Below are 138874 nucleotides of genomic sequence, written 5' to 3' on the forward strand. Positions count from 1 at the left end.
TGGCCTTAATTATCACCTGTCAGAAGTTGTGGCTTGCGCAAGACCGACGACCGACTCCATGGGGAGAAGGACTTGATTGAAAAGGGACACGAGGATTGCGTTTATTTGATCGATGATAAGTCACAGGACCGACGACGTCTTCAGGTTAATGGCCCCAAAACCGACCCAGACTGTACGCCTGTGCAAGCAACGGCACTTATACATTGTTGACAGGCGACCTATATTAAACACAAAATCACGTGATCTCGTTTGGGTAGTTGTGCGCGGATTCCAAATCAGCGGTGTCTGATGATTATCTGACGAAATCTCTCGTGCTCTACGTAACGATATTCGTAACCGGCGCACGTTTTTTCGCACAACTTGGCAAACTTTTCGCCGGTAAACACCTGCTTGCACGGGAACAGTGTTTTCAGTTTATGACTGGGCGTTTGAAGACCGAATTAGGACAAACCGATGGACATCATGCAACGTAGTCACATACGACTTTGTCATGGTATAAAACAATGTAGATGTCTGGGTTTGTGTTGTGTTGTACGAAACATGTAGTGAAGACCACACAGCTAATCGTCTGTTTGATGAATACTGCCCAAGCGACCTTTTAGTCACCTCAAATATATACACCTGCAGAAAGTATACCAAAGATAAGAAAAATTTAACAAACCATGAAATTCATGAGACAAAAATTTATAACCACGACGTAATGGAAATACCAGACAAAATCAAACTGAAGATAAAATTCTTCGGCGATTTCGCATCGTGAAGGAGTTAGCATAGACGGAATATCTACAACACGCCCCCTCGGCTATCAGCTGCTTTACCCGAAACTGCGATAAGTGTTTAAAGTCGATCACCTGTCGAAACACATGACGTAGTGGGTGACTGTTTGGTTACAACTGACATTGTTACGTAAAATGACGATGCTCGAACGCTCCTGGAATGTTAGGATTGCCGAGTTGATGATCAAACAAAAGGGGTAGATGCTACAAGCTCACTTTTAGATTGTTCAACACTCCACAAGAGGGACGGCTGTACTTTTAGGTGATTCACAGTGGACTGTTGTTTAGCTTAGGGTCCTACTCGACTGTATTGAGCCCTATTTTAAACTACAAGAGTCACGGTCGCGTCAATGGATTTGTGACGAAATATTGGGAGAAAATGGCGTTCTCGAAAGCGGTGATCGAGTCCAAAGATTCTGTAAGCCGTTGTCAATTAACGATATGATTCGACAAAAAAATCGCGGCCAAAATTTATGAATTTTCACTCATCGTATGCGAGGAAATTCTCACATGACATCACGTGCTGTGACGTGAGCGGCGTGTGATGAAATCGCGGGAAATTTTGTAGTGGGTCAATAAAATGTTTTGTGAGGAAGTGAGAAGTAGAATTTATGAGTTTTACCGCTTATAAGCTATCAGAAGGCAAACATTAAACTCATTGGAGGGTAATGTTGAAGCGTGGAGTCGTTAATGTGGGGAGAAACCCCTGGGTAGCTGATGATGGAATTTCACGCAAACAGAGCAGCGGAACTTTACAAAAACTTTTTAATATTGCGCACTAGTTACAGCTTACTTCTGGATTAAATACACATTTACCAATAGACAAACAAACCAATGTATGAAACAATGGCTTCGGAACTTTTCCCGCAAAAAAACAAATAGCAATGAAAATTGTGGTTGTTACAAATAGTACAACCAGGGCAACAAAAAAATTTTAAAATATTTGAAAGTAGAATCTTAATTCCAAACTACGTGGTAAGTTACTCTTGTCCCCTTTTCCATGAGCTGATCATACAAAAACAACACGCGTGGAAACAAATAAATCCTAACAAGTTTAAAACAAAAAAATATTCATTGGATATATGTTGCGCAATGATTAATCACAGAATTCCTATTTTTTATCACCGACCGCGGCTCCTGTCGACAATTTTTCCACTGGGTCTTACGTCATGTTGAAAGGGTCGTCGTGCAATCCACGGTGACGCCAAAAATGTGTCAAAAACCTGCACGCCGACGCCGGCGCGCGCGTGGTAATTGACAATAATTGTGGCTAATTGCCGCTATTTTGATATATTTACCAGGGTTTGGTGATGGGCATAGATAATACGGGAGAGGTTATTCATCACTGGAGCTGGAACTTCAGAGTAAAACGCGTAAAAGTCGACAACGTCAGGGATGAGTATCAACTTTCACGAAAATGGCGCCGCTGAATCCGACAAACCTGACCGTACAGTTCGTCCGAGAAACCCTACATACTCCATGATTACACTCACCCCGAAAGGGTACTCCATATAGCCTCTGTATTGGCGGAGGAGTGGTTGAAGTTGATGAAGCATGTTGAACCGGTTTAAAAGCGCAACCTGCGTAACCCCAGGTGGATTGAAGATGCGTATCTGAGACCGGCGTCAGACGGAGGTCGCACGTCCAAAGCTGTTCCATCAACGCATGGAGTTGCTATCTGGACAGCTTGTAATGTGAACGCGCACCTAATTACTTCGCAGTCCCTTGAGTTTATTTCGACACCTGAACCTGTATTGGAATTTTCAGCGATCTTTGTACTGATGCCACGTTCCATCGCGCAGTACGGGCGCCAGCACCACAAACAAACCCCATTCGTTACCCGAGTATTTTTCACCTTATCACTGGGACAGACTGCCCCCCTTTATCACGATACGCGCCTTCGGGCGGAACCGAAACAGTAAAGGCCACTTGAACACAAGGCGGGTAATGCTAAATTTCCCGAGGTCTATGTAAATGGTTATATGAAACTGAGGTGAACAACACGAAACTTGCACAAAATTTTCGCTGCCGAATATGCAAAATGCAAAGCGTCCCTAAAATGTTGTTACGGCCTTAGATCTCCGCAGTTAGATCATATCTATCAACAATTGGCCAGCATCTACAGAATGGAGAAATTTCCGGGGCGATAGTCGAAAACATTTTGACAAAAAGTGCCTGATTGCATTTTCATTTGCCGTTTAGCAGATTCCGACGCAAAAGCCGGTTTACATTCGCAGTTGTTTCACAAATAAACTCTTTCCTTATCAACCCCCAAACCGCGATATCCCGGCAATTCAAAACTAACTTAGCGGCCGAAAAACCGCTTGAGACCTCGCCCGCATATCTTAACGAGCAACTTTATCGATGATATTTACTAAATAGCGCCTTTTCATTATCGCTGCTCGTTTGATGCGAAACACGTTTGATGGATGGAACGTGATCGAATCTCGCTGTCTTGTACCATTCGACACATTAAGCGTATAACCGACCGCGTTTTCCACGTCACGAGCGGGTTTTCCAAGAACGCCGATAGAGAGCAAGTGTTTGAGTCCAGAAACGGGGACCTATCGCTCAACAAACTGCAACAAGGAGGCGTAATGCCATCGCAGGGACACAAACACTTGTCGGGCTTGCTGATTAGAATCGCTTAATAATTGACAGCGCGCCGCGGAATGCGGCCTACGCGGCTGCGCTGTTTCACGCTGTAACACGCGAAGTTTCGGGCCGAAAAACAGTAGGAAAAGGGCAACTGATACCTCGGCCTGCAAGAAGTGAATGGCTGCGTGGATTGTCGCATTAGGTAAAAGTCACACGACTGCGTGGTTTGAACAGTTTCCACCGCCCACTCAGCGCGAGGCACTTAAGGAAGTGGCGATTTGCGATAAATTGGAGATAGAGGAAAAGTTCCTTTAACCTTGGTCGTTGCGAAATTACGAAGGTTTTTAATTATTGCAACACTGTGTACAATTATAATGTGAAAAGGGAACGAGGTAATTCACACGATTTTTCACTTTTCTCATTATATCCACGATGCTCAGCAATGTTGCGCAACCCAAAATTTTCCAAAACTTTCTGAAATTGAAAAACCATTGTTCGAAACGTGGATGGATTCACCTCAAAATCCTTTCGATTCACATTTCAATTAGATCAACCAAACTAACAAAACAATGGTGCCAATTTTTCGCCTTACACGCGAGGTTGGTATTGTTTTGTCCGAAATGGTCGGTTTACAAGCAAATGTCCTCTATGCCGCGTTTGTCAGTCCGAAGTGCTTGTTTGTGTGGCGGACTGTCTTAAGAGCGGCCGATGTACACGCGCCACAAGACAATTGATCGGCACTTGTCACAAGTGTCGAACAGCATACGCCGACACACGACCAAACTTGTTTTGAAATACGATACCACTGATGTACTGCCATACTTGTACGTTTCCCTGACATACTTGAGGCCATACGTATAATGGTAAGGGAATCTCGAATTTATTTAAGGGTTCTTCACACGGGTTCGTTTGGATATGGGGGATATAACAAGCAAGTGGCATCAGTGCGAGTGAAAATTTGTGGCGGTCGATGGAAAATGGATTCCTTTACTTTTAAGGTTGGGATGTTAACAAGACGGGTACTACGTTCAACTTCCGGCACCAATTGTTACTCACAATGCACGTGTGCGTCAGAGGCGCGGCTATCACTCGTCAAAACAAACGCCTTGATGAATAGAAGACTGTGTAAGCTATCTATATATACCAATGCACCCTAAACATACGTCCAATCTCAAACGGTCGACCACAATGACATCACAGCCATGAAATCGGCTTAAAACGTAGGGGAGGCCTGTATATGACTGAAGGACCACGTACTGTCCCACCCAAGTACTTCCTACGGCCCACTTTAAGAGAAAGTGGACCCGAAGGGTCACCAACATCGATATTTGTCCGCGTGAGACTTCGCAACGCACCCTGGGGGTCACGGTGAATGACATTATCTGCCCCAACGCTAAGTTTCGCATAAATAGGCCGCCGGCTCTATTGCGCTCAAGCCGCCGTCTGACGTAAGCGCGCGATTTGGTCCGTTGAGCGAAGTGCGCCGAGAAAAGAAAGTCGGTCGAGCATTTTTTCTCTCGCTCTGGGTATAAATAATGCGCTGGAAGCGCTGGTTTAGACACAGGTCGTCGAGTGTTCCTCGAGCAGTCTTCCTCCGAAGCGGAGAACGCTCCTCCAGTGCGATTTGGTGGAGGACATCAGCCACGTTGTGGATTTAAAAGTTAGCGTCTTAAGGTTCTGCCGCATAGGTGTGAGTGTAGTTGACGGAACTTGACTCGTAGCATAGAGGGATGTAGTATGACAAGGCGTTCTTATACAATTCTTGCAGAAAATATGGCAGAGTTCACGATGTTTAAAATGTATTTTTTTTTGTTTAGAAAAATAAGCTTAAGCAAACAACTAAGAAACGTGTTCTTAAAAACTCTCGTATCAACAACTGCTATACATTCATCAAGTACCTTGCAACGAGAACGGAAAACGTAAGTAAACTTATCTCGTAAAAGAAATAGGCAAAAAATATCCTGGTCTTTTTTTGTATAGCCAAGTCTTAAACTATTGCAATGCCTGCATTTTACTTTAAGGGTTCAAATGAGACTGCTATTTACCGCCGTTTTGTTACGGGGAAATTAAAAGCCCACCGGTTTGTTTATCTTGGGCCAGTTATCAAAGCCTGGCCCCGCGAGATATTGTAAACACTCCGCTCCGGCCCGCCTTAACCTTGCGACCCCGACGCGTCGCTTTCTCACGAAACGACCGAAGAGCAAAAAAAAGTTGGCAGCATTCTTTCGAATACTAAAATTATTTTTTGATCAACAGAAACAAAAATGCAGTCACCGGGAACAAGTTTGATTCTTCGCTCCGCTGCTGTTCTTATCCTGTATTTCATTGTCGTCAGCGACGCCCGCCCCACGTCACAACAAAGAAACTCTGTCGTGCACCCGAACATGGTTCATAACGTGAATCAGCACGCAAGGTGAGCCCTCAATTTTGTGAGCGACTTTGCGGGAAATGAAGGGTCAAAACCCGGCGGCGCGCCTGTCGGGCCTAAAGTGTTTTGCGAAGACGAAACGTCGCTCGCTCGAGCGCAAGTGGCGTTACGAAAACAATTACGTTGCGCGACCGGTTTTAGACGGCTCGCGACTGGCACGGGTATTCACCGAAAATAGCAATGTTGTAACCGTGATTAATCAACAGCGTGGTAAAAAAAGCATTGGAATTGCTTGTTTTAAAATGAACTTTTTAGTTAAATCAAAAAATTTTGAATTCCACAGAACATCAGCGCGCAAACGACACGCCGAAATTCGCGTAACGGACGAATACATGCGGTACTTGATCGAACTCAAACGCAAAATGCTGCTCAACGGAATGGTCAGCGCCTTCGAGAGCAAGAAAATAAAGGTCAGTATCGATATACAGTAATGACACTACTTGCTACAATTCACTGCATATCACTCACATACATACACACACGGGTCGTTTCCTAAAGGCGACCTGTAGTGCATTTTGGCTTGTATGTTTGCTTATTCTACGTGGTCACCCAATACATCAATTCGATCGCGAACTCGCATCGACTTTGTGTGCTAAAAAAATAATACTCATCGCCCGCAACCCTTGCACGAAACCCCCAAACCCCCTTTGCCGCCTCACAGCCCCTCACGTGCCGCTAGCACTTCGACTTTAGCCAGTACCGTGACAGTAGCACAATGATTTGGACAGAAAGCCAATTGTGCCGTCACAGGAGGTTATTAAAACGAACCAGCGAGCCAGATTTTACTAACAGAGTCATGTGTATGATAAAAAGGGTGTTAGAAGTTAGATTTTAACTGTGGATAAACGCTCTTGATTTTTCGGGCCTCCGCAAAACGCCTCTAGTTAGGGATAGCACCCGGCTGTTTGGCCGGATTACGGGCAACACATAAACGTCAATAAACAGGCCGCTGTGGGTCTCTGCACACGTCGTCCGCTGGGAAACAATAGACGGCCTTATTCCAGGGCACAATAACGGCCATTGACTTAAAACGAATGTTCGACTTACGCGGGAGTAGAATTTACTGCGCAATGATAAAGCTTACAAACAGATCATGCCATAAAAGTGGAATGCAAAGTAATTTCTCAAAGCGCAACCCCTTTTGTAAAAAGTCGATTGCGAGTTCGAAATCGAATGATGTATCTGACCACAAAAAATGACCTATTTATTACACTTAAAAACTATCAATTAAAAAGTAAATTTACAAACATATTACGATAATCATTTTTAAGGTTATATCGTAAAACACGTTTTTGTTTTTTTCACTTACAAACACTTCTGAACTAATGCTTTAGTTTCCTGTCCAAATTACATACGACAACAACACCATCACAAACATTACTAGATAGGCAAAAAAACGCGGGGCCCGTCGCAAACCTTGAGCGTTTATTCACAGATGATGAAAAACAGAGTCTTGCGACAATACTTGCGGATAAAGTACGCAAACAGCAAAAGGCGGTCATGAGGAAGAAGGCCAAGAAGCTGGCACGCCGAGCCACCGAGAGAAGCCACACCTCTTCCCAGTAGAGGGCGTTAGAGAGAGAGAGAGATGACGTAACGCTATGCGGAAAGAGAGAACGAGTGACGTTTTCATGCTATCTCTATAGCTCCGAAAAAAACTGACTGCTACATATACGCCGCAAACTTCGCCGCCACCCTTATAAACTGTGAACTGTGCGCCTTTTTTTATACATATTATACATATACTATTTATTTTTCTGCCTTGTCAACCATGGCTGCATTCCGCGATACTGTGTTTGAGATCCCCACCTTTTTTATTTATTAAATTCCACGCCGCCTATTTTCACGTGTTGCCTGCTTCACGGTGCTGTGCGTGGTTGAGCAATACGCCAGTATAATTGCTCCAATCGCGCGCGGCGCCATCAGCTATATTTCTGCATTCCTCTTTTGCGCAGCTTTTTTGTACTATTTAAAAATGCACCGTTGTTGTGCACTGTAGCAAGCAAAAAAATAACAATAAACGAAGACAGACAAAAGTTGCTTCACTTATACGCCATGAGTCTGAGCAAGACAGAGTTTGTCAGGATATATCAGTCTGTGACGACAAGAAGGCCAGTTAAAGCGGCAGATGTAAAGAATTAGCCGGTCAAGTTCGCCAAACTAACAGCGAAAACGGCACTTAAAATCATCTCCAACTAACGTTTTCATATCTTATCAATTGGATTTATAATACTAACACTATGACTAACAAGTCTAACACTGCATGCAGTTTATCTGAACAAAAAATCACTTTCAGCCCCAAACCCACAAAGCCGCATTGTTTTAAACTAACTGACGTGATCAACGGGTCGTTGACTCACGCACCCGACTGACCTCTGTAGCCGTGTCTTCTTCGCAGAACCTCCAGTTTTGGACGCAGTACGACTCGTACGGCCGCCGCTACAGGCAAATGGCTAGTTTTCAGGTATTGCAACATCGCCATTCACTCATCGAAAACATTGCGTGAAGTTAAAACTGTCATTAGGCTGCTTTAAACTCGGTAGAAAGGCGACTTAAAACTCGTCGGGCAAACCTATGAGGTGTTTTGCAGCGGCGGCTAAGGTTATTTGGCCGAAGGCTAATCGGAGCTGCAGCGTTCTCCGCTTGCAGGATATTGCATGCTGGGTGTGCTTTGGTAATGTTTCACCTTCTCTGTTTGCATGGATTGTGCTCTTTAAATATTCTGTTACTGATTCTGCCTGCTCATAATATGAAGATAAGCTTCTGGCAATAGGAAACCGAATAAAATCAGCTTCGTATTGCCAGGAGAGCTATTTTTTATGTTAGGATTGTGCTCTTGCTTGCTTGCTTGCTTTTCTTACTCACTACGACCACATGCAGTACTAAATTTCATATAGAATCGCGTAATAAGGCCTTGGTTTACATTTGCTTTGTACCATTTCCAACGCCATCTCCAGGGTACATGGGACGCGGTTGCCGCAAGGGTCGAGGATCAAACCTGATAGCATTTGCCAACATTTGCGTCGCGTGTTGACTAATCCTGATTGACGCCGAATTCGCCGGCAAACTGGCAGCGAGATGTCAGAGATTCGTGCAAATAGCCTGTTGAATCACTTTATCACCACGCAAGCCTGCGGGCGCAAGAAAGATGTTGTCGCGCGAAAGCCGTTTTCACGGGTTTCGGCACACGCAAATTCACTTAATCTTGGCGAGATAACAACACAATTTTGAGTTTAAAACAAACCAGACACATTTCGCGTGAACTTCGGCCATTCAGCGCACGGTAAGCTCTGGTGCAGAACGGTTTGCCACGAAACAAATGACCACTATCGTAATCCGATCTGACAAGCAAATAATTTCGTATGATGTCATCACTAACTACTGTAACACGCTTTCACTTCAGCAAAATGCCAAATTTGTGAAGCTATATATATGCACGAATGAAGGGGCATACAAAATGCAGATTCGATTCGATGCAGATTTGATTCCGAAATCAGGCCAATTTGGGCCTCAGTTAACGCAATTTGCCTTGCGCCGAATCCTTTGCAAGAGCCACAATCCGATGACGAAACCCACGACACAAACAAACCTTTGTATCCAATTTCAGTTTGGTTCGACTATACGTGCTCCCAAGTCCCTACGGCGGTGGCACAACATACGCGAACAATAGGACACATTTATCGCAACGTTTTCTAAGCGCATCCGAGTAGTCAGATAAACTCCATTTTAACCGTTACAGCCTAAAACTGTTTTGCCCACAACCGATTACGTAATCACACAGACTCGGCGTGAGTTTTGAGCGGATTCGCCGGTTGCTAATCACTGCTGTGAAACGTGACGGGAAGGTTGATATTGACCCCACAGTGGTTTATTTTTCTTTGTGAGTTGCCCACAAAGCGTAATCACCTTTCGTTTTGGTTATCCCTGGTGAGATAGCAATAACAATAGATAATTTTACGCAAAAAATTGCCGACGACCTTATTGTGACAGCGGAAGCACAAGCAACGCATATAAACAAAACACCGATGGTTAATTTAAATAACAGTGAAAAAGCATGTGCAAAAAATGGCTTTGATTTTTTTGTTGTTACCAAAGAAACTCGGACGAAAGCACGTTTCTTTGTAGGCAAGTGGAACTTGAGCGATAAGTGTAACCGTAGAATGGGCACCAACACCTGGCTGCACATGCATCTGACCCCCGGGGCAGGTGTGAGTTGTCGCACATCTCGACCTTTGTGTGAGTTTCTCGTATAAGTAAGTGAAACATTAGGTGTTTGTGAGTCAGCGGGAACAACGATCGAGGTGCAGATATTATCCACAGCGACCTGTAGCCGCCCGCTTATCTTTCGTCGCAATTTGCAAACGAGCACCACGCGCGGTATATTGGCCGTCGGCTATATGCATTAATTGCTGTGGTTGTCTGATTTCATGTAGTTTACGTATAAACATTACCACGTCCTTTGCGTTGAACCATTCCGGCGGTTAATACTGTAAACGCAGCCAAGGACCACACCGCTTCTTGAAGATTCGTAGGAAATTGGTCAACTAGTCACTAGTGGGAAAGGTACCTCTCTACAAACGTATCGTACGAACAATCGACTGATTTCTTGGCGTGATCAATTAGCCAGGACCACGAAGCACCTTTTAATGAAGCCACTGTCGGAAAGACGTCCGGGCGATGTGAGTCTTTTTATAGATAAATCGCACAAACAAGCGTCAATCTTGAGCCAAATCGCGTCGATCAGGGTCGTTGTGTTTATTTTAACGGCAGGCAAGTGTTTAGCCCAGAGTCTAAAGGCGACTGCTTCGTTTTCGAAAAAGAAAACCGAAAAAAAAACTTCCCACGTCCGGTAACGACTTGTTAATGATCAACAAGTTGGGACGAAACTACCCACGACAAAACTTTCTCATTTTGAACGTTTATGAATTAAAAGAAACGTTCTCAACACAGCAGGTCCGATCAAACCCTGGCATCAATACAAGACTTGAACGATCTTGTTTCGACAAGTAAGATAAACGCACACAAAAAATGATCATACACATCGTGAATCATGAATATGTACGCTGCGCTTCTTCAAACTAATTCGTGAATGTACAGCATTGCATCTCATGAATCTTTTAACACTGCGGTGCCAATAAAAATATCTTAAATTTGCCGCGGAATGAGAACTCCCGATCTGAACGTTTGGCCTTTATATGACAACTTAAACCGCCTTACAAAAGTCTTAAATTCATACCACAGAAAGAGAAGGCCTCTGTTGTTCTCTCAATAGTTATATGCATGATGTGCGCGCTTGTCGTGTTTATTTCAATGAAGTGTGCGAGGTTAAAGGTGCGGAGAGTCTGTACAACAACGCGTCTCCGTAACAGCGCAAGCATGCCATTGCAATTGGTTGCATTAAATGAGCAGCTGTGCTTTTTGTTCGCCAGAAAGTCTGTTTCAAAGGCCTTTAGAAAACAACAAAATCCGTTTTTATAAAAAAACAAAAGGTCATGTTATCGCTATCTGTTTTCACCTCAAACGTGTTTTCGGTTTGTTTATGGCATGACTCATAGCATAAGAAAAAAGACTGCACCGTATATTCTCCTAAAGCGTCTTGCGGAAAACATGGGCCCTACGTGAGGCTAATTGCCAGAACAAGACGGGTCAGCTGCAGCTTATTACACAGGCTAACCGCAAACTGAACTATATTAATACAGCAGCAAGCCAGTGGCTGGCTGTCAAGCGCCAATGGCTTATCAAGCCGTGAATACATTAGGTGGTTGAAGAGGCACTCGTGATAACTTGCACTATCCCCAAGTGTTGGGTTACGTGCAGATTGCAGTTTGGCGTCATCGACAGGCGAGGGGTTGTTATTGGTTCATTTCTAGAAACCCTTAATCTGTTACCCCAGTGCTCTTGATAAGGGTGCAAGGGGCTGTAAGTTAATCATGCATTTGACTTTACCCGAACCTGCACAACAAACAATTGCGGTTAGGCCTTCTGTAGGTCATTAACTTAATGTTTTCCTGTTGACTCGACCCAAGTCAAGTACAGTATCACAAACAGTTGGACCGAAACCGACGTATCGGAAAAATACAAGCGAAATTCATACAAAACTAACAAATTTTTTTTGAAAATCATGTCGCCCACACAAAAAGCAGCGACGAAGGGGGTATTCAGCTGCTTTTCTTTGCGTCCAGGTATATCCCACCCGCATACCACATAGAAAACTGAACACGGATATTTTGAACCAGATCGACGGTAGCGAAGCGAACGGACTGCGCGTACGAGTTGTTAACACAAACCCGACGCGAATGCCAACCACCTCAGAACAATACTCAAGGTAAGCAGTTGCATAATATGTGAAAACATATTTTTATGTTTGTGAAAACATATACTATTTGAAAATAGTAACAAAATGCTTGAAGTAAACTAGGCAAGTGAATTATTTCACGAGGCAGTAAAATATTCCAGTCCCTTTGACAAAGCAAAGTTGCATCACTTCTAAGCGGCGCGCTTAATTTTCCCTCGGCAGATACGTCCAACAAACTCACGACGCGGCTGCTGTGGCCAAAACATGCCAAGACATGCAAGAGCTCATGGCCCGAAACAATCTTCGCTTTCGCGTGAGCTGCCAGACCAACCCTTCGCGAAGGAGAGTGCCAGTCCGCTATTCCAGTCACCGTTTCACAGCAAAATGAAAGGTGGCCCACAAACTGGCACTGAAACAAACCGGGATTTTGAAATTTCTTCAACCTACACAGTGTTCAATAGACATCAGCGAACGCCGATTTCAAAGAAGCTTCTTGCCACCCCCCCACACACAATACACAGTCCATTTATTGCCGTTCTTCGTGATTTTTTGTCTCGCGTGTGCGCAAATAGGTGTGCAGTGATCGTCTGCGTTAAAACCCTGACCAAGATGTCGTTCAATACATCAAAATAACGTGCAACGTAATGAGAATAGCTTGCTTTTTGCTGATAAATGATACTGCAGCACACCAAGGCGTGTACATAATGGCAATTTTTTCAGGTTCACTTTTTCCGAGAAATTATGACGTTGGGACCACATATTTTTTTTTACTTGCTACGAGAAAGTACAATTACCAAGAGCAAATAGCCCACCAAGTTCCAAGAAACATCCAAAAGGCTTTTCAGTAACAGTTATGATAGGACTTAAACACACATAACGCACATATACTATTCAACATCACTGACAGCTTGCTAGTTAATAAAACCTACCTGCATTGATAGTTTCAACAATGAATGAACCGCTTCGGTCAAGCAATATGCCTTTTCCAAAGATCACAAAGAGTTTCATGCCAAAGAACTTCGCTTTGAACTTTCCGACTCTAGCTGCTTGTTCTGTAATTATTACGCAACAGTTGCAGTCAAAAATTTTAGAAAATTTAACAATAAATGTGTCAATGGAAGTTTTATTTATTAAAAAAGGGACAAGAAATTTTAGGAATTAAAAGAGGAGAACTGACTCTGTTAGATATTTATATAAGAATCCAAAAACATTTTTCCTTTTGTGACATCAATGGAAATTCACACTTTAAATGCAATAAACCAATTGTTTGTAAATTTTCGTTTGTAATTAGGCAAGTGTCAAATGCAATGAATTTTATATTTGAACAGGGATTTAAAAACGTGCCCAATAAAGATTTAGGCAAACAAAATAAAAGGGGAAAAGGTGAAGCATTGTGGAGGGCGTTTTCGCCAGCTGTCGCGCTCATTTGCCAACTGCAATTCAACGTTTTTTTTTGCGGGACGCATATCTCAAATACGAACGCTTGAGTGCGTGATAAAACAGCTTCAATAAGCCGATTACGAGCATGAGAAGATACGTACGGTAAGCACACACTATCAGGGGGTAGCTGACTGTCGAGATGCAAATATTTGTACACCCGCCGAAGGTGACGAAGCCATTATGTTCGGATAACGAGGCATGTGTTTGATGTCTACACGTACTTATGACTACTGAACTGTTTTCGCCTTCCCAACTTTCCTAAACTCCATGACCCCCTGCGTGGCTTGGACAGGCGGCAATGGCGCAGGCCGTATTTGCCCATTGAGGACGGTGGCGGCTCGCGTCCTGGAATGTCTTTTGTTGGTCGCTGGCCAGGGTGCCAGAAGCTTAAATTAACGCCAATCTGATCTCGCCAACTCCAATAATCCACGGTAAACACAACCACACGCAGAGGCAAACACAAGGACATTTCCGACAGAGCGATATTGTAAGGAATTTAGACGTTCTTGTTATCCACTGACCTTTGGCGACCTTCGCTGCAAGGAAAGAGTCCGCTTTTTGCAGGAAAAGGCAGCTGTAAAATATTCCTGGTGAAGACAACCGTTCAGATGAGGGATGCACAACTCAAACGGTTATGGGCGCCATAGTGATTTTATTCTGTACAGTCCAGTGCCATACTATGACACATGATTTTATAGAAATGTTAAAATAACGGATAAATCTTAGACATGAGTGTAATTTTATTTTTATAGTTTTCATCGACATACACGAAATTTTGTCCCTTTTGTCGCGCACTGCACAGTTTTCCTGAATTAACGACAGGCTGGAACACCAGGTGTCCGGAAGTCCCTCCGAACCACAGAAGTGAAAGGCACTCTTCTTGCATGTCGTCGAGTTATGTATCAATGAACACTTCGGAAAATGTTAACATACGAGCTGTCAGTTCAAAACCACAGTCCGGGCCATACACCCACAACGCAACAAGCCACTCGCATTGGACAAGCTGTTGTTAAACTCCTGCGTCCACCTGTCGTCTAGACATACCGAAAAGTAGACAGTAAAATTTTACGGCCTTCCTCAACTTTATTTGCTTAAGTTTCAACAAAAATGTTCTTAAATAGAGTGCGGTGTAGCCATGTCGGTTTACTATGGCCGTTAAACGGATTATTGCAGCTGTTAACGAGCAAGTGTTTGGCAAGAGTATGCGTGGTCTCCAGTTCCTCGAAATTTAACCACAGTCAAACATTAATACCACGATTTTTGTTTGTTTTAACCCACGTTAAGAGTATCTTGTCCCCTAAAACAACCAAGCTTAAATTTTCTGATACATTTATTCCTGGTCAGCTAAAATATTGATGAATGCACACCATCCCAGCGCCTCACGTGATTCGTTATAGACCTCGGGTTGTTGTTGTTGTTTGTTTTTCAAATATTCCGCTTTCCAACAGCAGAGACAATTAAGCACGTGAACAAACGAAAAACGTCACACATACTCCGCGGTTCCAGAGTCCGCCACTCACTACGGTGATCACGAGTTTATTGCCACGCCCATTTTACTTCAACCAATCAGTTTGTTCGCCGCTTTCAAACCTCCCGAATCTGTCATTTGTTTAAACTTTCGATTTTTATAACGCTGCAACAGCTTCTTATTTTTCTTAAAGTCCCCCAAGGTCATGTTTTATTTAAGTCGATTTGAAATGTTCAAATTGTTTATCGAATCTAAGTAAATGTTTATATTATTTGCTGCTAACCAAACCCTTACACGACTCTCCAAATGCATTTAAATCCTCGGATTCGTTCATATTTTGCGTCTTACTACATGGAGAAAGGCATAGCATTTGCGGCAGGCACCACTTACCCTACGTCAAGCTCAAGTTGACGCACGTTAGTGTGACTTCTTACCCCACGTTTCAGCGCGACGATGCCCCGAGGGCGCGAGGTCCGTGGTTCGCAAACTGCACAATCTTCTATAAGCGACCGGCTGTGCGTTATGGTAAGATCGTGATTCTCCTTTGCCTGCACGCATTTGCATTCCAAAATGGGCCTTACGTTATCGCGACAAAAAGGCGCGAAAAATCATGATGTATTTTACACTAAAATAGTACATAGTAGTACTCGGGAATATTGGCCAGCAAAGGTGCGTATATTACCGCGATGACTGTCAAGGATTCTACATCAAGTGTTCATTAGGCCTGTTTATATTGGCCGTTTGCTTTTAAAGATTATTTCACAACCCAAATATAAGGTGGAAGCAAAACATAAAAAGTAGTGTGACTTCAATATTTTCTGATTCTAATGGATCATCTAACCTTTTCTGGATGTTACGCAGCGACTTTCGTCATTATCACAAGTATGGCACAACAAGCAAATCAAATGATATAAACTCCTACGCAAATAAATAACTACAAGTAATGAAATGGCGTTGGCACTGAACATAAAGGATATGTGGAGTTGGCGGCCACACATGGCGACTAAAGCAATCTAAAAACGCCAACGCGTTTCACTTTTAATCTAATATGACAGACTTAACTATTCTAAGGATTGTACCAAAGAAGGTGACCATTATTGTGTGAGTGGGTAATAAATTAAACTCGCTAAAGAGAAAAAATGGCGTCCCGAGCCTGAAACGGTAAACGAATGAATACATGGAAAATGTGTGGGCGGTTTACGCTGGTGGTATCTGTAAGTAACTATATATGTATCTATAGTATTGGTGATACTATAGGTGAAAATTTTAATGCTGTGTTTTGTTTATTCCCTCGTTACCAGACATTTTAGAGGTTTAAACATCAGCTTTTCGTCTTGAACCCGCGAAATCAATTGTATTTTTACAACATAATACGTACAAACTCCTCTAGTTTTGATAAAAAATGTTAGACCTCTAAGCACACACAAAACCATAGATGTCACAATCTCCGATCAAAATTGAAAACAAACTATTTTAGTGATGGCATTTTCTCTTTCCACCGCCACCATCTGTGGACGGTAAACACGGACCTTAGAAAAGGTTAAAACTACAACCGCAATTGCATCCATAAACAGGGAAGTGCGCCTGGAGTTCTGGGGGTGAAACGGGTAGTAACAAAAATGTGTGGGGCGCCCATGCAAAGGTCGTTAGCACGTAGCGGCGACTGTAAATATTTGGGGAAAAGTTAGTCCACGGAACACAGCTGAGGGGCGCAGCATAGCCCTCGAAACCCAATAACATTAGCTGCGATTAAAATTCCAAAACATTACGCTGTCAGGTTTAGTGATGGACAGCTCGAGCATCAAATCTATACAAGCTCGTGCACACCCATTGCGTGCCAAAATAGTAGACGTTTATGAACGTGACCCGATATTTGCCAGTGCTATTGCTTTCGGGGTGGCGAACAGGCAAACAAACCTCGGGGTTTGGTCCCTGTTTTGTCAAGGGATGGGTCCTTTCGGGGTAGCGAGCTGATGATCACGATTTGGGGTAAATTTGTCGCAGTCGACCGCAAATGACTGGCGTTGTGAAAACAAGTGGCGCCCGATGTTCGGATTAACCTTTCGAGGGATGGGGTGAGGTTTGATATGTTAGCAATGTGGTAACTGTTGCGGGCGATCAACATGTTGTCGTGGGTCCGTTCAACGGAAGATTCTCATTAGGATCAAATTAAAAGGACTTTTAAGACTGTACTGACACACAAGCTACTGTAGCCTACATACGTACATAATTTTGCAAATGTGTGGGACCAAAAAATAATCCACCAAGGCATTCACGTCCATTCACGTCCGTATTAACTCTTTAATCTATTATATCATAAACTGGACTTGTTGTTCAAAATATATATGTTTACCGCTCGATACCACACAATAATGTTGTGCTCGCAATAAGAGATTAAACTTCGAACGCCACAGATTGAACACCACTGTGGTGGCGCGTGAAGTATTGGAGAAAATAAAAGTTTATTGAGCCTGTCAACAATAAGTTGAGATATTTTTGGCGCGATGTGGTGCATGCAAGACATGTTTAAATTGTCTAAACTGGTGAAATCGAAGTTGCTAGAAGCGTGTACACAAACACGATAACCGTTAATATACGATAATTGTGTGGTTCATGACGATGTCCCAAGAGTTGCATGCCTAAGGTGACCTCAAACCGAAGGCATGCGTTCCGCGGTACTGCTACCAATTTCTCCTTCCTTGTTAAAATACACAAGGGACTTCTTGTCGCATTCACGACATCAAACCGCGGTATGCGAGGCGAAAAAAAAACATTGCATCGCCGGGGATTAATAGCGGTATCTTTTTAGTTTTTGTTTCAAAAAGCAGCTGCTAAAAATGCCGGGAATCTATATTAAACCGACGGTAAGCAGGTGCGCGTCGCCGACGGTCCGAACCTGGTACCTGGGTGTTAGCTTACGAGACCAATATTCTCACAACGACGCGATCGTCTCAACGATAAGATTATTGCGGGCTTTCGGGGAGCGATGCAGAGTTTTCCGAGCGCCCCGTTGGCCGTTCGATCCCTCATCGTTAGCAGGTTGCCCATGGATGTTGAGTGACACTATCCATCAACCTTTATCGCGCGAATCTGTATTCGAAACACAACAGTATCACCTCGCTTTCTCGCCTGCGATATTGCCAGGTCGAAAAATAAAACCGCCGGGCGATAACGCCCCGCTGATCCGATACAGTCGCCAACGCAGCGAAAATGTCAGGGAACGTGGCCTGAAATCAGTGAACAAACACACGCCTGCAAGGAATGCCTGCAACACGCCAGTTGTCCTTTGACCTTGGGCTTATTGCTTTGACGCACGCGCCAGCCGCTTGATAAATGTAAGCTCGTCAGGTATTTAGTCGTCCTATTGTTCTTTGTAGCGATCGTGGTTGAGATTGTAGGCGGGCATTTGGGGTCAATCGCAATTGATTCGCTGCAGCAAAACATCAGATAAATGCAGTAAACGCCTAATCTCTCCATGTAAGTCGATGGTTTTCCTCAAAAACAAGAAATGAACGCACTCTGAAGACATTTAGGGAGATAAGTGGCATGTGTTCTTGAACCGCGCTGGCGTCACAGGCATGGAATTACCCATTTACATCATTCGAAAGTCTTAAAAATATTTATTGTCGCCTAAATTTAACAACCAACCAACTGGGAGTGTTTGAATATATTCCAAAATTGGGTTGTTTCCGACAGAACTCTATCGCAGACAAAAGCAGTTATGTTGTAAAATATGTTATTGCCTATTGGTGTCAAAGCGGAGGTACGCAGCATGAATACCTGGTATCTAATTGTCTGTTGATACGCCGTATTGTTAAAAATAAACTGCATATTTACTCTCGGCATGGGGCTAACATTGAGCCTAAGTCATGGCATTTATGACAACTTATTTTTAATTGTCTATAACCATGCATGTACCAAAAAGAAAGGAAATACCCAAAATATACTTCGATTGTAAATCAATTGTAAACGGGTGAGGCCTATTTCTCCACCGAGGGTTTTTTAAAAATACTATTTTCTGTTAATTTTGTCTGCGTACACTTGAACAATCATTTTTTGTGGTCCAGTGGTATATTACACTGTAGTGACGTCGCAACTGATTTTCCTACTTATCGCGTAAGCTCAAATATAACTCATTAAAATTACAATTTTTTACACTATCGAATAATTCCAAGAAAATTCGTGATTCACTTAAACACACCCCAAACACAAACCCAGAGTGTTACCCATAATGCATTGATGTTCACGTGACGTGCGCAGACCACGGCACGCGCAGTAACGAACTGATGACGTCACTGTGTCTTAGTTCTGGATATTTACGCTTGGATTTGGTAGATTTAGTTAATCGCGTTTTTACCTTCAACCTACTTCCAATTGGGCGAGCAAGGTTTCGCCGAACTGGCGTGATTCGCGAGATCATGCTCGGCGTCACTGTGACGAAACAATGGGCGCTTGTTAAATTGTTCATCCTAAAGCGTTCACTTTTCGGACTGCTGCTCTGAAAAAACGGAAAAATCAACAGTGAATGTAGAATAATCTTACTTAAAGAGAAACCATTCTAAACAAAAAAATGAGTAACGAAAATATGAAACCAAAAGTTGAGTAAAAAACAAAACCCAATATTTCTTGGTAAATCTGTTGCAGCCAAAATAGGAGCAACAACAAGTAATTTACTTCAAATTGTTTCGTGGAGTACAAGTTTACAAAAAAAACTCGTGTAATTTTAAACCAAACAGGACGACAAGAAGTATAAAACGGAAACAAACTTACAAGCAATTACTCAACTTAACCTGCTTTCATGTATTGATTTCCGCCCAATACGTGACGTTACCGGCAAACACCACGCCCGCCAAATGTAAGCACAGGCGGCTACCGGACAACAAATTTGCGGGCGTCATTCACCAACTGAAACGCGTATACAAATTACTCATAATCGGCTGACCATAGGCTTTGCTCAAAGCTTACAGGTCAAATCTTCGCTAAATGTACGTATAATCTGTGCTTGATATGACAACAAACATGGTCTGGGCCACCCGGATGCTCACCGGGTATTGTTTACGAAACAAGGTGAATCACCCGAGCGCATAAAAATAGAACATTACTTAATTTTCAAGACAGTACAGATTTGTACTGGTTTTACTTTGGATCATTTGAGACTTTTCTTTGATTTCTGTTTATCATTTTAATCTAATATGCAGTAAATCTATACATACGTAACGGGAAAAAGCGCTTTAGTCAAAACATTGCTTGTTTTTTCATGTTTAAATATTTTCCATCTGTAACATATTTTTTTTAATCTAAAATTACCGTTGGAAGGTCACGGAATGCGTCTTGGTGCAAAAATATTTCCAAACACCCACAAGTATTTTTACAGCTTGCTGATTGCAGATGAGCAATTATGTGTATGACACATAACGTTAAAATGTCAACAGATAAGCAATATATGAAAATTAGTGATGAAGGAAACGAACCCAAATAACGCTTGTCTTTTAAACAAGTTCGACAACTACCTGTTATAGTGCTGTGTGCAAAGCGGCCACCCACGCATTATCAGAGGACGAATGAAATGTTTCGCCGCGTTTAAACATGTTGGTTTACAAAGCTGTGAATGAACTTTTACCAAACTGTGAATGGCGTTGTTGAATTTTGCAAAAAAACGGTGTTTTTGATCAACATTGTTGTGTAAATTTGATTGAAAATAGCGGAAAATACACAGGAGTTTTGTGTGCATAGATTTTTTCAAAATTTCACGACGCAAAATTCCAGAACCATGAATAGCTTTCTTTATAAATTCATGTGGTTTTGGTTCCAAACCACAAAACGTTATGCAGGAACATCGATGATTATTGTCTGATAAAATCAAAACAAACCCTTAAATCAGACAAAAATCTCAAGAGTATGCCACAAACTTGCTTGCCCCTTAAAGTATGACATTCACAAAACCACAATCTATGAACTTTAAGAAGTAGACAGCTTCAGGGCAAAATTCAATGTTTTGCAAACTTGGTTATGTAACAGATGTTATGCAACTGCATGGTTTATCGACCTGTATATCAAACATGAGTAGAAGTGGGCGTTTTGTTTTTTGCTGCACAGCAATCAGAATGTTAACATTTTTTCCCCATTTCTCGCAGCAGTTGTAAATTTGCTGCGACAATGAGGTACAGTGGCAGCTATTGGGGTCAAAAGTAGCTTTTTCTGTCATCGTGACTAGTCAAAGCGAGATACGAAAAGCCAATCTCCCGATAGGATTTGAATTCTCGACCGTATGGTCATTGCATGACAACTGAAATCACCAAAGATATATTACTCATTTTTTCCAATTAAAGGAAAGTATTTAGTATAATAATATTTAAAATCAGCACTATTTTAATCATTAAAGTCAAAGTGTTTCAACATAATCTAGTATATTTAGAAATCCATTAGGGAACACGCACTCTTTGCTATTGCATGGTTTACCAACGTTGGATTCTGCATAGCAATGCATCATAATTGCAGCAATGCATCAAAAAGTATGTCCGGGGGCACACTTTACAGTTTCTATCCTCACCCTATGACCACAACATATGAGAACTAGGGTAAGCACCAATGTCAAAAACAATTTTGAACATACGATATGGGCAATTGTAACCATAATTGCCTCTCGAAGTGTGAGTGTTGCATAACCTACAACAATTTTCACACGTTTGGCATGAGCATATGATCCCTTTCCGTTATGCAAGAGTTGCTTAATTGCATTTTAACGAACGTTCGATTCGCCTTGCTAAATTTTGCAATTTATTTTAAACTCTGCATACAACCATGCAGACTGGTTTGTAAATACACGCGCACGGTGATTGAAGGATCATTGAAACCAAGTTGCATTGATGCGTGCATTTCAAGATCGCGGTCAACTGAACAAACAAATGGTGACAACGAATCATGCATCAACGAAATTGCTCTGTTGCGTCATCTGACGGAATAACTTTATTGCATCTTGGTAAAAAAAACGAAGAATAAAGTGACTGCAACAAAAGATGATGTCCAACGCCAAAGTGGTTTATTGGAGAATCTTAAGTTGAGGAAGTAAGATTGACATAAACCAATACCGCTTTGTTGCTACCCCGTTATAAGACCTGCTAAAATGGTTCCCAAATAATTGCCCCTCGAGAACTAGGATGAGACGCAATAAATTAAATAGAACCCACAGGACCTTACACTATGCTACATGGCCTACCTTCTGTATCTTTATATATGATCCCTGCTTCCGTGTTGTCATATATAATTCTTGCTTTCATATCAACATATGCTTAAACACCAACACCACTGTAAAGATATAATTAAAATGTTGTTATAACGCATCAGTAACTGCAGTAACACCGGGGACTTGTCATTTAGCCAGGTAATCGTGAAGCTGTGCAACCTATAGTTGTAAGCTGAACAACACAACAGAAGGCTGCAATCTTTAAAGCGCTTTATATACAAACATATGGTGGCGATAGGATACGCTTACAACCCATAAGAAATGATTCAGAGAAGAAAAAATACATGTGTAATGTCACTTTTGAAATTATATAGCAAAGAGTTAAGCCAAGAGAAACGTTTCTGAAGGGGTTGGACAACCTACAGGCCTATATGTGCCTGAAAGGTGGTTGATTGGTTAGACCTAAAACAGCCACATAAGCACCAATATATCGATTATTACCTTTAAGTTGTTCTTGTTTTTTATAAATTAAGAAAAGATTTAGCTTTGTTGGAGAGGACTGTTTAACAAAGCAAGGCCACGGTGTATTAAAATCAGAGCTTAGTTCGAAAAATGGAATAAAAATAAAATGCAACATGAATACCGTGCGCACGTGCGCATATGGTAACAAACGAAGGCCAAATTCGAGCATTTTTTTCAATGACAGACAAATATTGCAAGAGGTATTCGCTTGTTTCAGGAAATTGGTGAATTCACATAAAAATCTAGATGTGAAAGTTTCCAAAGCGAAGAAAATTCCAGGTCAATGCATTTAACCAGTGAGATGATACTACATTGAACTGCTTTTAAACAAGGGAATATACACAGAAGTAATTTATGTCGTTTGTACTACCTGCCATGCACATTTTAGTCCTCCTTTAATTGCGGCCTGGCTAAAATACGCAATAGCTGAAAAAAAGTTTATAACACTGATCGCATTGATTACCAGAGACAGGCGAAATGTAGGGTGTTACGGACAGAATATATGATAACGTATGACGAGAAAAGGCACGGGCCGAAAGGAATATTGAATAGAACATGCCATTCACCAGCCTTGTTCAATCAAATAAGTCACGGCGGACCCAATTTTTTCCAAGTGTAGATGAGGAAATTTGTTGAAGAACAACAACAATTTGGTTGAAACAGCACGAAAAAAATCCAAGTAATGATGTCTAACCTTTCGCAAGTGTGAAAATAAGCGATAATTTCCTTAACTGAAACAGCGCAGTTGCACAACGTACAAAATACAAGTGGATAAAAGAAAGGCTAATATGAAACTGAGTTTAAATCACGGGGTTATTTTCATCATCTGATTCCTTAGGTGTTTGGAAATCTGCAAGAAGAAGTGAGCGTTAGTATGATATACATTAGGGGGGTTAGATCATGGTAATGCATTGTGACTTGATTTAAAAAACAATTTGAATTGAAATTTGCCTAGACCTTAACTTTAATACCGCCACTGCAATATGCCCACAGCTGCTTCGTACGTAACCGTCATTGTACGTATGAGCGCGAAACCTACGCAGTCATCACCACTGTGGCGCAATAATAGTAGGCGGAAGTCATTACTTTGCATGTACAATTGGCAGAAGAAAAAAATTAGTACACTTACTTCCAGAAACGACAAAGACTTCTTCTTGGGCGTCGCGGAAAGAACTGATTTCACTGCCTTCAACAGGGCTGCTGCTACAACTGGAAAATTATGTGAAAGTTTATAAAGTTATTGTCAACGATGCGGACCAATGCGATGTCTACCTGTATTCTTCATCTGACTGCATGGCTTGGAAGTCTGGATTTCCCGGTGACACATCTGAAAAACATAGGTTCAGGTTGTGTTAAGTATAAGAACTGCATTCAGTGCACATTATTACTAGGTCTCATCAATGCAGCTAGTGTTGACTCACATTTGCCCGCCAAGCAGATGAGACCTAATAGGTCAAATTATGTCTATGTGTCAAATTAAAAATATCCTCAAAATGTAATTTTTACTTAAGCATCCATTTTTCAGCAAATTCCTGGTCTACAGGAGTCTCATTGTAATTTAACAATTCTTTCAAAATGTAGAACTTAAAATAGCACTGGTACCACATCAGTGACACATTGGATTGTTTAATTCGTTACCCTGATAATAAAGACAATTTGATACAGTTTCATATGTAGCTCTATTTTAGGGTCACCCTAATGTGTGTACATACTGCGCACCCAAAGAACACATTGACAAACCTTGCATGCACAAATGTTTAACAAGGAAGCACTCACCAGCAACTACGACCAGACTGTGTGCAAGGGGAGTGTCTGTTTCCCTTACTGAGTGAAACACTGGGGTCTCAGCTTGACCATGAAGATCTATCATCGAACTGTGCGGAATTTCATCCTCAAAACTGTGTAACAAACGCTTTGGTTAAACAGCATTTTGATGGGAACCCATTGTTAGAACTATCATAAACTGAATTTTTTGCATTTTGTTTGGGAACAGACAACAATTTGACCCGGATTATATGATCTGTTATTGATTAACTTGCGTCTACAGCATTTGAAGCACAAACTTTTGTTATCAGTAGTTAACTTTTGTAAACAAAACCTGTGGTGGCCTGCCGATCCCACTGTTGTGATTGTGCTGTTGGAATAACTGCGCAAAATGGGATTTTGGGAACTGAACCCTGTAGCCAGTGTTGCTGAATTTGGGGATGATGCCACAGCATTTTGTATGAGCGGTGTACGCTCGCTATCATCGTCACCTGGAATAAAATCATTAAAAATTGATAAACAACCCATGGCAATGTGGGTAGTTCGGTTCAATAGCAATGGATAATTGACCAATGATGTGGTTCAACACAATTGTTGAAATAATTTAAAAATACAAAAATTTAAGATAAGAAAATTCTTACTGTAATCTGTATCGGAGTTTGAAGATTCGTCGTCACTCAATACACGACGCTTGCATAGAGGACACACTCGCTTACTGCTTGTCAGCCAAGGATCGACACACTTGCAGTGGTAAGCTAAAAACAGGTTCTTGTGTCTTTGAATGGGCAAGAGCACCATATTGATCAACAAAGTACAATGCTTTATAGAGTCACGCCAAATTAAAACTTTAAACGCTTACCATGTTGGCATGGCAACACTCTAAGCTTGTCCCCTTCTTCATAATCATCGAGGCATATTGCGCAAACATCATACTCATCACCTGAACGTAGTATAGGAAATATTTAAATAAATAACATCAGTGGAAATGGGTTATGAAGTCATCATGAAACCTTTTTGATATTGCTTGACTGGTAGCTGTTTCAACCTTTGTCTGGACAGTCTGTTGCGCCGCTGTCTTCGTCGGTCACGCATAAATTTAACAAACTGTAAAACAAGCAATTATGTTCATACAAAGGAATGCACATATTTATAAATGTTTACTGTGATTAAAATGTGTCATTAAGTTAAGACGTGTGTAAATAAAACTATGAATAAATGAACAATGTGCACAAATTAAAACGTGATTCACAAGTTTTAAATATTACCACATCACACTCAAAATACCTATCATGTGACAAAATACTTGTTTTTATTTCTAACGAACAAGATATAATTCCAAATGAACTTAGATTGTTAACTTTGAGAATATTGGAACCATGTTGTAAATTTTGTTAATGTTTAGGATAAAATAATTAGCAAATAAAAATTTGAAAGCAGCTTGAAATTACCATGTGAGATACAGTTAAGTATATTGGGTGATGGAAAACATTTGGCAAAACACTGTGCATGCCTAAATGAGTGCATGAACACAACATTAGTGGGAAAAGAGCTTACCGATGCGATAGCAAACACTACAACAGTAAAGCCCAAGAGCGCGAGGACAATAATAAACTCTTTCCACCACGATACAGTGGAGTGGTGCATGATTTGCACAATTGATCTACAAACAAGTATAGGAAACAACATTAAACAACTGTAGCTAGGAGCGTGGACTTGGTGCAACAATATGAAATTGTCATTGTTTTATGCAAAAGTGGTCGGTGTGCAACAATGTTTAAGATTTAATGACATATGTTGGGCAAATCTAGAACCTACGATACACCAAAAGGATTTTTGAAGGTGATTGTTACACCAAGTCCACTTTGCGGACTCACCATAAATATAAGTAGGGCAGCAAAGCAAGTGCCCACAACTGTTACAAAAGGTACAATGTAATATTTGATAGAAAAAGGGTAATATCCAGCCGTGATTTCAACCTGTGGCGAAGACCTGAAGAGTGGATTGCATTAAATTTAATTTTTGATGGCAACAAAAGGTTCTTTAAACTGAAGGGCATGCAACATTTTATAGCATTAAACATGCCATGGCTGTGATTTTTTTCAGAGAATACCTATTTTTGACATAAAGGTTAAAACAAAAAAAAAACAGATTCAACAGGTATTTAACAACTGACATTGTGCTTTGGTAAATCAGTCTGTAGGGCAAAAGCAGTGCATATATATACTTCTCTATGATCAAGTTCAATTACATTTACTGTATATATGTATTAAAGATTTCAGTTAAGTACTGTTTGCATTTAAAACTTCTACGTATACATTACCTACCCATAAAAATAAAGATATGATGCATTTAGTATCCACCCAGTTGTAACACCAACAAACACTGATGGGATTGTAATTTTGTCCGCAACAGCAGCTGCACAAGTTTGACATTATATCAGCATTATTAAATTGCAACAAGAAAGTCATAAATATATCATTGGCAGGTAACAAAAGACCATTGTCATAATAACTGTTATATAAATACATTATGACACACAGAAAATAAAGTCAATAAGGCTATTACAAATCAAATACATACGGTTGTTGGAGCTCATCCGAACCAGGTCATCTGATTCGCCATCAAACACAATCGCGGCATCAAAGTTTGCATTTTGTGCATTTAAAACCTAAAACATAACGAACATTGCAAAACTCCCGAATAACAAAACTAAAAGCACAAAAATACCTTCACGGCAAAGTCACAGCCTCCTCTGATGATAAGGGCAAAAGCGCTGACAGAATCATTCCCAGAATTATTGGGATAAGGCCTCCTCTGAATGGGGTTGCAGGCATCAAGAGGGTTTGCCGGAGCCAATATACCCTAAAGTAACATTTTGTCATGTTCCTGTTGCATGATTACATTCGGAAGTTTGCCGCATACGTACCACGATAGCATCTTCTATAGTTGTTCCAAATTCAGATTCATAATCGTTGAAAGATCTTGAAATGTTGGTTTTGTCATACTGGAAAAATAGGAATGTTGCATCATTCACATGTTTATTTAAATTAACTGAAAATTAAATGTATATACTTGTCCCTCAGGTCAGAAAAAAAATGTTGGGTATTTTACCTCTGTGTGATTTTGCAAAATTTACCAATTATCTGTGCAAAAAAAACTAGCTTAAGCATTAAAGTTGGAAAAAATGTTTGCCAGTCCTTGCAATTAACAGTCAATTTGCCCAGAGAATTACAAATTTTCCAATTATGTATTTTGACTGTATTTCGACAAAATAGTTTTGGTTTCTGCTGTTTTCATTTGTCACTAAGTAAAGACTTGTTGGTAACTTACCCCAATAACTTCGCTAAACACTAGATGAGGTTGCAATGCCTGCAGCATCATAATAATCACAACTGTTTTGGAACCCATGATGCTGAATGAAATCCAAACTAACAAGGCATTTACACAGTAAAGCTTCTTAAGTTTTACATGTTTTTACACTAAAAAGCTAGTCCAAAAAACAGTATATCAGTCAAAATATCATAAATTTTGTTTGTGGAATTCTTTTAACTTGCCACAAAACAAAACAAAACAAATCGAAATTTTAATATTTGCCAACAACAACCCGTGACTTCACCAAGTCGTCACGACTCAGTGAGCAACTTAAAGGAAGGTGTCCTAATTAAAGGTAGTTGTACAACAAAATTAATATTTCTTCGAGGTAAGGGCTGATATAAGTATACGATAGTTATACCTATGGACCAGAGTTTTATGTAGACTTTGTATGCAACCATGGTCATAATGAATTAAAACCAGTTTGGGAAGGATCAATTCATGATGTGGAGCAAAGGACTGAAATTAACGTAGTTTTTTCATTTCATTGCGCAGGTCCAATGGGTAGAATCATAAACATGACATCCGACTGGAGACAAAAACGCGTTAAGATAACATGGGATAAACGTCCATCGTATTCTAATCGGCCAATGGCCATGGGAAAGATTGCGACATTCAGCACAGTGTGCTGTAGTATAAAGGATACGTCGTAACTGTTGCAGCTTATTTTCACAAACATGCACAGCATGGCAACGTGCTAAACGCAGCGAATGTCTTAAACCTCCTGCAGTTTTAACGTGACATCGCGACTTGTTGTTGAAAAACTCATCTCATAAGTTTCGATATAGAAACAATGTCGTTTCTCTATTTTCTGAAATAATGTAAATAACGCTGCCAAACATTCCTTATGAGAGGAGTTTTTCAATTCGCGATGCTTAAATAACGCTACCAAACATTCCTTAAGTGGCTTGGCATTCTTAAATATTTATCGCCATTTGACGTTAAACAGTAAACTAGGAACCAAATCAAAACAGGCATTACGTTTTCACGTATAAGCTCATCAAGCTTAAAATAACTTTTACCACATATATTTTGAAGAAGTATGATCTTAGTGATTTATTTTCATGATTTTTACACTTGTTACAAAATATAAAACAAAACTGAAAAGGATTGTTTTTCTATCAACAACAAACTAACCACTGGCAGTGTTTTGGGCACAGACTAGATATTAAATGCCGTTCCCAAAGCAAATTAGGCATACAAAGCGCTCATGATGCCAAATGTGTAATGACAAAGTTTTTTCAACCCTGAAAAAGGCTTTGAAAAAATAGTCCTTGAATAAGCATAGATACGAAAGTGATATGTGCAAAAGTTGCGTAGGCTACATATATAGGTGAAACACAAAATATTTATATGCGTCCAGAATAAAGGATTTCTGTATATACAAGTTATGTATGATCAGTCACACAGTTTTGGTTTTTTGCTTTGGACGCTCCTAATGGCTTCTCCGCAAATGTGACACTTCTCAATTGAAGTGTAGCATTCATCGCAAGATCCATGTCCACACGGGACAAACGCAAGGTTACGTTGATTGTCTTCGCAAATGGCGCAAATTTCTGATTCCTGCATCGCTTGGAGCTGAAAATTACACAACGCTATAGGCTGAAATTATTTTGTCCTACTAGATATAAAGTGTCGTTCTGGTAATCGAAATTTAGCTCACCGTGTTGTTGGTGAACGGAATATAAGCGTAGGCTACATTGTCAGTCCACATATCAAATAATGACTAAGGACAAACAAAGCCTGATACAGCACTGATAAAGGTAATGTACATTTATAGCCGTTTCCTTGATAATCAAATAAATGTAAACCGCGCCTTGTACCGTTATTTATAAATACAATTTTATCATAAAGAAACGAAACCACTAAATATTAAATAGTAACTTCGTTTTGCAATTGTTTTGTTTCCTCTTCGTAGGGCAATTCTTTCTTTGCGATTATTGTGTTGCACGAAAGGCATCTTTTCATTTTGACGCCACAATCTGCAAAAATATCATGTTATGTTTCAACATACGTGTATGATTTGTTTAAACAAAGTTTATAATATGGTTTGTGTGAGCTGCAAACACACAAAGTAAGTTATATGATTTGATGCGCGACATGTTGGCTTTACCTTCACACAAGATTTTATGACCACAAGGACGGAAAATGACCGCGGAAACCTTTTCTTCACATATCCGACATAACTCATTGGGCGATTCATCGGGTTGTTTCGATCCCCCCTTAAAGTTGAGTGAATATTATTTTATGGAAGTGAACCCTTTTCACAATGTCGAATTTGCCTACGACAAGATAAATTAAGTTAGTTTTACCGTGCTGGTGGTACTGCTGGCATCAGTGGTTTCAAATCGCCGCTTGTGTGAAAGTCCTTTTTGACCTGCATGGCATATAACATGAGCACAAAAAAACCCATGCATCGTTTGTCACAGTATTGAGCTTTGCTGCTGCTTTTAATGTATAGGTCATGACACAAATAATGTACGCAATAACTAGCAAAAATCAATTAAGAATATGTTGCTTTTTTACCTCGAGGTTCTGCATCCGTAGCCGATGATTGGCTAAGTACTGATTCTGAGGATGGTCCAGGCTCGCTAGGATTGGTTGACGTTTTCTGTGGTTTAGACCTAGAAGTATTGCTTGTGCCTGCAGAGCTTGTTTGTTGAAACGTCGTCGGTGTAGACCCTTCATGTAGAACGTTTGTTGTTTAAAGCCAAAACCTATATTCTTGTTTCGAACTAATAAGTTAAAAAATACTTATTTCTTAAAACAACCATCAGGTCCACTCATGCTTCAATCTTTACCCATACAAGAAGACAAAATGAAAGACATACCCAGTCTTTTGTGACTTACCTGTTACTTTCTTCAGTGTGGCGGGGTTGAAAACTCCCATGCAACCATCACCCACAATATCTGTGCCCAATTCCTCCTGGGCAAATTTTACCCAAACATCGTTGTCGGAATCGATTTTGAAGACACGTCCTTGTTTGTTCATCAACTGATAAAACATGACGGGTAAGATTAAAGTATTTTTGAACATACCGTGTAACTTCTTACGATAACCATACGATGATGCCAACCCCCGTGACCTCTCTGCATCCGCTTTATTTGCGTGGGATGGAATTTAATTTCTACTTTGTCGCCAATTTTGAAAGGTCGCTCCTTGGTATTTTCCTGTGGGGCTCCTACAAACATGTAGATATATGTAATTTTTTGTGGAATTGGACCACTAAAATTACACTTCACGTTTACATTGCGAAGACGCAGTTGCGCTTATAATGTTTTTATATATGCAATATTATATATTTAGTCTGGTGATATGATCTCTGCTGGTTAGTTGTTAAGTAGTGTTGTGCTATATGTTAACACCCTGCAACTAAGAGTCACATCTTTCCTATTGACTCCAGGCAGGCATTTACCGACTGGGCGCAGAAATTCCTTGTAATACATGGGTCCGTTGGCAGGTGAAACACATTTGACATCCACCTGATTGTCACATCCCACCTTGCACGTGTTTGTGTTTCCATTCCCCCACTTCAACGAAGCCGCATCGTGGGCGTATTTGTCACGAAAACCTCTGTTCACGTCACATATAAACAGGTAAAGAATACACTAATGATAAACGTGTTGAGCAAGTAGTCGGCTTCGTCAGACATTTGTGCAAAATAAATGAATAATGATGACGAACCTAATGTCCAGAATTGTTCCTTGTTTTCCAGCTCCACCGTCCTGATCTTCCCAACCCCAATGCATTCCTCTTTGAACCACAGCACCAGGAAATAATCCACGGCTCTGAATACGCGCCGCAATTGTGTCACGAGGTGGAAGCAGCAATCTTCCAAAAAAATTTACATGAGATAAACACAGGTAAATTCCTAAACAAATATTCAGGAGAAAATTTAAACCTTGCCTACCCTGATGACCCTGGAGTGTCGAATCTGATGAAACGATGTTTCAAGTCGTGTTTCTTTGCCATAAAGCATGTCGTGCAAAGATCGAAGTCTTCACACTCGTGGCATTTCCATCTTGCACCGCGCAGGCAATCGTCCTTTTCCTCGCATCCGTGACACGAAACGTTTTCATGTTTAACACCTGCGAATGTGGATTAACGTAAGCAAAACCTTTCGTTGAGAATGCTGCAATGCAGGTATAAATAATGCATCAATAGAAATAAACAATATTGCCAGAAGAGCCTTTTTGTGGCCGTTGGATGAGCCAAACCTGCTTATCTATATTTAATGATCACATATAAAAATCCCAATGTAACCATGCAACTTTGTAATCTCAAATTGTTAGCTTTACATGAACCATACTTTAGTCTACAACCAGCAGGTTGTCTTTTTAGCGATATGTTTTGTACGTACAAGATATCAATAGTTGCTTGTTTTGCAAGTTGTTCATTCGTTTTTTATACGTAACGACACAAGGATCACCAACACATAATTACCGCAAACCATTTTAAGTTATTTACCATGGGCAATCTAATTCTGATAGAACAGAAGGGTTTCCGAAACGTTTTTGCTCGCGACCCCATTCATTGCATTAAAATTTTCCTCCTCGTGTTCGAAAGTCGTATAATTTAAAATTTTTTTAAACAGTAATTTTCATTACATAGTAAACCGAGCAGTACTTTTCTGGTATATATGTTTTATTTTCTTGAAAACATGAGCTTTCGCGAGTCCCTCCCGCTTCATAGATGTAAATAATCAGGATTATCTATCAGGTGTCTGATTAAAACCTGAAAATTAGCCGTGCGACCCCCCAGTTTGTGAATTCCTGTGATGGTTAAATGTTCTCCTTTCATAAGCGATCAATATTTGAAGCAACAGCATATAGGGCAGTACCAATACTGCGCCATTTGTGGGCATGTAAAATATAAGTTACGAAATTAATTCAAAATCATAATTTTGTACCTGCTGGTCTGCTATCCAGTATAAGCAAGTCGTAGCTTCCATCGGTATTGTAGGTGTTGCTGGCTCCGGCATCCCACACAACTTTTACACCCTCTCTCTCGATCTCTATAACTGTTCCAACATTTCCTTCACCACCGTCCTGGTTACGTAAGCACATTTATTTTCAGTCTATAGATTTTTGTGCAGTAAATAATCAGACAAGGGTTCTCTCGACTGTAACTAAAATAATCACAAACGTTAAAGTTACCAAACCTGGTTCATCCATTTCCACGAGTCGCTTCGCACTACTCTCGCTCCAAGCAGGTCTAAAAAATATTTAGCTTATAAGGCATTTACAGATTTGAAAAAACAAAAGCTTTTCCCGTGCTGCGAATGTAGAATCCCACTGCTGATACCACCATGTATTGTTGTAAACTAGCGGAAAGAGATTACCACGGTGCACTAAACTTCTTGCCACATATTGCTTCGACCACAAAGTAATTATTCCGAAATATTTGCGCCAAACGTAGTATCCAAACAGTGTTGTTCTTTGGTCTAACACCCTGTATTTTATACGTTACACGTCATTTAATGTGCGCTGTAGCGCAATTGACTTAAGATTCATGGCAATGATAGGGAAGTTATCATGACATAAAGTTTGCCATTTGTAGTTGCTTCAAAGTTGGTCATATACGAGAAGTTGGGAAGAAGGGACGTGCTGTGGGCACATGTAAGGTGAAGTTCAATGTTTATACTTAGATATTCGCATTTTATGTGCAGTATGTTTGCATAAGCACACAAAAAAAAAGTTTACAAGTTTGAGCAAATAATACCCAAAACAAAGCGTTCTTGACTCTTTGAAAGAATAGCACTCCATATATACCCACAATTCATTTTGCTAACTGGGAAATTTTGATAAAAGTAAAAGTATTACGTCGCCAAAATTTCCGCCAGTGTTTGTGTTCTATTTTATAAGTTTAAAACGTACGACACTACGTTATGTAAACCTTCTAGTATATAAATGTATGGATAATACTGTCTGTACTGTACAATTTTTTCCGTCGTCTTCGGCGCCATCATCGTCATCATCTGCGTCATCTTCTAGGAGCATGTCCATGGTGATGTTAAAAGCAAGGAAAAGACGTTTCAGTTCCTCTGCGTCAGCAAGATCGATTAGAACTCGACTTTAATTAATTAGGACTCACTTTAACTATTTGTTGACGTGAGTTCCCCTTTTGATAAAGCACCGTTAAAGCTAATTCTTTGGATGGTTACAAAACGACACGACCCATGGAAATGCGTTTTTGATTTACAAACGTTAGTTGACACGAAAATAAATTGAAACGAAAGTTTGTTTTTTCGATTTGAAGTAGACCTAATTTTTACCCCGGTTTCGTCTTCTCTCCAGTACGTCGTGTAAGGCCTGCCAAAATAATGTAGAAAAAATAACCATAAAAAACCTCTTCCTGTTCGACCAAAACCAAACGAGACGAAAGTTTTACCAATAGAGGGTCAACTTCTTCGGCCTCACAATCTTCCTCGTGGAGGATCTTTCCGATTATGTTGGAAAATGTTTCACCACAATTTTCACATTCAAACTCCTCAGGCGAAGATGGGTCCTCCGTGCTCTGATTGTTCCCCATATTGAGACTTAATTCATGTGCCTCTCAACAAAAGGATATTTGCAACAGTAAGAATATCTTAAACCAATCTGACAACAAAACCTGTTACAAGAAATTAGTCTCTATCGCCATATAAGACTTTAGATGTTAACAATCAAACAAACATCAGCCAACAACACTGAGAACTGTCAGTGAAAAAATGACACACTATATACTTTCGGCAACCTATTTCGTAACTTGGCCAACGAAAATTATATGTGCGCATTTTGTGCAGTTTTTATTACAATGCAATGACATTTTTCGCAATATTGATGATATAAACGTAAAGTTTCATGTGCGGAAAAGATTATTCTAGTAACAACCAATTATAACAATTATGTTTAATCCCACAAAAACACCTTTTTTGCCGGAAGGTAGAGTCAAAAGGCTATTATGCATATTTGCGCGCATGGAGACAGCAAGTACAGATAGGTTTGTGGAAGGTCATATAGTGATTTGCCAAGACAACAATTTGCATTGACGAATTTAATACTGTAACTGAAGGAAGTCTGAATGTTGCGAACTAGATTCACACGTTTTCGTCGGACATAAGCCAACTGTTTCTTGTCTTTTTTTGGTCTTTTGTACCCAGCTTACTTCTATCGATAACTGTAAACCTGAAATCGCCTATTGCAAAGTTTCCACGTCAAGGTTTCGCATGATAAATTCTAGCTTGGAAAGGAATAAAAGTATACAACAGTGTTACTTCAACTGGCTTCGATTATACCCCGATTATATGATATACCCACGGAAGTTTGATACACTGTATATGCACCATACACCAACACAATACGCATATTTACCCGCTAAAAAGCTTTGAAGAATGCAAGTTTCGGTACCTCCCAAAAGACAAAAACCTCCGGTATACAGCCAAACAACAAACCCCAAACAGTCGCTACAGTGGTTCAGCTATAACATAAAGGCGCAATTTATTGCGTCTGCTCACCCTGGGTTCAAAATGCGGAACTGAAATTGGTGACGCGTTTGTGTTTGCCTCGGACGTCCTGTCAAGTTCTATAAATTATAACAACCCAGACATGACCATTGCTTTAAAACGATAAGGTGCAAGCGAATAATAATCTTAATAAACCTTTTCGGGTATTTGCAATTTTTCTTGGTGCATTATATTTTAAACTATAAGGGCTAAAATTTAGAATCCGAAAACACCCTGCTTTAAGTTAACTTTTTCCAAAACGTTGCACGATGACCGGTAACGTTTTATCTAACAAACATAAACCGTTCGTGACAAAAAGTTTTCTAATATAGTAAAAAGGGAAAGATGGGAAACAATCAGCGTCAACATTTCGTTAATATGACTCAATAAACCTAACGACAATTCCGCCTAACCCGGCATAAAATGAGGAACTGAAATTTGTGAGGTGTTTGTTATTGATTGTTACGTTTATTGCATTATAATGCCGATAATAGTCTCGGAAGTTCCCGTACTGTAAAGGCCAAATGTACAAACGTTCGGAGACAAATTAGCTTTTACGATTTCTATCTATGGTAGTAATGTAGATTGCTTTAACCCTGGTTTCTGTTAATGTTGTTCCGAAATTCGTCGTATGTGTCGACAGTTACCTTGAAGACCGGTTTGGCATATAAACGATACAAACATCGTGGAAATTAACTTTGCGAACGTACATTCCAAAAGACACTTTGTTATTATGACGTTAATGCCCATTCGGCTTAACTCAGCAATAAAATGAGAAAAAAGGAGGAAGTCGTAAGGTGTTTGTGATTGATTGTTACGTTTGCTGAATTATAATGCCGATAATAATCTCGGAAGTTCCCGTACTGTAAAGGCCAAAGGTGCAAACGTTTAGACAAATAAGGATCACACTTATCTGACAACGCCTAAAAGTCACTGTCTTCCAAATCCCAAGCCAGTGAAGACTACCGCTTAATAAATGGAAGTGTTTTGCATTAGGTTTCATTAATCCTAAGACGAGTGTCTGTTATATATTTTTTTGTTCGTATATTCACGCCTTCTCAGCAACTGAAGATTATTTTAAAGTGAAACAGCAAATTTTACCTTGTTGTTATCTGTGAAGCTCCTTCCCAAAAATTTAGAGAAAATAGCCTATTTTACACGTGCGTCAATAATTAACCGGTTGTGAAGTGTTTATCTACAGCATATCGTAATTCAATAAATATGTCTCAATATCATATTAGTATGATCTTGCAAATACGCAAACTTTCTAAAAATTATTTGCATACATTTGGGGAGGCTTATAAAATGCTATAAACCAGCTACAAAATGAGGAACTGAAATGTGTGAGGCGTTTTTGATTAATTGTTAGGTATAGGTATCATATTGCCTATAATAGTCTCGAGGCGGAAGTCGCCATACTGTAAAGGCCAAAGGTGCAAACGTCTGGTGACAAATTAGCTTATACGATTTCTATGGTAGTAATGTAGATCGCTTCAACCCTGGTTTCTGTTAACTTATGCAAATAGTAAGAGGTTTGAGGAACGATATTTGCTGCAGTTACGAAAAATATATTTTTTTGCATTGTTGTAGTTTATTACCAACAACAACGAGACGGTGTAACGCACACACAAAGGTAAATTGTGAATGCCTTTGACGACACCAAGGATCTCTTTATAGAAAGGGTCACGTGACACTACCGCGTTGTGGAATCAATCATGCGAAACACCTAATACTTTACCCCTCCCCCAATTTTCTCAAAATTCAAATAGCATTGTGCACACTTTATACAACGCGATACAAATCTAGTCGAACCGGCGTTCTACAAAACGACCAGAACGCGAGAGCAGTTGATGTTGTGTTCCGAAATCTGTCGTAAAAGTCTTGACAATTACATTGAAATGAAGTTAAGTTATGAATGTATACTTCATTGGACATGTACAAATTGAATATAGTTATTCAAAATTTACATCAGTGCAGCCCAACAAATTTATACCCACAGGTATATATAATGTAACAAAATACTATTAATAATCCCGACAGTAGTTCAGTTTAACCACCAATGCTCTGTGTACAACAGTCTTTAATATGACTAAATATGCCTAATGTCAATTCGGCTTAACTTAACAATAAAATGAGGAACTGAAAATTGTGAGGTGTTTGTGATTGATTGTTACGTTTATTGCATTATAATGTCAATAATAGTCTCGGGGCGGAAGTTGCCGTACTATAGAGGCAAAGGGTGCAAACGTTTTGAAAAATAAGGTTTACATTTATCCGACAACGCCTGAAAGTCACTATTGTCTTCCAAATCCCAAGCCATTCAAGACCAAATAGAAGTGCTTTGCATAAGGCATTATTGATCCGAAGTACCTGTCAACTAGGTTTGAAAGAACACATTTTTCGTTGTTAAACTGTTGTCGATGTTATTTTTAGGGTCTAGCAAGGATTGCTCTCTCGTTGCAAATCTGGCTTTTGTCAAGTTATGAATAGTAAGAGGTATCGCTTGTGGAACGATATTTGCTACAATTACGACAAATACATTCATTACGGCAGCAATTTGCTTTTCTTTTTTTGCTTAAAAATGCAATTCTAAAGACGTTTCACGATACAGTTTAGTGGATAATAAACTTTTTTTGATATATTCCAGTATCGTCGCATGAGAGATGGCAAAATAGTTATGTTTATGTTATTTTTACTACATAGAAATTAGCAATTAACCACATGTACAGCACACACAAATTAGTCGATTCTGTTTAGCCCAACTAGAAAACGGGGATCTGAACTTTGTGACGCAGTTGTGATTGACTGTTTTGTTTTGTCAAATTGTACGCAAACTGTTGTTCTCATAGTCACGCCTATTCGCAGAGACGATAGTTCAGTTTACCCACCAATGCTCTGTGTACACAACACTTAGTCTTTAATATGGCTGAATATACCGTATGGCGATTCGGCTTATAAAAGGCTATAAACCAGCTTTAAAATGAGGAACTGAAATGTGTGAGGCGTTTTGATTAATTGTTAGGTATAGGTATCATACTGCCTATAATAGTCTCGAGGCGGAAGTCGCCATACTGTAAAGGCCAAAGGTGCAAACGTCTGGTGACAAATTAGCTTTTACGATTTCTATGGTAGTAATGTAGATCGCTTCAACCCTGGTTTCTGTTAACTTATGCAAATAGTAAGAGGTTTGAGGAACGATATTTGCTGCAGTTACGAAAAATATATTTTTTTGCATTGTTGTGGTTTATTACCAACAACAACGAGACGGTGTAACGCACACACAAAGGTAAATTGTGAATGCCTTTGACGACACCAAGGATCTCTTTATAGAAAGGGTCACGTGACACTACCGCGTTGTGGAATCAATCATGCGAAACACCTTATACTTTACCCCTCCCCCCATTTTCTCAAAATTCAAATAGCATTGTGCACACTTTATACAACGCGATACAAATCTAGTCGAACCGGCGTTCTACAAAACGACCAGAACGCGAGTGCAGTTGATGTTGTGTTTCGAAATCTGTCGTAAAAGTCTTGACAATTACATTGAAATGAAGTTAAGTTATGAATGTATACTTCATTGGACATGTACAAATTGAATATAGTTATTCAAATTTACCATGCATCAGTGCAGCCCAACAAATTTATACCCACTGGTACATATAATGTAACAAAATACTATTAATAATCCCGACAGTAGTTCAGTTTAACCACCAATGCTCTGTGTACAACAGTCTTTAATATGACTAAATATGCCTAATGTCAATTCGGCTTAACTTAACAATAAAATGAGGAACTGAAAATTGTGAGGTGTTTGTGATTGATTGTTACGTTTATTGCATTATAATGTCAATAATAGTCTCGGGGCGGAAGTTGCCGTACTATAGAGGCAAAGGGTGCAAACGTTTTGAAAAATAAGGTTTACATTTATCCGACAACGCCTAAAAGTTACTGTCTTACTAATCCCAAGCTATTCAAGACCAAATAGAAGTGCTTTGTATAAGGCATTATTGATCCGAAGTGCTTGTCAACTAGGTTTGAAAGAACACATTTTTCGTTGTTGAACTGTTGTCGATGTTATTTTTAGGGTCTAGAAAGGATTGCTCTCTTGTTGCAAACCTGGCTTTTGTCAAAAAAAACTCCTCTCATAAGTTTTGATATAGATACAATCTCGTTTCAAGCTCTCAGAAAAACCCAAGAAAAGAGTAGCGACTGAAGCGATGCTGAAAAATACGGCAATTACTGCTGATGACGTAATGAAGCTAAACCCCTGCAAGGCACTTTTAAGTGGCTTGCTTGGCTTCCTTGTATATATTTATCGCGTTATGACATAAAGCGTTGAACTAGGACCCAAATTCAAACATACATTACATTTTCACGTGCGAGCTTATCAAGCTTTATGACTTTTTACCACATATATTGTAAAGAAGTGTGTCAAAATCTTGATTATTTATTTTAACGATTTTTACACTTATTACAGTATATAAACAAAACCGAAGAGCATTGTAATTACACCAACAAAAAACTGCCCACTGTCAATGTTACCGTACGCAGACTAAATATTGATATGTTGGTTCCAAAGCAAATTAGGTACACAAAGCGCCCCATAATGACAAACGTTTTTCAACTGGGATAAAAGCGTTTGAGAAAACATTCCTTAAATAAGCATAGATATGAGAGTGATATGCTCTGGTGCAAAAGTGACGCATATTTATGGGTATAACGCAAAAATATTTATACGCGAAAAAACTATAGGATTTCTGTGTATATACGAATGACCAGTCACACAACGTCTTGCTCAATACAACTTTAGGACGCTCTTGATGCCTTCTCTGCAAATGTGGCACTGCTGCTCAAGACCAGGGCAGCATTCATCACACGAACTATGACCACACGGAGTGAAGGCAACGTTACGTTTTCTGTCCTTGCAAATGGCGCAAGTTTGCGATTCCTTGATCTCCTCAAGCTGAAAGTTCAACGTCGTAATTAATCATATATGATGAAAAACACCCCTTTGTCAATTTTCCTTGGCTGTGTGAACTTGTTTAGCGGTATTTACGTTGCGGAATTTTTGAAAGAGTAAGTACGTGAATATTAAGAGGACTTGATTTACTGCACAAACATTGTTACGCTGAATTTGTTTTGTTAGACATTACTTAGTATTCTGTTTAAAAAAATACAACGATACGAAAGGCCGTTTTTGCCACAGTTACTCAATCTAAACTTCCGCACTTTACATTTCAAAGTGGAATGTGTTTGTGGTCGTGTTATTTAGAATAAAATAAAAATTAAATTACACTTGTATCGTCATTTTCCCTACACCAGAAACGAAACCACTCGCAAATAAGAATACGAAAATACCGGCCCATAATGCAGACAACCTTATATCATGCTTGTTCAATACGTTTTGGCGGTCATCAGAATTTTGACATATTTCGCAAATAGTAAATAAATTGTTGAATAAAAATGAAAAGACCAACAAATAAAACCTTGGTTTTCAACTTTTGTTTTTGCTCTTCACATGGCAACTCTTTCTTGGTGATTTCTGTTCTGCAGTCAAGGCATCTTTTCATCCGGGAGAATAGGCTACAATCTACGAAAATCTCACGTTATACGTCGTAAGAAATGAGTAATGCGCGACATGTTAGCTTTACCCTGACACAAGATTTTATGCCCACAGGGACGGAAAATGACCGTGGAATCCTTCTCTTCGCAGATCCAACAAACTTCAGTAGACGAATATCCGGGTGCCGTCGCTTCCTGATCTTCTACTTCTTCCTGAAATGGACGTAAACATTTTTTTATTTTATTTCACAGGCCTTTTTTGCTTTGCCAAATTTTCTAAATATGAAAGGTATAGCGGCAACAATTTTACCCTGGTGCTTCCACTTTTATCGGTTCCAATTGCCGGGCTCAGTGTATCTCCTTCTTCACCTGTGAGACATACAATTGTATCTGTTTTGTACCTCGGTATTATTAAACAAGCATGTTCATTAGTGATGCAAAGAAAACTTTGCCCACACGATCCAAACCTGGAACCAGTTGCAAAACTTCTTTGTGGTAATAGAAAATAGTATTTTCTAGATTCAATCCCATTCTGTCATCGACTCTGTATTTAACGCTGACAATACCGTCTGGCTTGATCGCACAAACCGTTGCTTTTTTTCCATTCATCTGACGAAAAAACAAATAATCTGTTCAAAAATGTGTGCCGTATGTATGTCAAAGGGAAAAGAAACTATAGGCTCGAGTATATATCTTCAATAGATGTTGGTGCTGATAATTTATCATAACTTAGAGGAATGAATTCGTGTCACTGTTGCATGTCACACAGGTAAAATACTTACAACAAGAAAATTTTCCAAACACAAAACACACACATGCAAACCTTTTCCATTTCGTCGCTCCAGGTATTGGTGTGAGCCACCATAAAGTCCTTCAGGGTGCTCACAGGCAAAGTACATCTCACAACATCTCCTTCCTTGAATTCTTGGCTTCCTGGCGGTGAACTGGGTCCAGGAAGTTCCTTCACACCTACATTTTCGCGGATTTCTTTAGACACTCGTTTGGGTGTTGGCGGATCTGCCAACAGCCAACAAAAATTAAGACATGGCTAAAAATGAACGATGTAGACTTTTTTAAGCAGATCGATTGCTGAGAAAAGCGTATATGAATTCATGCATCATGATTTACTTAAAAAACAATCAACGGCATTCAAATTTAAAGCATAATGCATTACATGAAACAAAAATATTTAATTAATCAGAATTGTTCTTCTGGCACTTAAGTTTCTAAAGTGTTTATTTGAAACCGACGTTTCGTCTGCCATCCGGCGAGACTTCCTCGCAGGGTTATGTCAACAATAATGCATCAAGCGCATAATCACTAAAAACGCAAGAAAAAATGTAAGAAAACACAAGACAAAGGGGGAACGGATAACATTGGCACCGCTTGTATCGTCACGTGACCAGGTGTGTAGCGGGGCGTAACACTTACAACAAGTTGTTGTAAACCGCTGGAAAGTACACACATTGCTCCTTGTCATTCACGCAATGGTTATTCTTGTGAATGTGGAGCGCAAAAATAGCAGTATAAAAATATTTAAATAATGTTCGAACTAAGAACGTTTCCGTGAAAAGATAAAAAGTCATATTTTTTGAGAGACAAGCATTAAAACAGGTCATTTCAAGCGTCGCATTATCTCGTATGTTTTGTTGCATACAAAACAAAACTTGTTCCTCATCCCGACGCAAAAATATTGGTAAATTAAGTCCCACCTAGACTTTCATGATACCTGTTACTTTCTTAAGTACAGCGGGGTTAAACATTGCAATGCATTTATCGTCCCCAAAGTCGATGGCCAAATCCCACCGGTCGTATTTCACCAGAACATCATTATCGGAATCGATGCTGAACACACGTCCGTGTTTGTTCATAAGCTGATAAAACATGTCGGGTAAGATTGGAGAATTTTTGCACATAACGTTTGACTACTTACGACAACCATATGATTTTGCCACCCCCCGTGACCTTTCTGCATTCGCTTCATTTGCGTGGGATGAAATTTGATTTCTACTATGTCTCCGATGTCGAAAGGTCGCTCTTTGGTATTTTCTTGAGTCGATCCTACAAAAAAGTATGGATTTTCGAAAAATCGGTAATATACTTGTAAACAATAGAAAGACCTCTGGGAAAAAAATCAATTAATGTATATTATTCTCAATCCCTATGCTTTGTTGTTGAATGGTTTTGTTTCTATATTCACATCATGGGACCGAGAGTGTTACTTCACTTTTTGCTCATTCAAGAACTTACCACAAGGATGCAACAAATCCTTATAATACAAGGGTCCATTGGCGGGAGATACACATTTGAGATCCACCTCGTTGTCACATCCAACCATGTACTTACCCACATTCTGATTACTCCAAATGACGATTGCTGCATCGTAGGCGTGCGGGTCGCGAAAACCTCTGTTAAGAACCGGAAGTGATCACTCTTCAATATTACCAATGCAAAGCCATTCTATTTTTTTATAGTGATGCTTATTCGTAAAACGTAAAATTTGTGTGAGCAAATAATGCACAAAAAATGCATTTCTTTGAAATCAAATATATGGTTACGTGATTTCTATGATTGTTCCTTGTTTTCCTGGTCCACCGTCCTGAGCACTCCAACCCCAATGCATTCCTCTTTGAACCACAGCACCATGAAATAATCCCCGGCTCCGAACACGCGCCGCTATTGTGTCGCGCGGTGGAAGCAACAATCTTAAATTGCCATGGAATAAAAATTGGTAATGGCGACATTTTAAAAAAATGTGTGAATAATTTCTTCTGAGTAAGTTACTAAAACTGTTCCATAATCACAGCCATTTCTAGACAATGTTTGCAGTGGCGCAATAATCTTTGCTGAATATATAGATATATAATACAAATATAAATATATAATACATATATAACCTTAAACTTTAATTTTCTCATACTTATCTGAGTTGACCGTTTGAGTAACCATTACCTACCCTGATGACTCTGGATCATCGAATCTAATGAAACGATGTTTCAAGTCGTGTTTCTTTGCCATAAAACATAGCGTGCAAAGATCGATGTCTTCACAATCGTGGCATTTCCATCTTGCACCGCGCAAACAATCGTCCTTTTCCACGCATCCGTCGCACGATACGTTTTCATGTTTCACCCCTGCAATGCGGACTTGGAAAGTCAGTGTCGTATGACCACTTGCGAATTTATGCTCTAGTCGTGACACCCAAGGTATCGCAGCATGTTGGTGATATAGCAATATTCAAAGAGTGGACAACAAAGTACAGTCCAACATCATAATTTCGTACCTGCTGGTCTGCTGTCCAGTATAAGTAAGTCGCAGCTTCCGTCCATACCGGCCCTGTAAGAGTAGTTTGCTCCACCATCCCACAGCACGTTTACCTTTTCACCCACAATCTTTATCACGGTTCCAACATGTCCTTCACCGCCATCCTTTGGAAGAAAACAATTTTGTAAGGAGCCATGAAAGCAGGACCCTCTTATCGACCTTTTTTACTGTACTAAACCTGCTTTATTGCTCATGCTGGCATATTGCAAATATACGCAATTCTTTTTCTAGCACAAACAACTACTCTAACACGTCAAACCATAAACTTCATACCTGATTGCCCCATTTCCACGAAGCACTTCGCACCACTCTAGCACCGAGCAAATCTGTAAAGTTTCGATAATTATTCTAAAAACGTATTGTAAAAAATAAAATCGTTTTATTTCCGCAAATTGTTTTTTATAATACATGCACATTAGTGTATATTATGTCAAGTGCAGTACATTTTTTGCTCTCGTCTTCGACGTCATCATTTTCGTCATCGTTTTCCAGCATTTCCATGGTGACGTTAAACTCCAGCAAAGAACGTCTAAAATCCTCTGCGATAATTTCAAACAAAATCGATTTTTAAAAACCTTGCAATGCCAACATTCACATTCTGACTAAAGTAAAATTAGTTTGTGTACCAACACAAAGGCATACGTTAGCAATGTTCTCATTCCAAGTAAATTTTGGTTAGCACGAATCATAATCATCAATGATGGGCCTGGTTAGCCCAGGGTCGTGAGTTCAAACCTTCCGAGAGTTTGATTATTTAAATCTTGCTCGGACTTGTCAGGAAAAAGTGGCTGATCCAGCTAGGCTGGGCTGCCAAGCCTGCAAACCTCATCAACTCTGTATGATTCTTATTATTGGTTTATTTATTATAAAATTATACGTCACTACTATGTTTATGTACAAATTTATCAATATATTAAATATTTATATAGGGCTATGGCCTACCAAGAATCTGTCGCTTTATCTCAAGTTCTTGCAAAGTCTGTTGAAATAACGACGAAAGAATTATAGGTAAGTACCGATATCCTATTTGCAAACATTAATAACCTTTCGCAGGGATTTGTCTACAGTTTAGTTTAGGGAAGCAAATGTGTTATTAGTGTACATGATAGAAATACAACACACATGCAACATCAGTTCAATGCAATTTAATGAGATTTACCATTAAAGTCTCTACAGCGCTAGCTTGTAGCTTAGCTTCGCAATCGTCTTCATGCAAAATCTTCACGATATAGCTGGAAAACTTTTGGCCACAATGGTCACATTTAAATTCCTCGGTTTGAGATGGATTCGCATTGCTCTGCGTATTCCCCATATTTAAATCTAATGCCTACTGATAAAAAAGCATTTCTTTCGTTAAATACCAGTTTTCACGCATTGTTTTAGGCGATTATGGAAACTGTGTAAACAAGCACATTCAATAAATTCACTCGATATTTCGCCACAAAAAGTTCTTGACCTTCACACTTACTGTGTAACCTTTCTTTTCATCTCGTCTTATTGTGCGGAATGTTAAATTTTTTAACTGTGAAGAACGTGAATATTTTCAAAAACAGTTCTAGTCATAGCCAATTGCATCAAGGTCTCCATAACCAACAATGGTTTGCATATTCCATGATATAAACATACACCATCTTATACCCAACACGTAGATGGCCGTAAAACATCGTCTGCAGATGGTGATGTTTTTACGGTATGATGATATCATCTGTTTGGGTTCCAACGTAAAAACTAAAATCATTTACAAAGCGCTCGTTGCTCTTTGGCGAAAAAATGTTGGACACCACTGCCTAACACAAATGAACTGCGTCCGTTCTACTAGCTGAAGAGGTTCATCAGTTTATCAATTTATCCACCAATTCTCTGTGTGCACAAAACTTCCCCTTTGATATGGCTTAATATACCTTTTGTCAATTCGGCTTATAAATTCGACAAACCAACTTCAAAATGAGGAACTGAAATCCGTGACGCGTTGTTAGATTTGTTGATTTGTCCGAAAATAGTCGGAAGTGTGCAATCTCTCATGAGAAGTCCTTACTGTGGTTTGAGGTGATTGCAAACTGTGTAAACAAATTTTTTTCAACAAATTTAGTCGATATTTTGCTGTGGTCGGAAGTATCAGTGCAGAATGTGAAGTCATGGATATATACTTCATTGGACATGTACAAATTGTATATAGTCCTTCAAATTGTACCACACATAAGTGTAACCCAACAAATTTATATATGTATATCTATAGTTTAAACACCAATGCTCTGTATGTTCAAAACTTGGTCTTTATTATGACTCAATTTAGTATGTCAGTTTATTATGACTTTATTATTATGGCGTTAATGCCCATTCGGCTTAACTCAGCAATAAAATGAGAAAAAATGAGGAAGTCGTAAGGTGTTTGTGATTGATTGTTGTGTTTGTTGCATTATAATGCCGATAATTGGTCTCCGGGCGGAAGTTGCAGTACTGTATAGGCCAAAGATGCAAACGTTCAGACAAATAAGGATCACAGTTATCTGACAATGCCCTAAAGTCACGGTCTTCCAAATCACAAGCCAATAAAGTCACCTATCCATAAAATGCGGAAGTGTTTTATGTTATACCATGACAAGCCAGGATCGCCCACTGCGCAGTTGTCTGGTTTATAAAAACTTAAGATGAAATCTTGTGCATGTCATTTTACCAGTCACTTTGATCTACTCGTTTAATGCTTATGTAAGGTGTGTTGTAACTGTTACAAAAACTTTCAAAAATACTGTTTTGTTTGGAGACTATAGAATTGTTGGAAACAAACAGAATGAGGGAACCCATCTCCACCTCAAGAGTTTGAATGTGATAAATGTGGCAAAAAATTTCCCAGTATTATCAGGAAGATCATCCACGAGGAAGATTGTGAAGCCAGGCGAAAAGCAAGAGCTGTGGGCGCTCTTTTGGTAAATCTTTCGTAAATTGCATTGAACTGATGTGTCTGTCTTGCCTGGTACGTTTATTGCGTTGGTTTTTAGATGTTAAGACGCACAAAAGTCTCTATTTCTTCCATATCAAATGTGGTAGGGATATTTAGTCTTCATTTTCTTGCGTTGCTTTCGCAGGCTTTGCAAGAACTGGAGAAACGGCGAAAGATGGGTAAGAAACGACAAAAAACATGTTATTGTGTTTGAACATGTAGTTGGGTGTGTTACATCGATTTACACCATTTACATGAATTAATACCAAAAAATAATACAGGCTGTATATTAACCCATCACCTCCCAGTGCGACTGGCTGCGATCCTACGACAGATGGTGATTCTTCGTGAGGAAATCACCTTTACATGGGCGCTTGACTCGATAACCTTTATGGTTTTATCGGTGCTCATGCCATTTTATATCTTTGTATATTGTTCATACGCGTAGTTGCTTTTTTTCGCAAAATAAACATGATTTGATTATTAAGTTTGAGTGTTCCTATGACGATAACATTGTGGTAAACGGTAAAAACCTATGAAGAGCAGTAACGCTATTACCGAAAGGGCACCAGCCCCCTACCTGTGTCTTGTCAGGCCGCACTAATAATGCATCTGTTATACCAAACTAAATTATTATATTGCTAAAAGATGATTAAATATATTTATACCGAGATCTAACTATCTTGCTGACGCAGACGAACTGAAACGTCTTTTCCTTGCATTCAACATCACCATGGACATGCTCAAAGACGATGACGCAGATAATAACAGCGAAGACGACAGAAAAAAAAGTAAAGTACTAAGCAATGGTTTATTGTTTTATACTTATTTAACATGACTTTACGGGAAGTTAACTGTGTTGTTTTCACAAAACAGCGACACACTGAAATTTTGTAGATTTGCTGAGCGAGAGTAGTGCGGAGTGACACTTGGAAATGGAGCAATCAGGTTTGGAGTTTTATGTTTTAGCGTGTGACAGTTGAACTGTCGAACTTCGGTCTGATATTTCAATATGTACTTGATTCAATGATTGATTTTTCAATACACACTTTGCCTAACCAGGATGGTGGCGAAGGAAATGTTGGAACAGTTATACAGATGGATATAATAGGTGTGAAAGTTGTGTTGGATAATGGAGACATCAACCATTACAGGACAGGAATTGATGGAGGTTACGACTTACTTATACTGGATAGCAGACCAGCAGGTATACAGAAAATACAGCAAGTTATTGTATAGATGCACGTGACAAATTCTTGAGTATCTTTTGATTTGTCAGTAAGACTTGCTGTGGGATTACGGAACGGTTTTACAAAAAGAGAACTAGATTTTCCCACACTTACCACACTTGATCGATGCTTGTATAATTAACTTACCACTTACACAAGTGGTTTCCTAAACTGTGGGCACAAAAGAAATTTCAATGGGCCGCAGAGCTATTTGAACAGATGATGCTATTTTACAAAATTAGGTCTACTACGTGAACAAGTCATTATCAAACATATCGATCAATTTTGTTGAGTCGCGAAAGATTGTAAAATGCCCTTTCCCGTGTTTTAAAAAAAAAAAATTTCAGTCGTATACCAAAAAACTGCGGGGACCAGAGATTTACACTGTCAAAATTTTTCTGCCCAAGTTACAATGTACAAAGTTACGATCAAGCACCAATAGACAACTTTGTATACAGACGACAACCACTGGTATTTTGGGCGTAAAAAACGTTGTCTTCATGCATGAAAGACCTTCAATACGCACAGCCAAATTGTGTTTATTTAAGTTAACCCACGGTTGCAGGGGTGAAACACGAAAACGTTTCGTGCGACGGATGCGTGGTGAAGGACGATTGCCTGCGCGGGGCAAGATGGAAATGTCACGATTGTGAAGACTTCGATCTTTGCACGACATGCTTTATGGCAAAGAAACACGACTTGAAACATCGTTTCATTAGATTTGATACTCCAGAGTCATCAGGGTAAGAAACGTTAAAACTCTCGTATAAACTAATAGGGAATCATTGTTTACCAATATCCATCTCATTGGAACTTTTTTTGGAAGATTGCTGCTTCCACCGCGTGACACAATATCAGTGCTAATTCAGAGCCGGGGATTATTTCCTGGTGCTGTGGTTCAAAGAGGAATGCATTGGGGTTGGAGAAATCAGGACGGTGGAGCTGGAAAACAAGGAACAATTCTGGACATCAGGTTCGTCCAGATTACGTATTTGTTTTTGTTTAAAGTTGCAGGACCCAACTTAGAAACGAATCCTAGTTATGCTTCGGTAGTAAATAGTTAACGGAAGATTTTTTACTCGCAGCTTCTTAAATAAGTTCTAGCAGGGTAGGATATGAGTGTACAATGGGTTTGAATCGAACGTATCAATATTTACTCACCTTACTCGTCATGACGTGAACAGAGGTTTTCGTGACAAACACGCCCACGATGCAGCTGCTGTCAAGTGGAGTAATGGTTTTGCAAGCAAGTACATGGTGGGATATGACCACCAGGTGGATCTCAAATGTGTTTCTCCAGCCAACGGACCCTTGTATTACAAGAAGTTTTTGCATTTGTGTGGTAAGTTCTTAAATTTACAACGGTGCACTTCGAAGAGCATGATACCACACGACAGAAAATGCATCGGTGGTAGTAAATTACAAGTGCATTGCGGTCTGAATTAAAGGATATTTTTAGCGGAAATACTACATGTATTATTGATGTATTCGATCGTTAGTACAGTTTTTTCTCTGTTTGCGATTAAAATTGTAAATAACTTTTTGTTAGGATCCCCGAAAGAAAAAACAGAAGAGCAACCTTTCAAATTCGGCGACAAAGTAGAAATTAAATTCAATCCCACGCAAATGAAGCAGATGCAGAAAGGCCACGGGGGGTGGCAACATCATATGGTTATCGTAAGTAGTTAACACTTCGTTGGAAAAAACACTCCAATCTTCACCATGATTTATAAGCTTATGAACAAACGCGGACGAGTGGAAAAAATTGATTCCGACAACGACGTTTGGGTAAAATATGAGCGGGAGGAATTGGGCACAGATATTGTGGGTGATGGTTGCATTGGAGTTTTTAATCCCGCCGCATTGAAGAAAGCAACAGGTATGTCAACTTTTATGAAAGACCAGGTTTTATTTCACTGTTTTTTACTTCGTCGATATAATAAAATCCAGACATAATTAGACCTGATTCTTTTAAGTATGTAATAGCCTATTTATGTGCTTGGCAAACACATAGTTTTTATCTATAAATAGGATTTGAAATGTAAAATGCCTTCCACTTGCAGAGACAACAACGTCGACATTGCAACAAGCCAGCACCACAGTTCCAAGCAATCCCGAACTGGAACCTTCCACTTCCAGAGAGCCAGAACCATTCACGGCAACATCATCTCAACAACCATCGGCCCAAGTTGTGGCCAAACCCCAACTAAAAGATTTACAAGTGTCTTCGCAAAAAGGTATTCCGCTTGGTCCACTGTAAACGTGTTATTTATATGGCGTTTAATGGTCCACTATGATACTGTGACGAAACTTGTTGCCCAACATATCCTGTATTCAAGCTAACCATCGATTTATAAGACAAAACATCAGTCCCATGTGCATAAATAGCGTAGCCGCCAACAATATTTATATGCAGTTTTGCGCAGTTCTTTTGTAATGAATTTTTGTGAATGTACAACAAACAAGAATTTTTGAGGCATTTTGACGATTTGCAGTTTTGCCGTCGACACCCAAACAAATGTCGAAAGCAGGCTACAAAAAATCAGCTAAAGCTGATGCGGGAGAGTGTAGCAGTGGCTCTTCAGCGTCATCATCTGCGGGCCCGTCATCAGACACACATACGTTCAAACCAGGAGATGTTGTGAAAGTCATCTTGCCAGCAGACATCCTAAAAGATATTATGGTGGGCCTCACAGATTGCTGGAGCGACGAAATGGCAAAGGTTTGTATGTGTGTTTTTGTACTCGAACGACACTCCAACTGCTACGATTTGAATCAGGTCATAACTAAACAACAACCAGATGTCCAGACCATACCTCGCATTAATCAAATGTGTATTGTTATATTTACAGCTCGACAGAAAGGCGATCAATGTATTTGTCATTAGTTTGTTTTCCTAGATTTTTTTCCAGATTAAGGTTTTAAATTGCAGTGATAACAAACAGAAAATAGAACTTTTTTATATTGCTGTCCTTTACCGTTTTGTTGTCCTAAAGTTAATATAGGTAACACCTGACATACGATGTGCGAAACATCCGAAAAACGTACATGAGCGATTCTACTACATTGAATTGTCTTTTCATGAGTACCTTTTCCGGCAGATGATTGGAAAATCGGGAACCGTCCAAGCCATCAAGCCAGACAATCTCGTCCGTGTTGAATACAGTGTCGATGATACGATGGAACTAAATCTGAAAAACGTTTTTTTCAATTACCACCGAGAGGTTTTAGTGCTGGTTCCAGGTTCGGAGACATTACGTTACAGAAAGTTACAGAAACAGAGTGTTGAACTGTGCAGAGCGTCGTAAAAATTCTTTGACTAAAAATAACTGTATATAAGACTGGTAACTTCCTTGCAAGTTAAATTTTTACTTCATTTTGTTCATCTAAACTTAACAGAAAGCTTAACTAAAACGGATTGTGCCAAAACGTGACTAATTATATTATTTCTCATACGTTTAATGTTACACAGGTGAAAAAGGTGTTGGACACAAAACCGCTATTGAGGCCTCTCCACACTCCAAGGTAAAATTGTCATTTAAAATTTGTCATTTTAAGAAACTTGGCTAACATGAAAGAACTTGGTTAAAACTTTATAATTTCGCGTCACCTTCATGGAAAAACGAAGCCATTCGATGACTCAGAACAAAATTGTCGCATATGCGACGACAAGGCTCCCGAGGTCATTTTCCGTCCATGTGGGCATAAAATCTTGTGCCAAGGTAAAACCAACATTTTATGACAAAAATAAAATACTAAACTTAGTTCAGCATCTTGATGTTTTTATAGAATGTGGCCTAAACTGTAAGTTGAAAAGATGTCTTTTGTGTCGACAAAGTATCAACAAAAAAGAATTTCCCCTTGAAGAGGAAACAGAAAAATTGAAAAAAGAGGTTGTTGTTTGTTTCTAATTTCGTTACAATAGAGATTTTTTTTACGATTATTACGCAAAGTTGTTTAACTTTTTAATAGAAATATATCGTCAAAAAAAATTACTCAAAATTTGTGGGCTATATATTCTTTAAAGACAAAAGTTTGTCCTTGCGATTTTTCATTTTCATTTTCAGCGCAATGTTGTGTTGTGAGGAACATAAAACACACTCAATATCTATAAAAAAATTTTCCAAGCACACAAAACTAAAACAATGAAGAATTACTTACTCAGACACCAAATTTTTCATGGAATTGTGTTTGCCCGGCGTAGTGGTAATCATCACCATATACTTTCAGCTGGAAGAGATGAAGGAATTGCAAACTTGCGCCATTTGAAAGGACAGAATACGTAACCTTGTCTTCACTCCGTGCGGTCATGGATCTTGTGGTGAATGCTACCCTTGTCTTGACAAGTGTCACATCTGCAGACAAGCCATTAGCAGCGCCCAAATACAATATTGATCGAGACGTAATTGTAACCACTTGTATACATACTGACACTCCTAGTCGCCTAAATATAAATAAATTTTGTTAAATATTTTTGTATTTTAAATATTTACTCCACTGAATATTATTCCCCAGCTGTATAGCAACAATTTGTTTTGACATACTGTAACTTAATTTTCGTTAGCATACTTGCAATCTTTGCGGCATGTGTGAATCTCATTTTTCGTTGTATGACATAACTTTTGCCCGTGTATCACCAAGCAGAGCTGTAAATATACCCTTCATATGTATGCAAAAGATGTTTACGAAGTTTGCGTTATTGCAAGATCATACCAATACGGCGTTGAGGCATGTTTATTGAAGTACTAAGCTGTAGAAAAACACACGTGGAAAAACAGGCTTTTTCCTCTTATGAATTTTTTTGGGAGGAGCTTTACAGATAACAACAAGTTAAAAGTTGCTGTTTCAACATAAAATGATCTTCACTTGCTAAGTAGGCGTGAATATACGAACAACAGTTTGCGTGGCAAAAGCAATTTGCTCCCACAATCAATATATATGTAGTAATAGCAGAAAATAATGTTCCTCAAGGGATACCTCTTACGTTTCATAACGACAGACAGGTTAAATCCTTGATGGACTTCGTAAATTATCATGGCCAATAGTTTATCTCCGAATATTGTATTCTGGCGAACCTGGTGTGCAGGCACTCGTCCTGGAGGTGTAACAAAACCTAATGCAAAACACATCCATTTAATAAGTGGTAGTCTTTAATGCCTTGCGATTTGGAAGGCAGTGTCTTTTGACTTTAAGGCGTTGTCAGATTACTGCGATCCTCATTTGTCTGAAAGTTTGTACCTTTGGCATTAACAATACGGGAACTTTCGTCTTGATTTAATTATCTGCAGTATAACACAACAAACGTAACAACCAATCACAAACACTTTGCAACTTCCTCATTTTGAAGCTGTTTTATAGCATTTCGAATCGACTTTAAAGTACTAATTGTTGTAGATGTGTCGCAAAGTTCAATTCTGCGATGTTTGTTTCGTTCATACGCGAAACCGGCTATTACAAGGTAACGGTCGACACATGCGATGGATTCTAGAACAACATGAACTGCTTTCGCGTTTTGGTCGTTTTGTAAAACGCCCGTTCGCCCAGATTTGCTATCGCATGATGTTGACGTGTGTCCATTGCATTTTTTTTTAATTTTAGGAAAATGTGTTTCGCATGATTGATTGCACAACGAGCTAGTGTCACGTGACCCTTTCTTGGTGAATCTTGGTGCAGTTAAGGGCATTCAGATTTTACAGTTGTGTGTGCGTTAGAACGGTTTGTTTAAGTTAGTACCAAACTACAACAATGCAACCAAAAACAGCAGTTTTTGTGACAAAATCCATTTGCTGTCATAATAAATTCATCGTAATTGGAGCAAAATCGTTCCACATCAGATACTTCTTACTACTTGCCATACTGTAAAGGCCAAATGTACAAACTTCATGAGACAAATTAGCTTTTTACGATTCTGCGTAAAGTAGTAATGTGTTGCTTCAACCCTGGTTTCTGTTAAGTTATGAATAGTAAGAGGTATCGGTGGTGGAACGATATTTTCTGCAATTACGATATGTACATTTTTTGTGGCAGTAAGTTGCTTTTTTTTCTGTAAAATGCAACTATAAATACGTTTCTGGATTCGGTACCGTGAATAATAAACTTTTTTATTTTATTTCAGTCTCATCGCATGAGAGGTTGCAAAATGTTTGTGTTGTTTTTACTACATAGGAATCACTTTACTCAGAACGAGGTTTGCTTCGTATCCGTGTATGTTCTTTTTGGAGAAATATATATGTCACAATATTATAATAAAAACATCAGCAAGCCATGTTGGGAAAAACAATAAAGAAAGAAATTTCAAATATGCATAAATTTGACACAAGTTGGAAACAACAATCAAGGAAGTCTTGCACTTTCTGAAGAAATGGATTATTGGGCAGGTAATTGGAAATATCAGTCAAGTGCCCCACGCATATGCCAAGAAGAAAAACTAATAGGGACCTTAAACAGGATATCCTGGGTTCGAACTCGATGTGCCAAAAAGTCCTTTGTTTGAAAGTTGACAGTGGTCCATAATAATAAAAACGGTGAAAAAAAAATAGATTAGGATTAAGATACACACATGCCGCAGAGTTTGCAAGTATATCAAAACAAATGGTTACGTTTCAGCTTAAGAATAATATTCGGCCGAGTAAATGTTACATACTAATCTTACAAAAATTCTCAACGGCAACTCTGCAGGAGTTTGTGTCTATATACTAGTTATTACAATAGGTCTCGCTCAATATTCTTTTTAGACTCCCGGGGGCTTGTCGGCATATGCGACACTTGTCAAGACAAGCGAAACGTTGAGATGTATAGGGCAGTCTTGTTGTAATAATTTTGCATTGTTTTAGTGATGTACTCAAGCTCTCAGAAATTTAAAGAAGATAGTAGTATGGGACTGAAGCAACGCTGATAAACACGGCAATTACTGCTAATGATCTAATAAAGTAAGCCGTGCAAGAAACCTTAAATTTGCTTGGTAACATTAATCTAGGAACCAAACTTAAACATACATTCCCTTGCCTTGTATGTGCTTCTCAAACTTTCAAATGACATTTACCAAAACTTTATTACGAAATATGCAAATCAAAATCTTAATGATCTATTTTCACGATTTTTGCACTTGTTACAAAATATATACAGAACCGAATTGGATTGTAATTCTACCAACAATTAACATTTTGATATCTGACAATGTTCTCGGGCGCAAACTGGATATTAGTAAGACGTTTCCATATCAAATTAGGTATGCAAAGCGCCGATTATTACAAACGTCACATTGACAATAAAGCTGTTTCACATGGAAAAAATCATTCGAAAAAAAAGAGAGAGATATTCTCGGTGGCATTAGTTACGTACATTTATAAAGATGCAATACAAAAATTCTGTATGTACAAATTATGCATGATCAGTCACAACGGCTTGCTCAATATAATTTTTGATCGTTCGTAATGGTTTTTCTGCAAATGTAACACTAATCAAGAGAAGTGTAGCATTCATCACCGCAAGGAATAAAGGCATGGTTACGTTGATTGTCTTTGTAAATGGAGCAAAATTGTCTTGGTGCCGAAAGTCCGAAGTATATGTAGTACTTATACGTTACTTATAAGTAATTACATAAACTGGCTGTAGTGGATTCTTTTTACATAATAAAACGTAGTAGGCTGAATTTTTAAAAACGTAATAGGCTGAATTTAAACGTAATAGGCTGAATTTTATCTTACTGGATATGTAGTGGCATTCTGTTGAAACAAGTTCGACACAATATAGGTAAGGTAGTGAATATTTTAGTCGCTTTACTGATGATAAAATAAACGGTAAACCGCCTATCGTTATTTATAAACAAAACCTCATCATAAGAAACAAAAGCATTAGTAAATAATAAGTTGTGTTTTAATTGTTTTCCTTCCTCTTTCTAGGGCAAGTCTTTGTCTGTAATTATTATGCTGCACGAAAGACACCTTTCCATTTTGAGGCCACAATCTATGAAAAACTCATGTTATATTTTGACAAATGTGTATGATTTGATGCGCGACATGTTGGCTTTACCTTCACACAAGATTTTGTGACCACAAGGACGGAAAATGACCGCGGAAACCTTTTCTTCACATATCCGACATAACTCATTGGGCGATTCATCGGATTGTTCCGATCCCCCCTTAAAGTTGGGTGAATATTATTTTATGGAAGTAAACAATTTTCACAATGTCGAATTTGCTTACGACAAGATAAATCAAGTGAGTTTTACCTCGTTGCTGCTACTGCTGGCTTCCGTGGCTGTGCCTGCAGAGCTTGTCTGTTGCGATGTCGACGGTGTAGAACCTTCATGTAGAACACTTGTTGTAAAAAGCCTAAACCTATATTATTGTTTCTAACTTAAACGGTAAAAAGTACATGTATATAAAACAATCATTTCATACGCTGATTATATTCGCCACTTATGTGTTAAACTTCACCCATACGAGAAGACACACTAAACGTCATCCCCAGTCTTGTGGCATTTACCTGTTACTTTCTTCAGTGTGGAAGGATTGAAAACCAAAGTGCGGTGGATCTCTCCAATGTCAACAAGCAAATCCTCTCGCTCATATTTTACCCAAACGTCGTTGTCGGAATCGATTCTGTCGACACGTCCATGTTTGTTCATAAACTGATAAAACATGCTTGGTAAGATTGCAGTGTTTTTCAACCTATGATGTAACTACTTACAATAACCTTATGATGATGCCAACCCCCGTGACCTCTCTGCATTCGCTTCATTTGCGTGGGATGGAATTTAATTTCGACTTTGTCTCCCACTTCGAAAGGTCGCTCCTTGGTATTTTCCTGTGGGGCTCCTACAAACATGTAGATATATGTAAATTTTCGTTGAATGGGGTCCACTAAAATTACACCACACGTTTACATTGCGAATAAATAGTTGCGCTTGTTTTAGAAATGTTTTTACACCTGCTTAAGTGTGACCTTTGTTATATCATTTCTACTGGTTAGCTGTTATGGTGTTGTGGTATGTTTTAGCATCTTGCAACTAATAGTCAAATCTTTGCTATTGACGCCCAACCGCTTACCGACAGGACGCAGAAACTTCTTGTAATACAAGGGCCCGTTGGCTGGAGAAACACATTTGAGATCCACCTGGTGGTCACATCCAATCCTGTAGTTTCCCGCAACTCCTTTATTCCACTTGACAACAGCTGCATCGTGGGCGTGCGAGTCACAAAAACCTCTGTTCACATCGTGTAGTGAATAAATATGGACAGGTAGAGAATACATTACTTGTTAACGTGTTGAGAAAGTAATCGTTTTTTTTAGACATTTGTACAAAAGAAATGAATAATATTGACGAACCTGATGTCCAGAATTGTTCCTTGTTTTCCAGCTCCACCGTCCATATCTCCCCAAAACCAATGCATTCCTCTTTGAACCACAGCACCATGAAATAATCCCCGGCTCTGAATACGCGCCGCTATTGTGTCACGCGGTGGAAGTAGCAGTCTAAGAAAATACGAAATTTCCCTCTTGGTGTAACATACTAAGGTGATACAGACGGTAGTAGCAATCTTACAACAAAATTCACATGGGATAAACACAGGTAAATACTAATTGAGGATAAAAATTAAAGCTTGCCTACCCTGACGACTCTGGAGTATCGAATCTGATGAAACGATGTTTTAAATCGTGTTTCTTTGCCATAAAGCATGGCGTGCAAAGATCGAAGTCTTCACAATCGTGACATTTCCATCTTACACCGCGCAGGCAATCGTCCTTTTCCACGCATCCGTCACATGTAACGTGTTCATGTTTCACCCCTGCAAGTGTGGATTAACGTAATTAAAACCTTTCGTTGCTAATGCTGCAATGTAGGTATAAAAATAACACAAAAAAATAATACACCAATAAAGAGTAAAACTACTTTTGGTTCTAAGCTGGCCCATCCCAAATCATAAATGGCGCGAGAATACATATTACGTGTGAATAAAATATGCTATGTTATGCCAGAAGAGCCTTATTTGTATCCGTTCGCTACAAGCTAAACCTGCTTATCCATATTTCAGCGTTGCATATGTATTGTACGTACAATACATAAAGTTGTTTGTTTTGCAAGTGGTTCATTCGTGTTTAATACGTAACGCCACAAGGATAACCAATACATAATTACCGCGAACCATTTTAAGTTATTTACCATGGGCAATCTAATTCTGATAGAACAGAAGAGTTTGCGAAACCTTTTTGCTAGCGACCCCATTCATTGCATTAAAATTTTCCTACTCTTGTTCGAAAGTCGTATAATTTAAAAACAGTAATTTTCATTCATTGTAGGCCGTATCGGTCTAGTGACACTGAACAGTAGTTTTGTGGTCTATATGTTTTGTTTTCTTAAAAACACGAGCTTTTGCGAGTCCCTCCCGCTTCATAGATGTAAATTTAGCCGTGCGACCCCCCACAGAGTCGCGACCCCCCAGTTTGGGAATCACTGTGATGGTTAAATGTTCTCCTTTCATAAGATAACAATATTTGAAGCGACAGCAGCATAGAGCAGTCCTAATTCTGCGTCATTTGTGGGCATGTGCAATATAAATTATGGAATTAATTCAAAATCATAATTTTGAACCTGCTGGTCTGCTATCCAGTATAAGTAAGTTGTAGCTTCCGTCGGTATTGTAGGTGTTGCTGGCTCCATTATCCCACACAACTTTCACACCCACTCTCATGATCTCAATAACTGTTCCAACATTTCCTTCGCCACCGTCCTGTTTAGGCAAACATATTTATTTTTAGTCCATATATTTTTTGGATGTGCAGTAAATTATCAGACCAGAATTCCCTCCACTGTGACCAAAATAATCATAAACGTTAAAGTTACCAAACCTGATCGTTCCATTTCCAAGAGTCGCTTCGCACTACTCTCGCTCCTAGCAGATCTAAAAAATAATGAGCTTGAAAACACATTAAAAGATTTGTAAAGAAATGCTTTATGTTTCTGTTCTGCTAATGTTCAAGTGGGTTCGAATCCCACTGTTGACACCACCACGTATTGTTGTAAACTAGCGGAAAGAGATTACCACGGTGCACAATCGACGTCTGTTTACTCGAGGACTAAACTTCTTGCCACAAAATGGTTCGACCGCAAAGTAATTATACCGAAATATTCCACCAAATGTAGCATCTAAACCTTTTGTTATGCTTGGCCGTTTGGTCAGCAAAGTCGTCTGATAGTCACACCAGCTGCACTGATGAGACCTTTTAGGTCGAAACAGTGGCCATCTGTCTGCAGCTTATACACAATTCATATTATTGGCTCCACATTGCTTATCTTGTCTTATTTGGCCGAACTCCCTGTATTTTAATATTTTATACGTCACACGTCATTTAGCGCAATTGACTTAAGATTCATGGCAATAATTGGGAAGTTATCATGCCATCAAGTTTGCCTTTTGTAGTTAATTGCATGGTCACACATATAGGCATTAACGTTGATCATACACCAGAAGTTGGCAAAAAGGGCGTTCTGCAAGCACTTAAGGTGAACTTGAATGTTTACACTCCGACATTCGCATTACATGTGCAGTATGTTTACATTAGCACACAAAATTGCCAAGTTCGCAAGTTTGAGCAAATAATACACAACAAACCAGCCTTTCACGCTTTTTGAAAGAAACACTCCATATATACCCACAATGCATTTTGCCAAGTGGGGCAAGTATTTGTCTAGGTTTTTTTAACCAAGACGAAATTTTTGCCAGTGTTTGTGCTCCATGTTATGAGTTTTAAACGTGCAGAGTCACTACATTATGTACTGGCAAACCTTTTTGGATACAAAACACATGGATAATAATTCTGTTAAAAACTGTACATTTTTTTCCGTCGTCTTCACCGCCATCATCTGCGTCATCTTCTCGGAGCATGTCCATGGTGATGTTGTATTTAAGGAAATGACGTTTCAGTTCCTTTGCTACAGCAAGATCGATTAGAACCCGACTTTAGTTAATTAGGACTCACTTTAACTATTTGTTGACGTGAGTTCCCCTTTTGATAAAGCACCGTTAAAGCTAATTTTTTGCATGTTTACAAAACGACACGATTTATAGAAATGCATTTTTGGTTTACAAACGTTAATTGACACGAAAAGCAATTGAAATGAAAGTTTGTTTTGGCGATTTGAAGTTGACCTAATTCTTACCCACATTTTGTCTTCTCTCTATGTCTTGATGAAAGGCCTGCCAAAATAATGTAGAAAAACTAACCATAAAAAAAAAAAAACCTTCCTCATTTTTAATCACATCACTAATAACTATCGTGAGTTGGACTTTTTTACGCAGCAGTTCGACCAAAACCAAACGAGACGAAAGTTTTTACCAATAGAGGGTCAACTGCTCTGGCTTTACAATCTTCCTCGTGGAGGATCTTTCCGATATTGTTGGAAAATTTTTCACCACAATTTTCACATTCAAACTCCTCTGTCGAAGATGGGTTCTCCGTGCTCTGATTGTTCTCCATGTTGAGACTTAATCCATGTGCCTCTCAACAAAAGAATATTTGCAACAGTACAAAAGGATATTTTAAACCAAACTGACAAAAAAGTCTGTTACAAGAAATTAGACACTGTCGCCTGTTTTGATCCCTTCCCTCCAGAACCAGTTCTCGCGTAAATATCCAACTCATTATATAAAAAACAAAGACCATCAGTATAAAGCCAAACACCAAACCCCAAACAGTCGCTACGTGCCTGGCTTCCAAATGAGGAACTGAAATTGGTGACGTTGTGTTTGGCTCGGACGTCCTGTTAAGCTCTATAAATTATAATAACCCAGAGATGAATTAACGATAAGGTGCAAGCGGATAATATTCTTAATAAACCTTTTCGGGTATTTGCAATTTTTCTTGGCGCATTACATTTCAAACTTTTGCCGAAACACCTTAATACCCAACCCACGTTTAGACAAAAAAGGATCACAGTTTTCCGACAACGCCTAAAGGTCACTGTCTTCCAAATCCCAAGCCATTCAAGACCAAATAGAAAAACTTTGCATATGGTATTATTGATCCTAAGACGAGTGCCCGTCCACCAGGTTTGACAGGATACATTTTTCGGAGGTAAACTGTTGTCCATGTTATTTTCAAGGTCTAACAAAGAATTCGACTGCTCTCTAGTTACAAACATGGCTTCTGTTAAGTTATAAATACAAAGAGGTATCGCATGTCTAACGATATTTGCTAACGATATATACATTGATTATCAGCAAATTGCTTTTGTCACGCAAACTGTTGTTCTTCTGGTCACGCCTTATCGCAGGAACTGAACAACCATTTACAGCGAAACAGCAAATTTTAACATGCTGTATCTGTAAAGCTGCTCCCAAAAAAACTCAGAAAAAATAGCTTAGTTTTTCACCAACTAACCTGTTATTAAGTGTTTATTTACAGCGTATGGTTGTGCAATAAACGTGCCTCACTGCTGTATATGTATGATGTTGCAAATGCACAAACTTCTTAAACATCATTTCCATACATATGGGGGATCATTTAAAGTTTTGCTTGGTAGCCCCACGAGCATACACTATGCTATACTATGAAGCGTGGAAACAATACAATACTCCGGTTGATATGACCACACGGAGTGAGAGGGTTTTTGTATTGATGCTGCGGTGAAAGGGTTTTTGTATTGAGGCCGCGGTGAAAGGGTTTTTGTATTGAGGCTGCGGTGAAAGGGTTTATGTATTGATGTGGAAGGTCATAGCGTGAATTTCCAAGACAAAAATTTACATTGACGATTTTAATACTTTAACTGAAGGAAGTCTGAATGTTGCTAACCCGATTCAAAAGTTTTCACAGGATACAAGCCAACTGTTTCTTGTCTTTTTTTGTCTTTGGTACCTCCGTTCACTTCTATCGATAACTGTAAACCTGAAATCACCTATCGCTAAATTCCACGTCAAGATTCCGCACAATAAATTCTAGCTGGCAAAGGAATAAAAGTATACAACAGTGTTACTTCACCTGGCTCTAACAGTTTCGGTAGCTCACAAAAGACAAAGGCCACCCACCAGTAAACATCGAAACATCAAACCCCAAACAGTCGCTACAGTAGTTCAGCTATAACACAAAGGCGCAATTTGTCGCGCCTGCTTTGCCTGGCTTTAAAATGAGGAACTGAAATTGGTTGCGCGTTTGTGTTTGGTTGCCTGTTTTATTCCCTTCCCTCCAGAACCAGTTCTCGCGTAAATATCCAACTCATTATATAAAAACAAAGACCATCAGTATAAAGCCAAACACCAAACCCCAAACAATCGCTTTGTGCCTGGCTTCCAAATGAGGAACTGAAATTGGTGACGCGTTTGTGTTTGGCTCAGACGTCCTGTTAAGTTAACTTTTCCAAAACAATACACCATGACCGGTAACGTTTTGTATCACGCACATAAACCGTTCGTAAAAAAAGTTTTCCAAAATAGTAAGTAGGGAGACAATCCGCGTCAGCATATATTCGTTAATATGACTCAATAAACCCAACATCAATTCGGCTTAACCCGGGGTTAAAATGGGGAACTGGAATTTGTGAGGTGTTTGTTATTGATTGTTAAGTTTATTGCTAATAATGCCGATAATATGTCTTCGGGAGGAAGTTGCCATACTGTAAAGGCCAAAGGTACAAATGTTCAGACAAATAAGGATCACATTTATCTGATAACGCCTAAAATTCACTATCTTCCAAATCCCAAGCCATTCAAGACCAAACCTAAAAACTTTGCATATGGTATTATTGATCCTAAGACAAGTGCCCGTCCACCAGGTTTACAGAATACATTTTTCGTAGATAAACTGCTGTACGTGTTATTTTCAAAGACTAACAAAGAATTCGACTGCTCTCTCGTTGCAACCCTGGTTTCTTTAAAGTTATAAATACTTGCTTTTGTCAGGCAAACTGTTGTTGGTCACGCGTTTTCGCAGCAACTGAACAACCATTTACAGCGAAACAGTAAATTTTAACATGCTGTATCTGTAAAGCTGCTCCCAAGAACCTCAGAGAAAATAGCTTAGTTTTTCACCAACTAAACGGTTATGAAGTGTTTATTTACAGCGTATAGTTGTACAATAAACGTGCATCACTGCTGTATAGGTATAATACTACAAATACGCAGACTTCTTAAACATCATTTCCATACATAAGGGGGATAATTTAAAGTGTTGCTTGGTAGCCCCACGAGCAAACACTATGCTATACTATGAAGAGTGGAAACAATACAATAATACAAAACAATAAATAAAACAATAAAACAAACAATAAAAAAATCCGAACAGTATAACACGGGTTTAAATAGCGGTGTGGCAAAAATGTCCTTAGTTTGAAAATTGACAGTGCGCGTTCATAATAAAAAAAACGAAATAAAATGCAAACGAATGAATTGTTTAGGATTGAGATTCACACAAGCCGCAAGTATGCAAACGAAAATTAAGTTAGAGTGTTATCAAAACAAATTGTTACTACAGCAAGGAAATAATATTCAGTGGAGTAAATGTTACATATTAAAGATTCAAAAAGATTTAACGGTAACTCGACTAGAATTTTCTGTGTATATACAAGTGATTACAATGACGTCTCGATCAATATTGTTTTTGGACTCTGCTAATAGCTCGTCTACAGATGTGACACTTGTCAAGACAAGGGTAGCATTCATCACAAGACCCATGACCGCACGGAGTGAAGACAAGGTTACGTTTTCTGTCCTTGCAAATGGCGCACGTTTGCGATTCCCGCATCTCTTCCAGCTGAAAGTTTATGGTAACGGTTAACACTTAGACAAACACAATTCTATGAAAAGTTTTGTATCTGAGTAAGTAATTTTGTATTAGTTTACTCCAGCGTTTTTCTCGGTTTATATGCGCCTAATATATACATCCTGATGAAGGCTGCTGCAAAGCAACCGAAACGTTGATATTTACGCAATTTTTTGGGTGATGAAACTCCGGACTATACATTTAGTCGTTTTGTTCATTTTAAACTAATTTCTATGTTGAACTTAAACATATCTTTACACAAGAAACGAAATTACCAATGAATAATGACCTGTTTTTTCAATTTTTGTGTTTCCTCTTCAAGAGAAAACTCTTTTTTGTCGATACTTTGTCCGCACAAAAGACAACTTCTTAATTTGCAGTTTACGCCACAATCTAAGAAAACATCAAGCTGCTGAAAAGTTACATAATTTTTATCCAAACATGTTGGTTTTACCTTTGCACAAAATTTTGTGCCCACATGGACGAAAAATGACTGCGGGAGCCTCATCTTCGCATATTCGACAATTTTCCATTTTTTGCTGAAGGTGATTTTTTAATATTTTTTCGAATTTATAAACAAAATTCTTTAAACTTGGCTAATTTTTTTCAAATGAAGATAAATACAAATTTACCGTGTAGCTGCAGTGTGGTGAGGCCTCAATTGCGGGTTTGTGTTCAACTCCTTTTTCATCTGTATAACATTAAACGTAAAGGGAAAAATATGAAAATAACGATTTTTACACAATTCTGTTTACCAAAAAATTATGTTCAGTTAAGCTTTCTGTTTACTTTGGATGCATGAAAAGATAATTAAAAATTAAAAACTTGCAAAGAAATTAACATGATTTTTTTCCAGTTGTTTGTAGTAAAAGAATTTAAATTACGACGGTTTGCATTGTGACACATCCAACTCTCTGTTTCTGTAAATACGAGGAATCTATTGCGGTCGAACCTGGAACCAGCACTAAAACCTCTCGGTGGTAAATAAAAAAAACGTTTTTCAGATCTAGTTCCATCGTATCATCGACACTGTATTGAACACGGACCAGATTGTCTGACTTGATGTCTTGGACGGTTCCCGATTTCCCAATCATCTGCCGGAAAAAGTGATTAAAAGAACAAAATACAACGCAGAAGAATCGCTTGTGTAAGTTTTACTGATGCCACGGAATAGAAGAGCCAATATGCAACTAAGCTAAATATTATAAGCATTATCAGTTTTATTTGTCTGTGTGTTCTTGCCCGCTTTTGTGGGCGCTTACTCGCAACTCAGTCAGTTACAGCTCACAGCGCTCATGATGAACACAGCAGTGTTCTAAACATTGACTTATAATGATTAAAATAATAGCTCTTTTTTTCTACACCGTGTAGTCAACTGCAAGTTTTTTGCTGATATTTCATGTACAACTTATGTCAAGTGTCACCTATTCTGACGTTTGAACTACAACGTAACAGGACAGCAATAAAAATAATAATTATCCTCTGTTACAATGGCAATTTACTGGTTAAAAAAATGACAATGTATTCATTGCCATTTTGCCCAGCTGTAAATATAACAATACACATTTAGTTATAATGCGAAGCATGGTTTGGGCATATGATTGTTGGTTGAGGGAGGCTAATTCAAATCGTTGCAACCGGAACATAACCCAAACACGAAGCAAACAAACAAACCTTTGCCATTTCGTCGCTCCAGCAATCTGTGTGGGCCACCATAATATCTTTCAGAATGTCTGCTGGCAAGACGACTTTCACAACATCTCCGATTTTGAACGTGTGAGTCTCTGACGAAACTGACGCCGTGGAGAAACTGCTACCTTCTCCAGGATCAGCTTTCGCTGGTTTTTTGTACACCACTTTTAACAGTTGCTTGGATTCCGACGGCAAAACTGCTAACAATCAAATTATGTCAACAGTTGTTGCTTGTCGGTGTACATTACTATAAGTTATTCGTAGGAAGAATTTCATGACAAAAGAACTGCGTAAAATTATATAAAAATAATATCGACAGCTATAGTGTATACGTTATTTGTACACATGGTACAGATGTTTCCTTGTATTAAAAAACTAAAAATTGTCCAGTAGTAAATATTTAGTCTCAACATCACAGAGTAATATATTAAACACCATACGAATAACCCGTTCACTATGGACCAAGTGGAATTTTTACCTTTCTGCGAAGTTGTTTGTGAATCTTTTTGATGTGGTGCGGCCGAAACTTGGGCAGATTGCTGTTTAGGTGAAGTTGCCGTGGATGGTCCTGGCTCGCTGGAAATGGAAATTTTCAATGTTTCGGAGGGATTGCTTGGAACTGCGGAGCTTGTTGTTGTGGGCTCTGCAAGTAGAAACTATGTTGCCACATTTCAGAATAAAATTTATTGATGTGAATTATGCAGAAAAATTGGCCATTTCATACCTAACACAATCAGGTCCAATTATGTATTAATTCTTCATTCCATTGGGGAAATAAAACAAAACTACAGTAAATCAAATCATGAACTATAGTAAAAGATTGTATATAACATACCTGTTACTTTCTTCAATGCGGCGGGGTTGAAAACTCCAATGCAACCATCACTCACAATATCTGTGCCCAATTCCTCTCGCTCATATTTTACCCAAACGTCGTTGTCGGAATCGATTTTGTCCACGCGTCCATGTTTGTTCATCAGCTGATAAAAGATGGTTAATATTAGAGTGCTTTAGTACATACTATTAAACTACTTACAATAACCATACGATGTTGCCACCCCCCGTGACCTTTCTGCATTCGCTTCATTTGCGTGGGATGGAATTTAATTTCTACTTTGTCGCCGATTTTGAAAGGTTGCTCTTGTGTTTTTTCTTTTGGGGATCCTAGCAAAGAAAACTTTATAATTTTGAGAGGGAGAAAATACTGAACAAACAGTCGCATACAACAATAATACATCCAGGTAGCATTTACACTAAAGCGATATTTTAATTCAGGTCGCAATGTCATATATAATGTGCACCGTTGTAAATTTAAGAACTTACCACACAGATGCAAAAACTTCTTGTAATACAAGGGTCCGTTGGCTGGAGAAACACATTTGAGATCCACCTGGTGGTTACATCCAATCATGTACTTGCTTGCAAAACCATTATTCCACTTGACAGCAGCTGCATCGTGGGCGTGTTTGTCACGAAAACCTCTGTTCACGTCATGACGGTGAATCAATATTGATATGTTTGTTTCAAACTCATTGTACTACTCATATCCTACACTGCACTGATAGATTCCCATTTGAGGAAATACAAGTAAAAAATCCTTTGGTCAACTATTTGACACTTATTCAATAATGTTAAGCACAACTACTGTTTATTCTAAATTAGATCCCGCTGAATTGAACAAAAACAGATACGTAATCTGGACTAAGCTTTGAGCTGAGCGTGACTTTTGCACAGAAAAAAAAGACGAACCTAATGTCCAGAATTGTTCCTTGTTTTCCAGCTCCACCGTCCTGATCTCTCCAACCCCAATGCATTCCTCTTTGAACCACAGCACCAGGAAATAATCCTCGGCTCTGAATACGCGCCGATATTGTGTCACGCGGTGGAAGCAGCAGTCTAAGAAAATACGAAATTTGCCTCTTGGTAGATCAAAGTTGATGCGGGCGGTAGTAACAATCTTACACAAAATTCCCTTGGTGTTTAAGTAAATATTAATTCCTAATTCCACATTAGTTTACAGGAAAAAGTTTAGGGTCCTCACCCTGACGACTCTGGAGTATCGAATCTAATGAAACGATGTTTCAAGTCATGTTTCTTTGCCATAAAGCATGGCGTGCAAAGATCGAAGTCTTCACAGTCGTGACATTTCCATCTTGTGCCGCGCAAGCAATCGCCCTTTTCCACGCATCCGTCACATGATACGTTTTCATGTTTCACCCCTGCAACCGTGGGTTAAATCAAATAAACAAGCTTTGAGTATTTTTTCTTCTGCAAAGACAACGTTTTTTACGTCAAAAATACCAGTGGTTTTTTTGTGTGCAAAGTTGTCGTTGGTGCTCAAGCGCACTACTGTATCTGGCCACAATACATGAAACCACTCATGTAGCTCATTGGTAGAGCGTGGGCCCGATTATCCCACGCTCCCAATGCCTTGGCTGCGAAGTCTGTGAACCTTATGTATATCGCATGCATTCATACAATAACTTACTATATAACTAAGTGGCCCATTCGTACATATGTAAAATGTGAAATCATTTTTCTGTACCTGCTGGTCTGCTATCCAATATAAGTAAGTCGTAGCTTTCATCAATTCCGATTTTGTAAGTGTTGCTGTCTCCATTATCCCACACAACTTTCACACCCAATAAACCCATCTCTATAACTGTTCCAACATTTCCTTCACCACCATCCTGGTAAGTTTTATTCATTGCATTAAGTATATATAAATTTTGCATATTTTTCTATTAAGCATATAGAATCAGAATCCCACAGTTCAACTACCTCACGCCAAACCATAAAACTTCAAACCTGATCGCCCCATTTCCAAGAGTCACTCCGGACCACTCTCGCTCCCAGCAAATCTGCAAAATTTCAGTATGTCACTGCTTAGTGTAAACAACACAGTTAACTTTCCACATAGTCATGTTGAATAAATATAAAAAGAATAAATCCTATTACTTGTTACTTCGTACATTTTTTGCTGTCGTCTTCGCTGTTCTCATCTTCGTCATCGTCTTTGAGCATGTCTCTGGTGATGTTGAATGCAAGGAGAAGACGTTTCAGTTCCTCTGCGTCAGCAAGATAGTTAGATCACGATTTTTAATCATTTTTTTGCGATGTAATGATTTGGTTGGGCATAAAACATACATATTTGTGCAACTCGACAGGACACCAGTAGCGGGCTGGTTCCTTTTTGATAATATTGTTATTGTTTATCATTAGTGTGTAGCATTTGATGTTTACTACAATGCCAGTTAGGTACCCATCGGACAGGAAGGTGTCACACAGTGGATATTTGTGTGCTTGCTAGTTCAAAAGTTAGCTCAGTGCCACAGTCAACAGCTGCACTGATGAGACCTTTGCGCCTTGGAGCAAAGTACACATTTTTTTTGTCACTTCTTACCCATCTTTCGCCGTTTCTCAAGTTCGTGCAAAGCCTGTGAAAGCAATGTTAAAAAATTAAGACTAGATATATACCCATCACATTTGATACAAACTTACATACTTTTAACATCGAACTATCACCACAATAAACGTATGTAGCAAAACAAATACATCAGATCAATGTAATTTACGAGAGATTTACCAGAAGAGCGCCCACGGCTCTTGCTTTTTGCCTGGCTTCACAATTTTCCTCGTGGAGGATCATCCCAATGACGTTCGGTAAAATTTGGCCACATTTTTTACACTGAAACACTGTTGTCGAAGTTGGGTCCTCCCCACTCTGCTTGTTGCCCATATTGACAACAATTCTATATTCTTTAAATAAAACAATATTTTTGAAAGTTTTTATATGTCAGCACTTGTCACAAACCCATCTCACGAAGGCATTGTAAAAAATTATACACATAAGAATTTAATTCAAGTTTTCACTAACATAAACCATGCTTACCAACTATCGCTTCATACACAACATTTAACAGTTTGGCTTTCTGCTTTTATTGCTGCATGCAACCCACGCTTGTAGTTCCAGTAAATAATTTTTCATTATGACGTAACACTGGTTTGCGTCAAACCACAAGTGGGAGTGTAGAGGATTTTGAGCGTGGTTTAGGCGTGACGTACATGTGATCAACCAATCATCAACCAACAACACAAAGAACGTCAGAAGTGAATAACACTATTGTTCGAAAACTCAATAACTTTGCCATTGAAAACTATTTAAACACATTTAAATGCGGTATATTCCGGATAGTCGACTTGTTCTTTAAAACTTTATTTGAACCATAGTTGTGCAAAGTGATTCATCGATAATTCATAGAAATTATCGCAATACGCCGCCTCGCTATTTAAGTCAATCCAGTTTGTGCGTCCCCACACAGTGTGTTTAAATGACACATTGTAGTCTAGCTGGATCTGCTACTTTTTCCTGCCAAGTCAGAAGGAGATCTCAAAAAACAATGTGAGCTTGATTTTTCATATCTCCCTCTGACTTGGCGGGGGAAAGTGTCAGATCCAGCTGGGTTGCTATGCCAGCGGACCTGATCTCGATATGAAAGTTGTGATCACCAAGTGATGACCTGTGCAATGGGCGATCCTGGTTTGTCATGCTATAATGTGAAGCACTTCCGCATTTTATGGCTAGATGCCTTCTGTTAGCTGTTTTAGTATCATGTACGTGCACCCATTCGCTGTTAAGCATAAAACCGCTGGTTGCATTTATACACATCAATATTCCTGTTGACAAATGATTTGCAACAATGGTTGTTACATTGGTTCAAAGTTCGGTGCATGCAAGTACACAACATAGAATATATGCGTAAACCTTAGGTATACCACACAGCAACGCCATATACTGCAACAGTTTACGCGTTGTTGCATTAAAGTGAAGAAAAAGGACACAATAGTTGCGTTACCTTCCAAAAAATTATATTACTTTGTATACACTACACTGTAAAATGCAGTACGAAAAAACTCAAACAACTGATGCAGCTAATTTCTTATCTACATATACTGGACCAGTAAATAAGCAAAATAGTTAGTGCTTCTTGTTATAATGCCGGATACAAAAGGAGGAACTGAAATCACTGACGTTTTGTTATGTTCTGCAAATTGCTAATGTACAGTCATTAGACAGCATGTGGTAGCGCGGTATATAACTAAAGTACAAACAAATTTAGCTGTTGACTTTCAAACAATGATGTTAAAGCAGATTGTGTCAACCCAGGGTGTATCATAATTGTTTGGTTGAAAAAATTTACGGTTCGATTTAGTTCAAACACACTCAAAGTTTATGTAAAATTGGTTAAAAGCACGACCCACGTATTCTTGACATACCGACATGTGATTTGTCCGGTTATCTAGCATTTGTCTGCAACCCCTTTTAAAACTGGAAATATACGCTCGGACAGTCCTAAGGCGAACATCTGCCTAACTCTGACATTGGGAGGAGAAGTTTTACTCATTAAACATTAAATAACATAAAAAACTTCTTTCCTCTGACTCCTCTCCACGTGTTTTCCATTTTAATTTAATGTATAATAAACTTATGCTAAAATCATCATAATTCCCAACTTCACATAACCCATGATAAATGAACAAGTGCACCATCCAGTTTTATCACACGTTTGGTTATGTTGACATCTTTCCGATGTTGAATGCACAAAGCGCAAAAATTGAGCATACATTTACTCAGATTGCTTGTGTGCTGCCAACATGTCGTCCAAACGCTGATCGTTAGTTTGAAAAAGTCAGTGTTTAGGGGAATATTCTACTAAACTTTTCTGCCACACAAACAAAACGATTATGAAAAAAGAAATCCATATAACTTGAAAGGAAAGTAAAGTTTTCGAAAGCGCTTAAAAATGCTAAAACTATTTCGAACTAAAATTTTATCGCTAATGCATTGAATTAAGTCGCTTGTTAGAATAGCCCATCTGCTTCGGTGACAAAGTAACATAACATTGTGGAAATGCCTAAAGGCTACCAGTTTTAGAATTGCAGCATATACTTTATTACAGCCATTCACATTGTCTTGTTCAGAATATCTTCAGCACGCTCTCTATGGATTGCCTGCAGATGTGGCACTTATCAAGAGATGGGTAGCATTTGTCACAAGATCCATGACCACAAGGATTGAATGCGAGGTTGCGTTCGTTGTCGATGCAAATTGAGCACATTTGCGACTCCCGCATCTCCTCAAGCTGCAATTTTAAGGTCATGATTAAAACAACCAACACACACAATTCTATGAAAAGTTGTTTATCTAAGTGATTAATTTTTTATTCCTTTAGTTAAGAAAACAACGTTACGCCTAAAAAAATTAAAATTTGCAGTCTGGTTAAACAAACTGCAACAAGACGACAAACTTTTGTTTTCAAAAAAAATCCAATAAATTTCTGTCTTTAAAAGTGTGTACTTTCAGCCGTTTTATTCATGTTTTAACCAACGTTGTATGTGAACTTCATTACAAATATATTTTTGTTCATTTTAAACTAATTTGTATGGTGAACTCAAAAATAATACATAGGAAACAAAATATAAATACATAATAACCTGCTTTCTTAATTTTTGTGTTTCCTCTTCATGGGGAAACTCTTTTTTGTTGATACTTTGTCCGCACGAAAGACAACTTTTCATCTTACAGTTTACGCCAGCACAATCTATAAAAGCATCATCTTGATTAACGAAATTACATAACTTTTATACCAACATGCTAGCTTTACCTTGGCACAAGATTTTATGCCCGCATGGACGAAAAATGACCGCAGGAGCCTTGTCTTCGCAAATCCGACAATTTTGTTCAGAGTCATCCAATGGCTTCGTTTTTCAATGAAGGTGGCGCGAAATTATAAAATTTTAACAAAATTACCTCAGGGCAGCCAAGTTTCTTAAAATAACAAATTTTAACAGGATAAATCACAATTTTACCTTGGAGTGTGTAGAGGCCTCAATAGCGGGTTTGTGTCCAACACCTTTTTCACCTGTGTAACATTAAACGTGTGAGAAAACAAAAGTAAAATTAGTGACGCTTTGGCACAAAAGATTTCTGATAAGTTTGGAAGAATGAAAAGAATAAAAAAAATTTAAAACTTGCAAGGAAATTAACAGAATTGTATTCAGTTGTTTTTAGTCAAAAAATCTCTACTACGACGCTGTGCACAGTTCAACACTCTATTTCTATAACTTTGTGGAACGTATTATCTCCGAACCTGGAACCAGCACTAAAACCTCTTGGTGGTAATTGAAAAAAACGTTTTTCAGATTCAGGCCCGAGGTATCATCAACACGGTATTGAACACGAACGAGATTGTCTGGCTTGATGGCAGAGACGGTTGCCGACTTTCCAATCATCTGTCGGAATAGGTGCTCGTGAAAAGACAATACGATGTAGTAGAATCGCTTATGTAAGTTTTTCTGATGTTTCCACATCGTGTGTCAATTGTAACCTATATTAACTTTGCAAGCAATATAGAAAGGTCTAATTTCACTCTGTTATCACTGCAATTTAAAACCTAAATTTGGAAAAAAAATCTAGAAAAAGAAGGAATGACAAATGCATGGAACGTGTCGAGCTGTAAATGCAACAATACACAGTTGATTTATGCGAGGTATGGTCTGGACATCTGATTGTTGTTGAATTATAACCTGATTTAAATCGTTGTAAGTGGAGTATTGTTCAAGGACAGAAACAAACCTTTTCCATTTCGTCACTCCAGCAATCAGTGTGAGCCACCATAATATCTTTCAGAATGTCCTCTGGCAAAACGACTTTCACAACATCTCCTATTTTGAACGTATGTGTGTCTGATGACGGCCCCGCAGACGATGACGCTGAAGAGCCACTGCTGCATTCGCCCACATCAGCTTTAGCTAATTTTTTGTACACTGTTTTCGGCCGTGGTTTGGGTGTCGATGGCAAAACTGCAAATCGTCAAAATGTCTCAACAATTCTTGTTTGTTGTACATTTACAAAAATTCATTACAAAAGAACTGCGAAAAACTGCATACAAATATTGTTTGCGGCTACGTTATTTATGCACATGGGACTGATGTTTTGTCTTATAAATCGATGGTTAGCTTAAATACAGGATATGTTTCGAACAAAATTTCGTCTCAGTATGATATACATTAAACATATATATTAAACATATAAATTATATATAAATAACACGTTAGCACTGGACCAAGCGGATTACCTTTCTGAGAAGACACTTGTAAATCTTTTTGATGTGGTTTGGCCACAACTTGGGCCGATGGCTGTTTAGATGAAGTTGCTATGGATGGTTCTGACTCGCTGGAAATGGAAGGTTTTATTTGGGGGTTGCTTGGAACTGTGGTGCTTGCTTGTCGCGATGACGTCGTTGTTGACTCTGCAAGTGGAAGGCATGTTACATTTCAAAACCGTTTTATAGATAAAAACTATGTGTCTGCAAAGCACAGAAATTAGCTTAAAAGAATCAGGTCCAAGAATGTCTTGATTTTACTTTATCGAGGAAGTCAAAAACAGTAAATTAAAACCTGGTCTTTCATAAAAGTTAATATACCTGTAACTTTCTTCAACGTGGCGGGATTGAAAACTACTGTGCAACCATCACCCACAATATCTGTGCCCAGTTCCTCTTTCTCATATTTTACCCAGACATCGTTGTCGGAATCGATCTTTTCCACGCGTCCGCATTTGTTTATGAGCTGATAAAAGATTGGCAAGGTTGGAGACTTTTTGCAAACATAGTTTAACTACTTACGATAACCATATGATGTTGCCAGCCCCCGTGGCCTTTCTGCATCTGCTTCATTTGCGTGGGATAGAATTTAATTTCTACTTTGTCGCCGATTTTAAAAGGTAGCTCTTCTGTTTTTTCTATCGGGGATCCTAACAAGAAGTAATTTATAATTTTAATCGCAAGGTAGAAAAAACTTAGCTAACTATCGCATACATCAATAATACATTGAGATGTAGTATTTCTGCCAAAAAATCTTTTAATTCAGGTCGCAATGCACTTCTCATTTGCTACTCCTCGATTCGTTTTCATTCGTGTGGTGCTGTGCTCTTCGCATCACCCTGATGCAAATTTAAGAACTTACCACACAGATGCAAAAACTTCTTGTAATACAAGGGTCCGTTGGCTGGAGAAACACATTTGAGATCCACCTGGTGGTCATATCCCACCATGTACTTGCTTGCAAAACCATTATTCCACTTGACAGCAGCTGCATCGTGGACGTGTTCGTCACGATAACCTCTGGCGAATAAGATGAATAAATGTTGATATGTTCGATTCAAACCCATTGTACACTCATATCCTATACACTGCACTGATAGAACTTGTTTAAGAAGCTGCGAGTAAAAAATCTTTCGTCAACTATTTAATACCAAAGCATAACTAGGATTCGTTTCTAAATTGGGTCCTGCAACTTTAAACAAAAACAAATACGTAATCTGGATGAACCTAATGTCCAGAATTGTTCCTTGTTTTCCAGCTCCACCGTCCTGATCTCTCCAACCCCGATGCATTCCTCTTTGAACCACAGCACCACGAAATAATCCTCGGCTCTGAATACGCGCCGCTATTGTGTCACGTGGTGGAAGCAGCAGTCTTCCAAAAAAGTTGCAATGAGATGAATATTGGTAAACAATTATTCCCTATCAGGTGATACGAGAGTTTCAACGTTTCTCACCCTGACGACTCTGGAGTATCGAATCTAATGAAACGATGTTTCAAGTCGTGTTTCTTTGCCATAAAACATGGCGTGCAAAGATCGAAGTCTTCACAGTCGTGACATTTCCATCTTGCGCCGCGCAAGCAATCGTCCTTTTCCTCGCATCCATCACACGATATGTTTTCGTGTTTCACCCCTGCAACCGTTAGTTAACTTAAATAAACAAACTTTGGCTGTGTGTATTGTAAGTCTTTTATCTATAAAGACGATGTTCTTACCACAAAAATACCAGTGGTTGTCTTCGGTATACTAAGTTGTCTATTGGTGCTTGATCGTAACTGTATGTATTTTAACGTGAAGCCCCACTCGTGCGCATGTGTAATGCGAATATAAAACTAATTCGAAATCATAATCCTGTACCTGCTGGTCTGCTATCCAGTATAAGGAGGTCGTAGCTTCCATCACTTCCGGTCCTATAGGTGTTACTTTTTCCGTTATCCCACACGACTTTCACACCCACACTCACGATCCCTATAACTGTTCCAACATATCCGTCGCCACCATCCTGGTTAGGCAAAGTGTGTATTAACAATCCAATCATAGAATCAAGTACATATTGAAAAATAAGACCGGAGTTCCACAGTTCAACTGTCACACGCTAAAACACAACAGTTCAAACCTGATCGCCACTTTTCCAAGAGTCACTCCGCACTACTCTCGCTCCCAGCAAATCTGCAAAATTTGTGAAAACAACACAATTAACTTTTCGCATAGTCTTCTTAAATAAATACGAAACAATAAACCATTGTTTAGTATTTTACATTTTTTGCTGTCGTCTTCGCTGTTATCATCGTCGTCATCGTCTTTGAGCATGTCTATGGTGATGTTGAAAGCAAGGAACAGACGTTTCAGTTCCTCTGCGTCAGCAAGATCGATTTAATTAGATCTCGGTTTTTAATCATCTTTTTGCAATATAATGATTTTGTTTGGTATGACAGATGCATTATTAGTGCGACTTGACAAGACACAGGGGTCTTGTGCCCTTGCGATAATAGCGATACTGTTTTTTTTTGTTTTTTTATCGTTTACCACAATGTTATCGTCACAGGAACACTGATACTTATATACGGCCTGTATTACTTTTTTTCGTGTATTAATTCATGTAAATGGTATAAATTGATTCGACACACCCAACCGTTCAAACACAATAACATGTTTTTTTTGTCGTTTCTTACCCATCTTTCGCCGTTTCTCCATTTCGTGCAAAGCCTGCAAAAGCAAAGTAGTGAAATGACAACTTAATATCCCTACAACATTACATATGGAAGAAATAGAGACTTTTGTGCGGCCTAACATCTAAAAACCAACGCAATAAACGTACCAGGCAAAACAAACACATCAGTTCAATTGCAATTTACAAGAGATTTACCAAAAGAGCGCCCACAGCTCTTGCTTTTCGCCTGGCTTCACAATCTTCCTCGTGGATTATCTTCCTGATAATACTGGGAAATTTTCGGCCACATTTATCACATTCAAACTCTTGAGGTTTAGAAGGGTTCTCCCTACTATGTTTGTTTCCCATAGTAACAACAGTTCTATAATCTCCAAACAAAACTGCGCCTTTGAAAGTTTTTATATGTAGTTATCACATAAGCATTAAACGGGTAGAGCAAAGTGACTGGTATGATGTCATGCACAAGTTTACGTAAACCAGACTAACCAATTATTGCTTCATGTAAAATTTAGCAGTATCGCCTTCTGGTTATATTTCTCCATGCAACCCACGCTAGTATTTCCATTTCTTAATTTTTAATTATGGCGTAACACTGATTTGCGTTGACACTGATTTGCGTCAACCCACAAGTAGAATGGAAGTGGTTTAGCTTGGACAGGCGTAACGTACATGTTTTTTCAAGCAACAATGCAAAACCTGTACGTTACGCCAGTGCAATAACACAATGTATGTGTTGCAAATGCGTCAGATCCAGCTAGGTTGTTGTGCCTGCGAACCTGATCTCGATATGATCGATATAGTTGTGATCACCAAATGATAACCTGCGCAATGGGCGATCCTGGCTTGTCATGGTATAACATGAAAAACTTACGCTTTCGTGATGCCACCGACAAGGGCAAAATCTCAATGATTGCTTGGGGCACCGCCTTTCCTCAAGTGCTTAAACTAACACATAAAGAGAAAGAATTGAAAAGCTAAGCAAGAATTGTTTACAAACGACCGCCGTCTTTGGGAAATATTCTGACCAATTACCGACAACTGGCATTGCAAACAGACTGCAGCAGTCCCGCGGGAAGTTACGCTTACAGACGGTGCGCATCTGCGGACACCATGGCAACCATAAATCTATGGTTATTGAAACGACCAATTTAACGACAAACACAGGTAAAGAATACAAACTAACGCAACACCTAACCTGTGCAAATTATGGCATTTACGTTGCAACGTGCCAAATCTGTCATGAGCAGTACGTTGGTCAGACTAAAAATAAATTCTCAAAACGATGGACGCAACATAGGTCAGATTGGAACATGACAACAGGCAAAACGGGGAGTACCGACACGAAGGCCCTGTGCCACCATTACTTAAGCGCACACCCCTCGTCAGGTCAACACCAGCCCATTGACAGCTGTTTTGCAGTGACGTTTGTTGAACAACCGATGGTTAACAGGCAGGATGTTTGTGAACCAAATGGTTAAACCTTACACAGGCATCAATAAACATCCAAATAATGATCATTCCCAGAATTCGGTGAATAATATCTTGTTGACGTTTTTTTGATGTGTCCCACGGTTGCAACGTATTTATGTTCATTGGTTTTTATCATCGCCCTTTCTACATTCTCATGTGTTGTGTTTACGGCGCTCGTTCGTGCTGCAGGTGTTGTTGCGTTGCGTGTCACTTCAATCGGCTAGTCTTATCTTTGCGCCAAAGTCTAAACACCTTTTATTGCAGTGCAGTGCATAGTGAAGGCAGCAGTACAGGATTTTCTTTAACTTTACTAGTTTTATTTTATTTCATTCTTGGATTTATTTACCGTATAGCTTTCTGTGTTTACTTGCAAATTCGAATTTATAGAAACTGAGGATGCCCGTGCAGGCGAAATCGATTTTTCACGATTACTGATAAATCAGCTGACTGCAATTTGAAACTTCTGTTAGTTTCACTTAATACTTACGCATTTTATGGATGAATGACTACTAAATGTTACACATTTGGTTCGCATTTTGGTACAAAGTCATCCCAGCCGCTTATAGTATCATGTAACAGACCGACTCGGTTTAAAACATAAAACCACTCGTTACATTCATATACATCAATATTACTGTTGACAAATTTCACATAATCAACGTTTGAAAGATTTGCAACATTGGTTGTAACACACGTACAAACCTCTGTACATGCACACAGAACACATAATATATGCGTAACCCTTTGATACCACACGCCGATACAACGCCATATACTGCAACTGTTTATACGCGCTGTAAAGTGTAGAAATGTATCAGATACGAGAGGTTTTTTACTTTCCAAACAACAATATTTCTTACCCACTAAACACTACACTACACTACTAAGAAAATAAACACCCAAACAATTGATCCACTCAATTGCTTACGTACAACACTTCATAATGAATAGTTGTGGGGCCTCTGCTAAGGCTGGATACAAAATGAGGAACCAAAATCGTTGACGTTTTGTTACGTGTTCTGCTGACTGCAGATGTGTAGTCACGTGACAAACAAATTTAACGGTTGACCTTCAACCAATGGTGTTGAGGTAGATTCGTACAACCTAGGGTGCTTTATGTACAGAATAACAGTATTGGTTGGTTAAATGACAGTTGCTACAATGACAATTCATATATGTTTAAATAAAACAAATTTACGCTTCGATTTCGTTCAGAGACACACAAATTTTATGTAAAGTTGGTAAACAACACGACTGACGTATCATTTTCTTGGCATGCTAATATACCATTTGTCCGTTATCGAGCCTTTGTCTGCAATCTTGTGGTTTTTAACTGGAAAATATACCCTCGGGCAGCCCTAAGACTAACACTTGTCTAGCTGTGACATTATAAGGGGCGAACTTTTCTTATCACACATTGTTTAACATAAAAACAACTTCATTCCTCTGAAAATCCCCTTCAGGTGTTTATAATAATGCACAACCTCACATAACCCATGATAAATGAATAATTCCCATGTGCATCGTCCATGTGCATCGTCCATGTGCACTTGTTGGCATCCTTCTGATATTGAACGCCCAGAACGCAAAAATTGAGCATAAATTGTAATACAGATTTCGTATGTGTTGCTACATAGTTGTCCGACCGTCCATCGGTCCGTTGAAAAAGTGAATGTGGCGGTTAGATCGAAGTTTTAAAGTTGCAAAAGTTACAATATTGTAAACCGGGAAATTAACTTTTTGCCACTCAAACTAAACGACCACGAAAGAGAAATTCTGTACAATTGGATAAGAAATTAAAGTATTGGAAAAAAGGATACACAAGGGACGAAAGAATATTTGCACACGTGCGTGTCAATAACAATCCTAAAACTATTCAGAACTAAAATTTCATCGCAAATATGTTGAATTAAGTAGCTCTGGTGACAAAGTTGAATAACGTTGTAGAAATACTTTAATGCCACCAGATTAAATTTTAGCATTTATCAGATTGCAGCCATTAAGTCAGGTCTTCTTCAGAATATTTTCAGGACGCTCTCAATTAATTGCCTGCAGATGTGGCACTGCCTAAGCGAAGGGTAGCATTTGTCACAAGATCCATGACCACAAGGGTTAAATGCGAGGTTGCGTTCGTTGTCGATGCAAATTGAGCACATTTGCGACTCCCGCATCTCCTCAAGCTAAAAGAATAATGACGTCATTAACACAACGACCAACACACACAATTCTATGAAAAGTTGTAAAACGACAAACTTTCGTTTTCGAAAAAATCCAAAAATTTCTGTCTTAAGAGTGTGTATTTTTAGCCGTTTTATTCATGTTTTACCCAACGTTGCATAAGAACTTAATTACAAATACCTTTTTGTTCATTTTAAACTAATTTGTGTGGTGAACACAAAAACAATACACATAAGAAACGAAATTATAAATAAATAATAACCTGTGTAAGCTGCATATAGATGGCCACTGTTTCGACATATTATATGTCGAAATATATACCTTATAAGGTCTCATCAGAGCAGCTGGTGTGACTATCAGACGACTTTGACTTCCACTTAGTGCCATCAGTATGCAGCTTACACAATTCATATTACTGGCTCCACTTTGCTTAACATAATAACCTGTTTTCTCAATTTTTGTGTTTCCTCTTCATGGGCAAACTCTTTTTTGTTGATACTGTGTCCACACGAAAGACATCTTTTCAACTTACAGTTTACGCAACAATCTAAGAAAACATAAAGTTGATCAACGAAATTACATAATATTTTTCCCGACACGGTGGCTTTACCTTGGCACAAGATTTTATGCCCGCATGGACGAAAAATGACCGCAGGAGCCTTGTCTTCGCAAATCCGACAATTTTGTTCTGAGTCATCGAATGGCTTCGTTTTTCCATGAAGGTGGCGCAAAATTATAAAATTTTAACACAATTCTTTCATGTTTGTCAAGTTTCTTAAAATAACAAATTTTAACAGGATAAATGACAATTTTACCTTGGAGTGTGGAGAGGCCTCAATAGCGGGTTTGTATCCAACACCTTTTTCACCTGTGTAACAAAAAACGTATGAGAAATAATAAAATTAGTCACGTTTTGGCAGAATCCCTCGATTAAGCTTTCTGTTGAGTTTTGGAAGAATGAAAAGAATGAAACATTTAGGCCTAAAACTTGCAAGGAAATTGTCAGTATTGTATACAGTTATTTTTAGTCAAAGAATTTCTGCTACGACGCTCTGCACAGTTATTCATTCAACATTATGTTTCTGTAAATACGTGGAACGTATTGTACCTGGAACCAGCACCAAAACCTCTCGGTGGTAATTGAAAAAAACGTTTTTCAGATTCAGTTCCATCGAATCATCGACACTGTATTGAACACGAACGAGGTTGTCTGGCTTGATGGCAGAGACGGTTGCCGATTTTCCAATCATCTGTCGGAAAAGGTGCTCATGAAAAGACAATTCAATGTAGAATCTCTTATGTAAGTTTTTTTTGGTGTTTCCACTTCGTATGTCAGGTGTAGCCTAGATTAACTTTAGGACAACAAAACGGTAAAGGACAGCAATATAAAAAAGGTCTATTTTCTGTTTGTTTTCACTGCAATTTAAAACCTTAATCTGGAAAAAAAATTAGGAAAACTGTTAATATAACAATACACATTTAATTAATGCGAGGTATGGTCTGGACATCTGCTTGTTGTTTAATTATGGCCTGATTCAAATTGTAACAGCTGAAGTTCAAGAACTGTTCAAGAACAGAAACACACAAACAATAAACCTTTGCCATTTCGTTGCTCCAGCAATCTGTGTGGGCCACCATAATATCTTTCAGGATGTCTGCTGGCAAGATGACCTTCACAACATCTCCTGGTTTGAACGTATGTGTGTCTGATGACTGCCCCGCAGATGATGACGCTGAAGAGGCACTGCTGCATTCTCCCGCATCAGCTTTAGCTAATTTTTTGTAAACTGTTTTCGGCAGTTGTTTGGGCGTCGACGGCAAAACTGCAAATCGTCAAAATGTCTCAACAATTCTTGTCTGTTGTGCATTCACAAAAATTCATCATAAAAGGACTGCGAAAAACTGCATACAAATATTGTTGGCGGCTACGTTATTTATGCACAAGGCACTAATGTTTTGTCTTATGAATCGATGGTTAGATTGAATACAAGATATGTTTCGATAAAAATTTCCTCTCAGTATGATATACATTAAACATATATATAAAAAAAAAAAAAAAATATTATATATAAATAACATGGTGACAATGGACCAAGCAAATACCTTTCTTCGAAGACACTTGTAAATCTTTTTGAAGTGGTTTGGCAACAACCTGGCCCGATGGCTGTTTAGGTGATGTTTCCAGGGATGGTTCTGGCTCTGTGGAAGTGGAAGGTTTTATTTGGAGGTTGCTTGGAACCGTGAAGCTTGCTTGTTGCAATGTCGTCGTTGTGGACTCTGCAAGTGGAACACATTTTACATTTCAAAACCTATTAATTATTGATAAAAATATGTGTCTGCAAGGCACAGCAATTGGCATACTTGAAAGCAATTGGGAAGCCAAAGACAGTAAATTAAAACCTGGTCTTTTATAAATGATAACATACCTGTTACTTTCTTCAATGCGGCGGGATTGAAAACTCCTGTGCAACCATCACCCACAATATCTGTGCCCAATTCCTCCCGCTCATATTTTACCCAAACATCGTTGTCGGAATCGATTTTGTCCACGCGTCCGCGTTTGTTTATAAGCTAAAAGATGGGTAGGATAGGAGATTTTTTGCAAACAGTGTGTTAACTACTTACGATAACCATATGATGTTGCCAGCCCCCGTGGCCTTTCTGCATTCGATTCATTTGCGTGGGATGGAATTTAATTTCGACTTTGTCGCCAATTTTGAAAGGTTGCTCTTCTGTTTTTTCTTTTGGGGATCCTAACAAGAAGTAATTTACAATTTTAACCGCAAGGTAGAAAAAAATGTACTAACAATCGTATACATCAATATTACATTCATGCAGCCATTCCGCTCAGCATATATTTTAATTCAGGTCGCAATGACATGCACTTTCTTTTTTGCGTTTTCTGTCGTGTGGTGTCATGCTCTTCGAAGTGCACCGTTGTAAATTTAAGAACTTACCACACAAATGCAAAAACTTCTTGTAATACAAGGGTCCGTTGGCTGGAGAAACACATTTGAGATCCACCTGGTGGTCACATCCCACCATGTACTTGCTTGCAAAACCATTACTCCACTTGACAAGAGCTGCATCGTGGGCGTGTTTGTCACGAAAACCTCTGTTCACGTCATGACGAGTAAGGTGAGTAAATATTTATAGGTTCGATTCAAACCCATTGTACACTCATATCCTATACTGCACTGATAGAACTAGGATTCGTTTCTAAATTTGAACAAAAACAAATAAGTCTGGGCGAACCTAATGTCCAAAATTGTTCCTTGTTTCCCAGCTCCACCGTCCTGATCACTCCAACCCCAATGCATTCCTCTTTGAACCACAGCACCAGGAAATAATCCTCGGCTCTGAATACGCGTCGCTATTGTGTCACGCGATGGAAGCAGCAGTCTAAAAAGATACGAAATTTTTACTCTTGCTACTCTTGCTGTTTTAAGTTGATGCAGTGGTTAGTAGCAAAAAATTCTCGGTATGCATATAGGTTAATAATATTTTATTATTACTTATTTATTTAAAGGATAAATTCTAAATTATGGAGGATAAATTCTAGCGTTGTTTACCCTGACGACTCTGGAGTATCGAATCTAATGAAACGATGTTTCAAGTCGTGTTTCTTTGCCATAAAACATGGCGTGCAAAGATCGAAGTCTCCACAATCGTGACATTTCCATCTCGCACCGCGCAGGCAATCGTCCTTTTCCACGCATCCGTCACACGATACGTTTTCGTGTTTCACCCCTGCAACCGTGGGTTAACAATGAAACTGTAAAAATGGCTTAGTGTATTGCAGGTCTTTCATCTATAAAGACAAGGTGTTTACGCCCAAAATACCAGTGGTTGTCGTCTTTGTACAAAGTTGTCTGTTGCTTAATCGTAACTTTGTACATTTTCATGTGAGCAGGGTTATTTTGACAGTGAAGTCAGTGGTACCGGAATTTTTTTCCCCGACTGAAATCTTTTTGTTAACATTACACGTAATAAGGTACTTAACAATCTTTCGCCACTCAACAAAATTGATCAATATGTTTGATAATGACTTGTTTACGTAGTAGACTTTATTATGCGAAATAGCATCATCTAATAGCTCTGTTCCCACATTGAAAATTTTTTTGTTCCCCACAGTTTTTAAACCATTTGTTATGTAAGTGGGAAGTTAATTATGCAAGCATCGATTAAGTGCTTTGTAATCGAAAAGGCAAAAAAATGGAAAATCTAATTCGCTTGCGGAGAAACAGTTCCACCGCTAGTCTTAATAACATACATCCAAAAAATACCCTTTTTTTATTTTGTTATATGCGCCCATACAGTTACTTGCTGTGCAACTATTCCTCTACATAAAATGTAACAATAAAACTAATTAGAAATCATAATTCTGTACCAGCTGGTCTGCTATCCAGTATAAGGAGGTCGTAGCTTCCATCTATTCCGGTCCTGTAGGTGTTGCTGGCTCCAATATCCCACAAAACTTTCACACCCACTCTCATGATCTCTATAACTGTTCCAACATTTCCTTCACCACCATCCTGGTTAGGCAAAGTGTGTATTAAAAAATTAATCATTGAATCAAGTACATAAAGAAAAATTAGGCCGGAGTTCCGTTCAGCCGTCACACGCTAAAACATAAAAGTTCAGACCTGATTGCTCCATTTCCAAGTGTCACTCCGCACCACTCTGGCTCCGAGCAAATCTGGAAATTTTCAAAACGTCACTGCTTAGTGTAAACAACACAGTTAACATTCCGCTTAGTCATGTTGAATAAATATGAAACAATAAACCATTGCTTAGCACTTTACATTTTTTTCTGTCGTCTTCAACGTTATCATTTGCATTATCGTCCTTGATCATGTCCATAGTGATGTTGAAAGCAAGGAAAAGACGTTTCAGTTCCTCTGCGTCAGCATGAAAGTTAGATCACGATTTTATTCATTCTTTGACAAGGTATAGTGATTTGGTTTAGTATAACACATACATGATTTGTGCAGCTTGGCAAAAACACCAGTAGGCTGGTGGTGCCCTTTCGGCAATAGTGTTACTGCTCTTCATGGGTTTTTATCGTTTAGCACAGTGTTATCGTCACAGGAACACTCATACTTAGATAAGGCCTGTGTTATTTTTTTGTGTATTAATTTGTCTTCTCTTACCCATCTTGCGCCGTCTCTCCATTTCGTGCAAAGCCTGCAAAAGCAACGTAGGGAAATGGCAACCTAATATCCCTACGACATTTGGTATTAAAGAAAAACATACTTTCGCGCTGCCTTATTTCAAAAAAACAACGCAATAAACGTACCAGGCATATCAGACACGACAGTTCAATTGCAATTTACGAGAGATTTACCAAAAGAGCGCCCACAGCTCTTGCTTTTCGCCTGGCTTCACAATCTTCCTCGTGGAGAATCTTCCTGATAATACTGGGAAATTTCTGGCCACATTTATCACATTCGAACTCTTGAGGTGGAGATGGGTTCTCCCCAGCACTCTGTTTGTTTCCCATATTGACAACAGTTCTATAATCTAACTGTTGCTTCAGGTACAAAATTTACCAGTTTATTATTCTGCTTTTATTGCTGCACGCAACCCACGCTTGTAGTTCCAGTTCGTAATTTTACATTATGACGTAACACTGGTTTGCGCCAAATCACATCCAGATAAGTTGGTATGTCTGCGGACGTAATTTCAATGTGATCGATATTAAGTTGTTATCACCAATTGATGGTGATCGTACTTGTCATGTTATAGCATGAAATACTGCTGCATTTTATGGATAGATGACTACTGAAAGTTACTTATTTAGTTCCTATTTTGGTGCAAGTTTTGAGTATTATGTATTGGCGCACACTCGGCTTTTAACATAAATCCACTACACAATAAATCCACTCGTTGCATTTATATACAATAGTATTCCTGTTGACACATTCCGCATAACCAACGTTTGAAAGATTTGCAACATTGGTTGGTACACAGGTAAAAACCTCAGTAAATGCAATGTAGAATATATGCGTAACCCTTCGGTACACCACACACCGATAAAACACCATACATTGCAACTGTTGACGCGCTGCTAAGTGTAGAAATGTATATCAAATACGGAAAGTTTGCTACCTTCCAAAATATATTAATAATTCTCATACACTTCACTACGGAGAAAATAAAACCCAACAACTGATGCAGCCAATTGCTTACGTGCAATACTACATAATGAATAGTTGTGGCGCCTCTGTTATGGCCGAATACAAAATGCGGAACCGAAATCACTGGCGTTTTGTTATGTTCTGCTGAATGCAGATGTACAGCCAAGAGACAGTCACGGGATATTTACCTTTGCTGTAAATACCTAAAGTACAAACAAATTTAGCTGTTGACATTCAACGAATGGTGTTGAGGTAGATCAGTACTACCCTGGGTCTTTTATGTACAGTAAGCAGTACTGTTCGGTTGAACGATACTTGCTGCAATTACAACTCTTAAAGTTTTTCAATTAACGAATTTACGTTAAATTCCGTTACTCTCACAGTTTTATATTGGTTAAGAGCACGACCCATCCCATGTATCATTTCCATTACATGCTCATAATACCATTTGTCCGGTACCGAGCCTCTTTATGCAATCCTTTAATTTTTAAGCGGGAATTGGACCCGTAACTTGGTGGTAGGATTTAACAACGCAGTAATATTTCATGCAATGGCATGATTGGCAGGATCGCCCCACTGCGCAGGTCCTTGCTTGGAGATCGCAGCTATCGTATCGCGATCATCAGGTTTGCAGGCTTGGCAGCCCAGGCATTGCAGCCTAGATGGATCAGCCTTTTTTCCTGACAAGTCGGAGCAAGATTTGAAAAATTCAAGCTCCCGGTGAGGTTTGAACTCACAACCCTGGGCTGACCCATCGCTCTACCAACTGACCTACAGGAGCTCAGTGTCGGTTCGTCAAAAAAGGTGAATGTTGCGGTTGGAGAGAAGTTTTAAAGTTGCACAACACAAACGACAATATTCTACACTGGGAAATTAACTTTTTGTCACACAAACAAAACGATCAAGAAGAGAAATTCTATACAACTGGATAAGAAATTCAAGTATTGAAAAATGCTTTAGGATACACAACGGACGAAAGAATATTTGCATAAGTGCGTGTCAACAACAATCCTACAACCATTTCAAACTAAAATTTTATCGAAAAGTATTGAATTAAGTAGCTTGCGAGAATAACCTATCTGCTCTGGGGACAAAATTGCACAACGTTGCAGAAATACTTTAATGCCACCAGATTCAATTTTAGCATTTATCAGATTGCAGCCAAGTCAGGTCTTCTTCAGAATATCTTCAGGACGCTCTCAATGGATTGCCTGCAGATGTGGCACTGCCTAAGGGAAGGGTAGCATTTGTCACAAGATCCATGACTACAAGGGTTGAATGCGAGGTTTCGTTCGTTGTCGATGCAAATTGAGCACATTTGCGACCCCCGCATCTCTTGGAGCTGAAAGTTTGACGTCATTACCACAATGACCAACACACAAAATTCTATGAAAAGTTGTAAAACGACAAACTTTCGTTTCCAAAAAAATCCAAAAAAAACTGTCTTAAAAGTGTGTACTTTTAGTCGTTTTATTCATGTTTTAACCAACGTTGCATATGAACTTAATTTCAAATATCTTTTTGTTCATTTTAAACTAATTTGTATAGGGAACATAAAAAAAATACACATAAGAAATGAAATTATACATACATAACAACCCGTGTAAGCTGCATATAGATGGCCACGGTTTCGACTTATAAGGTCTCATCAGAGCAGCTGGTGTGACTATCAGACGACGACCAAACGGCTAAGCATAGACTTCCACATATAGTGCCATTAGTATGCAGCTTACACAATTCATATTACTGGCTCCACTTTGCTCAACATAATAACCTGTTTTCTCAATTTTTGTGTTTCCTCTTCATGGGGAAACTCTTTTTTGTTGATAGTTTGTCCGCACGAAAGACAACTTTTCAACTTACAGTTTACGCAACAATCTAAGAAAACAGAAAGTTGATCAACGAAATTACATAATATTTATCCCGACACGGTGGCTTTACCTTGGCACAAGATTTTATGCCCGCATGGACGAAAAATGACCGCAGGAGCCTTGTCTTCGCATATGCGACAATTTTGCAGATTGTGTCAACCCAGGGTGTTTCATGAACAATAAGCATTATTGTTTGGTTGAAAAAATTTACGCTTCAATTTCGTTCACAGACACCCAAAGTTTATGCAAAATTGGTAAAAAGCACGACCCACGTATTCTTGACATACCGACATGTGATTTGTCCGGTTATGTAGCATTTGTCTGCAACCCCTTTTTAAACGGGAAATATACGCTCGGACAGCCCTAAGACGAACATCTGTCTAACTCTGACATTGGGAGGAGAAGTTTTACTCATTAAACATTAAATAACATGAAACAACTTCTTTCCTCTGACTCCTCTCCACGTGTTTTCCATTTTAATTTAATGTATAATAAACTTATGCTAAAATCATCATAATTCCCAACTCCACATAACCCATGATAAATGAACAAGTGCACCATCCAGTTTCATCACACGTTTGGTTATGTTGACATCTTTCCGATGTTGAATGCACAAAGCGCAAAAATTGAGCATACATTTACTCAGATTGCTTTTGTGCTGCCAACATGTCGTCCAAACGCTGATCGTTAGTTTGAAAAAGTCATAGTGTTTAGGGGAAGCGAAGCTTTAAAGTTGCAAAACAAAATAAGTGATCTTCTACAAAACTTTTCTGCCACACAAGCAAAACGATTACGAAAAATGAAATCTATATAACTTAAAAGGTAATTAAAGTTTTCGAAAGCGCTTTAGGATACACAAAGGGCCAAAGTTTGCCTACGTGCATGTCTTTAAAAATGCTAAAACTATTTCGAACTAAAATTTTATCGCTAATGCATTGAATTAAGTCGCTTGTTAGAATAGCCCATCTGCTTCGGTGACAAAGTAACATAACATTGTGGAAATACCTAAAGGCTGCCAGTTTAAGAATTGCAGCATATACTTTATTGCAGCCATTCACATTGTCTTGTTCAGAATATCTTCAGGATGCTCTCTATGGAATGCCTGCAGATGTGGCACTGCCTAAGGGAAGGGTAGCATTTGTCACAAGATCCATGACCACAAGGGTTGAATGCGAGGTTGCGGTCGTTGTCGATGCAAATTGAGCACAGTTGCGACTCCCGAATCTCCTCAAGCTGCAATTTTAAGGTCATGATTAAAACGACCGAAACACACAATTCTATGAAAAGTTGTTTATCTGAGTGGTTAATTTTTTATTCCTTTAGTAATGAAAACAGCGTTACGCTAATAAAAATAATAATTTGCAGTCTGCTTAAAGAAAATATAAAAGGACGACAAACTTTCGTCTTCAGAAATTGTTAAATAAAAAAAAAAAAATTTCTGTCTCAAAAGCGTGGATTGTACTTTTCGCCATTTGTGTTTCACCCAACGTTGTATGTGAACTTAATTACAAATATACATATATTTGTTAATTTTAAACTAATTTGTATGGTGAATTCAAAATAATACACATAAGAAACGACAATATAAATAAATATTAACCTGTTTTCTCAACTTTTGTGTTTCCTCTTCATGAGGAAACTCTTTTTTGTCGATACTTTGTCCACAAGAAAGACATCTTTTCAACTTACAGTTTACTCCACAATCTAAGAAAACATCTATTTGCTCAACGAACATACGTAATTATATCCCAACACGTTGACTTTACCTTGGCACAAGATTTTATGCCCACATGGACGGAAAATCACCGCAGGAGCCTTGTCTTCGCACAAACGACAATTTTGTTCTGAGTCATCGATTGGCTTCGTTTTTCCATGAAAGTAGCGCGAAATTATAAAATTTAACCAAGTTCTTTCATGTTTGCCAAGTTTCTTAAAATGATTAATTTTAAAAGGATAAATGACAATTTTACCTTAGAGTGTGGAGAGGCCTCAACAGCGGGTTTGTGTCCAACACCTTTTTCACCTGTGCAACATAATCAGTCACGATTTGACACAATTGATCAAGCTTTCACGATTTGACAAATTGATTAAGTTTGGAAGAATGAAAAGATTTTAAAAAAATAGAGTTAAATTCAGTTATTCATTCAACAGTCTGTTTTCTAAACGTGTTGTCGCCGAACCTGGAACCAGCACTAAAAGCTCTCGACGGTAATTGAAAAAAGTATGTTTCAGATTCAGGCCCGAGGTATCATCGGCACTGTATTGAACAAGGACGAGATTGTCTGGCTTGATGGCACGGACTGTTGCCGATTTCCCAATTACCTATCGATAAAAATGATTATAAAAACAAAATACAACGCAGAAGAATCACTTGTGTAAGTTTTACTGATGCCACAGAACCGGAGCATGACTGAAGCATAAAACAAACACACAAACAAACCTTTGGCATTTCGTCGCTCCAGCAATCTGTGTGGCCCATCATAATATCTTTCAGGATGTCTACTGGCAAGTCGACTTTCACAACATCTCCTGGTCTGAACTTATGTGTGTCTTTCGTCATCTGTTTGGGTATCGATGGAAAAACTGCACACAAGCAAAAAATATCAACAAATGATGCTTGTTGGTATCACTATACTTTACAAAACAAAAAAATATCACAAAGGAATGGGGGAAATCGTTTAAAATAATGTTGGCAGCTACGTTACTTGTGCTTGATTTTAAACTTTTCGAGATTTAAAGTAGGTAATTTTGTAAGTAAACTTATATGTTATAACATAATCAAGTCCACTCACGGATACTAATCCATTATTCCACCGAGAAAGAAAAAAAAGGTCAAACTTGGTCTTTCGTGATCAGTAAATCAAAACCTGAACTTTGAAAAAAGATCACATGCGACGTACCGGTTATTTTCTTTAATGCTGCAGGGTTGAAGACTTTCCGGTAACCACCTTCCAAAATATCTGTGTCCAATTCCTCCTGCTCGTATTTCACCCAAACATCGTTCTCGCAATCAATTCTTTGCACGCGGCCTTGTTTATTCATCAACTAAAAAAACATGGTTAATATTGGAGTGCTTTAGTACAAACCTTTTAACTACTTACGATAACCAAACAATATTTCCAGCCCCCGTGACCTTTTTGCATCCGCTTCATTTCCAAGGGATGGAATTTAATTTCGACTTTGTCGCCGATTTTGAAAGGTTCCTCTTCTGTTCTTTCTTTTGTGGATCCTAACAAGAAGTAATTTACAATTTTAATCGCAAGGTAGAAAAAACTGTACTAACAATCGCATACACCGATAATACAATCAGGCAGCATTTCTGGCAATAACATGATTTCGTTTTCTGTTGTGTGGTGCGGTCCTCTTGTGGGCACTCCGTTGTAAATTTAAGAACTTACCACACAAATGCAAAAATTTCTTGTAATACAAGGGTCCGTTGGCTGAGGAAACACATTTCAGATCCACTTGGTAGTCACATCCAACCCTGTAGTTGCTTACAACTCCATTACTCCACTTGACAAGAGCTGCATCGTGGGCGTGTTCGTCACGAAAACCTCTGACGGGTAAAGTGAATAAATACTGATAGGTTCGATTCAAATCCATTACACTACTTATCATATACTACACTGATTGAACTCATCAATGGTCTATTATTCTCCAACTACTTGACACTTGTTCATTAATATCAAGCACAACTAGAATTCGTTTCTTAACTGTAAGTTTAAAATTGTTCCTTGATTTCCAGCTCCACCGTCCTGATCTCTCCAACCCCAATGCATTCCTCTTTGAACCACAGCACCAGGAAATAATCCTCGGCTCTGAATACGCGCCGCTATTGTGTCACGTGGTGAAAGCAGTATTCTTCCAAAAAAGTTCCAATGAGATGGATATTGGTAAATAAAAATTTCCAAAGAGTTTCAACGTTTCTTACCCTGACGACTCTGGAGTATCGAATCTAATGAAACGATGTTTCAAGTCGTGTTTCTTTGCCATAAAACATGGCGTGCAAAGATCGAAGTCTTCACAATCGTGACATTTCCATCTTGCGCCGCGCAGGCAATCGCCCTTTTCATCGCATCCGTCACACGATACATCTTCATGTTTCACCCCTGCGAATGTGGATTAACTTAAATAAACAAACTTTGCCTCTGCCTGTTGCAGGTTTTACGTCTGTAAAGACGGAGTTTTTTACGCTCAAAATACTGGAGGTTGTAGCCTGTATATAAAATTGTTTATTAAGTATTTTGGTCCGCGTCTGAAATATTTTTAATGACTTGTGGCGCTCGAGGTTTCTAGACAAATTTGCACTTATTCGATGACTAGAAGCGGTTATTCACGCATAAACTGACACGGAATAGTGCATTTACCAATCTTTTGCAACTCAACAAAATTAATTAATATGCTTGAATATGACTTGGTTTTAGAAAGGAACTTCTTGTATAAAAATAGTAAAGTTTGTTTAAAATTGCGTTTTCCGCAGTTTTTGAACCACTCGTGTGATTTGTTGTAAGCTGTTACACAACCATGTTTCGTATTTAGAAAAGAAGAAGTGTGGGTAAATCTAGTTCTTTAGCAGTGTAAACCTGTTCCATTATCCCAGTTTCACTCTCACGGACGTTAAATCAAAGGATACAAAAGTTTTTTCACATGCATTCACACAATTCATACAATAAAGTACAACTCAGTGCCTCATTCGTGCGTATGATGTGTAATGAAAATGTTAAACTAATTGAAAATCGTAATTCTGTACCAGCTGGTCTGCTATCCAGTATAAGGAGGCCGTAGCTTCCATCGTATCCGGCCATGTAAGTGTTGCTGTTTCCGCGATCCCACAAAACTTCTACAGTACCCACACTTACGATGTTTATAACTGTTCCAACATTTCCTTCTCCACCATCCTGGTTAGGCAAAATTAATGTTGAAAAATGAGACTGGGGTGTTACAGTACACACAGTAAAACATAAGGCATCAAACCTGATCGCCCCATTTCCAAGCGTCACTCCGAACCACTCTTGCTCCCAACAAATCTGGAAAATTCAGTATGTCACTGCTTTGTGAAAATAACACAGTTAACTTTCTGCATAGTTATATTTAAGCTCGAGAAAATGTCAAAATTTACTACATGAATCAGCCTGCACTGGTCCGTGATCAATGGATTGGCGGATCTGTTTTCGATCTGACTTAAAAAGGAGATCATACACTAGGGCTGAACCTTTACTGCTTTTGGAGTCTCAGGAATATAATAGTTGTGTTTTAAATTGAAAAAATAAAACCCATTGCAAGGTACATTTTTTGCTGTCGTCTTCGTTGTTATCATTTTCTTCCTCGAATTTGAGCATGTCCATGGTGATGTCAAATTTAAAGAAAAGGCGTGTCAGTTCATCTGCGTCAACGAGATAGATTTAATTAGATCTGGATTTTGATTATTTGTTGGCCATACAATGACTTGGTTGGTATAACACATACAATATTTGTGCGACTTGGCAAGACGCAGATAATACCGATAATGCTCACAGCTTGTTGTCATATTAGAGTTTAGCTTGGTGTTTACTGCAATGTTATCGTCATTGTTGTACTTTTGTCAAGAAACACCCATTTTTAATATAAGGCCTGCATTATTTTTTAGTGTAATTTTTGATATTCGATACACCAAGCTGCATGTTCAAACAAAGTAAACATAGTTCTTGGCACTTCTTACCCATCTTTCGCCGTTTCTTGCAAAGCCAGCAAAAGCAACGCAAGAATGAATATGAAGCCTAAATATGTCTATAACATTTAACAGAGACCTATAGTGAAGAAAATGAACATATGTGCGGCAAAACAAACACATCAGTTCAATGCAATTTAGCCTACAAGAGATTCAGCTGTCCCTCTCTACCTGGCTTTGCAATCTTGCTCGTGGTGAATCAGCCCAATGACGCTGGAAAATATTCGGCCACAATTCTCACAACGTACTGGAGTCGAAAATGGGTACACCCCACTCTCTTTACTCATATTGACAACAATTCTATGACATGTTTTGTACAAAGATTGTTGTCGCTAATATATCATGTACAAAGTTGTCGCTAAAGTATCATGTACAAGCGCCCACTTGCTTTCAAACGTTAAACCACTCTTGGCGTTGATACAAATCAATAGTTCGTGTACTAAATTTTTCTAACTAAGGTACAGTATAGCTTGACAAATTCTGCTTTTTAACTTATCGACAAGGATTTATAATCGCATTTTAGGCGTAAACCTTTGATATACCACACTGACATACAACACCATATACTGCAACTGTTTACGCGCTGGGAAACTTTAGTGGCAAAATACATAAGACACGCAAAATTCGTTACCTTTCAAAAAAAAAAAAACAATTGATGCAGCCAAATTCGTATCGACAACTCTTAGGCCATCAAGTAAAAAATTAATAGTTGTGGCGCCTCGGCATTTGTACAGCCGCGAGACAGTCACGGGATATTTGTTTGTGCTTCAAACACCTAAAGTACAAACAAAATTAGCTGTTGATCTTCAACCTATGGTGTTTGCTTCAACACAGGGTGCTGTATGTACGTTAGGTAGTATTGGTTGTATTTACACACTTTTTATGAACAAAATTTGTTCAAACGTGGACGACAAGTCGTTTTATTGACATGCTGATGATACTAATTGACCGGTTATCCAACCTTTGTCTGCAACCCATTTTTTTAATAGGAAATTATATCCGTAAAAGCCAGTGGTTGAAATTTGCAGATGAGATAACTTCCCAATTAATTTTCTGTTTGATTTTTAGCTGTTAAATCTGTAGTGATGTTTTGCAATATTCTATTTTCTCAAGCACCCTGAGACTAACATTTGTCTAACTCTGACATTTTAAAGGACACTTTTTACTTAATGCACATCAAATACAACTTCTTCCTTCTAAACATCCCCTCCAGGTGTTTCTCGTATCAATTCAATAAATAATAAACTTAAGCTAAAATTATCATAGTCCCCTACCTCATATAACCCACGATAAATGAATAACGCCAAAGTATACAAATCCAGTTTCACGTTGATTTATGTTGGAATCTTTGATATTGAATGCACAGAGCGCAAACTGGGCATACATTTTAACAGATTTCGTATGTGCTGCCGTCGAAAAAGTGAATGTTGAGGGGGAGCGAAGCTTAAAAGTTGCAAAACAGAAATAGTAGTTTTCTACACTGGGAAATTAACTTTTTGCCACACAAACAAAACGACCACGAAAGAGAAATTCTATACAACTGGATAAGAAATTCAAGTATTGGAAAATGCTCAAGGATACACAAGGGAACGAAGAATATTTGCATACGTTCGTGTCAATAATAAAAGCTATTTCGAACTATAATTTCATCGCAAATGTATTGAATAAACTCGCTTGCGGGAATAACTTGCTCCGGAGACAAAGTTGCATAACGATGTGAAAATATGTATGCAAATATATGTGGCTTTAAGTATTTTCACAATTAGGAGCTGCAGACAGTAGCGCACTCTGTTTCGCTGCGGTGATTGTAGCACTGGACCAACTTTTAATGTGCCTGCTAGTTAAAAAGTTAGTCTAGTGCCACAATCACCAGCTGCACTGATGAGACATCATAGGTCAAAAAAGCGTACACTGCTGCTGCACCTCTAAATGATAAAAATACTCAAAGGTTTTCAGATGAAGAATTTTAGCACATATAACATTGCAGCCATTCACATCACATTGTTCAGAATATCTTCAGGACGCTCGCAATGGATTGCCTGCAAATGTGGCATTTCTCAAGAGATGGGTAGCATTTGTCACAAGACCCATGGCCGCAAGGGTTGAATGCGAGGTTGCGTTCGTTGTCGATGCAAATTGCGCACAGTTGCGACTCCCGCATCTCCTCAAGCTGTAAGAATAATGACGTGATTAATACTATTCGGCAAATTCTTAACTGTACAAACCGGTAATGATGATTTTTTTGTGCCGAAACTTTAAACAATATGTCAAGTTTAATTTGTTTGCAAGGCTATCATTGACTTTCCTCAAACAACTTAAGGAAACCTTTCTCGTCAAACATGCGATAAAACGACAAGTTCTTCTTACTTTGTTTTTCAGCATTTGGTTTTCCTGTTCAAAGGGCAAAACCTTCTTGGTGATTAAAGTTTTGCACGAAAGGCATCGTTTGATCGGAGAGTTTATGCCGCAATCTACACGAAAAGACTCGTGTTAATTTTCAATGTGAGTTGTGTAATTTAATATATTTAACTAATTTTACCTTGGCATAAAAGTGTATGCCCACAGGGTCGGAAAACGACAATGGCAGTCGTCTCTTCACAGATCAAGCAATTCTGTTTGGACGAATCAACGGAATCTTTCGAATCACCCTATATTACAAAATGGTTGGAAATTTCTGACTAACCAGTGAAGACTTTTGCGTTGCTGAAACCGCTTTCAACAAATCTAATGTTAAATCTTACCGCATTGTTGCCTTTTTTGGTGGTTTCTGTTGCCGATCTGTGAGTAACCCCTGTTTGACCTGTTAATACAAGTTGCAATGTAAAACCAATCTAAATACATGCATGTATTGTACATGTAGAAATGTTTATCTTCCACTGACAACTTCTATTGGTCTTGGTCTTGGTCTTGGAATCGTGCCACTAAAAGTATTGTACGTTCGACCTCAAATGGACTGTTTTTTTTCTCAGTTCTGGTGCCGTATACCGACAAACCAAATAATACGTAAAATAATACGAACATTAAAATTTGCCCAGCTGAAACATATTGCATACAGTTATTGTATTTGAGAAATATTTCTCGGGAGATTCCTTCAAAAGCAGTGTAGTGATATTTGCAAACACGTGTTGTATAAATCTGTGGCCGAACCTGGAACTAACTCCAACACCTCACTGTGGTAAATGAAAAATGTGTTTTTCAGAGATAATCCCATGCTGTCATCGACTCTGTATTTAACGCTGATAAGGTTGTCTGGTTTGATCGCACAAACCGTTGCCATTTTTCCAGTCATCTACGCAAAAACAAAGGTTTGTGAACAGAGAATACAATGTAGCAGAATCATCATTAGTGGAAATCAAGCGAATGTATTTATCTTCTAATTTTTTGTCGTATGGAAATATATTGATGAAATTTTTGCATCTCCGAACAGGCCTTAGTCACTTGATTTACGTCTTTGCAGTCGGATGATTGCTCAGACAAAAATTTAAAAAAGCAAAAAGTAAAAGATAAGCAAACCTTTTCCATTTCCTCGCTCCAGCAATCAGTGTGAGCCACCATGAAGTCCTTGAGGATGTCAGCAGGCAAGCTGACCCTCACAACATCTCCTGGTTTGAATGAGTGCGTCTCCGACGAAGATCCACTTGAGGATGACGCTGAAGAGGAACTGCTCCCTCCACCTCCAGCTGCGGTGTATGGGAAATTGGATAAAAATTTGAAAACAGTACAGCTAGCCTATCTATGCAGTATTTGATGACACCTAAAAAGTGTAATTTGTATGTGAAAACACACACCGCGTATACTGTGATAAGTTTTTAAAACATTGATATGTCACAGATTTCTTTTAAATGGTTTGTCATGGCTTATAAGCTCTGCAAACAACGGGATCCAAAAACAAGTTTAAAATATATGAGCCCCCGAATCTTATCCCAGTCTGAATTTAAGACTTACTACATAGTAAGTTGTGAGGTAAGTTTTTGTCGTGTTTTAAGCAAAAGCGTTGTTAAAGTAAACAAATCATATGTTTACTTTGTGCCAACGTTTTTTTGTCATGTTTAATGCAAATCTAAATGGCAGTTGATATAAATTTAACTTACGTGTTGAAGTAATTCTTCGGACAGCTGGCTTTGGAAGTAGTGGAGGTGGCTTCTGGGAGGGCGCTGGCTGTGAAACTACAACAAAACGTATTTTAAAGTTTGCATCCTGTTCGTATTTTGCTATGATACCACAATGTATTCATGTTATCGCCAACACTGTACCAGTGGTGGGATTCAGCAGGCTCGCACCGGTTCTAATGAACCGTTTCACGAAATTTTATGAGATCAGCGAACCGTGTAGCATCACTGGTTACTGTCAATGGATTTTTGTAACAGAACCGGCTGAAAAATATGACTTTTGTGATAGAACCGGCAGACAAGAAATTTTAATCCCACCACTGACTGTAACCAGCAACAAGTAGAAAAAGCATAAACTAAAGATAACCTTTACGATGTGACGGGGGTTGAGTGGAGGGAAACACCTTAACACCCCCTCTAGCGGAAGGGGTAGGGGTACGATATGTTCCAACTGCACAAGAGATTTATGTTGGCAATTTTACCCTTTTGTAAGGTTAACTTGCATTGGACAAGAATTGCTTTGTAACCATTGCCAATGTAATTTGTTGTCATGCATCGATTTGATAGGTTGCAGGTGTGTATGGTAATTGGCCCCAGAAAATTACGGAAATTGATTTGGAACTGCTGATATCATTTCAAGAAAAAGGAAATGGAACGTTCGCAAGAGTCAATACTTTCGCGAATACAACTTTGTTCTGTTGCCATTACATCGGTCAAATGTAGGAAAAATTTGAGGAAATTGCGTCAAAGTGAGCACTAATGAATTAAACAAAAAAGGTAGGTTTGTGTCCAATTACATGAACTTTTGTGATCCACCAGGCGTGAAAAAATCAAAGCCATGTCAACTACCTCACCTGCACGTTTTGGAACTGTGTCATCATCTGCTACGCAAAAATCGAAACTTAAGGAATAGCTTTAAAAAGCATTAAGGGCATTAAGTTACAAAACATCTAGATATTGGCGGATAGGCTTCGCATCATTATTGTACAGCAAGATATTCGCGTGCATTTACATTTTTAATTGGTGACATTTTGCACTAAAGGTGCTTTGGATCGTCTACCTCTCTGTGTGGAGGATTGTGGACTTTGAGTTCTTGGTTTTGAAACTGGAGCCGAAGGCGCCTTCCTTGGGGTGGTGGCTGTTTCCGGAATAGGGGGGTTTGTGGTTGTGGAACGTGCTTGCGGCAATGCAGGACGGGTTGATTCTAATAGCACAAGATCAAGCTGAGTGATCAAGTACGGTTTTCGAGACCTAATAGGTCGAAATGGTACACACTGTCTGCAGATCACTAATTATATTTAAATAAGAAACAGATTAACATAACTTACGAGCAGTACGGTACGAAATATAGAACTAAAGAAGTGCTAGTAGTAAACCAACCAAAGCAAGGTGCAAAATCAACAAAATATGCCATTACTTAATGGTTGTTGGAGCTTCAGGTGCAATTTACACCGGTTAAGTAGGCAAATTTTTAATACCTGTCACTTTCTTAAGTGTGGCGGGATTGAAAATCCAAGTGCAATCCTTGTCCGGAAGGTCAATGCCTAACTCCTCACGGTCGTATTTCACCCGAACATCATTATCGGAATCGATGCTGTGCACTCGTCCGTGTTTGTTCATCAGCTGATGAAACACGGCCACGTATTTACATTACTTTAGCGTTAATGCGTTAATTATTTGGGAGACAATCCGTGAGGAAATCACCTTACATTCGCGCCTGACACGATAAACATTACGGTTTTATCGCCGCCCATGACATTTTATTCATCTTGTTTATAATAGTTTGGCAAACAAAAATGTTTCGATTTGAAGGCTACTTACGATGACCATATGATGAGCCCAGCCCCCGTGGCCTTTCTGCATCTGCTTCATCTGCAAGGGATGAAACGCAATTTCGACTTTTTCGCCAGTTTTGAAAGGTTGCTCTTTGGTGTATTTGGGAGGAGAACCTGCAAACAGAGTAAGTATAACTGTTTAGAGCATCGCCTTCCATCAATGTCGGCTACATTGCGGTTCACTACATCTTATGTTAAACACACTATCGTAAGTTTTGAGAAATATTTTGTATTTTCCATATTTATCAAACCAGGTCGTTATTATAAACCTGCCTGCTATCAATCTGGCTCATAATTTAAACACAAGAAGGATTTTTATGAAACAACAACTCATTAAATACATGAAACACTAACAAGGAAAATTCGAGTTTTTGCGATTTTTGTTGTTGTTGTGTCTTTGGTTTTGTTATAATATCATATTGTTATGCAATGTTTCTGTAGGCACTTACCGCAAGGATGCAAAAATTCCTTGTAATACATAGGTCCGTTGGCGGGAGAAACACTTTTGACATCCACCTCGTGGTTGCATCCAACCATGTACGTGTTTGTGTTCCCATTTCCCCACCTCACCGAGGCCGCATCGTGAGCGTGTTTGTCACGAAAACCTCTGTTCACGTCATGTGATGATTATTAGGTTTCAGTCGACTGACGTTATTTAAAACCAATCACTACCACGTTACTTCAACTTGGTTGCAATACGGTCACGTTCAGGGAACCGCGTGGTTAAACGTTTGCATTTTGCACAACTTGGTTACATAGAAGCATATCAACAATTTTAGGGTGATTATTGGTTGTAATATATTCACGAGTACAGTATAATATTACGGTATAAACGTGCGTTTACAAAAATGGCTGGTCTGGCAAGCTATATAGACTAGAAGTGACTTTTGCACACAAAAAAGCAGACGAACCTAATGTCCAAAATTTTTCCTTGATTTCCAGCTCCACCGTCCTGATCTCTCCAACCCCAATGCATTCCTCTTTGAACCAAAGCACCAGGAAATAATCCCCTGCTCTGAATACGCGCCGATATTGTGTCACGTGGTGGAAGTAGCAATCTAATAATGAGAAATACGAAATTTTCCCTTTTAATGGAACGTTTCTGGTTGTTTGCTATTATGTTGGTACAGTAAACAGTATATCATACAGTAACTATAGGCAGTGCTGAAAGTAAGACGAAATAGGCCGGTAAAAGAATTCTTGTCAATACGCCGTTCGGGCAAGAATATAACGACTGGTGTGTCCCAAATAGGTTTTTAATTTCAATCCTGACTACAATAGGTCGACAAAAACACTTTGATGACAGGTTGTATATCGCATACCGAATGAGTTTATTACTTCCTAACAAACACAACAGTTGATCGTTTTTCTAGTATACATCATATATGCGGATGAAAAATGTAGAGATGTTTGTTCAGCGCAGTATGAAGTAGTAAAAACCATTCAAACCATTGCTTCATTTTCATCATAAATCCCATGTTAGTCGTTTGCTTACCCCGACGACTCTGGAGTATCGAATCGAATGAAACGATGTTTCAAGTCGTGTTTCTTTGCCATAAAGCATGGCGTGCAAAGATCGAAGTCTTCACAGTCGTGGCATTTCCATCTTGCGCCGCGCAAGCAATCGTCCCTTTCCTCGCATCCGTCACATGCAACGTGTGGATGTTTCACCCCTGCGAATGGAGGTTATTTGAATACTGCTTTATCGTGGTTAAGGAAACTAGGAGTTTTGAATGGCGCTGTTTCGACACCAGCAATTTTTAAAGCTTGTTGGCGGCGACCATGAATGAATGAAACACAAAATTTAGGCAATTGGATTGGCGAAAAAACAATTCAAGCGTCAACAGTTGCCATTGCTAAGTATCTTCTGTACAGTGTTTAGTAAAGTAGCACGCATTCAGATATGACAAAGCAAGGCATTGGTGTGCAGTGTGCTGTACGACGCTTCTACATACAAAACAATGTTTAAATTGGCGGATATGTGCTCTGATGCGTCAGAAAAAGATTGGGCGACGACTCTACGATCTGCCTATCCCGATGTAAAGGCAACGGAATGACAAGTACCTTGCCGTACATAAATGTGTCAATTAGTCTTTGTCAGCTACATAAACCAATTGATCATTAGCGCGTTCACAAAAGCAACCAAATGCGACCCTGATACCTTTTCGCATCAGCATGATATGACGTAAATGACTGTGCCGCTCTAATCGTCAGAATTTTTTTATAGCCTCAGAGACAGGTAGTTATCATGCTATGTTTACTATTAACAGTTGAATGAGTTGCCGCCATCATCATTGGTCTGTATGATTCACCCGCCACAAAACCTCTGCTTAAAACTTCGGTACCAAATATAACTTGACACAAAGGAGTTTGGGAGTTGTATGGATTGTTTATATCTTTTGGTTTATCAAAAACGTTGTATACATCTATACATATGTACAAATGAAATTAACGAATGCAAACACACTAGAATCCGCCATGGTCACCCTTACCTGCTGGTCTGCTGTCCAGTATAAGTAAGTCGTAGCTTCCGTCCATGCCGGCCCTGTAAGAGTTGTTTGCTCCACCATCCCACAAAACATTCACCCAAGCTTTTTCCACCTTAATCACGGTCCCAACATGTCCTTCACCGCCATCCTGGCATAGAATAAATGGGTAAAATGGGAGCATGGTTTCATAACATTCGCTGGTTGTACATCAAAAGCAACGAAAACTAAACCAAAAAGTCGCAAAAAAAATGAAAAAAAAATGTATTTGGTGGGACAAATATGACGCACAAAAATGTATATGTTAAGTCTTACGACCGCCATTGCAAACAGACAAAGACACAAGCAGTATTTGCGTCGGTTTTAAAGGGGTAAATAACTGTTATGTGGCAGGTTCGTCTGCGTAGTCAACCGTGCAATTTGGTCGCGGCGCAAATCGGGTAGAAGTTCAACTAAACAGCACACAAACATAAGGGCTTCAAACCTGGTTAGCCCACTTCCACGCTTCACCTCTCACCACCCTCACTCCAAGCAATGCTGCAACACAAACATACAACTGTTGTTTCGTTGGGGTGCCCTGAAGGAAAAAAAATATTAATGGTGAACAGAAACCATACATTTTTTCTTTTCTTCGTCTTTGTCGTCGTCATCATCATCATCGTCATCTTTAAGCATGTCCATGGTGACGTTAAAGGCGAGAAGAAGACGTTTAAGTTCCTCTGAAAAACAAACCATTTAAACCCGTGATTTCCAACCAGTGAGCCGCCATGTTCTTTCATCCGTGAACCATGACATCATACCAGGATAGGCCCCCCATTATAGATCGTGCGAACGAATATTTTAGAGTCTAATTGTTAACGTTATATTCTAGAAGGGAACAAAGTTGTATTGCTAGAGCCACCTATAAATTAAATCTTATGGTGGCAAATTTCCCGCATATATCGAAAGTGGTCCTCGAAAAAGCACTCTGTATAGTTATCAGCAACGTTAGTTGTAGAAATTGTGATTTGATACACACGCGTGGAGTTAAAATTCCCACACCAGCATTCTAAAGACCCATCTATACGATTTCTTAATGTGATGCTACAGGCTACAGGAAAATATTCAATGAATTTGTGCTCAACAGCTAGTGGCATTCAACGCATTGTTGATCAGGTTTGCTAACCAATTAAACCAGACAAGAGCAGCCCGGTGTTTCTAACTCCTGGCTAGTTAATCATTAATGTTGATTTTAAATGACAGCGGCCGAGTTTTGTGTAAACTCAATAAAAGATTCTTTCGCTCACCCATCTTTCGTCTTTTCTCCAGTTCTTCCAAGGCCTGCAGACGCAATTAAGACAAATTTGTTATACGGGCTCTATACCGTTTACAGAATATTATGAGAAACAGTCAGCAGTGTAAAGGTAAATTGAAACAAAATCCACAGTCGCTTCACCGCAGTAGGTCACAAATTTAGGCATTTATTTCGTAAGCAGGTTGACTACACACGATATAAAAAAAACCTTTGTCATTTCAGTTCAACACAACTTTAATGAAATTTACCATGAGAGCGCCGACTGCACTGGCAGTAGTTGGACGCCTTTGAACCTCGCAATCTTCCTCGTGGACAATCTTCCTGATAATGCTGGAAAACTTCCTTCCGCATTTGTCGCATGCATACTCCTGTGTGGGGGAGGGGCTTTCCCTGTCTTGTTTGTTACCCATCTTCAAACCTGATGGCTACGACCCACAGAACAGAAATCAGTCAGTCGGTCTAAGAGATCAGCAGTCTCGAATGAAGAATACCTAAGATGCCACCCTACAGACACGCCTGCGGTAAAGTGGTGAAACTATGGATAACTGTCATCTTTAAATACAGTCGTTTGTTACGTAGAGGGCGAAATAAGTGCTTTAACATTTTTTCAGGTCTTTGTGAATTTAAACTTATACATACGATCTCTTAATTAAATTACATATAACACAACCAAATGCTGACAATTCAACACACAATTCACAATTTTACCAAGAGGCAATACGGCTCCCCTGCTTCGAACCCAAACCAGCAAGTTCCAGATCTTCTGTTTACACGTCAGACCAGCACGTGATCTGCGCTAAGCTAACAGTAAAGGCAAAGGGAATTTCACGCGTGGGACAAGCGTGACGTACAAGCTACGCTGGTGAATCCACCAAACTTCGACCAAAAAGGGTAATGTAACAAGTTGAGTGAGAATAGGTCGAGTCGCAGTCGACGAGGTACTATTTTTGACATTTTCCGTGTAGAATCACACGCGGAACACAGCAACGAGACAAAAATAAAACATGTTGCGATAGATTCAACACCATTGCCTAGCAAGTACACGCTTGTGGTAACGACCAACAACCAAAACTATGTTCCAAAGTAGTTGTTTGTGGGACTCAAAGAATTGTAAATGCAAAACGGTGTTCCTACCCCACACCAAATTGACTAGCCAATGTTTTCTCACATAAAAACACTCCTTTTGTTTGAGAACAAAAGAGAAAGGAGGTAATAGGATACGCCTTGCGTGGAGCCAACTAGCTGTGTCAAGCCACTGTCACGGAATGTGAATTTTCAACGCACATATTTTGTATCACGTCGCAGTCGGCATTTCCAAGTGTCGCGCAAAAGTCGTCGTGTTGCAATTTGAAACTTCGCAAGCAAATACTTTGGGTTGTGAAGGCTTTCACGAGGTCAGGCCTTCTACACAAACTTCTACACAAAAAGAAAACATGCAACGCATAGCTGACGCGTTAATGACTAACATCATGACCAAATAAAAGCGTTTTGGCCTAAACCGTAAAAAGTATTGTCAGCTTGCTGGTATACGTCAAAGCAACAAACAGATACACAAAACAAAGCAAAGGGAGCAGAAAAAACGCATTTGGCAAATAATTTGTAAACACAACGCAAACCATACGATTTCACATGTAAACTTTAATATGTATATTTATATATGTCACAACTGACTATGCTTTCTACATAGCACCTTATCATCGAACACTATAAAGCTGAAATGCCAATTGCAGTTTTGTGCATTGTCGTTCGTCATAAAAAAGTCTTAGCAACCTAAAATCTAAGTTATCAGTACTGTATAATACATAATACATACATCGTTGCACTCATGGTACATAAATTATCTGGCGCTACATTGCACTGTGCTTACAGCACATAGGACACACATACCTTAACGCCTCTGCTTAGTCCTGCGTAAAAAGAGGAACCGAAAGTCGTGACGCGTTAGTAAGTAACTGAGCTGTATTGTACAGGTCTTTTCCCAACAGGAACCTCGAGACCTTAAACACACTCATGGTAAAACGGCAAAACACTTTCAACCGAATCTGCAAAACAACTGTCAACAATAAAATTTGATTTTTTACTACAAATACACACATTATGTAACCTGCATACGGATGGCCATTGTTTCGAGCTATAAGTCTCATCCGTGCAGTTGGTGTGACTATCAGACGACATTGCTGACAAAACGGCCATCTGTATGCAGCTCACACAATTCGTATTTTGGCTCAACTTTGCTTGTACAAAAGTTTATTTGCTTTTTTTGCACACAAATTCCGATGGTTTTTTGACCACAAATCCCAAGGGTTTTTTTCTTGGTATGCGAGTCAGACGCTTGACCAATGCTGCCAATCATCCGCCCCATGTTTATCCTTTTTTATTCTTTTACCACACCGAGATTTGAACCCAGGATAAACTGGTCACAAATCCCGATCAGATTTTTGTTAGTGTTTATGAGTCGGGAAAGCACCTAGAAGCCGCAATAGCTCCATACTGCCACCTGGCGACAGAAACACAAGACCAAGAAAGCTTAATCTCGCTGTTAGGTGGCGCCATTGGACACAAAAGTCTAAAAAGTTTTTTTGTGACCAGACGTGGAAGGGGGTGCAACATCGGCCAAGCACCCGACCCAATATACCAAGGTGAAAACCTGAACGGGATTCGTGGGCAGGATATCCTGGGTTCGAAACCCGGCGTGGTAAAAAAAATTAAAAGATTGTACGAGGAAGGGCGGTTGAGTAATGTGGATTGGACCTGGAAATGAATTGTGGACTTGAAACTCAATCAGCCGAAAAAACACTTGTATATAATTTATAATTTTTTTTTCAACGTCTGTTGGGCTTTCCAGTTTAATGAATATTGGAACAATTCCAACCACACACTTTAAGGGTAATTCAGCAACACGGAGTAGAGAAAGCGTTTTAAAAGTCTCAAAATGCAATTTTACTTACATTGCAACAAAGTGGTACGAATAAGCAATGAATACGTGGTGAGTCTCAGATCTAAGGAAAAGTACTTGGCATGTGCTGACATGTGCTTCAAGTTCACTTGAATCACTTTGGTAACAGCCACAAAAATGTCAATTCGTAATGTTCCACTTATTGCAACAGATTGTCCCAACTTGATGTCAACGAACTGCAGTTCATCGAACCGCGGCTTGGGAAAATGAGTCCAGCGCGATGAATAAAGTTTGCAGCTTGGCGAAAACACCCACTTTATGTCTTAGCAAACTTAACTGGGGCGAGGACTGGTGGGATAATATGCACCGGCTGAGTGTACATTTGGTTATGCAAACAATTGCCAGGTTACGTTGTCGTAAAAGATGTTTACGAAAACAGTTTGTGTGGTCAGTCGCAGTGTTTGGAGACTTACTAGTTGTGTGCATTTGGATCGATACTAATACAAAACGCCTTGTGACTATTGACCTTTAAGTTTTAATACATAGTAAGTTACTTGAAAGCATATTCAGCTTATTTTGACGAAAGTGCTTGCTTTTGGTTCCTAGACTATAATTTTGTTCATTTATTTTAGATTTTTCAACTTGGATTTTTTAACATTTCTATGTTGGCAACTTATATTGTTCAGGACGCGATAAATATTTCCAAAATAAATAAAACGTAGCTTTTGTATCAGGTGCATGTAAAGTAAAAACAAATATGGTTTGGTTTTGTACAATTTCATGTCGAATGAACAAATGATGACAATAAGAACTTCGCCATCATTTCATATATTAGGGACGATTTCCAAACGTTACGAACAAAAGTGAACAGACTTTTCGCATTTGCATTGCAAGTAAGCAACATGTTATTGCGAACGAACGGTTAGTGGTGCATGCAACTATGGGAGAATTGATTAAACGGAGGCGCCAAAGCATATTGCCCATCAGAATGAGGTGAAACCCCTAACTTGTGTTTGCAAAGTGTCGCGACAATTCAGTGGGAAAGCGACACGCGACTTTCTCCTATTAGACGAATCAAGCTGCGGTGAAAGGTGATGTAAGATTGGTTTATTCTACGGATAAAGAGCAGCCGCGGGTATTTTTTTCTGTTCATGAAATTGAACGATGGGTATTGTCCGGGTAGTTTCTCTGAGAAAACACATATCGATAGTGCCTCGGGTGTCGGTTACTTTGTATTTGGGCTTTAATGTATATTGGCTGGCGAACATTGTTCAACCGTGTTCTCGCTGTACAGATAAACTAAATGTGTTACATTATTTTTGGTGGCAGCGTGTCTAAAAAGGCAGCAAGGTTTATTTGCTGAAGAAAATGTATTCTGCACATATAAAATTAACAAACGATTGCTCTCCATAGGTAAACAACAATGTACATGAAAGCACCTTCGTAAATGCGTTAGTATCGCGACCATGTATATAGTTTACAACCAGAGCATGGCATGCAAAATGTACAAGATGTTAATTAAAATTGTTTCAACATAAGTGTCATCTGTTGTTGTCATGTTTTACTGAGACGTCTTAACACCCGTAATGCAGCTAAACGCAATAATTTATTACTTAAAAACTTCAAAAGTGTAAACAAACCGTTTGAATGAAAAAAAGGATTGAAATCCAAAATTTCAGTTGCCATACAGCCCACAACCACCATTGCAATGTTTCGTCACAGCGAAAGAGACTTGTTCGGGTTGAGGTCAACGACCTGCAGGTCATCGAACTCCAGGTCTGCGGCGCGTAGAAGTGAATATCGATGCGCGAATAAAGTTTGTAGCTCGCCAAACAAAAACACCAACTTTATGCTCTTGCACACATGAGTTATATCGACCGATTCTAAATATAGTTGCGCAAACACGAAGGAGGTAAAGAAATCCAATACGAGCGCCAGAATGTTTTCGACAACAAAATTTAGTTTTCGAGGTAAACCCTTGCGACACAGTTTCATGCAACAGCCGTCTCCAATAAGGTTGTGTTCCGGTTTGGCGAAAACCTACTAAAGCAAACTTCATGCTATGTTTCAAAAGCAGATCATGATTGTGTTGGTCAACGTATCAATGCGTGTTCGTGCAAATGGGGCCCGATTTGGGAATACACCATTTTTTCATGATGTCTCGGTGATGACCTTTTTTTGTCTGCTTGTTAAAGTGTGGACCCAATTTTATCAAGAAACGGCCAGGTGTGCAGAGGCATGATGGAAGTATTTTCATTTTTTATATCGTTGCTGCAGTGAGCTAAAAGGATTTTAAAAAATCGAAACTGAAATTAAACAAGGTCATTCGTATCCTAAAAAGCTTCGTTTATTCGTATGTTTTTAGTTGTGTAAATTTCGCTTTTGGTTATGATGCATATCGGGCACGAAGAGAGCTTATGGGAGAAAAGGAACAATTGCAGACAATGGCGAAGTTTAAATCCCCAGGTTTTGTTGACAAAGTGTCGCGACGACATCAGTAGGAAAGCGACACGCGACTTTCTCCTGGTAAAAGTCTAATGTGGTGGGCGGTACTTTATTGCTCCGATGCAGATTGAGTAATAAGTAAAAAAGAGTTTTGTTCATTGTGTTAATGGTATTGTAACCGAAATTAGCGTGTCCCTAGCCCGGCTAACGCCCAGGCTACTCCGCACTGACGGCCTATCCCAAAGAACTGGAGTCACACGACCAAGTTGGTGGCTAGTTTTTGTAATAAAATAGGAAGACGCTAATAGGTATAAAAGAGTAAAAAGGTAAAAGTACAAACAAAAAACAACGTTTTGTTCTAAAACAAAAAGGACATTCCACTGCACATAGTGAGTTAAAGTGAAGGTGAAGTGAAAATACAAAAAGAAATAAAGCGTGTGAAAGACAAAACGAACTAGGACGTTTACAGTATGGTTTTGGCATAATTTCGAACACCTACTATTGACACGACCACGAAAATTACTACATTCTAAATTTGGTGGTATTGATTTATTCTTGCGCAGATTGAGCATCTAAATAGGTTTCGGATGATTTAAAAAACATATACTTTGTCCATTCTGAATACCGATTCCTGATAATTGATGGGCATCAATTTGTGTCACCCTGGATCGAGAATTCTGAATACCAATCTAAGAGTTGTCACGTGATTACGTGCAAGCAAATTTTTCAGCTTTGACTTCACGTCAAAACTTAATGAAACCTATTTTGTCACTGCAATAATATTCCTATGTTTTATATCACCATACAGTAGCCTTATAAGGTCAACTGTGACGTCAGCACAAAATAAGTATCGTGATCTACTGTGTACGTATTTGATCTAATAAGATACGACGTCATAGCGAGATAATGCGAATGTTGAAATCGAAAAGGTATAGCATACATAACATGTGCATAATACGTCTTGTAACATGTCAGTCTCTCGTTAGGTGGGCTTTCTTGACGCATTTAGAACTCGGTGGGTTGTATTAATTCTGCGTTCACAGATAAGGAAACATGTTTTGATGGAACTACAGTACATGGGTTTTTATACCTACGTTCGGAGTGTTCTTCAATAGAGCCATTGTATTAAAAAAGAATACGTTTAACTTGTCCAGTGCTCTCTGTTGACACAAAGAACACTTATGGAAAATTTAGCGCAGAATACATAGGAAAGCATGACTTCGGAAATAAATCAACACCACCACGTGTTATATGCCAACTCGGGTGTGCCTGTGGCCGCAGCAAACAAGCCGGCGGGAACAGTGCGGATCATTCAAAATTGGATACTGCGCTGCGTGTCGAGGGTCGTTCACCTCGGGAATGATACAAAACGAGTTGGGAGGACGATGGCAAATTATTAACTTAAAGGTTTTGCGCATAAATGCTCGCGACTCCCGAAAAGCCACGCCAGAAACGCGAAGAGCAACTTGCGTTAGCAATGAATATTTTGAAATGTGACAGTTGTATGAGACAACTTGGGTTGGACTTCATCAGGTATAAAACGAACTGTTTCATAATCACGCACCAGCAGTCATTGGCAGTTATTTTTTTAATCGATGTTTTAAAGCGCGATATGTTGACAGTAATACAGAATGTGTAGGCAAAAAATATCGCGATTAAATTTCTTTGAAATCAGTTCTACACAGTGCTGACCCCGGTTGGACAAAACTAGGTTAACTTTTACATGCAGTGACGTAGCTCAAATAAAGAGTCATAATGTTTGGGCAATGAGTTTTTTATACCCGATTGTTCGTATGGTTTACGGCATGGTATTAAGCTGCCGTAACATAAAATGACGCTTTCCCGGCTTTGTCTGCTTTTAAGTAAATCTCTTATCCTGGTTGATGATAAATTCCGTATTTATTGCAAAAGTTCTGATCCAGGGTTTTGGAACAAGAAGTTTCAGTTATAGTGGGGAAGATTGCAAAGTACTGCAAATGTTTTTTACCAGTCCAACAGCGCATACATTTGGATATTTTTGCAACTTTACATCCAATGAAGTAGTGACAATGAATTTTATGCCAGGTAGACACAGGTCCGTATATGCTTTAATTTGGGCAATAGAGTGGCGTCAAAGCCAATATCTATGATTCATAACCATCGCTTCATTCATATATTCCAGATTAATAGATTACAAAAGGACTAAATAATTTCATTTGGAGTCATGGGCGACGACATACACCCGATCAACGACGTGTTCTGCACAAATTCGGCCGAAAATCCCGACGACTGCACCGTGGCAATTTGGCTGCAAGTCTTCGCATTCGCTTGCGCCGCTGTTCTCCTGGCCGTTATATGCCTGATTTTCATATACATATGCAAGAAATGCAACCGGAGCGCGGAAAGACCAAATGTAAACTCTAACGACTGTGAGCAAGCGGTCTCTACCGTTTCGGACTCGGTGGAAGCCTGGTGTACAACGAACCCAGCTTTCGAGGTGATGCTGTTCGAAGGAACGCCGGACACTTTGCCCACATATGAGGAGATAATACAAGCAAAAGAAGCTCTGGAAGCAGATGTACCACCCGAATACTCCGCTGTGATCAAAGAGACTGTATGAGCTTCCAAACGGACGACACCCTTGTTTCTCAATCAAGTGCAATAGATCGACTTAACGGCAGGAGCTGTACAAGTTCTGATGTTTGAAAGCGTTCAGGAGGTCAAACGACATATGCAAGCACTTACCGTTGTATTTTTATTTTTTGTTTTTGTTTTTAATTGAATCCGCTGTGCAAAATAAACTTGTATTTAAAGTTATGCTCATTTGGGTTTGTGTACACATTTGAAAACACATTACGCTATAAAACGGGAAGATTTTATGATAAATTGATAAGGTACAAATTTATATGTTGCGATATCAGAAACAGTTCGCACATTATGGCAGTTTTTTGTCCTATTTACAAACAAACGCCAACCAGTTGCTAAAAAAAAACATTGATAAAGTTATTCCAAGATGCAAATTTCATAACTCTTCGTCACAACATTTTTTATTCCATGTCTGCGCTCAGGGCCAAGACCTTAGAACTCCAAGAGGGTTAAACGAATCCTATATGGTGTAAAAACACATTTTAGGTGCCTAAAAACAACACAACAACACCAAATTCCGGTTTACTTTATGCAGCAGCGTCAGCAGCGGCAATCGTGTGGGGACGTCTGGGACTATTCAGCAAGTTCCACACGTTGTTGAACTTGGAAGTGATGACGTCAGCTTTCTTGAAGGACTGGAGGGAGATCTTGCTTTGGGAGCCGCGAGCCTTCCTCCTGGGTGTGACAATCTCCACTTCCTCCTCGTCCTCTGGAAGCCCGTAAACGTCCCGAGGAAGCGTTAGGACGCTAGGAGCATTGTTGGATGAGCAATAGATGGATGTCATCCGGGATTCGAAGTCCTTTCTATGTCTGCTCCTCAATTCACGCAGTTGGCTCCTCTGCGATGCCACGGACGTTTTGAGCTTTCTTCTTTGCCGATCTTGTTCGGTTTGGTAAATATTTTGCCGGATCTGGACAATGGACATCAAAGGTTGAACTTACGCGAAAGCGAGATGTTTGATTAAAACTATAGGTTTGATGGGAACCGAAACAATTCCAAGTAGCTGTTTGCTCAAGTAAAAGCATTCTAGCATCAGGCGCTTAAAAACACCTGCGGTTCCTTTCTTTACCATTTAGCTAAAAAATAACAGAGTAATTGAACGGCAATGTGATGCTGAAACTATTACAGAACATAATCAAATAGTCCAGAACACCAGGAACCGATTTTTTAGTTTATATGCAAGTGATTTGTGGAGTAAACACTTCCGGGGGCAATTTGCTTGAATTTCTGTAAGTCGGTGGTCCCGTAACCTACTTCGCGGATTTTTTACAGCCAAACTCGCGCGAGTTCACCACAATATCAACGGTCGTAAAACGCCACAGCAGTCAGTTACGGCCTCATAAACATGACTCGTAAACGATAAGTTTCACTAGCCCACACAGCGACAAAACAACGATGCCATTCACAACAACGTGCAACAGACCAACCAACCCACCCGCTCGGCCGTGTTCACTTTGTCCATGATGAGACGAATACGGTTTTCCCTATGTTTTTTCAGCATGTCAGAATAAACCGCGTGCATACGCTTGCTTTTGAGGCGACCGAGCAGCGAGAATGGCATTTCTTCTTGTTCCAGTTTCAGCAACTGTAAAATACGTGTTATGACATTACAAGTGTCCTATACAGTGGCATTACCACGTACGCTATTGTGTGGTTCTGAGCTACAGTCAATTTACTTTAAAATAACATTTTAATATGAACCAAGACGTTTTGACGAAATGTCCACGTCTTTTATTAAACGTGTTCTTTATCTTTGCGCTAAAACAATCAGTAAGTGCATTTCAATATAACTTGGATTACAGCCAATTTTACAAAAAAAATTTGATTGTGCACAGTGATCTTGCATAAGGGAGTCAAATAATATGCTTACATCAACCATCAAGGATCGATAACACGAACCAACAGATTTTCAACACAAACAGATCAACAAGCACCTAATATGCACCCAGCAAATAGGGGTCAAACAAATGTGAAAAGCGATCATAAATCATACTTAACATGATACCTGTTGCGGAGACCACAAGCCAGGATAATGTTTGCTCAATTTTTTACGAGGCATGTACTACGTGCCGATGGCGCCTATGTTCTTCCATACCGCATCATCGCAGCGATTATCCATCATTTTTTTCTAATTTCCATCAAAAAGTATTAAAACGCGGGCGGCCGCGCGCCAGGTCATCACTTAAAGGCTATCGGAGGCTCTACAGGGCACTGACCTCCGGGAGAGCAAAACCGGAATCGTCTTTGTCGTCGGGGAATTCCCTGTCTTGTTTTTCCGCGTCCACGTTTGATTCAGTGACGTCACTGCCACTAGGTGGAATTCCGGCCAAACCGGCCATGTTGGAACGGCTTTCGGCGAACCTCCTTGCGAAGCCCGGTCTGTTGGGCGTTAGGGTGGCGGTGCCGGCATGCTGCCTACTGTGCGAGTCTGTGTGATACAAGTTGTGCAGAATGAGAAGCTGTGAACGGTTTCGAATTCTACATTCGCTTTAGTTTTTAGGAGTAAACACCATACTTAACTGTATGAGAGCGAGTTGTACGCAAGTGACGCAAAATATACGATAATTTAAAAAAAATTAAGCTATACATTTTTTTGTGATTTTAACTCGATCGGGAATCGAATCCTGGCTATCCTGGTCAAGAATCAAGATCAGATGTTGTGCTTATATTGGTCGATCGCCTTGGCCCATGTAGCCGATCGTCCGCTAGACTAGTTAGTTGTATAGCGACACCAGGCGGTATAGGATTATGATCGCACTGAACAAGGTTTGAGCTTATTCCAAACAACCTCACCTTTCCATTTTTGAACAACACGGTTTTCGTTTTTGACCGAAGGTAAACTCGCAATCGAGCTCTTCTTGAGGTCGTTGACCCCGCCACGTGACGAGCGCTTGCTGGAATCGGGGACGACAGCTGTGCGCAGGTTCCGCGGAAGTTGAAACTCCAAGGCCACTAAATAAAAACGGTACTTGAGAATAAAAAGCTATCGGTAAAAATTTCGTAACGATATTCCAAAAAAAGTTGGCCTAAGAACTAACATTCAAGGTAAACGAAATTTTCACCCCACATGCACAACATGCGTAGTTAAACGTTCACAAGGTAAGGTTTGCGCAGTTTGTCCAAACCGTTGTTAACAAAGCCTCAAGTATCCGCACTTCACACGACCTGTCAAGGCTTAGTATATAGTGCGTTTAAAGCCTATTTTAGCATACTTAAGTCAAACCACATGCTTGGCAGGGCACTTCATGTAATCCGACAAGATTAGTGTAGCAGGTCCTTGTATAAAGAAAGGGTATTTCTTAAGCATTACGTCTAGTTTGGGCTTGTTTATCAACACTGAACTCAATATGAACAGTGCAAACTGTTTCGACCCAACAGGTATGATTATTATTGGCACATTTGCTTGTACATAACATTGATACATTAGCACAATTTTCTTCGATTAAACCAATGCCGCTCATATGCTTACCGATAGGTTCTTGGCCCTGATGCAACAGTCCTCGCTTCATGTACGATTCCCTGTCTCGCATCGTGGTTGTTTCGGAACCTTTGGCCAGGTCGGTGGTGCGCAAGTACTTCGCGTCGTAAGCGGTCGGTACCTTTAACTTAGCGACTTTTCCGTCGTGTTGGAAGCGTCCGACCGGCGTCGATTCGCATATCGGTTTCGTCACGGCCGAACTCCTGTATAAAACCCCGTTATATCGCGTAAATGTTTTGCGGAATATTAGATGGCAAGTTTGGCGGCTTCGCATCGACAACATCGGCGCCCGATGTTATGTTTATTCTGAAACGTTGGCGGGGGTTTCGCAATCATTTAATGGACGTTTTAAAGTCCATTTGCCCGCAAACTGCGTAATAATTAAATATGCATTGATCGGTTGGCAAGCCATTAAAAACTTGAGTTAAACTTCTCGCTTAATCAAGAAACACTGATACAAAATGTCTATAAAAGTGGACGAGCAAAAATCACGGCGATGGAAATGGAGTGGATTTAAGTCCTCACGATATTCGAGTAAAATTCAAAGTAAATTTGCTTCAGAAATTGTTAAAATTTTCTCCAGTTTTTCTAGGTATAGGCCGTAAACACAAAACACAAGAGCATTTTAATATTGAGTGATCATCTTTTATATCAGCACATATATATCCTTTGAACAGTTGACGTAAGAGCAGAACATGACAATTGAAAACGTGCTCTTTAATATTTTATACAACAATCACAGAATAAATGTTTCCTATTTTTGTACGCACGTCGCGTTTACGTTTATATATAATTTAAATCGATGTACGTCTGATATTGTTAGACTAAAGACAATTTTGGATTTGTGTTTTATTTTAATATGCATGCAGTCATAAAACCATATTTAAGACTGACACGGCCTATATATATGTACATATGTAAGTAGGCCTAAATTTTGTATCAGCACCAAAACAACAAAATCGTTAAAGCAAGCATTGGATCGGATCAATGTTGATTGTATTAATATTGTATTTTGTTTCACCGCCTTACGCACCCATTACAACTGTACACGTCACTCACCCGGTAAGAACGTATCCGTACTCCCCAAATGGGGTCAACAGTAGCTTCACCATTCCTTATTTCCCGCACTGCCCAATTTAGGTGCAAACCGGAGCAATGAAACCAAGGTACACGTACTTTCAACACGACGACAACGTCGAGAACATTATGGCATCGACCCGCGCTTGCGTTATGCTTGAAGCAAGGTCACCCCCAAGAAACATCGGAACACGACTAATTAAAGCTGAAAGACACGGCGTATGGTATTACCAGTGGCGGGGCCCATTCCGTGGGCTGTCATAATTGGATAATTTCAGGCCACTCGTTTTGTTGTTTGGATGTAACGCGCCCTCGGCGACCCCGGACCGTTGTTTCGGCGGCGTCAAGGAGGTCCCATCATATCGAACGATCGTTGACCCGCGGAACCATTACATACCGATTTGCGCATATAGTGTTTGAAACAAACAAACCTCGCAGATTGCTTTTAGACGAGTTTTTAAACTAAAACGTTTCCTAAATTTGGAAAATACAATAAGGGCCCAAACTATTTTAAACCACTTTTTGTGCTGAGTTTAATTAAAACCAGCTTGACGTGCGAAGATGTTGTTTCTGCATTCTGTGCCGTGGGACATCTTGTGCGTCAATGACGTGAGTCCGTGTAGCCACCGTCGATAAAACCGCGGTACCTTGATCTCACGAGGCACCAATACACTCCAACAAGCTTGTATAAATATCCACTTACGAGCGCGGGTCACGCGATACACGGTGCGATACAATTAGACACAATGCCGAGGGGTGCCTTTCCAAGGATGAAGACAATGCGTCGTTTTGCGAGGCAACAATGCGGGCGCGCCGGTGACAAGTTGCCAAAGCTTGTCGCGCCCTTTAACTGCGATCCCCAAGAGGAACGTGTAGTTAAAGGGACACCCCACTTTCACTTCACAACATGTGCCAGGCGGGGTTGCATGCAATTATTAGCTTTGGGTCGTTACGTTGTTATCTATATAGATCAGAATAACCTGCAATGGTAAGAGAAAGCCAGCAAGGGTAATTGTAACGTTGCACACAAGAGAAAGGGAATTTATTTGTCGGCAAGGGCTAAGCCTTCTATGCAGCGGAAGTTGTATTTACAGCGGCAAGTAAACTGGAAAAGTTTAATATATCCATAACCACCCATCAGTTATACGTTGGATAAGATTACTTATTGGTCCAAAAGCTTTCATATGCCAGCAAACTCGCTTACTTGTTTCGGTCTTTAAATATCAGTTGTCCATCAGGTCTATAGAGCATTGAGTTTAGGTTTGCGATTCAAAGGCGTATTTTCAACAATTCGTGCGAAAACGATTGAAAAAAGCATGAATGCGGTGGAGAAGGTTTACAAGTCCCAAGTGCAAGTGGAGCCAGCCAACGGGCGGAGGTCGCGCACTTACCACACGCACCTCACTTGTTACTCGCCCCTCAAAGTGCGCGACAACATTCCCGACCTTCAGCCTCTGCCACCCATCGCCGTGCAGAAGCACAGGGAGAGGGAATACGTGAACGACGCCATTAAATCAGACGCGGTAGGGGAGGTTTCTTGAGGGAAAATGGCCTTGTTTGCCATGTGAAATGTAATAATATATAAAAAATAACCCCAAAATTAGGTTTTTGCATTTGAGTAATATGTTATACGTGATTATAATTCACAGGTCCTTCTTTAATTATGACCTGCTTATAGGTAGGGATAAGAGAATGTTAATTTATATTTGATTCAAATGCCAATTATGTAAATTCATCTGGGCTACAGAAATCTCGTTAAAACGTGCAGTTAACGGATTTCATTTTATTTTCAGTTTTTTAACAGTCCTTATTCCAAACCTCGGAGGGCATCTATCATTAGACCTTACAACGCAATGATGGACCGACACTCTGCCGGTTATTTCAGATCGCCTATCGTAAAAGAAGTCGTGACCAGAACACTGTCGGCTCAGGTGGGCAAAGTTTTGTCAAATCAAGTCATTGCATTTATAAAACCTCACAAACTATCGTTTCGAGCAACAATGTCCAACGTATCACATATGTCGCGTATCGAAAACGCATTGATGTGCGATAAAGACCTGACTTGATAATAGAAAATTCAAAATACTGCATACCTTTTTTCAGCCGACTGTTATGGTTCCTGCCGAGAAACGGGGGTTACACCGCATGTCCGCTAGACGGCGCAGCATCCCAACACCTCCTGCTGGCCAGCTTCGCGAGAAGGAGCGAAATTTTGTTCTCGATAACGTGCGCTCGGAAAGGTTGCGCAACAAGCAGATGCCGATCTATGCTGAGTACGACGCACTCAACGACCGGCATTCACGGCGCTATTTCCGGCGGAAAATTGTTCAGAGCGTCATGCGCAAAACATTGGAAACGCCCCAACGTCTTTACCCAACCATTAGTTTTTTTGCGCCTACAAAGAACGACATTGTAGTGTGACGTTAATGGTTAATTTGGCTGTAAGTTTGTAAAACCTCATTCCTAACGTCAATGCTGTCGGCTTATCGTGGTTTTCGCCCTCCAAGGTTGTTCGCTTTTACTTGGGAAAGTGCTGATAAAAACAATTGTTGTGTAAAAAAGTTAGATTTATGCAATTGAAATCCGTCGTTTTGATTTTTTTCTTACTGGTTGGGCCTTTTTATTAGTGGTAATTACACTCTGTTTGAAGCTAATATGACTCTATTAGTCCCTTTCGGTAATTTTGTTTCATTTTCCTAAGTGGCTTAACTAATTGTCTTGTATAATTTTAATCAAAGTTTATAAGGTAATAAATTTGTACACACTGCTGTAAGTATTGTTTTTGGTTTCGTCATTTTGAAGACTATGTCTCGTTGTCTTGCAAAGAAAGGTTTTTCAGGGAGCATCACTCACTAGGTGTCATAACAGAGCAATATTTTTAATTGTTTTGATCAATAACAAACGATTGGAAGCGGGCGATTGGAAATAAACGGTCAAGCGCCCGACCCATATATAGAAGAAAACTTGATCGGGATTCGTGCATAGGATAACCTGGGTTTAAATCTCAGTGTGGTAAAAAATAATAAACAATACCAAAAGTTTGGCAACATTGGACAGGGCGCCCGACCCATATATAAGTAGAAAACTTAATCGGGATTTAGTCCAGGATGTCGAGGGTTTAAAACATGTGCGGTAACATGTTTAACAGGATGACAAGATTGCGAGAACGGCGTTGTTCATAACGCCACCATGTTAAACATGAATCGCTTAAGAGCCCCATTACATGATAAATACAGGTGGTTTTTATTTTAACTTCCTTAACCATTTGGCAGCAACGTAAAGGAAAAGCTGGGGTTGTATGGTTGTGTTTACAAAATAAAACCAGTCTACAAGAACTACATAACTGCCTCTACGTCAACCTTTTTTTAAAGGGTTTGGTGATTTGTTTCGCTTAAGTGTGTTGTCCGCAGCTTTAATAATGCAACACACAAAGACGGTCGCAAGATTAGTGCTGATGTCTTCCCAAACACGTACATTGACACAAAGAATTTGGCCACTCCTTTCCTTGTTCATTTTCACTGTAGAAAATGAACCAAAAGAGACGATGTGGAAATGTAATGTCCCATTAAATTTATGAGACAACATTAGTGCATCAGTCATACTGCATCACAGGGTATAGAAAGATAACTTCCGTACAGCAAGATATGCGTGCTTTTTGCAACTTCTTTGGCGCGCCTGACTTGCCACCATAGCGATTACGGCATCCCTCACTTGATGCAACCGACTAGTATCCGCTTCCTGTCAGTTAGTGCTCGTGCCCCTGGTGTGATGCGTGATGCGTGATGCTCTCAACAGAATTGACTGCGCGCCAGCAGGGACGACACCAGGAAGGCGGCGCGCTGGTCGTCAATGTCTATTAACGTCGCAGCCTTGCTGAAAGCCCCGTAGCCTGTAGGCGAACTGCTTGACTTTTTTTAACTTTTTAAATGCACACATCGGCCGGGAAATTTAACTGTTAACAAAGCTCTGTATTTTCATCACAATATTATGCATAAAACGGGTTACACAACTCAAATCTCAATTTAAAAAAAAATGGGGTGAAACGACAGCATTACGCCTGACAAAGTATTGCTTGTCTTGCAGAGCAATTAAATATTAATGAAATGAAAATTGAAAATTGCCGATCGTGAATCTCCAATTCGAATGTTTGAATTGCCTTTGATTGCGCGGTGATGTTTGTAGCACCGAATACGCACAAGCCTTTGGATGCAGGTGACCACATTTTTCAAGTGCGATTAAAAATTTCATGAGGGTCGGCGTTACTTTCACATCGATTGCCTATGTGAGCGTAGTGCTGGCAAAGATGTTCATTATGGGTAATGAAAGACACATATTGATCTCCGCATTATGCGACGTCGAATTGCCATTGCTCAACAATCGCGCGACTGCTAAACCGTAATCACCGGCGCAAAAATATTGATCTTGTTTTTGCGCTGACGGAATTTAAGCAATTGGTAAAAACAGCGCGGTATTGTGGTATTTGGGCGCATGGCGTTTGGCTCTTGTGGTCACAGAATACCGTCCTGGTGATAGTGTATTTCCGATCGCATTTTTTGCATTGCGCCCTCCACAATTAATATACTGAAAACAAGTGCTGCTGTGCAGAGAGAAATATTGTTTTGCTAAATAGTGGTTAGCCCATAAAACAAACAACAGACAACCTTTCATCACACATGTTAGCAGTGCTTTAAAGTCATTTTATTACTTTTTTTCAAATAGTAGAAAGGAACATCAAAACAATAGTATGCCTCTACTGCGTCATAAAAACAGGACATCACATAGATTGCAGCAGGTTTGGACACAATAAAAAAAAACGCCAACACAACATTTGGGTTTTTAGGTTTTAATGGTAAAACAAATTAGGAAAATTTATTTTGCAAAAGTTTGCTTCTGAGAACGAACACAGGCTGAGCAAGACCCACATGGGTGTCAACCCAAGAAATATTGCACACAAAATAAATGAAACATTACCGCACATGTCACTGCCATTGGTTTTACAGTGCATATGATTGGAAGAAAACAACATAGTACACCCACAAAATTGGGAATTGTAAGCACACAAAAAAGCATTTCATTAGATAGGAGTTTTAGCATTTTGGCACCCTGTGCCTTTGAAGCATAAGATTAATTAGACATATACATAATTAATTATGCAGCATAGCAGCGCATAATATGTGGCTTGGCCATATGGATATAGCCCTTCTGTGAATATGTGGAAACCATCATAAATGTGCAAAGAGAACAATAAAGGCATATATTAGATATCAACATTAAATCTCAGATGTCATTTTCTGTGAAATATGACAACTTGCACCACAGAAGGTATATCTGCTGGCAGCACTGCATCGGACATGGCAGTACCTTGTTCATATGTTGTGTAACATTATAACATAAATTACGCAAAAAGCTGTAACATGAATAACTAGTTTCGATAAAGGTACAGTATGATCAAACTATCACAATGAGCAAAAAACAAAAACACAGTAAACTTTTTTCCAAAAAAAATCAAAATTGTGGTCATGATTCCCAGTGAAATACAGACATTTTATAATTGACTACCCATAAACAGAAATTTTTAACAAAACATGCATTAAATTGGTAACTGGAAGTGAATCATGCTCAATGTATTGAATAATAACAATAATCAACAAATAAAAAGCGCTAATGACTCAAAAACCAACAAGTTGTGTGCCAAATTGGCCACAATATTTCTACAGAGTATTGCACAAGTTGGATGTAAAGTGTATGTACAAATAACTGACTTAAGTTCAACAAGTATAAAACTGTTTGATCAATTACCAGTTATTAAAATACTCTGTTCTGTATCTTATACAAATTGCACTTAAATTACCCCATTCAAATGTTAGGAATTTATTGTGTGCGCCTGGCCAAAAATATACTTAATTGTTACAAACACTTAAAAGTGGCCTAATAACACTTACGCCCTAATTGTTAACATGCATGCTGATCATCATTATGCCATACTGTGCAGGGAGGCAAGAAGTCAGGGACGGTAAACAAATTTTTGCAACACTCAATTGGATTCATGGGAGTGTTTCTTTTTATTCTTTTTTTCATACTTTTCACGCAGTCGCACACTAACAGCACTGAAGTTGCCAGCCGTTTGTTCCATTTCCTCTGTTGCAGTCTGCAGCTCACTAACCTTTTCAGTGCGCTCCATACCACCCTTCCGCAACCATTCCAAAGCAGTGGTCTTGTCAACCTTTTCCCTTTTGATGGGCACTGTGCTGTCTTCACCCCCCTCGCGGTCAGAGCCTGACTTGCGAATAGTCTGAAGAAGGCTTTTCTTCTTTCGTGTGGCTCCATGTCTTTCGTCGCTTACATCGGTGCTTTCGGAAACATCGTCATTCTCACTTGATGTGCGAAATGAAGGCAGGGGCCTCCGCGCCGATACTTTTGTGTCACTTTTGCGAATAGTTGTAGTCTGAAACGATGACCTGGACTGTACACTGTTTTGACTTCCACTTGTCGAACTGCTGATCGGTCTTCTTACATCGCACAGTTCAGGAGTTTTGATGTCAGTTGCCGATGGGTCATGCAGGATCAGTTCTATGTTAGTAGTGCTACCACCATAATCCAAATCCAGATTGGCGTTTATGAGAATGTATTCCCCAAGCAGATGGTCTCTCTGATGCTTGAAGACATGATACAAACGGAAACGAATGGAACTGGTCTGGAACTCTTGCAAAGATATTGTGTGCAAGCACTCATTCATGAACTTAAGGGATCCAGTGATGCTTTCTTGAACTTCGTACTTTCGACTGTGGCCCCTGATGTCGGAGGGAAGAACTTTGGTTCTGAGTTGAACAATTGAACGATCGTCAACAGATTCCTGTGAGTCGTTGCCTATAGCAGACATTACATTGAATACATCCAGAGCAAAAATTTTGGCCATTCCTCCTTTAGGCATAATCTTGACAGCGATCTTTAGTCTGAGAAACGTTTCCTCTGCAATACTGGAATCAGAATTCAACCTGTACTTTTGTGACATGACATTGTAACGTTTGGTAACACCTGCAGCTCGTCGAAACTTCTCCAATTTAGATTTCTGGGTTTCTGCTATAGGACTTGTGGCTTCTTTATCAGAAGATTCAGGTGCCAAAGAAGTTGAAGGCTCTTGCGAGACCGTCTCCTCTTGTTTGTCATCTTCATGTGCAGGTTCACTGGATATCAACCTGCTCTCTTCTGGGTCCTTTTCAGTGCCTTCCCCAATGATGCATGTCAAGCAGCAAAGAGTGATCTTCATTTTTTTCTGGCACTACTCCGCATTTCAAAGCAAACTATTTAAGCCCATTTCTTCCTAACCTGGCAGGTATGCTTGCAGATCACCAAGCAGTATTTTGCACAACACCATTGGTTACCTACATAAAATGCCGTTGAAATCATGTGACATCATGTAATTATTTTATGCGGAGCAATAATATGAACAAACATTTCGCTTGTTGAAAAAATGTTGATATTTTATTCAGGGAAATTGACTGACTAACATTAATGTTTCATTAAGCTCAAATATATTGCTTTGAAACCAACTGCATGAAATATAATGCACGTATTATGCATTTACAATAGCCACACTTAAAACAAAGCCAAAATTTTCAATCATGGCTGACATTTAATTCATTCAGCTTGCGGTGCAACGCAACATGGATTCCGATCACTAAAGGTCACATTAATCTACTTTCAAGTAGAAGCAATAACACATGCTGAAGCAATGAAATAATTTAGTTGATTGAAATGACAGTTAAATATAACCAGGATTGACACTTTCCTGAAAGACCTGTTCATTTTCCAAAATATTTTGTTGTTTCAAAGACTTAGATAACACAGCGTTTTCATTAAAAACTATTTATCTCTTGGCAATTCATAATTGCATCAAGCACCTTTGTACATGAATAAATATAAACCTATCTGTTATCTAACAAAAGTAAAATATGAATTTTTTTACAGCATATGTTGAGCACATGTTTCATCAAGTTGTTGTCGGAAACAAAATGTTGCCCATTGTCAAAAACATGTCAAACACTGTTGGGGTGGGAATCAGAATTTTTTGGTTGCTAGCTATGCTAAATAATTCATAGTGTCCTTAGCTCAGTATATTGGCATTAGTTTGGCTTGCTAGAGAGTACCAAGCCCTATTCTGGGAACACCCCCAAATTAAATCAAAGTTACAACCTAAGCATTTTCTAATTATGTCTTAAAAACACTTAAGGCAGTAGATAAAAATAGCATTAGGGCAATGCCCACTAAACAAAACTAAAATCCTTTTTCCAAACAATCAACATCCAAAAATAAACGATCGATTTTTTCATTGAGCTAGCTATAATATGTGAAACGTGATGCAAACTGAAAATGTGCTATAGAAATAAACTGCCCTTGTAAACCGTGTTTGAATTTTGAATAAACATGCAAATATTTTGTTGCAAAAGTTGTTTAATAGGACAAACTTTAAAAGTGTAGGTTAGGTATGTTTTCTCGAAAGCTGCACAAAATTACCCATTAAAAACATCTTTCAATAAGTTTAAATAGGAATGGTTTTAACACAGCATTACAATATTCTTCATGCAACAATTTTACTGCAATGCATGTTCTTTTGTTGGTGCGCTTCACATGCACTATTTGTGTTTGGATATAAAATGCCAACACACCAATATAAAACACACTTTAAGAACATACCAATTGTAGTTATTTATTTAAATAATTACGCTACTGAAATAACCAAATATGTAACATATTTTGAGTAGGCCTATCACACATTTCGTATAGGCTAGACTATACATAGAGTTTACCTCACATCAAGAAATATAATTTCGGTATTACACAGTCAAACGCTAAACATTTTTGGCACGATGCTGCACAACGACCACACAGGCAATAAAACTCACCGCCTCAAATTTCCTGAATTGGTTGGTGTTTTTGCACAGCTTGAAGAATCTTGGGTCTGGCTTCGGTTAACGCTCTTTACTTCCATCTCGCGGTTGATAAAATTATACGATCATAATTCTCATCAATAATCTTTCATACCTTGAGGTCCATAGCAAAACAGCAAATTAAAATTTGTTGGTTTATTAACATAAATCTTCTTCAATATGACCGTATTTGCAACGATATGCAAATCGCAGGTTACGATACACCAATTAAAAATGCAAATTAATATGTTTTCATGTGCTTTTTTAGTGTTAAAGATTTGAAATACCTTTGCAGAGCAAAAGATGAAGCTTGAACATCCCTGTGCAATCCTCACAAGTGACATATTTTTGATTTACTTTACGTAACAAGTAATATAAAATCAATGAGTTAGTGCCATATTTTATGTCCTATGATTGGATTTAAAATGTTACGACATGACTGAAGTTAAAAATATACGGCAATGTTATTGTTGCTGTTGTTCGTTTATTTGCAATACGTCATAATGGTTTGGAGTTCATCACTTAATTTTAGTATAACACATGATTTTTGTTGTATTTATGGTGGGAATTGTTTAAACATGCCTGTTGTTTATATTTGTTTAATATCAGACAACGAGCTTTTTGTCACAAAAAAGATTATGAATCGAATCATTTGCTTGGTCTGAAACTTAAACTTCGTACGTACGAAAAGATGAGGTTCCAGGTTAACCTATTGTAGAGCATTTTGACATAATATATCATTATTTTATAGTTTATATACCTAGCGAAAAAATATGTCATGTAGCAACACATACGACTTTGACTCTGTCCAGAAAAAGCCATTAAAATTGAAAGGGGACAGTGGGAAAGTCCACAAGAAGAAAAAGAAGAAGCACAAAAAAGACAAGAAAAAAATGGAACAAGTTCGACTTGATCGAGTTGATGAAGAAGAGACAGTTGCTGAGCCAAAATATGACAATCTCACACCAGCAGAAAGAAAATTTAAGGAGACGCAAGAAAAAAGACAACTGGATCGAATTATTAAAAAGGCATCTATGACACATAGAGACCGTGTTGAAGAGTTTAACAGAAACCTGGAAAGTTTGTCAGAACATTATGATATACCCAAAGTGAGCTGGACCAAATAGTTTGGGAACAGAAACTCCCAGACTTATATATGTTTTATTTAACATTTGCTTTCAAAAATTGCTGCTGAATCTTTATCATGTGATTGTTGGAAGTCACATATGTCCCAACCATTTTAAAACTTTTATGTAAGGAATGTATCAACTTTTTTAGTAATTTATTAATTATTTCCACAAATGGACTGCATGCATTACCATTTTTTATTTTGTTCTACATTGCACAGGCAACATTAAATAACATTTTTTTTCAAATGTTGTTGAAAATAAAGAAGCAACTCCAAGTTGCAGTGCAGCGAAAGTAGCTGCAGCAGCAAAGATTTTAACACTAAAGAAAATGAAGAAATTATGTTAATATTTGTGGTTTATGCACAGATATGTTGCCTGACATTGCAGCACTTCTCAAAACAAATGCTGTGAATTGATCATGCAAACAAATCAACAAGAAATAATTTTTTTAGATCAACTGGGCTTATAAGCAGTGGTGGGATTCAGCCGGTTCGCATCGGTTCTATAGAACAGTCCTACGAAATTTTATGAGATCAGCGAACCAGTTAGCATTACTGGTTACTGTCAATGGATTTTTGTAACAGAACCGCCTGGAAAATATGATTTTTGTGATAGCCCCGGCTGTCAAAAAATTTGAATCCCACCATTGCTGGTCTGCAAAACACGTGTGTTAATCACCCGTTGTTGTCCCATCCTTTGTATAGCATAGGCTACATTTGTGTCGACGCAATTTTAGTTCGGTGTTAAAGACTAATTCACAAGAACTTTTGAAGATACAACTTTGGTTTGCCCGAAAACCTTATTGACCAACAAGCTGTGGCAAGTTAGGTGCGGCGCCGTAACAGTGTGAAAACCATAAAACTGTTTTTGTACTGCATCGGGCTTCGAACCCGTGCTATCGTGCGCTGTCAATTGCCAAAGTGTTTCTCAAATCGTGCTTCACTTTATTTGATGCTGCACGAGTTTCATTTCTTAAGTTTCTGGCGGTTGATTTAGCCTTTCGCGACTGAAAGTTTTAAACCTAGAATAAGGAACAAAACGTCCTGGCGGATAATTCGTGCAGCGCAAGTGCCATGAATCTTTCCAAGTGCGTTATACCACAAAACAATTGATATCATTGGCCTAAAAGAAATGTTCAACTCGGTTCTTAAGAAAAGTTTCAGATAAATTTCATGTGCGGGTTTGTAGACATAAAAGCATGAAAAAAAGTAGTATATTTCTGACGATTAAATGCTACTGGTTCGGATTACTATCGGACCACTTGCTTCCTGGTGTCTTGATCGCATGAGCGAAGTGTATTCGTACTTTGCCTCTAACGTTTGCTTTTATCACTAGTTGATAAAAAAAAAACTTTAAGGAAAGTTCATGCCTTGGATTATGAATTAAACATTGCGCAGTCATATGTATTTGAGTAATGTGTGATAAATCCATGGATCCTCCGGTCTAAAAGTTAACGAACATGAATACTTTCAACGCTTCTTTGTATAAAGTAGCGTTTTTTGCCATTTGTGGGATAACTATCCATATCTTAATTTGATAGGAAGTGAAATATAACTATGGTCGTATGTGTGTAATTTGGTGATGTTTTCTATTTAAAGAAACGGAAGCTATGCCTCTGAAATCATTATTTGTAAAGTATTATGTATGCTTGATTGCTTAACTTACGAAAGTTTTTGAGCTGTGAGTGTGGTGTGTCTACAACTATAATTAATTTCGCTTGTATTGGTAAAGTTTAGGAATTTTCAAGGCATTTTTGGATAGGTTTTTATACTGTGTAAAAATGGGGGATTATGAAGACCAAATATCAAATGAAGAAAAGGTATGTAGCCTACCTTTTCGTAATGTTTAAGACAGTTGTGTTATACTGCACTACATTTTGTATATTGAAATAATCTTTTTTATTATTTGCAGGCTCGAATTGCCAATGATTTTATCACTTATTCTCCACCAGGTGAAGTGGAAACTGTGCTCAAAGGTATATTTTTGTAATCATGCAAAACCATATACTGGGCAATTGAAATACCACTGTTGCAACACTAATCATATACATACACTTCAGGGTTCATTGGCAGACTTGCAAAAATATGTTAGTTGTTTCTCATAATAGGTGGTAACCACATTGGAAAGTTTGTTTTTTGTGCAGAGGATGTTTTTTCGGCGATCATTAATTGCGCAGATGATTGCAATGTTTTTTTGTATGTTAAAGCATTAGCTGATTAAAATTTTGAAGATTATCAGTAAATTTTCGCAAAAGTTTTCCACGACATTTTTTCCAATCTGGGATGGTAACACTATGTATTTTGCAGATGTAAGAACACTTCTTGGCAATGATAGCAAATTTGATGAAGGAATGATAAGGTAGGTTTGTTATGGATCTATGTAAAATTCTATTTGGGAAATTCATGCTGTTGGAGGCATAGTGCACAGAATTTACAAATTGTTTAAACCAGTGCTCTCCAACCTTTTTCAGTTTGCGACCCACCTTTTAATGCAAGTTTTATTGTGCGACCCACAATGAGATAGGACCAAACATAATTTTTTCATGATCTAATAGAAAACTGCAACATTTAGAAATGCTTCGCGACCCACCTGAAATAGCCTCGCGACCCACTGGTTGGGAAGCACTGGTTTAAACCTTAAACATCAGCCCAAGTGCTTGACATCACATTTAACAACAATGAAGTAGGGTCCTGTAAAATATTAATGTGTCTTTGCAATTATTTGGGCTAAGATGTTTCTGTTTTACAAAAACAACATTGATTCCAGACTTTCACTGTATGGTATCATCCCACTGCTAAATAATGACAATTAACAAGTTTCTTGTTGTTATTAACTGGAAAACATGTATATATTAAAAAAAAAATTATTTAATAAGAGCTGCTGATAGGTGTTTCGACCTACAAGGTCTCATCAGTACACTGGGCTAGCTTTTAGTCTAGCAAGCACACATATTTCCACTTTGTGGTACCTTCCAGACAATTGTCAATCCGTTACAAACGATCATTCATAAAGTGATATCTGTCCTTAGTGCTCTCCGAAAGTTCCGTGTGGATCAGTTTACTCCAACCACAGTAGAAGATGACCCTGTACTTATAACCGTCCATGGAAAAATGGACACTGATCGGTTTTATGATCCCAGAATAAAAAAATCATTCAGGTTTGTTGCTTCATTTTACCCAAAGTGGTTAACTCATAAGTAATTATAAAACTGTTTAAATATACCAAGAAAATGTTTTCTTAAACACACTAAATTGGGTATACTTTTTTGTCATATCCTGTAGATACAACTTTTCCTCCAAAGCTGTAAGTGATGTAAAAAGTGAAGTTTTGGATGATTCTGTTGAAAAATGGAGGCATGAGCTCGACGACGCTGTTGGAAAATATGTGAAGAATTATTATCCACATGGCGTTTATACAGTATGTGCAGAATTCACATTTAGTGGAAATGGCTTTTTTTATGTTGAGCAGAATAATATCCAAATTTAAAAGAATAGAACACATGCAAAAAGTACTGGTGCTAATGGTATTCAACAAAGGATTTTAGAATTGTACTGACTTCCTTATTGATGTGTGCACAGAATTATCGATTGTTAACATTTTAATCTTGTTCTTATGCAGGTATATGGCAAGATTGGGCCCGACGATTCTCCTCTACTAATTGTGTGCATTGAGGACCACAAATTCAGCCCTGAAAACTATTGGAATGGCAGATGGCGCTCGGAATGGCAAATCACAATCAAAGGTGGCAGTGCTGTATTGGTTGGCATTCTTAAGTCACAGGTACCTTTTCCATGCTAGTTTTAAATTGGCCTGCACTAATACAAGCCCATTGTAATTCCAGGTACATTACTATGAAGATGGTAACGTCCAGTTGGTCAGCCACAAAGAGTGCAAAGACAATCTCACTGTATCTGTAAGTTCAATTGTCATTTCTAAATTCTTAGTTGTGTAACTACTGCCAGTGTTGTGTATATGTTTGGTGTTCTGTGAAAAAGGATGTGCTTATTTGTGTAAAGACTCTCTTGTAAATTTACCTCAATACACAGGGCAACTGTGTGACTCATAACATCAGCACATAGACTCATTTTGTCAGGCTCTCCCACTGTTTAACTTCTGTGAGTAAGAATGTTATGATAGCTGGCTGCCACCTTTATATGGCAGCATATCACTCTTGCATTCTTTTGTGCATATTTTTCGCACGAAAGTGAACTTCATCTTGTATAAAGAATTTCTGTAACAGATCAAAACCTTTGGCATGTTTAAATTCATTAGTATTTAAATTTGTAAAAATGTGTTTTTGTTATAAAACCAGCGAGATAGTTTAAAGGAAATTTCACTTCCTTGTATTGTATGGAGTAAACAATGCTTTGGACACTAAGCTGCCAACACTGTTGTAAACATGAAATAGCCATTTCGGGACACCCAAGGGGCAGCAGGGGGATTTGTCCACCCCTGTGGCCTCAACTGGTTTTTGGTTATGATGTTCTATTTGTATTTTTCAGTCTGAGAAACAACTTGCTGATGATGTGGCAAAACTTTTGGCGAAGTGCGAGTTTGATTATCAGGTAACACCACCATTTTACTATCTTTTTATTGCCTCTAATAGTGCAACTGTCCATATTGGTCGCTTGGATTTTGACATCATACATCAATAATTGTTAGTTTTTTCTAATTGACCAAAGTTATGTTGAGATCGTAAAATAGTATGCCTAAACACAGAAAACCTTCTGTCCCTAATTGTTGTGCAAAGTGACAATTAAAATGTGTTGGCCTGTGTGGCATTAAGCAGACTGCAAACCACCCACGCATTTCTTTGGTCGCATTTGTTGCCCAAGATCTACAACTCGAGACCCGCTTACGCATAATCTTTTCACAGTCTGCCATTGCAAGCAACTACCAGTCCATGTCGTCTACCACTTTCAAAGCTCTCCGACGCCAGCTGCCCCCGACTCGGCAGAAGATTGACTGGAACAAGCTGCTCGGCTACAGGATTGGAAAGGAAATCGGAAAGTGAACGCCGCGCTCATCCACTGTCCCTCGCGGCGGCGTCGCTGGTGCGGGACTTCCCCGTTCCAAGCGTCATATCCCTATTTTTGATTTGTTTACTCGTACGTTGGAATAGTATATTAATAATTCTAGAGCGGCCCGCGTAAGTATCGTTAGGGGGGTTGCCTGCCAGCGTTCCATTTTATGTACATAAATGCTTGTTAATTTTGTGCAGCTTCTTTGCCAACGCGGCGGGGAAACAGCGCGTTTCCGTTGCTGCAGCGGCGACTCGTACCTAAAGATATTTTTAGCGGTAATTGGCCGAAAACCGGCGCTCCGAATTTAGAAACGATTTCTATACAAAAAAAGTCAGCGACTGGGCGAAGAATTGCGGTTGGTCAGTAAAAAAAATCCTAGAGATTATTCATTCTAGCTTTTGCATGATGCGAGATGATCGAATCCGATTGTGGAATTGTAGCCTTTGATTGTTCCTCGTCGTTTCATTGTATTCGCCCCGCGCTGACGTCATATATAACCAAGATCGAGCTCATGTTTCACTGCATTTCTTGACCTACCAGCTTTCATTAACCTTCGATTGGAAATTATCTCCAGCAGCGATCCCTGGAAATTGTAAAGTTATGAAATATTATATACGCTGGACATTGAAGTAGCCTTAGTTATTGCTGATCAACACGTTCGCAAACGTACTTGCTCTTTTTTGCGCGTCACACAAATATCTACCCAAGTTCAAATTCGCGTGGGATCTTTTTCAATTTATAGCTGGTGACATCACTCAGTCCCTTACTTCCCTCAGTTTAGTATAGGACACTATGCTACTCCAGAGTGCGTGCTTCCTTTCAAACGATGACGAATGCTCCAGTGTATTTGTTCCAATTTGGCGTCTCCGCTCTGTTCCAACCGATTTTCGATGGGCGAATTCCCCGAGTGCGGGTCTCACGTGACGTTGCGTTAATCATACACCTGTATCCTTATGTGTATCCGCGCTATCAATACACCAAAAGAATGACGCTTGGCGACGCTATGGAGCAAAGTCTTATGAGGAAACGTAGACTGGTTGTGTTTGAGGGAGAGGAACCACAGTTCCACACGAACGACCATAACACGATCGCTCGTGATTGGCTGGCGGTCAAGGTGACGTAATATATAACTGCACACTCAGTTTACCGTCCTTTCCTCGCCTTCTGATCATCTGATTTTGGTCCATCTGGCGAAAATAAATCGTTGTTTTACGTACATCTCCCTATTCAGCTTTAATCACTTTCTCAGATTGAACTAAGTGCGGGAATCTCCCGACAGTCTTATAGCAACAAAGACTTGGTGTCTCATTTTTTAACAAGTTATAGAAGGGAAAACCCCAAGTTATTTGTCTTCATGTATAGTTGCTGATATAGATATTTTGCCTACAGTTTTCTCAGATTGTGTGCAAAAACGGCCTTGCAAGTGCATCTAGTGGTGGCATTACTTTATTCGACCTTTAAATTTGGTACTGGTTTCGAGAAGTTTTGCAAATAGAATTCTATACCAAACAATCAAAATGCTTTTTCAACGACTGCGCTTAATCGTAAAATTTCCACTATAAACCACCAACCAAAAGCAGGATGCAGCAGGGAGTTTCTAGCAACACATGTTGACAAAACACAGCGCGGCGTTCGTCTCCAGTAAGACTGTGGGTATACTCTCAAGCCACAAAAACACGAAATGTCACAACAACCCAGCGTGAAAAACTATTAGGGAACAATGTTTTCATTGTTTACTGTTCCCACAGACAATAACATCATGCGGTCGGCGACCTTTTCGCGAATATCAGCCGCCGACGCATCCCTCGGTTTTGGTCTCTGGTCTTTTCCAGCCCGCAGAGAGAACGACGACACGAACATTTCCCGACAAGTAACGACATGTTTGGTGTTTTTTGTGGTCGCACCCACTTAGCTGCGAAGGACGAACGACGATCTACACACGCTAAGTGCTTGTGGATGTTATTGTTGCGAGTTCAATGGTTCGTGTCCACTTTCCGCGGCCATGTCACGCCATACTAATACACGTCATAAACCGAGCCCCTTAACGATCTAACACATGAGCTCAAGTTAAAATTCATATTCCAAGAAACTCTTTCAACGACAAGGACATATGCGTTTATATTTTGTTTCTGTATTAGTCCTTGGCCATGTTGGTTCATTATTAGCACCAGAGAGCGCTGCTGAGCGTTTCAACGCAACCCGACGGGAAAAGCAATTGTGAATCGTTGGACATTTTCTCAACCAAAATTAGATTATTAACAACACCACTTAAGACGCTCAACTCATCTAACGGAAAAGCTGATCGGGATTCGTGCCTAGAACATCAAGGGTTCGAATTCCGTTGTAAAAAACGTTTTAAATACATTTCACAGCGAAATGGGCGACAGTACATACTTGTAGTATATAAAATCCGCAGTCACCATACCAGAATGTTATTTAAGCCGCATATGTGAACCTGCGATACCCGTGCGATGTTGTTCGCACATAAGGAGGCTTTCTGTAAAATTAATGCAATAAAAATAAATCAGAAAAAGTCAACATTTCTGCTGGGATGTTTGATTATCTGTAACTTGTTGAAAATCCAGCATGAAAAAAAGGTTCTATAACCAAAGTCCTGCAACGTAAGTAACATGACAGCGCAACATCAAGAGCCACAGTCTCTTTCAGGGATGTGTTGGAAACCTTTTTGACAGGCGCCGCAAGGACGCCATCCGTTCTGATGGGAATAAGGTTTGATCCAAACAGCATGGAAAGGACTTTGAACCGGTTTCTTGCTGCTTGTGTAGACATAGGTAATACAACAAATTTTTGGCGCCGATTTTCTTCAGGACTGGCGAGGGAGGCAATTACACGGCCAACACGCAAACACGTCGTAAATGTTCCAAAAATGATATTCTCGATGGTGTGTACATTCGGGAAAGAACCGATCCGTTTAGATTACTAAGGCCAGGAATGGAAACTCCTTTTTGTGTATTTTAGCCATGATCGTAGTTTCAGAGAAAACCCATATCGGTCGAAAACCACAAACGTCGCTTACAACCGAAACCAGGCAAAAACCAATGTGATCGATACCCACTTTAAACGCGAGGGCTTTGAAAGAACGTGCTGTGGGGATAATATTGGTCGCTCTGGTTAGTCACGTGACCGAGTTGCGGTCGACAACCAATCAGAGTCCATTAGCAGGGTGTCGGCGGTGAGAGTGTGTTGTCGGCGGTGGCGCTTTGATCCTTTGGCCACCGAAACATGTAAACAGCTCGATCACGCAAGCCGCACATCAAAGCGGACACGCCGAATCCGTGTAACACCTTTATTATGGGACGAAGTGCGAGACGCCGTCGCGAAGCGCCCGTCACAAGCATTCTGGTAAAAGCGAAAGCTCGGTCGTTGTTTACCAAAAGCCGACCCGAAGCGTAATGACAAGGAAGAGCCATGTGAATTGCCGCTGGAGCACTGCTTCATTAAGGGTCCTCGCAGGTGTTTATTACGACTAACGATGCGCATGATATCACGGTCGCGTTACTCTCTTACGGTGTTATCGAGTTCAGGATATTCCCGCGTCTCTTGTGTTACCCCGAGCACCGGCCATCGAAAGTTCAACTTTCACATCTTGCGGAAATTGCTCAATGTAATCGATACCATATTGACGTCATAATCGGGTTTGCGGAAGTCAGATTAATTACCCGATCCGATTCATATACGGAGTGTGATTGTGGTTTTGACGCCCGTCGACGATCGACTGAAAGGCAAAATCGTTTTTGTCAAGATGCGCCCAAAACTTAAAAACGCGAGTCCGTCACCGCCCCGTCTCCCGGCAGGAATCCAAAACCGAACTCAGCCACTCTCGTTTCACTTTCAAAGGCAGAGGAAATCGCGGCGGCGGAAATGCGACTGAATGGATGTGTCGGGAAGTCAGTGCTCAGAGCAAGGGCTTGACTGGCGATCATAACGCAATAACATAAGGGTTTGTAGAGACGAATTAAGGCCAGTAGGACGCTCCGATTGAATTTATGCTTTTACACTGGTGGCTTATGACTAATTTTGCTCTAGGTTTGTTGCAATCCGTAGTACAAGAGAACCCGCGTTGGAGTCGTCACGCTTGGCCAAAGCACTTTTGAACAATTCAAGGTGCAGATTGGGATACATAAGCAATAGGTAATGGATAACGAATATAAAAGTCAGCATAACGTTAGCAAATAGGCCCCACCCTTAAAGTTGTTACGCTATATATATCGTTAACTAAGTGGCCATCAGAAGTGCAGATATTAATTAGTTGTACACTTTGTGGTGATGTTTGTCGTGTTAGAAACACAATGAGAAAAAAGTAATCAGGTGTTGTAGCGAGAATTGAGATGTGTATCTTTCTATTTTAAGAGGACATTGGACCTTCAGGCGCACGGAAATCTTGTTTCTCGGGGACGCGAACTGATACAAATTAGCCGCGGTTTTCACATCTTCGTTCATTAAAACGGGTTTTGGAGTTTGGTCTTACACTGTACACAGTTTTTATCGCAAAAGGAAAGCAAACCTTGGTGGCGAGTTGCTCCACTGTAGCCGGTCGTAAAACGCAAATTCCAGTCGCGGAAAAGATGCGTTTGCCCGTTTCTCCTTCGCATTCCGCAGTAAACGAGGTGGGTTTCGCGCAGGCTCATGATAACACGTTTGCGGGAGTCGTTCGCAAGAGGCATTGCGCTTTATTGAGCTTGTCGTGACCATGTGCTGACTTGTGTTATGGGAGTGAAATTGTTCGATACATATCTGACCCTGTTTTATAGCGCCATTTTAGTGTCTCCTTAGAGCAAATTGGTGGAGCTGGTAGAGGAAGAACCATAATTATGTTAGCATAGTATAGAGAGCAATTAACCAGATGTCGTTGTGTACAGTAAGGTAAAATATCCACGTGATTACAGGCGTTAAATATCCTTAAAACGTCCCCTATGAAATTAGAAGAGCTTTGTTGACAAACCTAAATGCTAGCTCGCCCTTTCACTTTCGTTGTTATGTTGTGATGTCGATTAAATGCGTTTCCTGAGGAGGGGCAGGTGGTTGATACGTAGTCCATTGAGTGGCCATTTAAATGCCGCCCAATTAGGAGTTATTTTTTACAAGGTTACTCTTATCGGAATGCGATTGCAGAACAGACATATGTCATTCAGTCTCCACATTCTACTCTGAGAAGCCTCATTGTCGCAAAGGTTACCCACACACGCCCTACGGGCCCCAGGACCTATTGGCGGTCTACAACAACAAAAAGGCATATAACGCCTCAGGTGACCTTATAACAAGCGACGAGGATAGACGCGGAAGCACGAAACTGCCCCACCCCGTTGATACATTCCTCCACACCATCACGAAGAAGCTGTGCTTCCGTGGGGTTTGTTTGGGAGTGACACGGCGATGCACGCGAGTTCTTAATGCCGTCAAGTCGAGGAACAGGATGTGCTCGTGAGCAGTGTGCGTATATTTTACCAAAGACCTGCAGTGTTTTGTCAACAGCTACCTGGAACGTCCCGGGCCCGTTGATTTGCCCGAAAGGGGTGTTGTGTACCCATCGGGCGCCTCTCGGCCTCCGTTCCTGTTTACCGCCGAACGGTTAGCAGCCCTTTTTTGTGAAAAATCAATGCCCTTCGTGTTTGCCCAAGGCCCACCAGGGGAAACGCATGGGTCGTGTTAATAGAATTACAAAAGCCGCTGACAATGTGCCGTGACGCCCACCTATAAGCAACAATACGAAAATTAGCCGAGTTGACCCTAAAACGTTCGGTTACGTACAAAAAAACGCAATTTGTAACCCAATAATAACACATATCATTAGACTTAAAACAAGCTTGAATTTTGTTTTGTTTGAAAAGATGACAAAAGCTCCACTTAATGTAGATTAAAATACCCAATTAGGAACATTACCGCTTTATAAATCTTCAAGACAAGCAACATAGCCCAAATAACGGCTCTGCAATATATTAGCTAACCAATTGATTGTAACGACAATCAACGAAATGTTGTCAGTCTTAAAATTACCAGTTGTTGACAGCAACATTCCATAATGGCAATGACGCCAGATGTCGTACTGATGTGGCAAAAATACAATCCTCAATAATTCTCAGCAAACACTCGGGCACACGTGCAGCAGGCTTAAAAAGTGCTTACTCTCAGTTCCAATAAAAAGGCCATTACGTCCGGTTTGCACGAGCAAGCATAAGTACTGTTTACATGGGGCTTCACAGTAGCTCGAATGGGACAACATGCTTTCAGCAAACTGTTGACTCGGCTTAAATCGTGTTGACAAGGACCAAACATTTTGTCCACCGCTCGTGTTCGTGGCCTTGCGTGTTGTCAACCAATAAGGCTCCTGTGACTAAAGACTTGTCCCTTTCCGTGTAAATCTATATTTCCTAAGGTAAGTCGCAGATAACAGAAAAAATATGTCACATATAGGCCAGAGGTGCCCAATCAGCCCGCAAATAGGTTTGAGTGGCCCACTCGACAAAATCCGAAAAACCGTTTTTTGCCAGATTTTAATATCATTCATTGCACCGCAACCGAAATAATTAGTTTTTTGTCATCAAACGCAAATGGTCGATGAGCGTTATTGCTTCAAACCGAAAACATCTGCAATGACAATTTCCATGTGATATTTGATCTGTTTATATCCACAAGCGTGTGACAAAAATAAGAACAAAAAATTCCATATTGAGTCGCCCGCAAAATTAATTCCATACCGCGCACATGTTGCCTTTCAGCCAAACAAATTGGGCGCCGCTGACATGGCCACAAACAAGTCGGAGAAATAGAAATTGGAATATAAGTCCAAATTATAATGCTTTTGTTCATACACTTATCCACATGTTTCCAATGCCATGTAGTTATCAGTGGGATACAGGTAAGTTAGTCAGTCATTTGCTGTAATGCGTTGATTTTGAGATACTTTTCCAAACATATTGACCCTCTGCAACCACTTGATGGTTTGGCAATCCTTTATAAATCGGTATCAGACACAATATAAAAACCAGTTCTGTTTTATGTCGTTCAGAAAGTTTATCACTACCTGTAGAGCTGCATACGTTCGTGTAATTGCTAATATAGCGAACAAAGTCAATGGAATTGGAGGCCATAGTAGAGAAACCGTGTTAAACAAACACAGTCGCAATCTTTTATAGCAAGCCTTCATCCGACAAAAAATCCTTCGAAAGAGCACCAAGGCGAGTCATGTAAGACGATTCGCATCGGTTAATTTTAGAGCTGGCTAATCGAGTGACACGAGTTTTCAAGTGCGGCGTAACACATGTATCGAGTGTGGCGAAACAGGCCTAATTTTCGGATGATTCATGCGGGAGCAGCGTGGGAGGTGATTACGCAACGCGCGAATGCGTTCGGACGCAGGGTTAATAGGAGACAATGCAGGTGCCTCAACCGCAAAGTTCACGGGCCCAACTTGCGGTTTCTCGTGCTGTTTCGAAGAATTTCCGCTTAGTCCCGTTGTCTCGCAGTCCCTTACAGTTTATATTAAACGATT

General features: G+C 39.3%; 16 protein-coding genes across 25 annotated transcripts; 5 read left to right on the forward strand and 11 right to left on the reverse strand.

Moving 5' to 3' along the window:
• The first annotated feature begins 5056 nt into the window (after positions 1-5056).
• Positions 5057-13131, forward strand: LOC145902714 (uncharacterized). 4 transcript variants are annotated; one of them, XM_082990799.1, is made up of 6 exons: positions 5057-5293; positions 5631-5787; positions 6086-6212; positions 8201-8266; positions 12039-12127; positions 12320-13131. In XM_082990799.1, exons 2-6 carry the CDS (start codon positions 5639-5641, stop codon positions 12483-12485), a joined length of 597 nt encoding a protein of 198 aa, XP_082846925.1. In that variant the 5' UTR covers positions 5057-5293; positions 5631-5638; the 3' UTR covers positions 12486-13131. The 4 variants fall into 4 exon arrangements, with proteins under 4 accessions (XP_082846925.1, XP_082846924.1, XP_082846927.1 ...); XM_082990798.1 differs by having other exon boundaries at positions 11985-12127; positions 12320-13128; XM_082990801.1 differs by lacking the exon at positions 8201-8266 and having other exon boundaries at positions 5062-5293; positions 12320-13126.
• A 9310-nt stretch (positions 13132-22441) lies between these two features.
• LOC145902554 (E3 ubiquitin-protein ligase RNF13-like) lies at positions 22442-27957 on the reverse strand. 2 transcript variants are annotated; one of them, XM_082990573.1, is made up of 14 exons: positions 27805-27957; positions 27401-27478; positions 27202-27336; positions 27055-27142; positions 26799-26889; positions 26029-26134; positions 25485-25578; positions 25334-25414; positions 25116-25229; positions 24809-24965; positions 24487-24608; positions 23983-24037; positions 23840-23919; positions 22442-23560 (listed from the first exon to the last, which is right to left on the reverse strand). In XM_082990573.1, exons 1-14 carry the CDS (start codon positions 27880-27882, stop codon positions 23511-23513), a joined length of 1329 nt encoding a protein of 442 aa, XP_082846699.1. In that variant the 5' UTR covers positions 27883-27957; the 3' UTR covers positions 22442-23510. The 2 variants fall into 2 exon arrangements, with proteins under 2 accessions (XP_082846699.1, XP_082846698.1); XM_082990572.1 differs by lacking the exon at positions 26029-26134 and adding an exon at positions 26349-26463.
• A 946-nt stretch (positions 27958-28903) lies between these two features.
• On the reverse strand, positions 28904-34453 carry LOC145902552 (uncharacterized). Its single transcript, XM_082990570.1, has 15 exons — positions 34238-34453; positions 34122-34158; positions 33786-33890; positions 33009-33061; positions 32757-32895; positions 31758-31935; positions 31532-31678; positions 31263-31420; positions 30901-31028; positions 30697-30841; positions 30373-30528; positions 30159-30223; positions 29960-30068; positions 29731-29828; positions 28904-29424 (listed from the first exon to the last, which is right to left on the reverse strand). Exons 1-15 carry the CDS (start codon positions 34376-34378, stop codon positions 29245-29247), a joined length of 1839 nt encoding a protein of 612 aa, XP_082846696.1. The 5' UTR covers positions 34379-34453; the 3' UTR covers positions 28904-29244.
• A 5331-nt stretch (positions 34454-39784) lies between these two features.
• On the reverse strand, positions 39785-45542 carry LOC145902551 (E3 ubiquitin-protein ligase MIB1-like). The gene is made up of 16 exons (XM_082990569.1): positions 45379-45542; positions 45162-45198; positions 44663-44758; positions 44493-44545; positions 44179-44323; positions 43852-44029; positions 43454-43600; positions 43146-43303; positions 42829-42956; positions 42625-42769; positions 41719-41864; positions 41363-41504; positions 41206-41264; positions 40985-41108; positions 40820-40923; positions 39785-40296 (listed from the first exon to the last, which is right to left on the reverse strand). Exons 1-16 carry the CDS (start codon positions 45529-45531, stop codon positions 40129-40131), a joined length of 1983 nt encoding a protein of 660 aa, XP_082846695.1. The 5' UTR covers positions 45532-45542; the 3' UTR covers positions 39785-40128.
• A 956-nt stretch (positions 45543-46498) lies between these two features.
• Positions 46499-52187, forward strand: LOC145901980 (uncharacterized). The gene is made up of 16 exons (XM_082989811.1): positions 46499-46511; positions 47013-47143; positions 47303-47336; positions 47853-47966; positions 48065-48105; positions 48220-48364; positions 48952-49129; positions 49213-49359; positions 49571-49728; positions 49936-50063; positions 50121-50265; positions 50450-50623; positions 50882-51108; positions 51488-51629; positions 51859-51911; positions 52176-52187. The coding sequence occupies exons 1-16, from the start codon at positions 46499-46501 to the stop codon at positions 52185-52187; spliced, it is 1842 nt and encodes a 613-aa protein (XP_082845937.1).
• A 3252-nt stretch (positions 52188-55439) lies between these two features.
• Positions 55440-62592, reverse strand: LOC145902553 (E3 ubiquitin-protein ligase MIB2-like). Its single transcript, XM_082990571.1, has 13 exons — positions 60726-62592; positions 60550-60586; positions 60223-60333; positions 59238-59290; positions 58981-59119; positions 58000-58177; positions 57717-57863; positions 57437-57594; positions 57078-57205; positions 56874-57018; positions 56617-56690; positions 56418-56526; positions 55440-56351 (listed from the first exon to the last, which is right to left on the reverse strand). Exons 1-13 carry the CDS (start codon positions 60864-60866, stop codon positions 56284-56286), a joined length of 1488 nt encoding a protein of 495 aa, XP_082846697.1. The 5' UTR covers positions 60867-62592; the 3' UTR covers positions 55440-56283.
• Positions 62593-63415: 823 nt separating this feature from the next.
• On the reverse strand, positions 63416-69808 carry LOC145902550 (E3 ubiquitin-protein ligase MIB2-like). Of its 3 annotated transcripts, none has more exons than XM_082990566.1 (18): positions 69727-69808; positions 69421-69593; positions 69238-69271; positions 68807-68902; positions 68643-68695; positions 68380-68524; positions 67876-68053; positions 67584-67730; positions 67158-67315; positions 66871-66998; positions 66670-66814; positions 66313-66477; positions 65817-66031; positions 65095-65236; positions 64775-64833; positions 64597-64681; positions 64432-64535; positions 63416-64133 (listed from the first exon to the last, which is right to left on the reverse strand). In XM_082990566.1, the coding sequence occupies exons 2-18, from the start codon at positions 69571-69573 to the stop codon at positions 63969-63971; spliced, it is 2172 nt and encodes a 723-aa protein (XP_082846692.1). In that variant the 5' UTR covers positions 69574-69593; positions 69727-69808; the 3' UTR covers positions 63416-63968. The 3 variants fall into 3 exon arrangements, with proteins under 3 accessions (XP_082846692.1, XP_082846691.1, XP_082846693.1); XM_082990565.1 differs by having other exon boundaries at positions 65817-66034; XM_082990567.1 differs by lacking the exons at positions 65095-65236; positions 65817-66031; positions 66313-66477.
• A 1476-nt stretch (positions 69809-71284) lies between these two features.
• Positions 71285-78477, reverse strand: LOC145902548 (uncharacterized). Of its 2 annotated transcripts, none has more exons than XM_082990564.1 (17): positions 77543-78477; positions 76673-76706; positions 76259-76354; positions 76117-76169; positions 75858-76002; positions 75456-75633; positions 75227-75373; positions 74862-75019; positions 74522-74649; positions 74321-74465; positions 73973-74146; positions 73471-73697; positions 72986-73127; positions 72705-72757; positions 72500-72593; positions 72330-72436; positions 71285-71977 (listed from the first exon to the last, which is right to left on the reverse strand). In XM_082990564.1, the coding sequence occupies exons 2-17, from the start codon at positions 76692-76694 to the stop codon at positions 71813-71815; spliced, it is 2034 nt and encodes a 677-aa protein (XP_082846690.1). In that variant the 5' UTR covers positions 76695-76706; positions 77543-78477; the 3' UTR covers positions 71285-71812. The 2 variants fall into 2 exon arrangements, with proteins under 2 accessions (XP_082846690.1, XP_082846689.1); XM_082990563.1 differs by lacking the exon at positions 77543-78477 and adding an exon at positions 76867-77046.
• A 1678-nt stretch (positions 78478-80155) lies between these two features.
• LOC145901982 (uncharacterized) lies at positions 80156-94032 on the reverse strand. Its single transcript, XM_082989813.1, has 17 exons — positions 94029-94032; positions 93618-93713; positions 93453-93560; positions 93305-93357; positions 84710-84854; positions 83892-84069; positions 83575-83721; positions 83277-83434; positions 82945-83072; positions 82746-82890; positions 82423-82596; positions 81916-82142; positions 81428-81569; positions 81135-81187; positions 80930-81023; positions 80763-80866; positions 80156-80321 (listed from the first exon to the last, which is right to left on the reverse strand). The coding sequence occupies exons 1-17, from the start codon at positions 94030-94032 to the stop codon at positions 80157-80159; spliced, it is 2121 nt and encodes a 706-aa protein (XP_082845939.1). The 3' UTR covers position 80156.
• Positions 88986-93135, reverse strand: LOC145901558 (uncharacterized). The gene is made up of 14 exons (XM_082989285.1): positions 93081-93135; positions 92698-92841; positions 92499-92546; positions 92262-92439; positions 91729-91886; positions 91432-91559; positions 91231-91375; positions 90771-90913; positions 90511-90652; positions 90301-90353; positions 90097-90259; positions 89931-90034; positions 89092-89563; positions 88986-89055 (listed from the first exon to the last, which is right to left on the reverse strand). The coding sequence occupies exons 1-13, from the start codon at positions 93133-93135 to the stop codon at positions 89399-89401; spliced, it is 1626 nt and encodes a 541-aa protein (XP_082845411.1). The 3' UTR covers positions 88986-89055; positions 89092-89398.
• A 1860-nt stretch (positions 94033-95892) lies between the features above and the next one.
• LOC145902694 (uncharacterized) lies at positions 95893-105817 on the reverse strand. 3 transcript variants are annotated; one of them, XM_082990767.1, is made up of 20 exons: positions 104010-105817; positions 103754-103787; positions 103085-103186; positions 102952-103004; positions 102474-102618; positions 101477-101654; positions 100893-101039; positions 100431-100588; positions 99968-100095; positions 99625-99769; positions 99207-99350; positions 99001-99027; positions 98514-98597; positions 98129-98203; positions 97551-97717; positions 97185-97326; positions 96779-96837; positions 96577-96685; positions 96405-96508; positions 95893-96207 (listed from the first exon to the last, which is right to left on the reverse strand). In XM_082990767.1, exons 1-20 carry the CDS (start codon positions 104169-104171, stop codon positions 96043-96045), a joined length of 2328 nt encoding a protein of 775 aa, XP_082846893.1. In that variant the 5' UTR covers positions 104172-105817; the 3' UTR covers positions 95893-96042. The 3 variants fall into 3 exon arrangements, with proteins under 3 accessions (XP_082846893.1, XP_082846895.1, XP_082846896.1); XM_082990769.1 differs by lacking the exon at positions 99001-99027; XM_082990770.1 differs by lacking the exons at positions 98514-98597; positions 99001-99027 and having other exon boundaries at positions 104010-105812.
• A 6102-nt stretch (positions 105818-111919) lies between these two features.
• Positions 111920-116388, reverse strand: LOC145903486 (uncharacterized). Its single transcript, XM_082991570.1, has 7 exons — positions 116266-116388; positions 115198-115409; positions 114522-114680; positions 113945-114156; positions 113164-113313; positions 112254-112638; positions 111920-112187 (listed from the first exon to the last, which is right to left on the reverse strand). Exons 1-6 carry the CDS (start codon positions 116316-116318, stop codon positions 112255-112257), a joined length of 1170 nt encoding a protein of 389 aa, XP_082847696.1. The 5' UTR covers positions 116319-116388; the 3' UTR covers positions 111920-112187; position 112254.
• A 1134-nt stretch (positions 116389-117522) lies between these two features.
• LOC145903447 (uncharacterized) lies at positions 117523-119029 on the forward strand. The gene is made up of 3 exons (XM_082991528.1): positions 117523-117806; positions 118077-118214; positions 118387-119029. Exons 1-3 carry the CDS (start codon positions 117600-117602, stop codon positions 118702-118704), a joined length of 663 nt encoding a protein of 220 aa, XP_082847654.1. The 5' UTR covers positions 117523-117599; the 3' UTR covers positions 118705-119029.
• A 1939-nt stretch (positions 119030-120968) lies between these two features.
• Positions 120969-124630, reverse strand: LOC145902379 (uncharacterized). Its single transcript, XM_082990320.1, has one exon. The coding sequence runs from the start codon at positions 123548-123550 to the stop codon at positions 122318-122320; it is 1233 nt and encodes a 410-aa protein (XP_082846446.1). The 5' UTR covers positions 123551-124630; the 3' UTR covers positions 120969-122317.
• Positions 124631-125965: 1335 nt separating this feature from the next.
• Positions 125966-126625, forward strand: LOC145903345 (protein FAM32A-like). The gene has a single exon (XM_082991422.1). The coding sequence runs from the start codon at positions 125984-125986 to the stop codon at positions 126335-126337; it is 354 nt and encodes a 117-aa protein (XP_082847548.1). The 5' UTR covers positions 125966-125983; the 3' UTR covers positions 126338-126625.
• A 1449-nt stretch (positions 126626-128074) lies between these two features.
• Positions 128075-132353, forward strand: LOC145902273 (F-actin-capping protein subunit alpha-1-like). The gene is made up of 9 exons (XM_082990181.1): positions 128075-128159; positions 128252-128315; positions 128647-128698; positions 129369-129497; positions 129622-129757; positions 129959-130120; positions 130182-130253; positions 130843-130905; positions 131217-132353. The coding sequence occupies exons 1-9, from the start codon at positions 128121-128123 to the stop codon at positions 131352-131354; spliced, it is 855 nt and encodes a 284-aa protein (XP_082846307.1). The 5' UTR covers positions 128075-128120; the 3' UTR covers positions 131355-132353.
• Positions 132354-138874: the final 6521 nt, after the last annotated feature.

This window comes from Ascidia mentula, chromosome 5, assembly GCF_947561715.1.
Source record: "Ascidia mentula chromosome 5, kaAscMent1.1, whole genome shotgun sequence".
Lineage (NCBI taxonomy): Eukaryota > Metazoa > Chordata > Ascidiacea > Phlebobranchia > Ascidiidae > Ascidia > Ascidia mentula.

Bases quoted from the DNA above. Each gene is read 5' to 3' on its own strand.
- LOC145901980 (XM_082989811.1), top strand. The intron at 49,360-49,570 runs GTTCGTCCAGAT...TGACGTGAACAG, and splicing joins GGAACAATTCTGGACATCAG to AGGTTTTCGTGACAAACACG. The intron at 49,729-49,935 runs GTAAGTTCTTAA...ACTTTTTGTTAG, and splicing joins GAAGTTTTTGCATTTGTGTG to GATCCCCGAAAGAAAAAACA.
- LOC145901558 (XM_082989285.1), bottom strand. From the start codon at position 93,135: ATGGCCGGATACGATGGAAGCTACGGCCTCCTTATACTGGATAGCAGA. The intron at 90,653-90,770 runs GTTTGTTTGTGT...TTTTATCGATAG, and splicing joins GGAGCGACGAAATGCCAAAG to GTAATTGGGAAATCGGCAAC. The intron at 90,354-90,510 runs GTTCGGCGACAA...TATGTTGCACAG, and splicing joins GCTTTTAGTGCTGGTTCCAG to GTGAAAAAGGTGTTGGACAC.
- LOC145902551 (XM_082990569.1), bottom strand. From the start codon at position 45,531: ATGGGGAATACGCAGAGCAATGCGAATCCATCTCAAACCGAGGAATTT. The intron at 44,324-44,492 runs GTATGAAGTTTA...TTTCTTCCAAAG, and splicing joins CGTGGAAATGGGGCAATCAG to GATGGCGGTGAAGGACATGT. The intron at 41,505-41,718 runs GTTTGCATGTGT...TTTTTTCGTCAG, and splicing joins GGAGCGACGAAATGGAAAAG to ATGAATGGAAAAAAAGCAAC.
- LOC145901982 (XM_082989813.1), bottom strand. The intron at 83,435-83,574 runs GTTCGCCCAGAC...TGACGTGAACAG, and splicing joins GGAACAATTTTGGACATTAG to AGGTTTTCGTGACAAACACG. The intron at 82,143-82,422 runs GTATTTGCTTGG...GACGATTTGCAG, and splicing joins ACAAGTGTCTTCGAAGAAAG to TTTTGCCGTCGACGCCCAAA.
- LOC145903447 (XM_082991528.1), top strand. From the start codon at position 117,600: ATGAATGCGGTGGAGAAGGTTTACAAGTCCCAAGTGCAAGTGGAGCCA. The intron at 117,807-118,076 runs GTAGGGGAGGTT...TTTTATTTTCAG, and splicing joins ACGCCATTAAATCAGACGCG to TTTTTTAACAGTCCTTATTC. The intron at 118,215-118,386 runs GTGGGCAAAGTT...ACCTTTTTTCAG, and splicing joins CCAGAACACTGTCGGCTCAG to CCGACTGTTATGGTTCCTGC.
- LOC145903486 (XM_082991570.1), bottom strand. From the start codon at position 116,318: ATGGTGAAGCTACTGTTGACCCCATTTGGGGAGTACGGATACGTTCTT. The intron at 114,681-115,197 runs GTAAGCATATGA...GTTTTTATTTAG, and splicing joins TCAGGGCCAAGAACCTATCG to TGGCCTTGGAGTTTCAACTT. The intron at 114,157-114,521 runs GTGAGGTTGTTT...TGTATCACACAG, and splicing joins TGTTGTTCAAAAATGGAAAG to ACTCGCACAGTAGGCAGCAT.
- LOC145902550 (XM_082990565.1), bottom strand. From the start codon at position 69,573: ATGGGCAACAAGCAGAGTGGGGAGGACCCAACTTCGACAACAGTGTTT. The intron at 67,316-67,583 runs GTTCGTCTTTTT...TGACGTGAACAG, and splicing joins GGAACAATTCTGGACATTAG to AGGTTTTCGTGACAAACACG. The intron at 64,536-64,596 runs GTAAAACCAACA...ATGTTTTCTTAG, and splicing joins GCACAAAATTTTGTGCAAAG to ATTGTGGCGTAAACTGCAAA.
- LOC145902714 (XM_082990798.1), top strand. From the start codon at position 5,639: ATGCAGTCACCGGGAACAAGTTTGATTCTTCGCTCCGCTGCTGTTCTT. The intron at 6,213-8,200 runs GTCAGTATCGAT...TCTTCTTCGCAG, and splicing joins TCGAGAGCAAGAAAATAAAG to AACCTCCAGTTTTGGACGCA. The intron at 12,128-12,319 runs GTAAGCAGTTGC...TTCCCTCGGCAG, and splicing joins ACCTCAGAACAATACTCAAG to ATACGTCCAACAAACTCACG.
- LOC145902548 (XM_082990563.1), bottom strand. From the start codon at position 77,019: ATGGGAAACAAACATAGTAGGGAGAACCCTTCTAAACCTCAAGAGTTT. The intron at 76,003-76,116 runs GTTTGAACTGTT...TTGCCTAACCAG, and splicing joins CTTGGAAAAGTGGCGATCAG to GATGGTGGCGACGGATATGT. The intron at 75,020-75,226 runs GTTCATCCAGAT...CTTATTCGCCAG, and splicing joins GGAACAATTCTGGACATTAG to AGGTTATCGTGACGAACACG.
- LOC145902694 (XM_082990767.1), bottom strand. From the start codon at position 104,171: ATGGGTAACAAACAAGACAGGGAAAGCCCCTCCCCCACACAGGAGTAT. The intron at 100,096-100,430 runs GTAAGTGCCTAC...CTCTGTTTGCAG, and splicing joins GGAATTTTTGCATCCTTGCG to GTTCTCCTCCCAAATACACC. The intron at 96,838-97,184 runs GTTCGGCCACAG...TTGTATTAACAG, and splicing joins GGTGTTGGAGTTAGTTCCAG to GTCAAACAGGGGTTACTCAC.
- LOC145902552 (XM_082990570.1), bottom strand. From the start codon at position 34,378: ATGGGGAACAATCAGAGCACGGAGGACCCATCTTCGCCTGAGGAGTTT. The intron at 30,842-30,900 runs GTAAGAAGTTAC...ATGTTTTATCAG, and splicing joins GGCATCATCGTATGGTTATC to TTGATGAACAAACAAGGACG. The intron at 30,529-30,696 runs GTAAGTCACAAA...TTCTACATGAAG, and splicing joins CACACTGAAGAAAGTAACAG to GGTCTACACCGACGACGTTT.
- LOC145903345 (XM_082991422.1), top strand. From the start codon at position 125,984: ATGTCATGTAGCAACACATACGACTTTGACTCTGTCCAGAAAAAGCCA.
- LOC145902273 (XM_082990181.1), top strand. From the start codon at position 128,121: ATGGGGGATTATGAAGACCAAATATCAAATGAAGAAAAG. The intron at 128,699-129,368 runs GTAGGTTTGTTA...ATCTGTCCTTAG, and splicing joins TTTGATGAAGGAATGATAAG to TGCTCTCCGAAAGTTCCGTG. The intron at 130,121-130,181 runs GTACCTTTTCCA...TTGTAATTCCAG, and splicing joins TTGGCATTCTTAAGTCACAG to GTACATTACTATGAAGATGG.
- LOC145902554 (XM_082990572.1), bottom strand. From the start codon at position 27,882: ATGGGTTCCAAAACAGTTGTGATTATTATGATGCTGCAGGCATTGCAA. The intron at 27,337-27,400 runs GTACGTATGCGG...ATGTTACTTTAG, and splicing joins CTATAGAAGATGCTATCGTG to GGTATATTGGCTCCGGCAAA. The intron at 23,561-23,839 runs GTAAGTGTACTA...TTCTTCTTGCAG, and splicing joins AGTCTTTGTCGTTTCTGGAA to ATTTCCAAACACCTAAGGAA.
- LOC145902379 (XM_082990320.1), bottom strand. From the start codon at position 123,550: ATGAAGATCACTCTTTGCTGCTTGACATGCATCATTGGGGAAGGCACT.
- LOC145902553 (XM_082990571.1), bottom strand. From the start codon at position 60,866: ATGGAGAACAATCAGAGCACGGAGAACCCATCTTCGACAGAGGAGTTT. The intron at 58,178-58,980 runs GTTCAAAATTAT...CCACACTTGCAG, and splicing joins ACTGGATAGCAGACCAGCAG to GGGTGAAACATGAACACGTT. The intron at 57,595-57,716 runs GTTCGTCAATAT...CGATGTGAACAG, and splicing joins GGAACAATTCTGGACATCAG to AGGTTTTTGTGACTCGCACG.